The following is a 135,624-nucleotide window of genomic DNA, read 5'->3' as shown; positions in this document are numbered from 1 at the left end:
ATTAAGAGCCGTATATATATCAGGATATATAGGCGCCTTTTGTTTTATTAATCAAATTAATAGATATCGAATTTTATCTGATTAATAAACCTTTTCATTTAATCAAATGAATAGGTGCCTTTCTTTAATTAATTAATTAATCAATTAATCAATTAATTAATTAATCAATTAATCAATTAATCTTGTTTTCCTTATTGGATCCTTAGCGGGTCTGAATTCAGAACTTGTCTTATTGGGTATTTCCTTATTTACAGAACATTGCCATATTTGATTGTGTTCTCCAGAGACCAATAGCATAATTGTATTATTACCAAACTTTATATAATTTAGACAATCACTAAATCATAAAGTTATTAATACGCATTCTACACATTAAAGGCCCCACTTCTCATGACACATATTGAACCCGATAAATAATACTTAATTTGATCACTTCATAACGGGTCTAATTTTGACAGTCTATTATTCAATATATATTTATATTACATATAAGCCCACATATGTTGTAATTAATTAAAATTAATTCCAACAATCTCCCACTTGGGCTATATGTATAACCAAATAATATATATTGATAAAACCGAATTGAGTACTCAAACTGTGCTGTCATAGCCTTTTGTGTCATCAACCAATTCTGTCCATCAATCATATTCACAAGGACTTAAGCAGTATTCGTCTCATGAATCGAAATTAAACCAACATAAATCACAGTGTAAACATAACCGAATGACATGAATCATGAAGGGGATGTGTAGTTTGGAAATTACATGCAATGTGATCCACATGCCTATCTCCAATTTGGTCACTTTATCTTAATCTGATTTTGAGGTCAATCATAAATTCAGAGTGCATAATAAACAGAATTACTGAAAACTGAATAACTGAAGTCTGAATAACTGCATGATACATACAAATAACAAAATATCATATAAAAGTTAACTGCATGATATATGTAAAAGTATATCATATAAAACATAAATCATGATACATAAAATACAAACTCCCACTAAATCTGACAATCCTCTTTAACATAGATACCCATATGAGCGACATGCTCGTGAAACTGTTTGGGTACTAATCCCTTAGTCAGTGGATCTGTCAGCATAGAAGCTGTACCAATATGCTAAATACTAATAAGTCCACTCTGAACTCTTTCCTTTATTCGGCTCCGATCCGGTAACCGGTTTCTTATCCTTATTGGGCTTCTTCTGCGAACTTGTAGTTGCAGTATCTGAATTGACCTTATATTTTTGTTTCCCTTAGCAACAAGTCGAGTTTTATATCTTTCCACATTACCTTTTGAATTCCTCTTGGTCTTAAATATCCATTTGCAACCAACAGGCTTCAGACCTTCAGGTAACGGGACGATATCCCAGACTTTGTTGTCATACATTGACTTCATTTCCTCATTCATGGCCTCGATCCATTTCTGAGAATTGACACTTTCCAAAGCCTGACGAAGACTGAGAGGGTCATCCTCCATCATGCCAATGTCGAATTCATGTTCTTGAAGAAACGCAACATAATATTTAGATATTGCACTTCTTCTATTTCTGGTGGACCGCCTTAAAGGCACTATTTCTTGAAGTTCTTGAGGTGGTATAGGTTCCTCTTCAACATCAACATTGTCTTGAACCAGATTCTCTTCCAGTTCTGGATGTTCATTCACTACAGGTTCATTCACAGTACGATCCTGAACCAATGAGTCTCCAGATATTCTTATTACAATCGGTACCGTTGTTGGCACCTCTTGTATATGAGAATCATGTTTCCCTTCAAAGACAATTTGATTTGTATTTCCCCCTTGAACCATAACATCCTCAAAGAACTTAACTGTATTGGTCTCGAAAATTGTTCTGTTAGTGGAATCAGAAACTGGTCCCCTAAAACTTTTAGGAATGGTCTTTTGCATGACCCGGAGACACAGACCTTCATCCATCGTGCATGTGCAGTTTGTTCCTTTTTCAGAACTAGTCGCAACAGGCATAGTAGGTTTGGCCTCCTGCAATGCTACGTCCAGGTCAAGGCACCCAATGATAATCTTAAGATTATCTTTCCAATCCTTGTAATTTTAACCCGTCAGCATCAGAATGCTATTGATGCCGACTGTAAGATCAGTAATCTTTGTTGAAAGATATTCATAAAGAACGAATCAAATAACCAAATAGTAATAAAAAATCAAAATAAGGCATATTCCATCAACTAAGTATCTTCGAACAATAAGTGCTCTTTGGAGTCAGTTATTATTCTAAGATAAATAGGTGTAGTAATCGAATATAACAGTCTATTTGATGTCAATTAGTCAACCTTCCTTTGGGCCGATTAACTAATTACATCTAAAACTTAATGACTATTACCTATTCATTACCACAAGTGTACACATACAACACTTAATTAGTGTCTTTCCTTTGGGCCAGTCCAATAACCAAGCATCATATGTATATTTACTGTGTATAAATTGGCAAATGATTAACACCAATATGAGAGCTTACTTTGGCAAGATAATACCTTTATTAATCATTTTCCAAAATATATCTTAATTTGAAGCCTTCATAATGATTTAATATCATCTGAAGAAAATTTATTAAAATTTGGCTTAACCAAATTATTACTCTGTTCTGGTCCGGTCGGTATACTGGATTTTTTTTTTAAAATAGAATTGCATTGAAATAATTTAATAGAACAAGTCCAGCCTGTTGGAATTTTTGAAAACTAGCCTTCACCGATCCCTAGGATCGGTGGAGCAAAAAAAACACATCCTACACCGATCCCTAGGATCAGTGCAGCCCATTTATCACTTCACCATTCCTTTGCCGCAGAATGTCACAGAAAATCAGAAAATCAAAACAAAATACCCCTCCACCGATCCTGTGGATCGGTGTAGGTTTCTTTTTTTTTTTTTTTTTTTTTTAAACAGAAATTTCTAATTTTTTTTTTTTTTATTAAAATATTAGAAATGTTGAATATATTTCTTTGAAAATAAATGAAATACAATATAATTTGATTTATTAGAAAGACTGCAACAAATAACCCGGATCAATATTTTTCAGGCCGGATTTTTCGCGGCTGTAAGAAAAATTAATATATTTCTTTATGTGTTATTGGAAAAAAATAAAAATGCTTAGATTCTGAGTTATTGATCCCGGTTCAAAAGTCACTTCTAGGTAATCTAGAAAATATTGTGATCCATCTAGTACATTTAATTAATAAAAAATTGTTTCTATTTTGAGAATTCTTTTTGAAAAATAATCATTAAATAAATTAAAGTTTTTGTTTTTTTTCAAAAATAGATACAACTTTTTATAAATTAAATGTCCTAGAAAGATCACAATATTTTCTGGATTACATAGAAGTGACTTTTGAACCGGGATCAATAACTCAGAATCTAAGCATTTTTATTTTTTTTCCAATAACACATAAAGAAATATATTAATTTTTCTTACAGCCGCGAAAAATCCGGCCTGAAAAATATTGATCCGGGTTATTTGTTGCAGTCTTTCTAATAAATCAAATTATATTGTATTTCATCTATTTTCAAAGAAATATATTCAACATTTCTAATATTTTAATAAAAAAATTAGAAATTTCTGTTTAAAAAAAAAAAAAAAAAAAAAAAAAAAAATCTACACCGATCCACAGGATCGGTGGAGGGCTATTTTGTTTTGATTTTCTGATTTTCTGTGACATTCTGCGGCAAGGGAATGGTGGAGTGATAAATGGGCTGCACTGATCCTAGGGATCGGTGTAGGATGTGTTTTTTTTGCTCCACCGATCCTAGGGATCGGTGGAGGCTAGTTTTCGAAAATTCCAACAGTCTGGGCTTGTTCTATTAAATTATTTCAATGCAATTCTATTTAAAAAAAAAAATCGGTATACTGTCTAATAGAAATACCAAAATTCATTAGACCTTTAATCTGGCCGAAATTATGCACATATCTGGTCTGAACAAAAATCAATTGATTGGCCAAAATTTATTTTGCAGCGGAATATCAAAATAATTTTGAACCAAAACAGATCACACGGTACAGCCCTTAATTTTTTTACCATAAATCGAAATCATAAAACATTGACCGTAATTGATTAATTAAATCAAAAACTATACGGAAGCATCAGACAAATCAATTTTGGTCATACGAATCATAAGAGGATTCTTTGCAGAAATCATAATTTTCAGATAAAACCAAAACAGAATTACCCATTTGCATAAATTATCAGATAACGAAAACAAAGTTTGGTCTTGATCCTATGATTAATTTGAATCATAAAGCCAAAATCAGAGGAGCGCCACAGAATCATTCGACCAAAAATAAGTAATTCCGAAATTTTCAAATTAAATCAATTTATGAAATCTTTGTGCAGAAATTGATCGGTTCAACTAGAGCAGGCTCTGATACCACTTGTTGGTTTTATTAATTTTATGCAGAACCATATTGCATATATATAAACCCTAAATTGCCATGATCCTCTAGTGAACTCTAATATAAAATTTAAAGTTACCTTGATCGATAGCCATGGTCTTCCAGGGATGCACAATCACCGTTGATCACCGGAAGCCTTTCCTTTCCAAGTAATCCCTCTCAAGTCTGATGGAGAGAGCGAGAGAGGCGGCAGCGGCAACATTCTCTTCCGTACAAAGAGAGACACCCGATTCAACTTCTGAACTGAAAATCTTCTCCTTAACCACTCTATATTAATCTCTGTTTTGTAGAGAGAGAAACTAGAGAGAGAGAGATCCGTCTGTCTTATTAAAAGGATACCAATTCATTTTTATTAAGAGCCGTATATATATCAGGATATATAGGCGCCTTTTGTTTTATTAATCAAATTAATAGATATCGAATTTTATCTGATTAATAAACCTTTTCATTTAATCAAATGAATAGGTGCCTTTCTTTAATTAATTAATTAATCTTGTTTTCCTTATTGGATCCTTAGCGGGTCTGAATTCAGAACTTGTCTTATTGGGTATTTCCTTATTTACGGAACATTGTCATATTTGATTGTGTTTCCGAGGGACCAATAGCATAATTGTATTATTACCAAACTTTATATAATTTAGACCATCACTAAATCATAAAGTTATTAATACGCATTCTACACATTAAAGGCCCCACTTCTCATGACACATATTGAACCCGATAAATAATACTTAATTTAATCACTTCATAACGGGTCTAATTTTGACAGTCTATTATTCAATATATATTTATATTACATATAAGTCCACATATGTTGTAATTAATTAAAATTAATTCCAACAAGCTTGTCTAGCTAGGCTCTGAACTGAAGGATGTATATTAGTAGAATAATAGATTTCATACAAAGTAAGCCTCAATTATGATCTTTTACCTTCATTCTAAATTTATTATTACGTTGTTAACTACACACAAAACATAACTATATATGATACATTTCTTTTCTTTTATGCATGTCATTTTTTTTTTCTTTTTCAAATTTTTAATTAGAAAAAACATAAGCTAATCCTCTGCTACTGGTACCATTTGACACTGGCATCACAGTCTATGACTCTATTTATTAATAGCCCACATTAACAATGCATACTTGTTTGTGTATCCATCCAACAAATTGTGCAACAAACACATATATAGAACAATTCAAACTTCTTAAATAAAATTAGCAGTGCTAAGATATGAATTGTGCTATGTAGCATCATCCATCTAGAACTATCCATTGATCTCTCCATCCATATTGTAAGCTTTCAATAGGATCACACATTTGAATGGGGATGCTATCAAAATATAATGACATCCATTTCTAGAGTCTAGACTGCCTCTTAAATGGCTTGATCCAAATTTCCTATCCAAAATCAGACAAGAGAACACCAATTGCATTACAAGTAGGCTTTTCTTTCTTCCTTATTCAATGATATGGCAAAATCAATTAATTAAGTAGATATTAGTGACTTCTAATTAACTTCCAACGGTATCAATCTTATTGTCGTTTATTATTTTCTTTCATGACAAGAGGAACGGATCTGTAGCTCAAAGTGGACACTAACCGACCTCTCATTCTGACAATAATATATGTACAATTAATTAAAAAAAAACCCAAAGATTTATTATATGAATGCTAATAATCTATTAGATATATGTTCCCGTCTATAGAGTATAGACCTGTCATTTGCCATTTAAGACGTTGAATTTCGCAAATTGAACGCTAGCCGACCTCTCATTCTGACATTAATATATGTGCAAATGAAAGGAACCAATGAATACTAAAAATCTATTAGGTATCAAGCTTTGCTTCTTTCAAAGATTTCATGTTATTTTTTATGGTTTTTAATTAGGCCCCTCAATCATGTTTTCAGTTATAATTGCGTAATGCCCAGGATGAAACGGCCCAGCATATGCTCTTCTTATGTTCCCAGGCACGTGCCACCTGGTTCCTATCGCCTCTCGGGATCCGATCTGATGCAATACCTACTTTGGACACCTTCACAATGGTCCTTGATCGATCTATTGAGCTCGATCTGCCGGTCCAGATCATGTGGCAACTGTTCTCCTCACAATGTGGCACTTATGGAAATCAAGATGTACACGACTTTATAATTCTACTCATACGTACAACACCGCACCAAACTGTTTCGGCCATGCAAGCTCTCTCTCAAACCATTCAGTGTTCAAACTTCCTAACGACTCAATCCCTGCCTCGGCCTCTTCCAATTCAGAACGAGCATCACCTAACGCAGATACCTTTGGCCTCACAAAGTGATCATACCCAACACTTTTCTTTTCGGCAAAACGGATCTACCTCCCCAAATCATACACATGCATTTTCATTGTTTTGTTGATGGATCTTTTGCAGGTACATCTGATGGAGGGATTGCTTTTCTCCTTCGGGCTGGGGCAGCACTGCATCGATATGGGTATACTTCGACAGAGGCCTTCTCCGCTTTTCATGCAGAGTCTTTAGCCTTATTTTATGGTGTCAGTTCTGTCATCCAGTTGGGCATCCGTGACTCCCTCTTCCACACGGACTCGCTCCAGCTATTCCACACTCTCTTCACACCGCCTCTGCCGATCAGCCCTGACTGGCATGCTCACTTGGTGGTTATGCAGGTATGGTATCTGATATCTAATATGCCAGGGTTTTTCTTTCTACATGTTGACAGGGGCGCCAATGAGAAAGTTGATGGACTCGCTCGAGTTGCACGGGTCTCGCGTACGTACAGGGTATGAGGGTTCCGTTTACCCGTCAGCTCCGCCATTGGTACTACGTTGATGCACTACCCCTCCATGGTGTTCATACTGTAGGATTTTTGTGTATTATATCACCTACAGTTAGTTGCTCTCACCCGCTATTCACACTGTATTGTTTTTTGTGTACTATACCACGCACCTACAGCTTGATCGGTCTGTTTTTACATTTAGTGCTTTGCTTGATGCACCTAGAGAGGCACATGAGATGTTTTTCTTTCTGGGATCTTTGTACGGAGTTGGGGTCTCGATGCTTCAGGGGATATGATGCAGCTTCGGGATAGGAAGCTTAATACGGCAGACACGCAATACATTTTCTCCATCTGTGTTTTCTGTTTATTTGCACTAGCGTGCATGGGGCTTTGCTATGTTTTCAGTCGACATGTACAACCCCAGCTGTACAAACTTTGATGTGGTTTTTAATATAATTTGGCCCACGGGCTTTACTGCCCAAAAAAAAATTGCGTTATTGCGTTCTCTGTTAGATTTGATTTTGCAGAAGTCAAACTAAATGAAGGACCATAAATCAGAGGTCATTCTCTGACAAAACGCAACACATCTTGATTGGGTTACTAATTAATAGCTTATCTGCTTATGCATATGTAAACTTCATATTGTGTAAATTAGTGTAAATTTAAAAAGTAAAAATTGGAACGGCGTTCGTTTTGTCTTTGTTATTTGGGATGGAAAATTATAATAATTGATTGAACAAACTAGATGTCGTCTTGTGAAAGAATCATACCATGGTCTACATTTAGAAAAATAATGAAATAAATTAAACGATTATTGCACACAATAAAGAATTTGGAACAAATTAATATCATTCTATATATATATAACAGCATCGGATTGGATTGCATTTTAGTCAGGTTTGCAAGTAAATCCATAATTAATCATTCGGCCCAATTAAAACTGAGGCATCCTCAGGGCTTTTGTAGGCTGGTTTGTTATAGAAACTCAGTAATGTCTTTTCTTTATTATATTGTTCCTTACATAGTTCTTTTTCGTTGTTGAGAAAATTAGTTCCTTGCATAGTTTTAACTTGCTTTTGTACATTATCCGGTTTAGTGTGTGAGAAAAGTATAAAAATAACGCTAATTTGAATAGCGTGTGAAAAGTGCTAAATTTAATAATTAGTAGTGCAAATGTTGTTATGATTGCATATTTCAAAATAATACTAATTCAAAAAGGTGATAACCTGCTATTCTCGTAAGTTTGGGTCATGCAAGGATTAATGCGAGAATAGAGAAATTGAGATTAATAGATGAGAATAAAGAGAAAATAGTAATTTTTAAATTTAATAAATTTTTTGAAAAAAATGTGTATAATGTACAGTGTACGATTAGCATTTTTGTAGCAGTAGTATACACTCACCTGGCTTTTAGGTTCTTATTAGATCGAGGAAGATCTAAGTATGCGAATGGAAATGATCGGAATCTACATCCCATTGCTCTCGACAATTGTTGACTCACCTGTGTGTCTTGTTATAACTCCGGTTAGTAGCAGTTCAGATTTGTGGAAGTTTACGGCTAAACCCGATATGTTTTGAAAGGCTATGAATGCAATTTCAAGCATCTATATTTGTTGTACATCTGGTTCAAGGAAGAAATAATAGTGCATCATCGTCTGCGCGCAAACATGGCCTCATATTTGGAAATGGTAAACGGATAGCTCCATTGGCCACCAATTTTCGAAAGCACCAATTTATAAAATTTATGGCAATGATGAAAAGAAACGGCAATAGCGGATTTCTTTGTGGGACTCCTCATTAATTTGAGTAATAGTTTCTTACCCGCTAGTGGGCCGACTTTTTTTTTTTTATGATTAATTTGGGAGCTTCCAAAACAAACCTTTTAACCCAAATGACATTGCGAGGGAATGAGCCGACTTTTTTTATTTTATTTTTATTTTTACTCATTTTCTAAAATATTTTATTAAAAATAACCAGGTTTAGGGATTTTTTTAAAAGTACCCAAGTTGTAGGAAAATCGTGCAACTTGTTTTTTTTTTATTTTGCTTTTTTGAAAATCTCAAATAGACTATATGTACTGTTTGAATTTGTTGTTGTCTGTTCATCTTGTTTAAATTTCGATTGTTTAATCTGACGGGTCTGTGAGTTCTAGAATGTCAAATATTTGATTAGAATGCGGGGTACCTGAAGTGGATACAATTGTAGATTACCACTAAGATTTCAACTTTGCATTTTGAATAACAGTGAAGTACAAGGATATATTTAAGATGATAGACTAATTTGGAGACTTGTCTGAACAGTTGGATGATAGACTAATTTGGAGATGGTATCAAGATGATCACTTTATAGTTCACTCTTTTTACAAATGGTTGGAATTTGGGGGAATGCTCAATTTTGAGTATGATACGATATGGAAATCACATTTACCCTTGAAAATTAAGATTTTTCTCTGGTTGGTGAAAAGAGATAAAATCTTAACAAAATATAACTTGTCTAAGAAAGGATGGCAATGTGACTTTACTTGTGCCTTTTGTAACCAGTATGAAAGTACTGAACATTTATTTATTCATTGTTTTTATATTAAAATGATTTGGAAATGGATTGCGACTCATAATAATTTTATCTTTGAGTGTGACTCTTTGGAGGATCTTTGAATGCTTGATGCCTCTATACCTTTGAAAGATAAACTGTTGGTTGAATTGTTAAGAGGAATCATTTTATGGACAATTTGGTTAGAAAGAAATAGAGTAATATTTAATGATTCCCATCCCATGTCTATTAAGTAGGGGTGAAAACGGAGCCGGATTATCCGGCGGATATCCGCTCCGTATCCGGATATAATCCGAATCCGGATTCGGATTATATCCGGATACGGATTCGGATAATTTTCGGAAATCCATAAAAGATCCGGATTCGGATACGGAGTCCTAAACGGAGCGGATATCCGGATTATCCGGATTCGGATAGTTTGGCCAAACCCATATAAAAGAGGAATAAATATTTGCTATAGGTGGGATTTGAACCCATGTCCTCCCATCTCAATGCCTTAAGACTAAGCTTCAAACCACTACACCACAATATCTTTTGTTACCATACACTTATTTGATATATATATATTATATGAATAGATTATCTTTCATCTCTTATAAGTTCATTAATATTTATATTTAATGTTTTAATTAATATTTGTATTTTAGAAGTTCATATATCTTAATTATCCGACCATTATTCGTTTTATATCCGTATTCGAATCCGTATCCGTGGACTATCTGTTCCGTATCCGTATCCGTTTAAGGCAGATTTGGTTTTGAATTTTGATATCCGTTTACTATCCGTATCCGTATTCGTATCCGCTCATTATCCGACGGATGCGGATATGGTATTGGCATTATCCGCTCCGTATCCGCTCCGTTTTCACCCCTACTATTAAGGCAATAGGTTTTAAGATTATTTCATTAGCTACATTCTGGTGTAAATCTAAGTCAGTTAAATATTTCTTTATATTAAATCTAATGTTTCCATCTGATGTTAAGGACCTCCCAGATCCAATACTGAAGGAGGAAGAGGTTGTGACATTGATGCTATCCATAGCAAGAGAGGAGGAGGAGCAAATCCAGGCTTCTGGAACTGGCAGGCAGCCTCCCAGATCAAATGTCTGGAGAAGAGTTGACGGATGATGATATATTGGATGATTAGTATTCTCTTTGTTTTCCTGATTTTGTAGTTATTGATATATTTGCTTTGTAGTTTTGTTATGCCTTGTAGTGGTTATTTCTTAGTTGGCTTTTTCTTGTATGTTTTTAGTCTTTTGATGTTGATATAAACTATTGTAAAAGCCTTTCGTATTTGATTTTGGTACCTATTTTAGGTACTATATCAAGTATGCTTGATTTCAATGAAATCGGTGGTAATATCACTAGTTTTCAAAAAAAAAAAAAAAAATAAGGTATGTCAAATGTTGAGTTGATATTTTCCTCCATATTTTTTTTTTAAAATTCATCATGAAAGGCTTCTGGTATATGTCTGTCTCAGGAAGCATCTTTTTACCAGTATGGTGACCTGATATGAAATGTATGTTTGTTTTCTCTTTGCTTGCGTAGTGGTAAATACTAATTCAAGGTTTTAATTAGGGTTAACCAGTAAAGGAAGGTAACATGTGTTTTGTCTTTGGAATGGTTGCAGAATCAACTGCTCATTATTAAATGAAGACCTAGTTAGAAAGACATGATTTACTCGAGTTCTTACTTGGCTTGATTTGGAGTGACTGCATAATTGGTAATCTAGTTGCATATTTATGATTAAAAATTTAAATTTGGAGAAAATTGTATTATTGATAATAAGTGCAATGAGGAGATTTACTTCGAGGTAGAGTTAAGTGTAAAATTAATTAAATTGCAATGAACATCGGCAAATTACATTGGCTGAGTATGGAGGGTTTAAAAATTTGCTGAGTGGTCACAATTGATTCTCCACAAAAAGTAAAGAACTACAATTTTTTTTTTCTAATCTGAAATTTTGAACTACAATTTTGGACCTCACCTCAGGTTTGACCTCTTTGATGCTTAATTTAGCAAATTCGTCAGTGATAGGAAGCTGCATCTCGGGGAGCTCTTATCTCATAATGAAAAAGGTAAAAAAAACTTTGGTTCTCGGGTTTAGCTAATTGGAAAAGTATTTAATCCTCTTAATTAAATTTCTTAAACTCTTTATACTCTTAATTATTCTCCAGTAACTAGCATATTTCTGACAATCTTAAATTTTTGTATGCCTTATGCGATTGCCTGAGAAGGTCATGCATATTTGCAAAATGTCATTGCTTTGCTCCAAGTTGACCAGTTATTTCACTATATTTACATTCTTTCAAGTTCTTTTCAACTAATTATAACTTCCTACATCAATCATTAGTCATAACTTACTAATTTTGTTGTGTGGGTCTGCAGAAAAAAGAACTAGTGGCGTCTGATGCAGCCGAGAAAGCCGACAAGGCCAATGCTAAAAATGTTCAACTACAAGAATTGATTGCTGAGTACCAGTATTGCAATGTCCATGGTTTGGATTGGTGCAGTACCAGTCAACTACAAGAATTGTATATTTTTCTTGGATAATTTCTAACATATTTACAAGAAATACAATGTTGTTAATTTCAGTTGCATAGTTTGCTTTTATGGGTTATGTAAATTTTGCTATAGTGTGATTTTTTGTGAATGAATATGTTATATTGTTAAATTGTGTTGCCTTTTGTTTATGTTGTCTATATTATTTGCATGATATTCTATTTTAATGTCAATGAATGTCGAATGGTAATATATGGCTAGCCCTGATACAAGTAGAATCATGCCAAAATTTTTATGCCAACACTGACTGTTTTTAGGAACTACACTGATTGTTTTTGAACCGTCAGTATAGGTAATTTTATGCCAACACCGACTGTTTTTAGGACCTATACTGACTATTTTTTAAACTGTTAGTGTAGATACCCTGCACTAACTGTTTTTAAAAACAGTCATTGTAGGTAACCTACACTGACTGTTTTTTAAACTGTCAGTGTAGGTTCCTATAGTGACTTTTATAAAAACAGTCAGTGCAGCGTATTTATACTGACTGTTTTTTATCCGTCAGTGTTGAGTATCTATATTGGCGGCGCCATCACTGACGCCTCAATAAAAGAGGTTATTTGTACTAGTGAGATCTGAATCTGATTATGCAAATTGTCTGTCAGAATTAATTTTTAATACTATACATGCGGTGTACACCATGAATCAAACTTATGGGTCTACAGTATATTGTGGGGAAGCGTTATTAATTATATTCTGTTCATTTAAATGATTTATCATCATCTTCATTTTTATTTTATATTGATTTAGATCCTTGTATATATATTTTATTAGCTAGTTAACGGTCATTATATATGGAATGCTCGTGACTTGCATGCCAAAGCATCATTTCCAAGCCTGTATATAATTTTCTTCACACACACACATATATATTTTATTAGCTAGTTAACGGCCATTATGGAATGCTCGTGACTTGCATGCCAAAGCATCATTTCCAAGCCTGTATATAATTTTCTTCACACACACACACACACACACACACACATATATTTTTGCAACCAAAGCCCGTAGGCATATCATACTGATAATTTTTCTTTATATTAATTATAAGTTTACTTTAGATTTTAATGAAGAATAAAGAAGGATCATTCTGATACAAATTGAAACAGCTTAGAAATTCTGATAAACTTATAATGCTGTCAAAATATTCATTAAAAGATAAGGTGACGAGTATTGACGCGCGCAGCTGATCATAGAAACATTTTTTACTATTCAAAATATATAGTTCGGGTTTAATTATGACTATTCTGCTAAGTGCTAACCAAACCGAAATATGGAATAACAATATTAGTACCTTTTAAATTAGTGCTATTTCATATTATATTAATTCAAACAATATTTTAAATAGTACAAAATTTAGTTTTGCACTTTTCTCGCACTAACATTCTAATCCGAAATGTGTATCCTGTGCATCTCTGCAATTCAAACAATTGATGTCTCGCACTATTCTTACGTTCTAATCCGAAATGTGTATCCTGTGCATCTCCACGATTCAAACAATTAATTAATGCCTTCCATTGTAATGTAATTGTCATAATTTTTCTGTATGAGATGTATGATTGCGCCTCGACAAATTGTAATGCAGACATTTTCCACGACTTGATAAAAAAATTCTGAAATCTTTATGCAGACACTTTGGTTTGTTTGTTTAATTTATCTTACAAATAGATTTTTTTATGATTATATATTAAATAATTTTTTCGTGACCCTTAAACAATCTAAAATTATTATGATTTTTAAAGTTATAAATGATAATCAAATCATTCAATTTTTAATTGATCGTCACAAAGAATATCTAATATATCGAACCTAAAATTATTTTGTATGACAATTATAAGACTAATTGTGACCCGTGCTACTTCTCATAATTACGGTGTAATACCAGATAAAAACTAGTTAATTTTTAAGACATTTGATTCCTTCGATTGGTCATTCAATTTTATGTCAATTTAATTATATTTCAACATAAAGGACTATGATTTAAATTAGAGAACTTGATTTTTGTATCTTTTTGTTAAAACTCTCTCTGATAAGAATAATGCTTAGCTGAAATGATTAGACATACATTCTTGTATATATACTATATATGCTTATGGCCATAAATTGCACTCTACTGCCTATCTTTCATCTCATATACTCATATCCTCTTACTATTCCTCTTTCATTATAAATAGGGAAGAAACATAAAACAAGAAGCACCAATAATGGCGTACAAAGTTGCTTTAAACATGGATCTGCTCTGCTCCTCTCCACCATCAAAAAACAACAAACGAAGGAGATTGGGTTTGGGTCCTCTCAATGTGTCCATGGTGGATACAGTTACCAAGTGAGTTCATTTCCTTTTTTCTTTTATATGCTGTAGTTGCTCAATATATACATCATCAGCATTTTGGGTATGAGGAATGCTTTCTTGTATCAATGTAGTGGTTAATTATAATGAAATGTTAGTTCAATATATAGCAGCAACAGTTGGTCAACAGCAAGAATAGTTTGGTCAACAGCAAGATTAGTCAACAGATGTTTAGTTAGTCAGTTAGTGATTCATTAGGCAATTAACTAATAGTCTCTTAGAGTGTTAGTCAGATGTTCTGGTTTCTCTCTTTTTTGTGTTTTTTTTTAATTGGGGAAGAAGCAAGAAAGGGAATTGAGGTGCTCTGATACCATAATGGAATTCAGAGAATTGTTTATGAATATGAGGAATAGATTTCATTAATATCAAATGTCACTGTTATATGGTATTTATGGACTTCACTAGTCTCATAATCCTTTCTGTTACAACAGCTTTCATGCTAACTAACTTTGCTAACTAACACTCTAACAGACTATTAGTTGCCTAATGAATCACTAACTGACTAACTAAACATCCGTTGACTAATCTTGCTGTTGACCAAACTATTCTTGCTGTTGACCAACTGTTGCTGTTATATCAATCATGGAGTAATTGTTTAATTTTAGTTGTTAGCTTTGTGGTCAGTCTCTCTGTACTCTCTATATTGAGATGAACTTACACAAAATGATTACAACTTGCTTTATAGTTTGACATATATAATATAATCCAGATTAATCCTGAAATGAAGATGCTTAAGAAAATAACAAAATATCTATAAATATATATGAGTTTAATCTTCTTTCGTTAACCTATATATCTTAATTAGTTTCATTTGGAAAGCATGACATATTAATTTAATGAATTTTTGCATGATGCATATACCACAGCATGCATGGAATGATCAGTCACTGCCTCACTGGGCTGAGATAAATTCTTCAATTTGGTGACCCTTGATTATTTTATTCTGAAAGCTGTACTTTAATTAAACTCTTAAATTATCTAATTTAAATTAGTTGATGCAATTCTAAGATATGTCCAACTTTTATGTTAATAGTTTTAAGAAATATTATTCAAATTAAAAATTATAGAAAATTTATATAATGCATGTATCAAATTCGAGTCAATTAAGAATTTAATTTTTCATTCATCTTTTTTTTTTTGTGAGTCAAAGCCAGGCAGCGGCTGTCCGGAGAATTTTATTAAGAAAGCAGCTAACAGTCCTCCAACTCTAATTCCAAAAAATTCTCGGATATTTTCAACTAATTCTGTAAACTCCAATACAAAATTCGGTAAACTTCAATACTAAATCCTGTAAAATAATTCAACGAATCCTGTCAACATAAAATTTTCATTTCTATGTAGTCCCCAATAACTTCTACTTTAACTTCTACTTTGATCACCACTTTAACCACCACTTTAATCACCACTTTAACTATTTTGACTGAGACCACTTTTAGACCTTTGACTAGGACAACATCTAGAAGATCAGCTTTTCAAAATTAAAAACTAACCATGACTACTTTAAAATTTTGTAAATAGAAAGATGTAAAAAAAAATCGATTTTTTTTTCAAATTTTTTTTCCAAAATTTTTTTTCAAAATTTTTTTTTCAACTTTTTTTTTCAAATATCCTTCTAGATACTACTTTCAATTATTTTAAATTCTGTAAACCTGATCACATAACTATGTAGATAGTTTCATTGAATCCTATAAACGGTAAAAAAAATTGAAATTTTAATTTTTTTTCAAATTTTTTTTTTTTTTTAAATTTGCATCTAGATTCTATTTTTAATTGTTTTGAATTCTGTAAATCTAATCACATAACTATGTAGACAATTTCGTTGAATATTATAAATCAGTAAACAAATTTCAAATTTTAATTTTTTTCAAACTTTTATTTTTTAAAATTTTCAAATTATGTAAACACTATCAAATAACTTTATAGATAATTTCGTTGAATCCTGTAAACATGTAAAAAAAAAAATTATTTAATTTTTCAAACCCAGTGACATCATCAATAGAGAACTCTAGCTCAATACCGTGTGTATCGAAGACAACTCCTCTGTTGAGCTTTGTTAGCTCTACCATCATCTCTTCATCAGTGTCTACAAAATAGTAGAGCTTCTTTGGCCGGGAGCTAGGGGGGTATGGTTTCTGTAACAAGTCATCAAAGGACCTGATGCTAGCCTTTGGTTGCGATGGCTTGGCCCTGTTGGCATACTAAGGCATGGCGGCGGGGTTCAGCACCTGACTTTTGCACCAAGCACCAACGTGACGGTTAGCCCAGCACTTGCCACACTTCATCTGATTGCGGCAAGTTGCAAGAGTGTGCCCGGCCAGTTCTGCAGCATCTGAAGCACCTACCTCGCTACTCCGTGTAGGTGGCTGAGGGAGGGAACTGTAGCGGCATCGGGCAGTGGGGAGAGAGAAGAGGGAGGTGATGAAGGATGCTAGGGTTTTGTGGGTGGAGGCCTTGGTTGCTGTAGAGAGGATGCGTTCAAAGGAAGGGTTAGATTAATTTATAGGGTTGGTAAGGATTGTTGTATCTAGGTATGGTCTGTATATAGGGTCCTTCAGTGGTCGGCGCTTGGAGACGGTTGTCCACCCTTCTTCAGATGCCACTCCTGAAGCTCCGCTCTCCTTTGTGCTCTTCATTTTTCCCTTCGATATCTTGCAAGTTCGTTTAAACATTTACTCATAACCGAAAATCTAATTTGTCATTCATCATAAAGCCAATAAAACTCCAACATTAAAAAAACTTCATATTAATTGTTAATTTGACTGAATGTTAAATCTCTTTCAAATCGAATCAAATTTGATACATGCACTATGTAAGTAATTAAGGATACATCTACAATTTTATTTTTTTAATTTAAATATAATTTTTAATTATATGCTCCATAAGAGTTGAATGTACCACAAAAATTGGATGTAAGTATTTAGTTAATCCAATATCTAAAAATCTGTTCCAATTTCATATATATGTGCCGGCTATGTGAGAAATCTAAATTTTTATACATCTTGCAGTAACCGACAAAAAGTAATATCACAAATTAATATACACGTACTTTGCAATATATATTACATCCTCTATTTATATACTTTCGTATTTTGTTCCAAACTGTCACGTTTTCATCTTTTACCTTTTTTCTGTCACATTTTTAATAGGTGCGTATGCAAAGAAACAAGAGAACAATAGATTACATGTTAAACCAATTAATCAAGTATTCAAGTCTATGTATTTTAGTAAAGTAGGTGTCTAAATTTGGTCATAAAGTTTTGGGTCACTGGCAGACTGCTGTATTTGGTTTAGATTCATTCATATATATATATATATATATAGATGAGCTACGATGAGCTACGGAGTAAAACGCGTTTGTACTCCACGCTGTATTTTCATTTTGAAAGTCTAAACGACCAATCCAAACCGTTAGATGTGATTTTCATATTGAAATGTGCTTGGAGACCAAATTTTATATTTTTTTGAAATTTTTTTTACTATTTATTAAGCAATTTTGAAAATTGTTGTTTTGCTGTGAACAATAAAAATTTCTGAACCATCGGATCAGCGATTTTCAAAATTGCTTAATAAATAGTAAAAAAATTCCAAAAAATGTAAAATTTGGTCTCCAAGCACATTTAAATATGGAGATCATGTTGAGCGGTTTGGATCAGTCGTTTGAATTTTCAAAATAAAAATATAGTGTCATGGAGCACCAACTCATTTTAATCCATGTCTCACCGTAGCCCATCTCTCTCTCTCTATATATATATATATATATTTTTTTTTTTTTTTTTTGAGATAGAATAGTATAAATTTGGATCAAATAAATACGTCTAAAGGCCATCCAAATTTTCCTCAATTAACACTTACTTTATCCTTAGAACGAGCAATCAAAGACGACCAAACAGCTAGCTGAGGAAAATAAAAAGAGAGAAGAAAACCGAAGCTAAAGATCCTTAGGTCTAATCGGTTCTTACACTAATATCTTTCTTTTGAAGGGTTCAAACTGAGAAGAAGCCACTCAGCGCACTACGCAAGGTGCACAAACCGATAACCCATTCTATGCCGCCGGAGAAGATCGAGATCTTCCAAAGCCTTGATTCCTGGGCCAGAGATAACATCCTGTCCCTCCTAAAGCCTGTAGAGAAATGCTGGCAGCCACAAGACTTCCTGCCGGAGCCTTCGACTGAGGGTTTCTATGATCAAGTGCGGGAGATCCGGTTGCGGGCGAAGGAAATTCCGGATGATTATTTTGTATGCTTGGTAGGGGACATGATTACGGAGGAGGCGCTGCCGACGTACCAGACCTGGATCAACTCCCTCGATGGTGTCAGGGATGAGACTGGCGTTAGCCCGACGAGCTGGGGGATCTGGAGCCGGGGTTGGACTGCTGAGGAGAATCGGCATGGTGATTTGTTGAATAAGTATCTGTACTTGTCGGGCCGGGTCGACATGAAAATGATCGAGAAGACAATCCAGTATCTGATAGGCTCTGGGATGGTATGCAATTGTATAATTTTGTTTGTCTCAGCGATTGTTTATGTTGTCTTTGGGTGACATGTTACCTGTACCGTTTTACTCCATACGTTCAGTGATGGATTGATGAAACTTGTAACCATGCATGCATTAGGGGAATGTAATTAACTAGTAAGTTCTTTTTTTTTTTCTTTTTAAGAAAAATAGAGGTCTAGTCTGATTAATTAATTAGTAAGTTAGTTAATTAACTGATCATGAACCAACGAAATTATTCTGCTACTGGCGCACTATAGACACCAACACAGAGTAACCCGTGCAGCTTTTAAAAAGAAGCATAATATCTCCAGTCATTGGATAATTTACATTTTATTTGACCAAAAAGATTATAAGTTTTATGTTGTGATTGACAGAATCTGAGGACAGAGAACAACCCATACATGGGTTTCATTTATACCTCATTCCAAGAAAGAGCAACCTTTATTTCCCATGGAAACACTGGCCGTCTTGCAAAGGAATATGGTGACCTTAAGCTCGCTCAGGTATAGTATATATTGACTACTGAGAACTTAGGTGTTCATATTTTATCCTTGCTTTAGTACATTATGAGATATATCATATAATATAATACAATACAGTCAACTGTCAGAGACACCCTAGCTTTAATGTGCCACACTCAGAAAACTTTAATATATTCCAAGTAGCTAGGACAGTTCATACTGAAATGCAATATTAATTTTTGAATTTTTCTTCCAGATATGTGGAACAATTGCATCAGACGAGAAGCGACATGAGAATGCCTACAGTAAGATCGTGGAGAAGCTGTTCGAAGTTGACCCGGACTGCACTGTCGTCGCATTGGCAGACATGATGCGCAAGAAAATAATAATGCCGGCACACCTAATGTACGATGGCAGCAACAACAGCCTCTTTGACCACTTCTCCTTGGTGGCACAGCGCATTGGCGTCTACACCGCCAAGGACTACGCCGATATCCTTGAGTTCCTGATAGCGCGCTGGAAGGTCGCTGACCTTACGGAGCTCTCCAGCAAAGGAGAAGAGGCGCAGGAATACCTGTGCACGCTCATCCCCCGGTTTCGAAGACTGGAGGAGCGTGTGCGGAGTCGTGTCACCGAGGAGCGGAGCACCATGCCATTTAGCTGGATTTATGGAAGGGAGGTTCGACTCTGAAGTGAGGGAAAAGAAAAAGCAGAAAAAAAAAAAAGAGGAAGAGGGGAAGAGAATAGGGGTGTCATTGACACCCGTTTATCTTATCTGTATCGTATTCGATAAAACGGGTATGGGTAAAATTTTTTTTTTTGGTTAACTTATTGTATATGGATATGAATAAGGAGTTTTAATTTTTTTTGTTAGATAAATGTGTATGGGTATGGGTATGAGTAAAGGTAATTTCGTACCCGTTAGGTAACGGGTAATTGTATAAAATAAATTATATCATAAGATGAATATTATGCTAAATATTTTACATTTTTATTTAAATGTTTTATTATTTAGTTAAGGAATTGAATTTGTGAGAAGAGATATCTGTGATTTTAATTTTTTTTGCTTAATAAAAAAGCTATTACTTAGAATTAATTGCATATTTATAGTTTAATTTTATATTAGTAATCGTGATTGCACATGTATGACATGATAAGTTTTGATGGTTTATTTGTAAAAATAATAAAACTATTATATTTGTATTATTTGTTATTCATCCACTACCATTTTGTTATCCGCTAATCTTAACGGGTATGGGTAGGTAGGGTAAGGCAAATTCTTAACAGATATGGATAGGATATGGGTAAGGCAAATTCTTAACATATATGGATATGATATGAGTAAGATTCAAACTTAGTGGGTATGGATATGAAAATGGTCCACTCTACCCGTATCGTACCCATTGACACTCCTAGAAGAGATCTGCCGAACTTTTTTGTTACCATTTTAAAAAAAAATAATATATAGAATTGACATAAATTCTGAAAATAAAATCATTTTTACCATAAACACTTTTTTATTTTTTGATACAAGTGAGATCAATTCTACCGATTTTCATTAATATAACGAAAACCTTATGGGACCGATACCACCATCATGGTATCAAATACAAAACAAAAGTAATAGCAAACTATCTAGCATGACTTCAAGAATTACCATAAACACATCAGCTAGAGGATATGAATTTTGTACGAGAGGGGTAGCTAGTAGCTGCATCCTAAAGGAGATGAATTTTGTAATTCAATTGCTCATCTCTGTGGACTCGGTACTTGTATTTTTCACTGGAGAGAAAAAATATAACATCAAAGCAAAGGCTCTCTAAGGGTCTGTTCAGCCGACAAATGGGCACGGGCACGGGCACGGGCACGGGCACGGGAATTGAACTGAAAAAACACTGTTCCCGTGGGAAAAAAAAATTCAGTTGAACTGAATTTTTTTCTTCCCACGTGAACAGTGATTCGGCCGAACAGGCCCTAAACGAGGGAGAAGTATTAACTCCAGGTTTTCATAACCGACATGTGACCAACTAAGCTTCTGCACCATATATTAATTGCTATTGCAAACTCTCACTAGTCACCTCTCTTTGCTTTGTTTATTTCTTTTGTTTCTCTAGCTGTCTCTCTCTCTTTGACTTATATGCCTAATTGCCCAGGGAGAAGCAGATCTGAGTGACCAAACAGTTGAAGCTAGACTTCCAGCTTAAGCTGGTCCACACACTACTACAAAAAATATTTTTTTCCATCATTCCTTTACCATCGAATGTGCTTCCGCACAGATGGTGTACGTCGCGAGTGACAGCGCTGTAATTACGTTGAACTTTCTACCATCGGTTCTGGATAATAAACTGATGGTGTTGATGGACCCCCTCCTTTGCCATTGGTTAAATTCCATGAACAATTAGTATTGAGCGACTCTTGAACATCGGTTCGGCTAACCGGCCGATGGCACTGAGGGGGTTACATTTACCATCTGACTGTTTCATGATTCGTTGGTATATCCCCAAATTAAGTATTATGCTATATTGCTCGCTGCGAATTTTAACTTCCCAAATCGATCGACGGACAAAGATCAGCATTTCATCTCCCGGAGTCATTAATTCGTATGCTAGATCACTCTTCCCTCCTTTAATATATGTTTATTTTAATCGTTACTTTGAATGGTTTATTAAATTAGGGAACAACTAATTTAAACTAGAATTTAGTTAATTAATGTTATTTTTTTATTTTGTATATGCGAAATGAGAACCTTATAATTGCAATAGATATCTTAAGCCGACTATTGTGAAGCTTTCGAAGACCAAACAGAATCTAAGGAGGAAATTTTATATATGTCCAGGATGCAATGAATGGATGGGCTGGTGTGACAACACTGCCAATTTGTGTAACGTAAGTTTAAATCCTCATATGCAGCAACCTTACAGACAAGTTGCAATATACCGAAATGAGGCAGAAGTATCTTCGATTCTCATCAAACAACTAGCAGTATTAATTGTGATTTGTGTGTTGATCTTGATTGTGATATGTTTTATTATTGTTTTGTTGCTTTATGTAAAGTAGTGGATTAAATGAGATGGGTGTCACAAGCTGTCCAAAATCCATGCAAAATATGTTCTTAAAATTAAATCATGTTTTGATCCCAACTCTTCGACAGTATATGAATGACACATAACAGTGCATTGTTGTTTGATCTCTTAGACAAACTCCTTTTGAATTAAGTGGTGGTTTGCGAAAGAGTTCAAACAACAATGTAAGTCCACTGTTGTGTGGCCATTTTTACACTGCCGAAGACTCGGGATTAAAACATGATTTAATGTTTAGAACATATTTTGCATGGATTCATGTTGGCCGGACAGCTTGTGATAAATTTCATTTTCTTTTGATTTTCACTATATTTTAGTAGACACTAAATTAATTTATAAGAACATAATCAATTATCTTGGTTAGGTTCCAAAGAAATGGGTCAAACTAACTTCCAACTAATAAAACATGTTCTTAAAATTAAATCATATTTTGATCCCAACTCTTCGGCAGTGTATGAATAACATACGACAGTGCATTGTTGTTTAATCTCTTACACAAACTCCCTTTGAATTAAGCGGTGATTTGCGAAAGAGTTTAAACAACAACGTAAGTCCACTGTCGTATGTCCATTTTTGCACTGCCGAAGACTTGGGATAAAACATGATTTATTGTTCAGAACATGTTTTATTAGTTGAAAGTTAGTTTGACCCATTTCTTTGTAACCTAGCCAAGATAATTGATAATGATCTTATAAATTTATTGTCTAATAAAATATAGCGAATTAATTAGTCAAATCAAAAGAAATTGTTGCATATATATGATGTGTTGTAATTGTAAATAAGGAGATGAATTGTATATATGGATGTTTATTTGAGTGTTCATGTTGCATATATGCACATGGTAACTTTTATATAGATTAATTGCACAATTAGATAAATTAGTGAATATTGCTTGCATGTACAATTCAATTGGTGTTGTCAAGCTCCGCGTATTGAATTATAGTGAACTCCAATATTAAAATTGACAAATCAATATGAAATATCAACGAAACATGTTCACATAAGGAGGGATCCACTTACGATTAACATTTGTTTACATTGTTTGTATGTTGCCTAAGAAATATTTATTTATAAGAAGATGAGGGATCCAATTACACCTTTTTTGGTGACACCAAATTACACTTTCAATTTTCAAAGTTTTTAAAGTTCAAATGGTCGATCTAAACCGTTCAACATAATTGATATATTAAAATGTGCTTGTAAATCAAATTTTACATTTTTTGAAATTTTTTACTTTTTATTAAGTATTTAACAAAATCGCTATATTCAGATCATTAAATTTTTATACCCATCTTAATAAATAGTAAAAAAATTCTAAAAAATGTAAAATTTAATCTGCAAGCACATTTTAATATATCCAACATCTTGAACGGTTTGGATTGATTGTTTGGACTTTGAAAATATAAAGTGTAATTCGGTGTCACCAAAAAAATGTGTAATTGGATCCCTCCTCTTATAAGAAGCATGCATCAAAAATATCAACAAATGTTAATTGCATGCACAACTCATTAACTTTTATGTGAATTAATTGTACAGTTACATAAATTAATTAGTAAATGTTGCTTGAATTGATGTGGATTAACTCGAATTTACATCATCTCCAATATTGCACAGGGAATCTTTTACAATAATGGATCTAGATCGTTCTTTTTAACTTGGCACGAATCACAAAGCCCAATCATACTACATTATAAAGTTGTCTAATAATTGATGTTAATGTTTATGTAACAAGTGAGTTTTAAGAAAAACTCGTACTACATTATAAAGTTGTCACTTAATGTAGTAATTCAAGATCCTATCATCTATAAAATGAACTCATTCGATTTATAAACTCAAGATAAGTAAACATTTACTAATCATAACCTTTAAGGAAATATTTTCGCTTCCTTAACTTTATGACTCTTGTCGTTTACTAAGAATCATTTTCTTAGCAAACTCTTTTTCCCAAGAGTCAAGCCTAGATCTTGATTTCTTGTTAAGCAAACTCATCTTATTTGGTCAACATGTTAGGTTAAATTATCTCCATAAAATAAATCAAGTGCCTCACACATGATTTACCAATGGCCTAATAATGTATCCTAACACATTCCACGATTTCCATAGATTGAAGAAACACTCATGCTAAATTCAATCTATAACTTAAGATGGAATAAAATGAGAAAGAAAAATTACTTAATTTTTAATGGGACTATATTTTGAATTTTAGCCGGCTAATTTGCTGGCAGCATTTTAGCCGGAGGTGCTGCCGGGTTTTTTTTTATTTTGTGATGTCCAAACAACAAATCCAAACCGTTAGATGTTTAATCTATATTATAATCTACTTGGAAACCAAATTTCACATTTTTTGGAATTTTTTTACTATTTATTAAGCTGGTTTGAAAACCGCTGATTTCAGTAAATTTCTGCAGCATTGAAATCAGCGGTTTTCAAACCAGCTTAATAAATAGTAAACAAATTTCAAAAAATGTAAAATTTGGTCTCCAAGTAGATTATAGTATAGATTAAACATCTAACGGTTTGGATTTGTTGTTTGGATATCACAAAATAAAAAAAAGGCCGGCAACACCGCCGGCAGCAAATTAGCTACTGCCTATATATATAGTTAGGCTGGGGTGCTATGGATAGCATAGTGGCCTCTATGCTACGGCTCAATATTCAAGTTTTCAAAATCCAAACGGTCGATCTGAACCGTTCATCTTATTCTCCATATTAATATCTGCTTGGAGACCAAATTTTACATTTTTCTGAATTTTTTTTACTATTTATTAAGTATTTTACAAAATTGTTGATCCAACGGTGGCTGGACAAAACAGTAAAACCGTTGGATTAGCGATTTTCAAAGTGGCTTAATAAATAGTAAAAAAATTCAGAAAATTATAAAATTTGGTCTCCAAGCAGATATTAATATGGAGAATAAGATGAACGGTTCGGATCGACCGTTTGGATTTTGAAAACTCGAATATTGAGCCGTAGCATAGAGGCCACTATGCTATCCATAGCACCCCAGCCTAACTCATATATATATATATATGAGTAAAGCTAGGGTGTGATGTGCTCACCAAGAGAGTTTGGTGAGCACAACTCCAAAAGTATATCGGATCGATGTCAAATGCCGAATCCAAACCGTTGAAATCCATGTACTTCATGAGTGATGCATATACATGCAAAATTTTGAAAGTTTCGAATTTATTTGCTACAAGGTCAAGCGGTCAAAGAAATAATAAAAATTGAATATATAAAATAACTTATAAATTAACATATAAAATGTTAATTTCTTTGACCGCTTGACTGTGTAGCAAATACACTCGAAACTTTCAAAATTTTGCATGTATATGCATCACTCATGAAGCACATGGATTTCAACGGTTTGGATTCGGCATATGAAATCGATCCGGTGAACTTTTGGAGTTGTGCTCACCAAATCCTCTTGGTGAGCACATCACACCCTAGCCTTACTCATATATATATATATATATATATATAGAGAGAGAGAGAGAGAGAGATGGGCTATGGTGCATTGCAATGCATGAACCCCCTTATGCATTGCACTATAAATCACAGATTTAAAGTCCAAACGACCGATCCGAACCGTTAGATGTTTAATCCATATTGAAATGTGCTTGGAGACCAAATTTTATATTTTTTGGAATTTTTTACTATTTATTAAGCATTTTTGAAAATTGCTGTTTTGCTGTGAACAGTAAAAAACAGTAAAATTTTCTAGACCATCAGATCAGCGACTTTCAAAATTGCTTAATAAATAGTAAAAAAATTCCAAAAAATGTAAAATTTGGTCCGCAAGCACATATTAATATGAAGAACAAGATGAACGGTTCGGATCGATCGTTTGGACTTTAAATCTGTGATTTATAGTGCAATGCATAAGGGGGTTCATGCATTGCAATGCACCATAGCCCATATATATATATATATATATATATATATATATAGTAAAGCTAGCGTGTGACATGCTCACCAAGAAAGTTTGGTGAGCATAACTCCAAAAGTATATCGGATCGACGTCAAATGTCAAATCCAAACCGTTGAAATCCATGTACTTCATGAGTGATGCATATACATGCAAAATTTTGAAAGTTTCAAGTTTATTTGCTACACGGTCAAGTGGTCAAAGAAATAAACATTTTATTATAAGTTATTTTATATATTCAATTTTTATTATTTCTTTGACCACTTGACCGTGTAGCAAATAAACTTGAAACTTTCAAAATTTTGCATGTATATGCATCACTCATGAAGTACATGGATTTCAACGGTTTGGATTTGGCATTTGACGTCGATCCGATATACTTTTGGAGTTATGCTCACCAAACTTTCTTGGTGAGCATGTCACACGCTAGCTTTACTCATATATATATATATATATTTATATATATATATAGAGGTTGGCTAAGATCAAAGTGGTAGTTTCTGAGATTTGGTGCTACCAATTCGTTTTTCAATTTTCAAAGTTCAAAACGGCAATCTGAACCGTTCATCTTGTTCTCCATATTAATATGTGCTTGGAGACCAAATTTTACATTTTTCTGAATTTTTTTGCTATTTATTAAGCCACTTTGAAAATAGCTGATCCAATGGTGACTTCTGATTTTACTGTTTTGTTAAGCCACCGTTGGATCAGCGATTTTCAAAGTGGCTTAATAAATGGTAAAAAAATTTAGAAAAATGTAAAATTTGGTCTCCAAGCACAATTTAATATGAAGAACAATTTGAACGGTTCGGATCAACGTTTTAAACTTTGAAAATTAAAAAACGAATTGGTAGTACCAAAGCTGAGGAACTACCACTTTGATCTTAGCTAACCTCTATATATATATATATATATATATATAGTACGGCTAACGCGCTTCCTCTAGCATATGGGCCGAAATGCTTCCGGTAGAAATTTAAAATTTCAAAATCCGAAAAGTCGATCTGAACCGTTCATCTTCTTCTCCATATTAATATCTGCTTGGAGACCAAATTTTACATTTTTCTGAAATTTTTTACTATTTATTAAGCCATTTTGAAAATCGCTGATCCAACGGTAGCTTCTGATTTTTACTGTTTGGTAAGCCACCGTTGGATCAGCGATTTTCAAAATGGCTTAATAAATAGTAAAAAATTTCAGAAAAATGTAAAATTTGGTCTTCAAGCAGATATTAATATGGAGAAGAAGATGAACGGTTCAGATCGACTTTTTGGATTTTGAAATTTCAAATTTTCACCGGAAGCATTTCGGCCCATATGCTAGAGGAAGCACGTTAGCCGTACTCTATATATATATATATATATATATATATATTAGAGTTAGGCTAGGGTGCTATGGATAGCATAGTGGCCTCTATGCTACGGCTCAATATTCGAGTTTTCAAAATCCAAACGGTCGATCCGAACCGTTCATCTTATTCTCCATATTAATATCTGCTTGGAGACCAAATTTTATAATTTTCTGATTTTTTTTACTATTTATTAAGCCACTTTGAAAATCACTAATCCAACGGTTTTACTGTTTTGTGCAGCCACCGTTGGATCAACAATTTTGTAAAATACTTAATAAATAGTAAAAAAATTCAGAAAAATGTAAAATTTGGTCTCCAAGCAGATATTAATATGGAGAATAAGATGAACGGTTCGGATCGACCGTTTGGATTTTGAAAACCCGAATATTGAGCCGTAGCATAGAGGCCACTATGCTATCCATAGCACCCCAGCTTAACTCTATATATATATATATATATATTCATATTCATATAATTGAATTTATTTTCACATAACTAACATGAAGTGTGCCTTATTGTATATAAAAAATACAATAATTTGGAATGAGATAGATGCATATGAAATTTTAATTACATGTGTTGCATATTACGTTTTAAATCCGCATATTCGGACCGCATATGTGACCGCATGCTCAAAACCACATGAGAGGGACTGCATGGTATTTTGAGCACGACTGCCGATTGCATAAGCATATGCAATCCATGCGGCCGCATTTTAAAACACTAATTCGTCCTAAAGTTTGATAGTTCGGTTCATACAGAGCGATGTGCTTCACACATTTTCTCCATCTGGTGGAAGGCTAGATCGACTTCGGCCTAGACAGAGAGGGCGTAGTTTGGCATCTTTTCATTCCACCTAAAGTGGTAGAGGGGTATTTTGTACAGCTTAATGTAGCCCAAAGTCAGAGCCGAAGTGACAAGTTCGGCCTGGGCTGATCTGCAGGTTGTGCAATTTCTTGTCTTGTTTTTCTCTGTTTTTTGCTTTTTAAGTACCTAATCTGCAATACACGTAAACTAATTAATGGCAGAATCCTCAATCTTTATATAAAAGCAAGGTATTGTGGCAATGTTTTCTAAGTAAAAGTGTAAAACCATATCAAAAAGTATATATAAATTTCACTTATCACTGTGTGGCATAATGTCATGCAAGAGATTGGATGCATATCCCTCCAAAGTCCAAAGATATCTCTCTAATTTCAAAGTTTCAAAAAGCAACGTATTAAAAAAAAAAAAAAGAATTTCATATATATATATATATGTCCCTCAAAAGTTTCAATATAACATATTTATCCCTCCAAAATTAATAATTACATATTTATTCTTCTAAATCATACAAATTCACATATTTGTTCAATCTAACTCTATTAACATATTAAATATCTCCAAAAATAATTAAATAATATTTTTTAAACTTAAAAAAAATTTACAGTATTAATTAACCATTATGCCCTTCGATCTCTTTAGTCCGTCTGAGTTCTCTTCTATGTAAGGCGCCAAACCTCCCTCGTCTCTTTTTCCAAACGCACCAAATTACAGATTTCTCCTTGCCTTCCTAAGTCGCATCCCCTCTCACAGATTTCTACCGCCTCTGGCTACTTTAATTTTTCATTTTCATTTGAAGAGAGAGGCAGGAAGTTTGACGCATTAGAGAGAAGAGAACTTAGACGGATTATAGAGACAAAAACGAATAGCATAATAATCAACATATTATTAATTAATACTGTAAAATATTTTTTTAATTTTTTAAAAATATTATTTAATTATTTTTGGAGATATTTGATATGTTATAGAGTTAGATTGAACAAATATGTGAGTTTGTATGATTTTTAACGATAAAGATGTAATTATTAATTTTGGAGGAATATGTAATATTGGAATCTTTGAGGGATATACATGAAATTGCAAAATAGAAACGAATCGCTGAATAATTCAGCAGCCCCTCACATTCAGATCGGTAAATTCTTCAGCATTGTGGTATCAATCGAAATTTGCGAAAATTGTTAGTACATGTTTTTATTTTTTTATTTTTATGCCATGAATAAAAAATCGGAAATTTGGGACCAATCCCAAAATTAAAATTTGTGCAATTATACAATAAAATAAATATTATTCTTTGTCATCATTTAATGCTGACAGATAATCAATAATTTAATATGTTTTTGAATATAAGGACTCCTATTAATGGTATTTATTTTCTTTTGATTAAATATTATTTTGTGAAATTTGAACTTGTATCATTCCGTAAAATAGCAAATTCCATCAACATTTGTCTGAGATTTTATAGTTCAATATGTTAATTGCTTGATTACGCAGATAAATTTTCTTGACTCGCCATAAATGAGATTTTTTTTTTTTAATACTTGGTACACTCTTTACTGGTTGAATAAAAAAAAATATATATATATATAGGATTTGGCTAATATGCTATGGGTAGCTAAGAGGCCTCCCGTGCTACGGCTCAATATTCGACTTTTTAAAATCCTAACGGTCGATCCGAACCGTTCATCTTGTTCTCCATATTAATATGTATTTGGAGACCAAATTTTACATTTTTTGGAAATTTTTTACTATTTTTTTAGATTTATTGAATATCGCTGTTTTTTATGGTCCAGATTTGTCTGAAAAACAACGATTTTCAATAAATCTAAAAAAATAGTAAAAAATTTCCAAAAAATGTAAAATTTGGTCTCCAAGCACATATTAATATGGAGAACAAGATGAACGGTTCGGATCGACCGTTAGAATTTTGAAAAGTCAAATATTGAGCCGTAGCACGGGAGGCCTCTTAGCTACCCATAGCACCGTAGCCAAGTCCTATATATATATATATTATACGAGTTCAAATGTAAGAGGGCCTATAGCCACAATAGATCCTGATAGCGGACCTTTCTAAAACAATCGCAATAACACAAAAAGTAAAGCATGTTTCCTTGTGAGTCCAAATTTACAAGAGGTTCCAAAACTTTTCTTTCGCTCTCTGAAAAGGCCCTTGCAGCCGCTTAAAAAGGCGGGAAGAATTGCGAGAGGAGAAGCCGAGAAGGGAACTCCCCCGCACGGATTGCTAGTCTTTGACTATCTTTCTCTCTCTCAATTGGTCTTAACTGTCTCTTTCTCCCCCTTTCGCTCTCTCTCTCCATTGATGGCTCGCAATAAGGTATTGCGATTTCTTAAACCCTAGCTTGTACTTTCTTCTTTTTTGCTACGGGTCGCACTTTACTCTTTTGTGAGTTTCTAACCGTGCTACTGAGTTTAAATGTTAAAATTGGTTTTGTTTAAATGCCTATAGTTGACGTGCTCAAATTTGAGAACTGTTTCAGTTTTATAACTTTCGATGGAGGTTTAGACACTGGTACCTGCTGACAATGTGGCTCTAGAGAGAGAGAGAGAGAGAGAGAGAGAGAGAGAGAGGGAGAGTCGAAGTTGAAGATTGTTGTAGCCTGGAAGCTAGTCATTAGCTCCTTTTTGTCTTCCTTGGGATTTGGGATTAGCAGTTTGATACTATTTACTGAAGGTTTTTTGAGGATTCTCTCAGAAGTTATTTCTCTCTTTGCCCATCTATCTATCTATCTCTCTCTCTCTCTCTCTCTCTATATATATATATATATATATATATATAGATATTGGCACTGCTGTTTAAGGATCCAATACTTAGAAAGTTCATTTATTAGAGATCTCACTTCTTCTTTTTCTTGTTGAAAAAGAAAAGATGTGAAACGCAGTGCCACCTGTTTTATTGCATTCATGAAACAACCTTTAATACATAGTATCAAATTACAACCCTGTATTTCTCCCTAACAATAGAGATTGCTATTAAAAGAGAGAAAGAACATCATAAATCATTACATATATTATATGTACAGAGACAGAGAGAGGAAAACAAGAGCATAAACAAGCAGTAGCTCAGTTCCCTTGCTCAAATTCAGCACATATTATTGATGCAAAAATCAAGTTGTTAATTATACTCTTCGAATGAAATGTATAATTGACAATTGGTCATCAGCAAGTGGTAGTGAACTTCATTCACGCAGTATAAGGGATGAGTAGACTGTATAATCCTATCTCCATTTTGTATACTGAAATTCTAAATACTTCCGGTTGGCATGTATGTACTGCAACAGTCAGATGAGTGCACCTAATATATATATTCATTATAAAGTGATCAACCAGTCAAGCAACCAGATTATACACCTGACACTGAGCACATAACAAATAATTGGCAGTGTCACCATTATTCTAGTCGGGCAATTTTGTTACATTTAAAAAGAAAAAAACTGTCATCCTTTCTCCTCATTGACGAGGAGATCAACAATGAGCTAGTGGGGCACGTTGACCTTTGATATTTCTAAAAGAAATTGAGTAAGTTGAGGGCATTGAATATTGTGCCTTGCTTTCTGAGGGCACCTGTGATATTCCTTGAATTGCAAGGGTGATATACATCACATATGGAATTCTGCAATGCAAATTTGATGATATCTTGTTCTTCTTTAAAAACTGTAGGAAGCATTGGTCTTGCTAATTGATGTTGGCCCATCTATGCATGGAGTACTTCCAGAAATAGAGAAGGTGTGCTCGCTTCTGATGCAAAAGAAGGTAAGTCGCGACCCAAGATAAAACAATTCATTCGTTTTAGTTTCAGGTTCTCAATCGAAGCCTGTACCAATTAAAATTTTGTTTGGTACCTGTTCAACCAGATAGATTGTTCAGTTGACTACAGTATTTTGCGTTCTTTCATTATAATTTTATGTTGGATTTCTCATGTATTGTTTTACTATTGAACCTACAATTCTTGTTGTATATTATACCAGAACAAAATCCACCTTTACTTGAAAACATTTATGTATTGATTATTACATTGGTTACTGTTTGTTTGTAGTTGATATATGGGAAGTACGATGAAGTAGGGATTGTGCTCTTTGGAACTGATGGTAATTGACTGTTTCGAGTTGATTCTGTGCCTAGCTTAAAAGCATGTTATTTATGCTGTACTAACACAAACATGCTTTTTTGTTTGTAAAAATAATGAAGAAACTGAAAACGAGCTATCAATTGAAGTTGGAGGGTACGAGCATGTATCGGTCTTACGCAAAATCAAGGTCGTTGATGGAGATGCTATTGAAATCATACAAAATATCAAGAGAGGCACTTCTCGCGGTGACTGTATCCTTTATTTGGGAAGTATTTATGCACGAACAATATGTATATTAACAACTTCTTGCATACACCTCTTGAATATGAAAGAGTTCATTTGCATTCATGATCTCCTGATTTGTCTAAACTGCTCAAATTGTCCTTCTTTTCTTTCTCGTTTATGATAGATATGCAAACCGGGGGGGGGGGGTTGTTGTAGAAGGAAACGGTACCTAAAATAGTTCTCAATTTTTGAGAGGTATATATGATGCTTCGCTTTTGCAGTATCATATTTGATGTTTTGGTAATTTATACTGGGTATGGCAGATTACCTCTTTATGATTGTTATCCTTGTAGTAAGGTGGTTCTAGAAAAAACTAAAGAATATCTCATTTGCTGATTTTTAACGGTTCAAGGGCCAGGTATGACAATTAATTGTTTCAGGGTAGAAATATGGACTCAGAACCTTTTTCCCTCTCATGGTGATTCAGTTGAATTGCTTGTTAATATGGGTGAAAACAGATTGGAAATGGAGCATATAGTGGTAAAACCATGTCTGTATCCGTTTTTATTTTCCAGATACGGATACAGATCGGATCGGATCGGATATTTATTAAAAAATACTAAAGTTCATAATATTTATCTAATTATAATGGTGAATAAGATAATTTTTTTCATAATTTATATTAAACTATGAGTATGTCTAAATTGTTACCGGTAGCACTTCGACCTAAGTGCTTACGGGGTCAAATTTTAGTATTTGATGTTCAAACAACAAATCCAAACCGTTAGATGTTCAATCTATATTAAAATGTGCTTGGAGACCAAATTTTACATTTTTTTACTATTATTAAGCCGGTTTGAAAACCGCTGTTTTTATTAAATTTCTGCAGCATTGAAAAACAGCGGTTTTCAAACCAGCTTAATAAATAGTAAAAAAATTCCAAAAAATGTAAAATTTGGTCACCAAGCACATTTTAATATAAATTGAACATCTAACGGTTTGGATTTGTTGTTTGAACATCAAATACTAAAATTTGACCCCGTAAGCACTTAGGTCGAAGTGCTACCGGTAGCAATTTAGCCATACTCATTAAACTATATGGTATATATATACTATTCGGATACGGATAATTAAAACCATATATGTATCCCTATCCACACGGATATTCAGATACAGATATCTGTATCTAATTTTTCGAATACGGATTGGATATTATCCGCTCCGTTTTCACCCCTATTTGTTAAGCATGGGATATATTACTGTGTATGGCCCCTCAATTTGTTCCAAAATTATTAACCTGCCGCTACTTTTTTCCTTGCATCCAGAGAAAGCTCATCAGAAAGGATGGTAATTTTGTCATATTTTTAAAAATGATGAGCAAGGGAGTACATATTAGCTTTCATGTATATTAATGGTATGCTGAAATCATCTTCAGTGTGTACTGGTGTGTATATAATTTACAAGAGGGATCCAATGCCAAAGATTTTGGTGCCTAATCGTTACGAATAAGATTAAACTCAATTAATTTTTTTTTGAACTTCTAAATAACAAAACTAATTCATCATATATTTTATACATAAAATATGCTATGTGCACACAAAATGTTCTTTGACTTCATTTTGGTACGTATTAAGAGCTAACAAAGTAATATCTCCTACTATTAGTAGCTGCTTCTAATGAATTTTCACTAAACAATGGAGACAGCAAGAAACAGCAAGTAGAAAAAGAAAACCTTATTTTCAATTCTATCACTATTGATTGATCTCCTCTAGTTTTGCCATCGGGTTTTCCTTCTGTCTGAAAATTATGCTGGTTCTCTCCTTCCACATATTCCAGGTGGATCTCACAAATAAAGAGTCCCAGAGTCTTGTTGATGGCAGTAACTTGGATCCTTCATTTTTCAATTAGCATTCAAGTTTTTTTATGCTTTTTATAGCTGCATATGAACTACCTCGCTCCCCCAAAAGCCCCCCATCATTATCATCAAACCTAGTATTTATGATATTGATATCCCTAGCCCTCAAGTCTTATCAAGTTTACACAATGTTGTAAAGGTTTTGAGGCATCATTTTTTTATCATTATTACCTTGACCTAGACCAGTTATTGATGCAATCGTGGTTGGGATCGACATGCTCATAAAGAAATACGGTGCTACGAACAAGGGTAAGCACCGCATATGCGTCATAACTGATGCACGGTTCCCGATAAAGATGCCTTATGAGGGAACTAAGGGGGAGCAGGTATTGCAGTCAGAATCTATTGGCAATTCTGTTCTTGAGTAATTTCTTGTACCTACAAGTTTGAATAGATTCATTATATTTTATGATACAGTGCTAGATACAGCACTGTCTCCATTTTTTAGTTTATCTTAAACTTCCAATTCAATTCTTTTCAGCGTAAATTATTTGAATCTCTACCCATCCATATATTTCAAAAGATCAAGAATGCTAGGGGAAGAAAATATCTTACTTTAATGTGCTTTTATTTGGGATCAGTGGACTTTCTGATGTACAAGGATAATTTGCATCAATTTAGAGACTGTTTAAATCAGCTATTGGCTATTTACAAATGAGAATTTTGATTCGTTATCAGGTTGATGCAATCTCAGAACAAATGAAGGAACATGGAATCAAGTTGGAGAGCATCATTTTTAGGGAATCCCAGGTTGTACAGGATGAGGTCACTGAGGAGAATGACCGCTTGCTCTGCCAGTTTGCAAAGAGGACAACGACTAGAGTGGTGCATGTGGATAGCCCAACATCCCTTCTGGGGGCACTCAAGACCAGGAATGTGGCACCTGTCACAGTTTATAGGGGTGACTTGGAAATCAGCCCCAACTGCAAAATCAAGGTCACAGTTCCATACTTATGAACAGACCCAGGATATTTTTATTGGATTTCATTACAGATGGTTAAGATACCATTTAACTATTGATTTGGTCCTTGCTTTGCAACTTCCTTTTTGTTTATTCTGGTTCTTGTTGGTGTTTGATTGCTCCGTGGAGGCTGGGTGGAAGCTAAGTTAAATTACAGCATTATCTGCAATGCTTGACTTACTTTGAACTTGAATTGCACAACTGAGGGCAGTGCTAAATTTAGGTCCTAATTGTAAACTATTGCGAAAATAACAATCGTGGGCTTTTCCCCCTTCTCTATTAGAATTAATATGTTTTCCAATTTCTTACATGTGTATATGTTTGTATGTCTATGTATTTTCTTTTTGTATAGGTATGGGTGTATAAGAAAACTTCTGAAGAGAAATTTCCAACTTTGAAAAAGTTCTCTGACAAGGCACCCCCGACAGACAAATTCGCAACCCATGAGGTCAAAGTAGTATTTGAGTACAAGAGCATGGTTGAGCCTGATAAGGTTGTGCCTCCTGAACAAAGGGTCAAGGGGTACCGGTATGGTCCCCAGGTGGTACCAATGGCATCTCATGACTGGGATTCTATTCGGTTCAGGCCTGAAAAGGGTGTCAAGCTTTTAGGATTTACTGATGTCTCCAATGTCTTAAGGTATGTTTGTGTGAGCTGTTATTGGTAGGATCTATAAGCAGTACCAAGTATTACTCACAGTGGTAATTAACCGCATACCTGATCCATAATACCTACCATCCACTATTCCACTGGCATAATCAACATGATTTGGAGGTAAAATAGACCCCCAATATGATACTGGTGTACTGCTATGCTAATCGGGTGCTATTCTCTCAGATCGTGTACTGTTATGAACCACCCAGCATACCAATATTGTACCATTATTCCTAGAATGGAATGTGACTCTATTGCATTTTTATATTTTTCTCTTTTTGTTGACTTGCTAACTTGGCCTTTTGGAAGGCACTATTACATGAAAGATGCGTACTCGTTCATCCCTGAGCCAAAAAACAATAGGGCAATAGTTGCTGTATCAGCCATAGCACGGGCTATGAAGGAGATGAATAAATGTGCAATATTAAGGTGCGTGTGGAGACGAGGTCAAGGGAATGTTGTTATTGGGGTGCTCACACCAAACATCTCTTCAGTGGATAATATCGTGAGCTTGTCTTCATCTTTTGTGATCACTACAAATTATTTTCTTTTGACACAGATTATTATCATTGGTGTTGGAATGGACAAGCATATCAGTGGTTTTATAGAGTTTGTTCAATTTTGGTTTTCTACATGGAGTTAGGCTGGGGTGCTATGGATAGCATAGTGGCCTCTATGCTACGGCTCAATATTCGAGTTTTCAAAATCCAAACGGTCGATCCGAACCGTTCATCTTATTCTCCATATTAATATCTGCTTGGAGACCAAATTTTATAATTTTCTGAATTTTTTTACTATTTATTAAGCCACTTTGAAAATCGCTAATCCAACGGTTTTACTGTTTTGTGCAGCCACCGTTGGATCAACAATTTTGTAAAATACTTAATAAATAGTAAAAAAATTCAGAAAAATGTAAAATTTGGTCTCCAAGCAGATATTAATATGGAGAATAAGATGAACGGTTCGGATCGACCGTTTGGATTTTGAAAACTCGAATATTGAGCCGTAGCATAGAGGCCTCTATGCTATCCATAGCACCCCAGCCTAACTCTTCTACATGCTCGTTCTTCACGAGTCAAGAAGAAGCACCAAAAGAGAGAAAAAAAAAACTGGTCCAACTGGAACTTTTCTATATTGTATGATACATGACTTGAGTCACGGACACATACCTTTACCCGTTATTGTTAATCATTGTTTAGACCTCTTTGTGTCTTGTACATCATCATAACATTGCCATTACTGCTTGAAGTTTTTTATATTATAATTTTTAATTCAGCTAACTGATCTTCATTTATATAAGCAGCCAGATTCGTTCTACTTCAATGTACTTCCATTTGCAGAGGACTTGAGGGAGTTCCAGTTTCCGTCCTTTGACCATCTCTCTGCAGCATGGCAGCCAACTACAGAACAGCAAGAAGCAGCCGATAATTTTGTTCTAGGCCTCAACCTCGCACCCCCGGGGAGGGAGGAGATCTTGCCACCTGAATACACACCAAATCCTGTTTTGGAGGTAGTGTTTGCTGTCTGCTACCCCAAATTGTGCAATTTAGCGAAACCTTATAGAAATTACAACATTGATCCTTGGCTTTAAAAGCCTCAACTTATCTCAATATTTGCTCAGTCATAGTCAAGTAACATGCCAATTTCACCCCCCATATGACCTAGAGTTGTGTGATAAAGCTTCCATAGAACCATCCTACCCCACTCCCCACATTAAAGAACAAAAAGAAGATCATTTGCTATTGTGTATTATGCTTAATTTATTCTAAATTTATCAAATACAATTAACACCGCCTTTGCAGTTTTTTTCTCAAGTACACTTCTGTTTCCTTGGTGCTTGTTTGGCACAGAATGGAATAGAGGGATAGAAGAGCATTGAAAATTGTGTCTTTCCACACTATTTAAATCATGCTCGGCCAGCATGAAATAATGGAATAGTGGTTATGGTCCTATTCCAGACCATGAAAAAGGCACTCTTCCTCTATTCCATACCCCTGTAATAGTGAAGACTGAAGACTATATTTCATGTATAGGGACTAAAGTGCAAAAAGGAGGGGTTTAACTGCAATTATTTATTTCAATTCTATTTTTTTTAACAATTTCACTCAATTCTAATCCTGTTCGGCACCTATTCAAAAAGAAGCCCTTGTTTCTTAGCAAAATTATCCTGAAGATTTTTAACTGTGGACCTGCATTAGCCTCAATTTACCTTCATTTGGACAGTCATATTCTTAACAGGTTAAGTAAAAAAATAGATTTATAAGGCAAATGTGCTTTTATTATACAATGTTTCTGCTTTTATGTCTTTCATATGTATCAATCATTTTCCAGTCTTGATCTTGCATATTGTGGAAAAAGGAAGATTTATTTCATTTCTAATTGATATTTCTTTAACGGTTTAACCACATCTCGAAGAGGTTTTACCGGTTTCTCGACTTGAAGTCAAAGCAACCAGATGCCAATGTACAACCGCTCGATCCAGCTCTTAAGAGAATTACCGAACCCGACCCAGATCTCCTTTCTCTTCATCTCCCCTTGCTTGAAAACTTGAGCAAAAGTTTTGAGCTGCGGGAGAATCCAAAGGTTGCTTCTCTCTTTCTTTACTTTTTACTGTTAATTAAAATCGGTCTTGTTGGTGATGCCATAGATTATGTACAATTATTATTTTCTCTGCCAAGCCAAGCTTGATTTCTTTCCAGAAATGATTTTTTTTTTTAAACTTGCACCTAGAAAAAGAGAACTTCTAAACTAGCATGGAGGCCAGGGAACCCAACTAATCAAGAAATAGAGGCAGGCCCTGCTGGCAGTCAGAATGCAACAACCTCTAGTAACAATTTAAATATAGAAGGTCCTAGCACTTCTGATGCATCTCTAACTGATGTTGAAATTGGAGATTTGAATCCGGTGGAGGATTTTGAGGCTATGATGGCAAGAAGAGACGACTCGAAGTGGGTACAAGTAGCAATCAAACAGATGAAACGTTATGTAAATGACCTTCTAGAGAATTCGGTTGACGGGGATGGTTCTTATGATAAAGCAATAGATTGTCTGAAGGCGTTGCGTAAAGGTTGCATAATCGAGCAGGTATCCCTTTTTGACATGCCTGGTCGATGAATTGCAAATTTAGCCTTTACTGCTCAATTGTGAAGCTTCAGTTTATCTCTCAAGCATGTGCAAATAGATAATAACAAATTAAGAACCCACGAAACAAAAATAAAAGAACAAGTAAAAAAATTTCCATACAAATTATACTGTTAAGGGAAGCTTATTACTGAGTGCTAAATATCATTAATTCTTAGGAGCCAAACGAATTCAATAAATTTCTGAAGGACCTGTATGAAAAATGGAGAGCTACCTCTCTTGCAAGTTTCTTTGGGCTGCTTTGTTCTAAAGGCATCACACTAATTAGCAAAGAAGAGGCAGCTGATAGGTTCGAAATCTTATATCTTTTATTTATCAGCATCAATCTGCCCTTCTAATATTGGAAATTAATACTTGGTTTGTGTGTGTGTGTGTGTGTGTGTGTGCAGTGATGTGACAGAAGAGACAGCAAAGAGTTTCCTTGTCACAATTGAAAATGAATCTCAGTGACCGAATTATGCTCACAACTTAGATTTGCATTTTTACCCATGAAAATTTAGAATCCGTCTCCATCCTGTATTTTTTTTTGTTAGTGGGTAAAAATGCAACCTAGTTTGTATACAGAAAGTCTAATCCAACTGGGCTTTCTTTCTGACTAAACATTAAACATCAGTTTAATCCAACTGCGCCTCCATTATTGGATTGCTAATTTTCATGCGTTTTTGTGAAGTCAATTCTTTTGATACATTCAATTCATTTAAAGTCTTTTTTTTTTTTACTGTTTTTTCCCATGTCAATCTTGGCATCTCATCTCTTCTTGTTTTCCGAAACAGTTTATAATTTCGGTACGCATCGGTGTCTCGAAAGACCTTTGTTGGAGATGTCCAAACTATCTTAAGCAGTTTTGGACAAAGTTCTCTTTAATCGGTGCTACTCTAAGCATATCACATATGCATTTCTGCTACATTTATTTTTGGAAAAATTGGTTATTTGCCACTCCAAAATCTTAAAATTTGAAAAATATCATTTCGAAATTAGAAATCATTCTAATGCTACTTTAAATTTAGTTAATTTTTAATTTTGTTACTCTAAATAATTAATGACTAAAGTATCCTCCCGTGGACTCTTCCTCTCCATCCAACATTTACCCTACCCACTACCAGTTCTTTCCCTAATATCGAGATATTGCTTCAAGTGACTAATGCGTTTCCTTTCTGAAAGAAAAGATTAATTAACAAATCTCTTTTCACAGAGATAATATAGAAGAAAAGCAGAGGATGGCAGCTGCTTAAAATATGCAAACCCAACTTAATTTATAATAATAACAAGACTATTCTACTGTATTTCCCTAATACCTTACAAATTTCTCTAAGGCAAAAAAGGGACAATTTATTCACGATCTCACAAGTGCAACAACTAAAATAAAATCATATAAATCTTCTTTATAATTTAGATAGAGATTAATATATCAAATTTGATACAATTTAAATAGATAGCCGTAAATTAAATTGTATCCAACTTGATGCACAACCTATCTACAATTTTATATTTTTTAGGTTTGACAACAAAGAAAATGGTAAATGCATAAAGCAAATTCAGATTACTTTAAAATCACTAATCTTTTTGTAAAGATAGATTAAAAAATAGATAAAATTAGATAGGGCTTTGCAAGAGAACCATTTCTCCACATGACATTCCAAATGCCTGTGGCTGTAATAAGCATATACCTAATCATGTATGACCATCATAATCAGATAATTCCATGCTACATGCTAAAAGCATACATAACAATAACATATAAAAGTAGCACTTCAGATGAATAGCTCTCAAGGACACAGCATATAAAAGCAATTGAGAAAACAGAGCATCAGAGCAGTTTCACATAATAACAAGAATTAGATGGATTGCTTCTTGGGGCAAAATTAAAGCAATAACTAAGGAGCAGAAGCAGAAAACTGAACATGGAAAAGAACGAAACCACAAGTCATTGAAGCTATAAGTGTTCAGTGAAAACAAAATGTGATAACTAGAAAACAAAAAAGAGATCAAAGTTTCATCTAAGTTTATGACCTGAATCACATACTCTCTATACATACATTCCTTTTCCCTGAATCTAATGTTTCCCTCTCAATTCCCTTAAATCTGTCTCTCTCAACTGTTTATTCACACCACAAACCGGATGGAGAGGAAGAGCCCATAAGAGGTTATTTTAGTCATTAATTATTTGCAGTGGCAAAATTAAAATTAACTAAATTTAGAGTGACATTAAGATGATTTTTAATTTCGGAATGATATTTTTCAAATTTTAAGATTTTGGAGTGACAAATAACTAATTTTTCTTTTATTTTTTAAACTTGTCTTTTAGTAATTCAACATTATGCATCATGCAACATCACAAGCTTGATTGCCGTATAGTAGAACTTATCTTTTAACTTTTGTAGGACTTTTCATTTCACCAATCTATTTAATATTGTAAATATAATTTTATTTAAATTAAACTTGTGGTTTTACTTTTGTCACTACTGTTCTCTTTCTAAATAGTTTTTATAGACAGGAAGTTTGATGAAACACAATTTTGCCAGTGTTGGAAAGAAGATGCGAATTGCCGGTTCAATTGTGCAACTTTTGCAAATCATGCCTACCTTTTCCCAAAGGAAAATCTATCTCGTATCTTCCAAAATCATTTCGAGCAATATTGCGATGTCAATTCTGCAAGCATGTTCCAGTAGTCTCCAGACAATGATAGATTTGACCGACAGGTATGAATATCTCATGGACCCACAAACTATTCTATTCTTAGGCGAACATCTTGGAAATATCAAGTGGCAACATCCATCTCGTCTGACAAGGATGTGAGAGTGCCTAACTTTAAATAAATAAATATAGAGAGAATGGCTAAATTGCTACCGGTAGCATTTCGACTTAAGTGTTTACGGGATTAAATTTTAATATTTGATGTTCAAACAACAAATTCAAATCGTTAGATATTCAATCTATATTAAAATGTGTTTGGAGACCAAATTTTACATTTTTTGAAATTTCTTTACTATTTATTAAGCTAGTTTGAAAACCGTTATTTTTATTAAATTTCTGCAGCATTAAAAAAAAAGTGGTTTTCAAACTAGCTTAATAAATAGTAAAAGAATTTCAAAAAATGTAAAATTTGGTCTCCAAGCACATTTTAATGTAGATTGAACATCTAACGGTTTGAATTTGTTGTTTGAACATCAAAAATTAAAATTTGATCCTGTAAGTACTTAGGTCGAAGTGCTACCAGTAGCAATTTAGCCATACTCTCTCTCTCTCTCTCTCTATATATATATATATATAGGAAAATGCTAATATGTTATGCGTAGCATAGAGGACCTCTGTGCAACGGCTCAATATTTGAGTTTCTAAAATTCTAACGGTCGATCCGAACCATTCAACATGATCTTCATATGAATATGTACTTGCTTACCAAATTTGACATTTTTTAGAATTTTTTTACTATTTTTTTAGATAGGTAGAAAATCACTTGATCTGAAAATTATGCACCATTCAAGTCAAGTGATTTTCTAAATATCTAAAAAAATAGTAAAAAAGTTCTAAAAAATATAAAATTTGGTTTGCAAGTACATATTCATATGGAGAATATGTTGAACGGTTCGGATCGACCGTTAGGATTTTGAAAGGTTTACGATTGTATATATTTTGGAAGGTATACGATTGTATTAACTATTAAGAAGAAAAATAATTACAACCAGGAGTACCCGATTTAGCCTCATTATCATTATCATTATTATTAAATCAGATTGATTCATGATAAATTTAGATAAACTGAATATAAGTTTTGTAAAGTGAATAATAACACTTATATTTAATGATAAAGTATATATGTTAATTAATTCAGTTTAGAACATGATCAAGTCTCTTTACAAATAATTTTTTGGTCTTTTGACCCCTTCACTATTAACTTTTCAGGTTATGCGCTGATCAAACTATTTTAACAGTATAAACTAAGTACTTATGTTGTCAAAATAAACAATAAATGTGGTAACAGTAATATTTAGCAATAAAGATATTTATGTACCGACTTCCGACAATTTATATGGGGAATTATTTGATCTTTATCATTGTATGAGAATCAGAAGACTTTAGAGCTTAGAAGTATTTATGTAATCTCTTTGATGTGAAAGCTTCGGTTGTGGTGTTCAGTAAAACCAATTATTGCGCATGACATACATAATACTCCCTGAATAAAATGGAGAGACAAGATAGCGTAATCGGACTTTTCTTCTCAAATTCCAAACTACAAAACAAATAATAGGTGATGTGCGTTGGTCAAATGACATTTCTAAAATCCAGAACACTTGATTTTACGGGTTCCACTTTGTAAAGGACCTCTTTATAAAAAAATATTTTTTTTATTTATAGAAATTTATTAAAAATGATATAGAAAAACAGATAGATTTATTGAATATTTTGATTCCATATAAGAATTCGGTTCTTTTAGACAGTTCTAAATGAATCGAATTAATAATTCGATTTATTTAGAAATATAATGGGACTATTTTTTTCTATATTATTTTTAAGGAAGCCGATAACAGTACTTGCGCTACAGTATTTGCACTATATCTCCAGGGGGATCACCGAAAATTAAATGTAAAAAAATATTTTTTTGTGGAGATCGCAAAAACTCCACAATTCTAATTTTTTTTCTAAAGTATTAATATCTATGCACGGAAGTATTTATAGCTATAAGATGAACAATTATTTATTGTGCGGGTACTGTAGCGCGAAGATAATAGTAACCGCATCACTGTACCCGTGGGAGGACCACCAAAAATTAAATGCAGAAAGATAACTTCGGACTGTAAAATCTCCACAATTTTAATTTTTTTTCATATTATTAATATCTACGTAATATTTTCTTTCAAATAAGATCCATGATGACATACTTTCAGACTCGTCGTCACGCAAGTATTTATACCTCGCCGTACAAGTATTTATACCCATACTTGTAACTTGTAAGTATTTTTTACATATGATACTGAAAGTATTAATATTTAAGTATCGAAAGTATTTATATTTATACATTGAATATTTATACGTATGAGGTCAACTATTTTTGTTAGAGGAAGGCTGATGCGGAGATGATTGGAGAACTCGAAAAAGGATAATTATAACAAGTCACGCATCAAAGTATTAATATCTAATCTTCTAAGTATTTTTTTACATATAACACTGAAAGTATTTTATAACTACGAAGGTATACATATCTAAGTATTTTTTACATATAACACTGAAAGTATTAATATTTAAGTACTAATAGTATTTATATCTATGCATTTGAAGTATTTATTTATATGAAGTCAATTATTTTTGTTAGAGAAAGGTTGACGCGAGAACTAGTGCGGAGATTGTAAAATAAAAACTATATAATTAGTGGGGACCATAGAGAAATGATGCTGGAATTTTAGAATAATAATTAGTGGGAATCATAATATATTATTTCTCTGAGTGCGGATACTGTAGCACTATTACTGTAGCGCAGATACTAAAATAATTATTCTATTTTTAATTATTTTTTATAAATAAAAAAATTTGCATAAGAAAATAAACATAAATAAATAATTCTATACTGTTAATGTTAATGTTTCTTCTCCTTACCAAACCAAGAGTTATTTCATGTGTACCTCTCAAAAAAATTGAAGTTACGTGCATTTCATTATTCATAGACTTTTCAGCATCCTACTTTCCAATTTGGATGATTGGTCTGTTGGGATTTCATGTGTATATACATGGTGAGAATTTTAAATTTTTTCTATCATCACTTGGCTCAATACACAACAGATCTCATTTATATGTCAATTACAAGCAATATTATGTTAAAAAAAATTCTTCTAGCGTCTCATGTTCTTCAAATAAAATAAAATAAATTTATTTCTCACATAAGATGAGATAAGAATTCATACCTAAAGAGATTGTCAAATCTCTTGTTAGGAAAGTCAATTTCCGTTCTAGATCTCTTGGAACCACCATTCTCTTGAAAGCACCTCTTGGTTCACCTTGAACATAAACAACGAACTACCACACCTCTTAGATAGATGGATGTGAAGTTCAAGGCTTAGATACAACCACCTCTTGATCTTTAAATCAACAAACTATTTGATTTCTTGGTGGCTAAACCTAATAGGAGAAGATGAGATAGCAAGCTTCTCAACTTTCGGCCAAGGAGAAGAAGAAAAATGGCTGCTGAAAATTGGTCAATTTTAGCTACGTTTTTGGCAGAAATATTAGCCTAATTTTCCTTAATTACACCTTCTTTAATAGGCAAGGGTTAGGGCAATATTTGTGTAAGGTTTTAAATTAATTACACAAATGCCACTAACCTTGTTTAGTCATCTCATGCTCTCTTTAATCTCATCTTGTGATTTGTTTAATAAATTAATTTATGAATAAATAATATTAGTCATATTATTCTCTTATACAATGTCTCTATTATTCTTATAATGCATTCAAACATTATACTAAATAATATTTGCACAATTTCACAAATTTATTTATGATCTAAGCATGTCATATTATGACATTTTATTTCAACATTTCATCTCATGTATTTTATCTTATACATCATTATAAAATGTAAAAAACTCGTTGTTTCTCTTCAGTTGGTGTGACCGTATAGATGATCTATGTCATCTTGGCAATAATATAAAACTTTATATTATTGACTATAAGAGGTTCTATCATTACATTATAGTTATCCAAACGACATATGAATCATTTACTCAATCCACTAATTTCGTGTCTATCCTTGTCACGTGATATTATGAATAATATGAAAAATATGATCGTGTCATTTTTGCATTATATTCATTTTCTTGGTCTCTCAAGTGAATTATAATTATAACTACATTAGTTATATTGCATACGATATAATTCCACTTTACCAAGGGGCCAAGTAATATCATAACTCAAATTGAGGGTCAATGATAATATTAACATATAGATTTCTCCCGCACAAGTTGTACACAACGAACTACTATTTTACTCCTATCATAAGATAGTATTTAAATAGCAATCACGTTATATACTTCTTATGTGAAAAACCTACACATCTCATATCTAAGATTCTAAAGACACAATGGAAACATTAATGACACAAAACACAATCCATATAATGTTTCATTCATTTAGGTAATGTTTAATATATAAAATACACATCTCCATTCTATTATTAAGCACGTTGGGTGTCCGATCCGTCAACGGCTACGATTGAAAGTTGAAATTTCAGATTTAATCTCAGTCATTCAATTACATAATCTATTTTTTTGATTAAATGCATCTGAATAATGTGTAGAAGTCTAAATTTAACTAAAAATATACTCGCCACACGTACCGCCACATGATGCATTACAATTAAAATTAAATAAACTCCAAAATTTAGCAATATAATATATTTCTTTATTTCATTCATTCCTTATTTCTTCCTCTCTAATTTAGCGATATAATTATGTTTTCTTATTTCTTTCATTTCTTATTTCTCTTCTATGTTTCTATAGCTATTGCCCTGAAAAATCTAGAAATATTATCAATTTTGTTTCTATACATATCAGGATATTTGATAACAAGTTATCTGGCTTTTAGCGATTTTTTTCTTTGTTTTCTTGTTTCTCCTCTTCAGATATCTACATGCATCTCTTGCATCTTTTATTTGTGTGAGAATACGTTGGCATATTTTTTTATTGTTAAATAATTATTTTTATTAGTCTATTTTTCATGAAAATATGTTATTTTGTATGAATTTTTTTTTCTCTTATAATGTATTCCGTTGCAACGCACGGGAATGATACTAGTTTTTATATATTCATATAATTAAATGATAATCTTTTATCAACATTTATAAAACTTTAATGTACTTTAATCTACATGACAATCTTCCTCGGTAATTAATGTTTCTCCTTAATTACCACGATCGTAAACTTACTTAATGATTAAATATTTCTCATCTTAGGAGTTCTATGATTCAAGACCAAGAACATCTTCTTGAATACTTCCAAAGATATAACATATAAATCTCAATGAACAAGAATAATAATATTCGTAATAAAATCATGAACAACACATAAATTATTATTAAAAGATAACTTTCAAAACTAGTACCTATTTACTTCCACACCTTTATATATTATGTCTTTATTCTATCTGCATCTCGGCTATTCTTTTATTTTAGAAAGAGTAGTGTAGGAGATTGTTCCGTAAAAAGAAGTCTAGGAATTAAGGAAACACTTACTTGTGAGTGAATATCTTTTCAAAAGAAAGGCCCAGCGCTGGGTCTAAGAAATGACATCCTTCATGTCAGACCAATTACAGGCATTATGATTAACCACCGACAAATAAACGGGGTAGATATCACAAGAATTTTCCAAAAGAATACTTGAAAATAAGTCATTTTAAACAACAGGAGATGTCACAAGAAAAACTTGCGACAAAAAACATATCTCAAGTTCCAACCATTTATGATTCACTAAATAAAACTTCCATAAAAGACGGCAAATTTACACACTATATGCAAAGTCAATTATACTCTGTCGATTGAACAGAAACAGAAAAGAAAACAAAAGAACTTCAGAAAGAAGAGGTCCAAAACTTTTCACATTTATAAACAACAAAAATCATTTCTGTTGTTCAAGAGGTACTAGGAACTGCACTTTTCGTCACAGCATTTATAATCTCTACGTAGCCCACAATACCTACCAAAGTGTCTCCATCTGTGACCCACACATGAGTGGCCCGGTGAGAAAGCACTTGGGCCATTACGGCCGCGAGTGAACTATCACACTTGCATGTAAGTGGGGCACTTCTTCCCCGGTACATGTTCCTGCCCCTCGTCAAAGAAGCTGTACCAACACTGATACCATCAACACGGTTATTAAAGAACCCAATGCTCCTACTGCTGAACCGTTTTTTGGGCGAGACCCCTGGAGCCACGGATGGGCCCGGATCATCCACGGAAGACATTATTTCTTGTACAGGAACAGGTATCTCGCCCGACCCATGCTCGTCAGACCCCATAACAAACTGTGCGGCTGACAGGTTTGCAAGGGCCCACGCAGCTGAGGAATAGTCACACTTCCATAACTTGTATGCGGAGATATCACCTATTATTTTTTTAGTTCCGTCGGGAGCTGTCTCAACCACAGCAACTGCACAAGGGTCTAGGGGTGTTTTGGCAATTGCCTCCAAGGCTGGAGAAGATCCCTCAACAGAGGCAAAATTTGTAGAGATTGCACCAAGAGAGGAGATGGAGGTGAGAGGTATGGGGGCAAGGGCACCAAGGCAACCTATTAGGAAGCGAACCACATCTTCCCGTGAAAGGCTACAAAATTTATCCACATAGGGCGCTGCAAAGGATATGGGGGTGGTAGAGGTTATGGAGTTGGATGAGGTGGCACCAGTTTTGAGCCACTTGCCATTGTAGAGGACAGAGAAGCGCTTGGAGAAGCCATACCAGGAGCCACTTTTGCGGACTATGAGGCGCTTAACACCTTGCTTCATCATTTCCAATGCGTCAATCAACCTGGCAAGTACAGGAATAATAGTATTACAGGTCAGAGAGGTATTAAACCAATAGAAGTATGGTTACTGGTTTGACAAATAAATTCCCCTATTAGTTTGATTATATTTTTGGTTTCGTTCTTCGATTAGTTGGTGTTTCACTGCTCTTAATTTGAGGTAAATTTGCACTGAATCAGGAATTTGACAATTGACAAGCCCTGGACTATGTCATCTGATTTCATACTAGCATGTATCAGCCAACACCAACTAGAGTATCACCAGACTAAGAATATAGAAGTCTTGTCAGAAACCAAAATGTTAAAAACCAGAGTTTAACAATAGGAAGGTTCGAACTAAAAGTAATAAGAGGACATGCATAATATACATAAATTGACCAACCTAGTTTGTGACAGTGAAGGAAAGAAAGGGGTAACAATAATAAGAAGAAAAGCGGTCGTTGCTCAAAAGAAAAAGAAAAAAAGTTAAAAAATAATAGTGCATGTGCTTGATGTGTATCTGAGTGTGTGTGTGTAGCTTGGACGGGGATGACATTCAATAAATATGCATGAACTCGATGTTGAAAAATTCAAAAGATATTGCCATATGCAATTTAACGTGAAATTTCATCAACCTACCCACCAATTGAAGATAAGCCGATTTGAGAAATATGAGAAAATTAGGAATATCTGATATTTGAATATAACAAAATTGAACATAAGTTGCAGAGTACAGATTTTGTTGTCGCAAGCGTGTTGTCGGGACATTACTATGCACATTGAATAGACATGCATGCAAAATCACGCACTGGGGCTCAATTCTATAGAAGAGATTAAATAATGAAAAGAATATAAAAATTTGAAGTCATGCACACACTTCACTCAATATTTCTATACAATCCTATACATGATTAGTTACTATATTTCTAATATCCCTTTGAAGTACGAGGCTTTGTTTCAAGTCATTAAAAATTTGAAGTCATGCACACACTTCACTCAATATTTCTATAAAATCCTATACATGATTAGTTACTATATTTCTTATTTTCCTTTGAAGTACGAGGCTTTGTTTCAAGTCATTAATATACACTAGATAAAGATGGTCCCACTCCTTGTACAGCAGCACAAACTATTTGATGGTCTAATATAATGCCATTATATACAGAACAAATGTTGTGCTAACATTGAACTATGGTCATGCTAAAAATGATTGATTATCTACAAGAAAGAATATCATAGCATAAATTTCTTTAAATTTAATATCATAGCATGATTTCCAGACAGCCTGTTAACTGTACCAACAGATTAGCTATAACTGGCATGGATGTAGGCCAATTAGTACAGGCTGGAATCTGCTGGTAGATAAATCTCTGATAAATTATACTTATTAGTCCAGCATGACACATGAAAACTATTATACCATGTTGTTGCCATTGTCGGCCTTTTGTCATCTCATGCTCTTTCAAAAATGAGAAACGAAACCCTCATATGCAAAATAACGATCAAGCAAAAGGGGGGAGGATTTCCTTTATTTTTCTTAACCTAAAGAGTAGTTAACCAAATAAATAAATTCAAAATGGCCGTCACAGTTAAGCTGTTCATGAAGGATGGATATTAGATAAAATGGAACGACACGTACCAAATAGCAAATATCACTACTTAAAGCTAAGTGTTTGTGACTTTGCAACAAACACATTTGTTGTGCATGTTTCCTACCAAATCATAATTCATGAATTATTTTACAACGCACACCAAGTTAAGCAACTACATGAGACAGTTTTAAGACACCTACAAATATTAAACTAGTGGAAAGTGACATCCCTAAATTAAATAGAGATTAACATACCTTGTCAAACTATAACCCTACTAAACAGAAGAAAATGCATAGAATGTAGATCAGACAATAGGCGATATTCGAGGGACATCAAATTCAAATTGCAAAAGGAAAGACCAGAAGATTTGAACATTTAATGACATTAAAGTGCAAGAATATTGTTTGGATTCATCTTTTTATAATCCAAATTACCCCCCCCCCCCCCCCCCAACACACACACACCTTTTTCTGCATGTGGCGCCCCCATGCTCCCCCCTTCGTAACAATGCACTGAGAGAATGCTACGAGAGAGGAAGGGAGAGAGAGAGAGTCAAATCAATTTCTCTAACCGCCGTAGATTAATCAATCAAATAAACCAAGACAACATCAGAAAATTCCCAATCCACAACAAAATCTGATTAAATCTTTACAGAAAATTAAAATCAGAAACAAGACTATACCTTGTACCAGGATCAATCGATTTCAAAGAGCCTTGATCTGAATCAATCACCTCTTTCACAGTCGCGACCTTCATCAGGGACTCTCTCTGCGTGTGGTTCCCATCCGGACAGTTCCTCGCTAGAAAACCGACGATCTCCATGGGATTGATCAAACCGACAAACCTGTCCTCACGAGCAAGGATACTACTCTCCGGAGGTCGCCGGAGAACGGCGGCAGAGGCCTCTGGAGACGCAGCGATAACGCGCGCGGCCACCTCGAGGGTGTCAGACTCGTACAACTCCATCAAATCGGGCTTCCCGACGGTCAGATCGCCTATCACATGGTGGATGAATAACGAATTCATGATTATGGTTGAGAGAATTAAATGAATGGTGAATCTCTGTATTAATCTTTCTTTATTTATTTTTTTGGATGGAATTAGAAATTAAAAATTTAGTGATGAGGTATTGCTATAAGAGGGAATGGAGGAAGGTAAGGTGGAGAGTAAGAGAGAGAGTAATGGGTTTTGGACAGGAGGGGGTTAAGAAAATTAATGGTTTTGTTTGGATATGGCTAGAGCTAGCGTTTCGAGGCGGGACCGTACAATGGAGAGAGGAGGTGAGCATGGTAGCGCGATTGAGGTCGAGCCCATGTACATGTAATGAGGGGTTGAGAGGATTGAAGAGCTGGAGTGCTGGAGTGCTGGAGAAATCTGCGGGGTTTGTTATTTCTTTGATAAATGGAGCACGACGGGACGAAAAAGGGGTCGTGCTTAATTTTATGGACCTCTCGGTTTTTTAGGGGAAATATCCAGTGGAATTTTAATATTTGTAAACATTCAAAAAAAATATTAAAACACGATGTATGCATTATCTAGTGCCGACTGCCGAGCATTCAGGTGGCATGGCAAAGAATTCGAATTCGTATCCTCTGAGATATCTCAAACTTTGCGTGACTTTTTGGCAAATCCCAACCGTATAAATTCGTTCTACATGAATCTCAAAGCACACATAATACTGACCCTACATCACCCCAAATAGGCACCAGACACGTCGGTCACGCAAAAGTTGAGATATCTCAGAGGATACGCACTCCATGGCCCGAAATTTTTAAAAACAACATTATCTCAAAATTAATAAACCATAACGCCATTCGGCCGGTTTTTTTTATTAAAAATCGCATGGCCGCTTCGTAGGGAAGCAGTCATCTAGAAGTAGGCCGCATTGTTCAGAATCGAGCAATTTTTCGGGCCGCCTCTAGGCCCAGCGGGCTGGGCCGCTTCGGCGGCCAGCGGGCACCGTGACCGCTTTGGAGGGTAGCGGCCACTTAGCATTTAACGCAGCGAGAGCGAAAAAAATTATTAAGCAGAGAGAGTGAGATTCATTTCGCGTCATTTTCACTCTTCTTCTCAGCTGAACCGTAAGTTTTTTTATTTTCTAACTTTTTTAAAAAAAAATTATTATTTATAATTAATTTAATTAATTTTTAATTTTATGTTTTCTTATATACTCATACCAAATGGCTGTTATGGTATCTGTTTACACTGGTGGTGAGATTTTAACAGGCCCTAATGGGGTTTATTACAGTATCGGGCCTATTTCTGTGATACCGGTAATATCGGGTACTGATTTGTTGGTTCTGAAATCGACTATTTCTCATAACCTCGGATTGAATCAGGATCGATATGTCCTTGATATTCAGGCCAAAATTAGCATGCCCACTGGTTCAGGCCAAACTTGGTTCCAACTTTTTCCTGTTCAGAATGATGGAGTCTGGCAGGTACTGTACAACCAGACAATTAGTTTTTCTGGGGGTGGATACAAGATAATTGAACTCTTTGTGGAGATTTACCGAGTCCAGTGTCCTAACCCCCTTGCAAGGTTAATCCGAGGTGCTAGTCGGGCTAATGCGTCAACCTCCTCAACTCCAGTGTCCCAACCCCCTTTCCAGATTGACATTCCTGAAAGTAGTAATGCCCCATTTCAGGAGGGCCGACGGTCTACTAGTCGGCCCTCCCGTCAGTCCCGAATCCCTTTGCCGATTGACATGCCTGAGAGTACTCAAGCCCCAGTTCAGAGGGACCGACCGTCTAATAGTCGGCACTCCCATCGATCCCGAGCCCAGCCTTGTGATCCGGAGGAAACTGAGGAGACGGTGGATCCGGAAATACAAGAGGCAGAGGAAAATTGGGGGGATGTTGATCCTGATTGCATGAGCGATCATAGTGACACAGCAGATACGAGGCCTGTGCTCGGGCAGCCAAAAAAATTCAAGGTTGATAAAGGGTTTCGGATAATGGGTCGCGGGGTTGAGCACCCGATTGCAGCTTTCAATGACCTGTCAGGTTTTCAGGAAGCAAATGTGGGGTTATTTGGTAGACATGCAGAGTTTGAGAATGAATTGTCAGAGGGACAAACCTATGATTCAAAGGAGGAAATGAAAGTTGCAATTTACAAGTTTCACATTCTTTGTAATAAAGAGATTAAGAATACGCACAGTGACAAACAACGGATTAGGTTCAAGTGCAAGGACCCCAGATGTGGTTGGTACATTAATGCAAGGGTCACTGGTTTTGGTACACAATGGAAAGTATCCAGGTGCCCAACAAAACATGTTTGTCATGCGGATGCCACAAGAATAGATCATGCACAGTTGACCGCTGCTATGGTTGCCGATTGCATCTCGACGCACATGAGAAATGACGTAGATTTAAGTATCACTTCTGTCAGAATAGCTTGTGCACAAACGTACAACGGTCAGGTACCAGCGTACAATAAATTGTGGCGTGGAAGGGAGTTGGCAATTGCCCGCCAATTTGGTAGTTGGGAGGGGTCATATGCGCTTATAGTCCCCTTATTGGAGGCAATTAAACGAAACAATCCAGGTACATTGTTTGATGTTACCTCATATCCAACTGGTGAGCCTGGACCTTATAGGTACTTTAATAGGGCGGCTTGGGCATTTGGACCATGCATAGAGGCTTTCCAACACCTGAGACCTGTCATCACTGTTGAATGTAAAATGTTGATTGCAACCGGGTACGATGCAGAAAATCAACTCCTCCCATTGGCTTTTTCATTGGTAGATACAGAGAATTTTGAAGATTTTGAAGATTGTGCATGGTTCATGCAATGGTTGAGGCGCAATGTAATTCGCTCCAGGTTTGTGTGTGTCATCACTGATAGGGGTAAGGGCATAAAAAAGGTGTAGTGCTGATATTTTTCATATTGAAATTTGTAAACAATAATTTGAAGTCACACACCTATACAAGCATGCGAGAGTCGCAGCCCCCCAATTGTACTTGCTCGCATTGGGCAAATCAGCCAGCAATGGGAGATAGCACAGCCGTACCTGATCTCCGTGTGAATCAGGGAACAATTTGACTGTGATCATCTCCAAAATGTATGCACGCAAGTGCTGATCAATGGTGGTATGTTATTTATTTTAATTAAAATATTATTTAGAAGAAAACTGAAATTTTGTATAAGTAAATAAGATAAAATTTACATACCTGAGGGGGACGACTACTAGGAGCTGGAAACTCCTTGAAGGCGGATCTCAGCTTTGCCAAGCTGATAATACCTGGGGAGATCTGTGTCTTTGCACCTCTCTTCTTCTCTTTCTGTAAAGCAGCGTGCGGTATCCCCAGCAGGTCCTCGCACAAGGATCTGAAATCTCCATACTCGACGCCCGTCACAGGCTCCCCGACAATGGTCATGCCCCATAGACAGCTGACATCCTGTAGGGTGACTGTCATCTCAGCGTGGGGGAGATGAAATGAGTGGGTCTCGGGACGCCATCGCTCAATGAGCCCAGAGCACAATCCCGGATCGGCAATCTCCTCGGCCATCTGGGATAGCTGATACAATCCCATGGCACGCAACGTCCCTGCATAGGCCTTCTGGTACTTAAGCCACATTTTGTTGTGGCGTACTGTAACTGTATCTAGTCCCTAAATTAAAAAAAATTATTATTAATAAAATTTGAAATAAAATTATAATTTTATTAATAATATAAAACTTACTCCAGTGGCAGCCTCCAAGATACGGTGCTCCTTATTCGGGTACCAGAGAAAGTCTGATACCCGATCAATGCGGTGCCGGATACCGGGGACCACAGATGTCAATGCCGCATCGACATACTGTGACATCTCATATGGAGTGGGTATAACTGGTGCACCTCCACTGGAAGAAGGTACATCCCTACTGGAAGACGGTCCAAATCCCATAGATGCCATGCTGTATTTTATATTTTGGTCTTATTAGGATTTGAAATTAAATTTCAAAAAATAATTATAATTTGGGTACTAATTATTTTGGTCAATAACTAATTTTACAATTATTTTGGTGAATAATCAATTTTGGTACAATACGATAATTATTTTGGTCAAATAATCAATTTTGGTACAATTTTACAATTATTTTGGTGAATAATCAATTTTGGTACAATACGATAATTATTTTGGTCAAATAATCAATTTTGGTACAATTTTACAATTATTTTGGCGAATAATCAATTTTCATACCATTTCATAATTATTTTGGTACAATTCCATAATTATTTTGGTACAATTCCATAATTACTAAATAATTACATGATCCTAAACCCTAAATATTTACCTTACTCCTACTCCTACTTTAAACTAAAATTTAAATTTAGAAAGAAGGAGAAAATTACCTGATTTGAAGGGATGGCTTTCAAATGAATCGTATCAAAAAAACGAGACAGCGGGCACTATTTATAAGTACCATGGCCGCTTCGTCCCATGCCGGTGTGGCCGCTACCCTCCAATGCGGCCAGGCCCGCTTCCTTCGAATGCGGCCCAAATAAATGCCCGCTTCCCCCTGAAGCGGCCCGGTTCCAGGTGCCCGCTTCTAGGGGAAGCGGCCATGCGAAATATGGTAATTCCAGTCAAAATTGGTGTTTTGGTTTAATAATTTTCAAAAAATGGTATTTTTAAAAATTTTGGCTCCATGGCAAAGCAGCAGATAGGATGTTCATCGATTGAGTTCGGTTTAATGGTATGACAAAGTTGTAGCTAGAGGCAAGGGCAGATCCATAATTTTAATCAGAGGTGGGCACAAAATATTGACAAGAATATAATTTTTTCTCTTGATGAATAAGAGAAAAGTAGTATATAGGGATCTAAATAAGTCACGTCACGACACGGTTTCGTCAGGGCACATGTGCCGGTTACGTGCTATGACTCACGTGTTCTGTGTCATGATCACCTTTCGAAAATTTGACGACAAGGCACATCACGTAAAATATTTAGTCACAACACAACACGTGTGGTCACGTATAATTAGAATCGTTAGATCTTAATCGAATGGTGAATGGTAAATAAACTAATCTAAATTATTAAAAATAAAAAAAAGTTAAACATGACCAAACATGATAGGTCACGTTTGGACACGTGATCATGTCCTGGTGTGATTAACGTGCTCTGATCATTCATGTGCTATGACTATCATTTCAAATTTGGTGATAGTACAACACGACACGTGATCCAATTCACAGTACATATTTATATACTTAGTAGTTAATCTTTTTTTTCTCCTATCAAATCAACAATTCTTCTGAGTGGAGTAGCGAATCAGACGGTGCCTTTTCTTTCCTTCTTTCATTTACGCGAATCAATATGGACTGACTTTTTTTCCGTGCAATTTTCTTCTACTGGATCGTAAATTAAATTCAGGGGTAAACGCTACATCTATTCAGAGGTAGGCACAAGTATAAAATATCACTGCGTCTAAAAACAAATTCGAATCCAAGGGTAGGCAAATGCCTACCCTTGGATCCATCTGGATCCGCCAGTGGCTAGAGGTGTTTATTGGTTCAGTTAAGCAAACCAAAGTTATAATTCAGTTTCAAAAATAGAATCGAACCGAACTAAAGTTTTATTTCAGTTTGTTTGATTCAAACCGAAATATATTAATTTTTTATTTAAAGTAATTGATTTATAATACACTGAATTATATTAAGAAATAAACTGAGGTATTAAGAAATAGATCAGGATATTAAAAAATAAACCGAAGTATTTAAAGCAATTGATCGAGAAATAAATCGAGGTAGTCTGGACCAAATTCATAATATATAAAAGTTTGGTCGGTTTGATTATTTCGGTTTTGAAAATTTTCAAACCACACTGAACTAAAATTATAATTCGGTTTTAGAAAACAAACTGAACCAAACTATTTGGTTCAAACTAATTCAGATCGATTCAAAACCAATTAAACCGGACCCAATGAAAACCCCTAATAGCAGAAAACTTAAATATAAAAAAGCGCAAGGTTCAAATGTATCCTAATTTTGTACTTCAATTATGCTTCACATTTTTATCTTTTTTTTAAGTATAAATAGTCAATCCGAACCATTCAACATGATCTTCATAATAAAAATATACTTGGAGACCAAATTTTATATTTTTTATAAATTTTTTACATGAATACAAAATCGTTGTTTTCAAGAGATTATGAATCATCCAAAAAAGTGATATTGTACTTATCTAAAAATATAAAATTTGATCTCCAAGCTTATTTTATTATGAAAATCATGTTGAGTTGTTCAGATCAATTAATCAGATTTTGAAAATAAAAATAAAGAAGTAGAGCATAACTAGAGTACAAAACAATGTGCACTTGAACCCTCCTCATATCAAAAATAAGAGTAAAGCTAGGATGTGATGTGCTCATCAAGAAGGTTTGGTAAGCACAACTCCAAAAGTATATCCAAATGTATTTCAAAAATCACTATTCATCTACTATTCTCAATTAGTAGCTATTCTACCTATTCTATAGTGCATCCAAATGTATTGCTTTCCTATTTGCAAATAGTTATCCCGTCCTCTTTTTTTTTTCTCTTTTTCATATGAATTGAATTTTTCCTCTTTATTGCTTACTTTTTTGTAGGAATATTATTGTAGAGCTGTTAATTAATGTTCAAGATTCAGTCACTATATAAATTTCAATAGGAACATGTTTATGATTTAATAGTTTGTTTTTTTATTTGAATGGAGTTGAATAATTAGAGTAGTGAATTCAACTATTTTGTCTTTTTAAAATAGCTTATTTTTACAAAAAGTTAAATTTGGCTATTCTAATAAGACAAATGACAAAAGAGCTATTCTAGTTATTTTTGTTTTGCAACCAAACATACCTTAAAACCCCATCGAATCAGCTTCAAACAATGAATTCGAACCGTTAAAACCTGCCTACCTTACGAGTGATGCATCTACATGTGAAAAATTTGAACTTTCAAATTAATTTAGTATAAAGTTAAGTGATCAAAATTAGAAGGTTAATAAATTAATTTTAATGCCTTCATTTTTTTGAATGCCAACATATGACTTCGTAAAATATTAACACTAGACGGTTGAAGTAGAAGTATAAACATCCAATTGTGTTGTGTTGGCGTTAAGTTTTATTCTAAAGTTAGTGGTTTTAAATAGCTCATTAATGATTTTATTGATGAAATTCATATTTACAAGTCAAATCTAATTTCTAAATTTACTCTTTTATTTTCACTAATTCCTCTAAATTACTCTAATTTTCTAATCTTACTTATATATACAAACTTTTAATGATCCTATTATCTTAATCTTTATCTCTTTCCATTAGAGTGTCAATGGCATCCTTTTATCCGTTTACCCGATCCGTATTGTATCCAAAAATACAGATAATAATAAGTTTTTTTTTTCATTCTTATTGGATACGAGTAAGGGTAACGATTTTTTTCATTATCTTAACTGTTATCATATAAGATAATTTTTAAAAATAAAATTATATATATAAATATATATTTGTATGAAGATGAGACATGATACAATAAATATTTATATCTTATTAAATTTTCATAATAGAAATTAGTTGTATTCATTATTTTTTTTTCTTTTTTTCTTGTTTTGAAAAATAATTTATAAAAAACACAAATCGAGATGTCAATGGCATTTTTTATCCAATCTGTACCGTATTCGAAAAGACGGGTATGGGTAATTATTTTTTCGTACAAATATATATAAATATATATTTGTATGAAGATAAGACATGATACAATAAATATTTATATCTTATTAAATTTTCATATTACAAATTAGTTGTATTTATTATTTTTTTTTCTTATTTTGAAAAATAATTTATAAAAAACACAAATCGAGATGTCAATGGCATTTTTTTATCCATTTACCCAATCTGTACCGTATTCGAAAAGACGGGTAAGGGTAATTATTTTTTTGTTATCATAATGGGTACAGGAAAGAAAAATTAAGTCTCCACCCAATCCGTATCGTATCCGTTCACACCCCTACTCTCCACGACCGGATCTGCTCTTTTCAACCGTTGTTGCTCTCTGATAACCGGATCTGCTCACCGTCGTGCTTTAATCGAGATAGGGGTAGAGACTCTATGCTCTGAGCTCGGATGATATCGTGCTCTCAATTCCGATCGGCTTTGTTCTCTCCCTCTTCTTCATTATCATTTTTGCTCAAGAAGGTAGAAACGAGAGAGAGAAGATGGCATCACTGTGTCGATGGTGAGGCCTAATTATAAGAGTGGAAGAGAGGCGGCTTGAGTTTTGGATCACCTCTTTATCGCAAGGGAGAAAAGAGAGGCGGCTTGAGTTTTCAGATTCAAATAATTTCTTCTCTATTGGATCTTTATTGATGTCAAGTTAATGTACATGATAATATGTATAAAAGTGATGCTGGTATACGTACTTAAAACTCATTAAGATTGTTGATGAGTTTAATTTTAAAATTTATTGAATTTATATAATTGATGAGTGGTACATTTATACTTTTAAATTATTAATATAAAATTAGGTAGTCAAAAATTGAAAGTTTATATTAGTGCATTATTTTTTACTATATTTTTACCGTTTGATTTACACGAAATAAAATTAAAATTTTAAATATAAACACATCAATTATTGAATAGATCGAATTCAACAATTTTGATACATCCTTTAAAATCGATCCAATAAATTATGAAATTAAGCTCATCTACTATCTATGTAAACTTAAGTACACGTGGACCTCACATGAGGATTTTTTTTTTTAAATAGAATTCGTAATAATTGTTTCGTTCAAACAAGCCTGGCGCGGGCTGAAGCTAGCAAACTAGCCTCCACCGATCCTAGGGATCGGTGGAGCAAAAAAAATAAGTTCTACACCGGTCCTAGGGACCGGTGGAGCAGCTTTTGCACATGCCACAGCTACCACACGGAAGGCCACAAAATTAAACTCTACACCGGTCCCTAGGACCGGTGGAGCTCTTTCTGCACCGTTTCTGTGCATCGGTGTAGGATTTACATTTCTATACAGCACCTTTCTTCTTCTCTCTTCTTTCTTCTTCACTTCCCAGACGCCATTGTTCTTTTTTTTTTTTTTTATTTCGTTTTTTTCAAATTCAATAGAAAAGTGGTCATATGAACAGATCGCCACCACCATTGTACTCAGCATCGTCTTCTGATTATTGTTGTGAGTTTTTTTTTACTCATATGCTTATATTTAGTGTTATAAAATTGAAAAATATTTAGAGTTTGATTTAGTGTTTATTTTGTAGTCATATGTTTATATTTTAGTTTTTTTTACTCATATGTGTATATTTTCAGTTATTTTACTCATATATTTATATTTAGTTTATTTTTTACTCATATGTTTATATTTATTGTTTTTTTGTACTCATATATTATGTAGTATTTTTTTATTTAGTATTTTTTTTACTCATATATTTATTAATTTAGTGTTTGATTTTTGTTCAGCAAAATGTCACTGCTATTGATCAATGTGTATTATGGTGGTAACCTTCAAAGCACTTCAACAGGTGTTGGTTATGACATAGGGGCTGCATTTACCTTTACTGTATCTGATTCTACCAGTTTTGCCATTATAAGACGGCAAATATACGTTGGACTTGAATTGCTTCCAAGTCGAGTCAAATTGACAATCAGGGTACGTATGAACACAGCACCGCCCGGATCGTACCATTTCTCACTATTTCGGATAGAAAATGAGGAAACTTGGGATGTCATTAAACAAACTGCAGCTCAAGTGGCTGGATTTAAGGTAATAGAATTGGTAGCTGAGGCGCACCAGGCTAGAAACCAAACCAGTTATGATCCGTGTCCAGATAGTTTGCCCGGAGGTAGTAACACACCGTCGGTTCAGACCGGCTTTGATCCTAATTCGGGCAGTGTACCTGTACCCACCTACACACATCCGGTTCAGGCCGGTGACGACCTTTGTGAGCAATCAGATCAAGACACAGAATCTGATAGAAGTTCTTTTGATGATGATGATTCGGATGAAGCATGGAACGCAGATATGGACGAAGCGGAGGCTGAAATGAACGACCGAGAAATATTGAAGGATTGGCACAACTCGATCCCATTTCTCAATCGAGGACCTAAGCATCCATGTTCCTCATTCCACGATGATTTGCCAATGCCATACGCGGATCGTGCATTTTTTGCGAACCCCCCCAGGTTAGATGAAAAATTTGCTGAAGGTCAAATGTTTGAATCCAAAGCCAAACTAAAATCAGAACTTGCTAAATTTCACCTGAACAAAAACACAGAGTTAGACGTGCTAAACAGCAGCAAAACCAAGTATAGAGTTAAGTGTAAATCTTCAAAATGCCAATGGAAATTGTATGCAATTGTAGTACCAACGGGTGCATGGACAATTTCCACCAACCCGTTTATCCACACATGTTTTGGCAGTGCTGAAAGGTTGGATAGTCATCAAATGACTTCTAGAGTAATTGCTGATATTATTAAACCGGCTTTGAAAGATGATCTAGATCATACTCTAAGTATGGGTTCCAATCAGTATCGCTGGTGCCAGTAATCGGATCACCTGCAAATTAAAAGAATTATACAATCAACAATTCACCTTAAAAAAATAGGGATTTAAATTAACCGATAAACAACTTTAATTAGTTAATTACCCTTAATCGGTAAGCCCCATAGACATGCAACATCTTCCAGCGTCACTGTCATCTCACCGACAGGTAGATGAAATGTATTGGTCTCCGGCCTCCACCTCTCAACCAGGGCACTAATCAAATGCGGATCAATCTTGCAATCATTAAGGCGAGCAATTTGATACAACCCTAATCTCTTCAGAGCATCATCCATCCGACTATTGTAAGGAACACTAGTCTGATGTGAATTTATCTGGTTCAATGAAAAAGAAGGCTACCAAAAAGAAATAAAACATTATAAACCCTTCAAATACTTCATATAATATTTATTTGCAACAAATAATTAATAGATATAATCAAAATTACCATATCACGAACTTTCCATGCTCTGTGGTTCTGTGGTGCTAACTTCAACAGCTCCGGATAATTCACATTATCCATTGACTCTGTTAGAAATTTTGATAAACAATATTTTTGCAACTAATGAGAGTCATCACACATAATTATATAAACAAACATTTTTTCAAGCATATGGCTACAATAATCAAAATTTATGTAAACAACATATCATCTAATTTTGATTTTAATAATAAACTTCATGAATATACTAAATTTACACATTTATAATTTTATCTAATTTTAAACTTCATGAATATTACTAATTTTACACATTTATAATTTTATCTAATTTTAAACATCATGAGAGTCATCACACATTTATCTAATTTTATACAAATTATAATACATACTACTAAAAATTTACATTATACTACATGAACACTTAATTACACAAATTTATTCTACATAAATACTAAAATTACACTAAATTAACATCAAATGAACTATAAATTAACACTACATTAGCACTAAATTACACTAAATTAAAATCAAATAAACTCTAAATTAATACTACATTACCACTAAATTACTAAATATACTCCAAATTAACACTAAATTACACCAAATACTAATTTCACACTACATTTCACAAAAACAATCTAAAAATACTAAACAAACTAAATTAAATTAGTTATTTATTTTAATTCGGCTAAAATAAATAAATTAAAAAAAGAGAAATTTTTACCTTATCAAAATCGTAGATCTGAAGAGTTTCTAATTCTCTTCGACGATCTGAAAATTTTGAAACAATTGGATGGAAAAATGATTGAGTATATTGAAAGAATTAAAAAAAAAAAAAAAAAAAAAAAAAAAGGAAGAAGATGAACTCACCGTTTGGAGAAGAAGGGCTCGCACGGGTGGGGAAAAGGAGAAAGGGGGCGAGCTTGCGCGCAGCATTTACAAAACAAAGCTCCACCGATCCGTAGGATCGGTGTAGGCTTCAATCGGATCTTCTGTGGCTGCTGATTGCGCTGAGAGGAAAATTGAGCTACACCAGTCCCTAGGACCGGTGTAGAAGGGTTTTTTTTTGCTCCACCGATCCTGTGGATCGGTGGAGGCTAGTTTCCGAAAATCACCTAGCGAAGGGCTTATTCGGTTGAATTATTTTAACGTAATTCTATTTAAAAAAAAAAATCTCACATGAGACTTGAGTACTGACATATTTAAAAAATTTCAAATGTAAAAAACTATTATTTATAATAATTAAAGGAACGGATCTGAAAAGTTGTGAGTTGAAAAAGTAAATTATTTAAAAAGTAGATGCATATTTTTATTGACAAGTGTCACGAGGGTGCACAGATCATACACCTTGGACTTCAATTTCAATTATTGACTGCTTGACATCCTTAGCTCATTTTTTATTGGATGAGCTGTCAATGCTATTACTTGATACTACTAAAATTTTGAATGCATAGAGACACAACTAGTTAAGATTTGCTAGAGTGCTACCAATAGTATATAATATAACGTTTCATGTTATTATTTAGAAAATCTACCGAATATAGTTCAAACAATAAATGAAATCCATCTATATTAAATGATTTAAAATATTATAATTTTATATATAAACACAATATTTATAAAGTAAATCAGTTTCACTAGTTTAAATTTGTCATTTAAAATCTTATATAATAAATTTTCAAAACGTAGCATAACAAGATATGCTACTTTTATTTGATTACTCGGTCCGATTTGGAACTGATTCAGATCTAATAAGTTTAGATAGGATACAATTTAAAAAATATAATTGGTTAAATTATGAATATGGTTACAAAATTAATACTTTAATTATCTGATTCATAACTGAATTCGACTCGATGTCCGTACAAATACCCAATACAATGCTAATACATTTTTTTTTATAATTATTTAATATAAAAACATAGATTAATAACTATGAAAAGATAACAATATATAGCATTTTTTTAAGAAATAAATTATAATATAATATCATACATTAATGATTAATCCCTTCATTGGTTGCGACATGTTTAAGAAACTATAATTAGATTTAAAAGTAAAGAGTTTTTCCAATGCTTGTGAATTGTAACATGTACTCGTTTTGGATCCGAATCAGATCTAATAATTCACAAACAAGTTAAATATCTATCTGGAACTGAAATATTTGACCCAAAATATCTAATAGTACTATTAGGTGCGGTATTTAGACCCGGATCCAATCCAATTTGAAACTAATGAATATATTGTAATATCCCATAATTTTTATAAATTCTTATAAACTTATAATTTTTTTATAATTATGAAAATTATGAAGGTTTGAAGTATAAAAATTCCTCCTTATTCGTTTAAACAAAAAAAATTACAAAAATGTGGCAGCCACGTGTTGTTAGCATGTAACTCATTCCACTATTTTCACCGACTCTATTTTCTATCCCATTATAAAATATCTGTAATTTTCTTATAACATTCGGTAAAAACAAAAACAAACAAACAAACAAAAAAAATCAAAGAGCAATGGTGAAAGGAAAAAAAAAACAGAGAGATCATATGAGAAAAAAATGAGATAAAATGACAAAGGAAAACATATGAAAAAAAAAAAAAAGTTTGTAATCTATCCGATTGGAGTTCCGATTCTACGTCGCGAATGGTTCTGAACAATTGTTGCAACTTGTTTGGATTTCTGGATTTCTCTATAATATATATGTGTTTTTGTTTTGTTTGGTTGTATTGGATTTTAAATTGGGCATTAGATTATGATGCATATTTAACGGGATAGCGGGTATGTGGTTCAAATTTGATTTGTGAAATGATATGATTGTGAGTACTAAGAATTTGTGAAATGATACGAATGTGTGAAATGAAATGAAATGATATGGATAATGTGTGACTTGTTTTATTGATAACTCAGATCCAGGTGCTATCACTCGTTAATATGCAAATTTAATTTGATTTGAATTTGTATAGATTAATCCAGTCTGTTTGAATGGTTGTTTAATTAAGCCAATTAAAGAAAAGCGCGTCGTTAAATAACCAGTTACTGAACTTTGTAGCTAACTCCGTATTGTTTCTGTTTGTTATTTTTGTTGCGACGTAAGTTGACGGGACGAAGGATGGATGCGAGGGTGTCTCTCTTGTCGCAATTTCCGACACGGCGGCGGAATCGTGACATATATGAATTGAAATTCGAATCCACACACTTTTAAGAGTATGGGGTCAAATATAATACCTACCCGACCCGATAGCATAACACATGTCTATACTGCTAGCTAAATTCCAATTAGTTTTCACAGAAAAACAGAAGCTCCTATGGGCTCTCTGTTCGAGCTAATAAATTAATAATTTATGGGCTGGCTATCTCTTTGGTTAATTTTCGGCGCTTTCCATTCATGGTAGCTAGAAGTTCTGGATCGTTTGATTTTGAATCACGGTTTGATTATAATTCTTGCGACATTTCTCTCCAAGATGTCAACAGTATGAATTTGATCAGATGGACTAAATTAAATGATAGCTCCTTTTGAAAACATGACAAAATTTTGTCAGATTTTTATATATCACTTGAAAATGCTTCATTTTACAATTTTTAAAAAATAAAATTTAAATCCCAGTATTATAAACATAATCTATATATTTCACATATAATGCCTATAAAAATGATGAGATCGATGTATGTTACTATATATCAAGACTTAGAATTCAACGGTCCAAAATTAACAGTTCTTACATCATTAAATAAGAGTGAGTCTATGGTACTATGCATATTACGATTTGGCACTGTGCTACGGCTCTATATTCGAGTTTTCAAATCCTAACGGTCAATCCGAACCGTTCATCTTGTTCTCCATATTAATATGTGTTTGGAGATCAAATTTTACATTTTTTGAAATTTTGTTACTATTTTTTTAGATTTATTGAAAATCATTGTTTTTGGATGGTCCAGAATTTTCAGATCAAGTGATTTTCTAAATATCTAAAAAAATAGTAAAAAAATTTCAAAAAATGTAAAATTTGGTCTCCAAACACATATTAATATGGAGAACAATATGAACGGTTCAGATCGACCGTTAGGATTTGAAAACTCTAATATAGAGCCGTAGCACAGTAACAACCCGTGATATGCATAGTACCATAGACTCACTCATTAAATAATATTAAAAAAGATTATATTAAAAGTGATTATAGACTATCTATATATCCAATAGCACATCTATAAATTTAGATTTTAATTTTAAATTTTATTTGTTTTATTTTTTCCAAAAAAAAAGTCACTGTCAAGCTTGTTAAAATAATTATTATCAAGTGATCTCCCTCTTTTATAAATAGAAAAAATACCTGTTGACATAAAAAAAAAAAATCATGTTTAAAATCTCAATGCATTTGCTTAAAAATATGATCATCTACACTCGTAGTCGTAGAGAGATATTTTTATTTGTGTCACATCCATCATCAACGTATTCATCAATTCAATTTTATTTTCTCTTTATTTTTCATGATCAAAAGCTCACATTTTCTTATTATGGTCTTTCTTTTTATTCAAGAGAATTTGTATTTTTATAAAGAAATTAATTTTTATGTGGCTGAGACTTGAACCAGTGCTTTCAGCTCCTGTACCAGTATACTGGTACGGTTGAGGAAGAGATTACAGATTCTGTGGATGAAGCAGTGTTGAGTACTGAGACCCTTTCAATCGGCTGTCTGGATTTTCTCTAGGCGTTTATGCCTTTTTTCAAAAAAAAAAACGTTAGAATTTTACAAAAGAAATATTTATTCATATTAAAATTTTACGTGACTGTACGAATTTCTTATAGGAACTAAAAACATTACCAGTTATCACTTTATTAGTTTTTTTGTTGGAATCACTTCCAGTTTTAATCTGTTACACCTTTGCACGCAGATTTTCGCCACAAAAAATATTCCGTGAGAAAACAAGAAAAATCAAAGAAAAAGTGAGAGAAGAGGAGATGGTATGGTGCTGATGCCTGACGGAGTAATTCTCTTGCACGGTGGTTTCCGGAGGTACTGGTTGGTCCGACATTTCTATTTCCGCACCACAAATTCAGATTTAGAATTGCTGAAACAATATAGGAGAGATTATCATTTCTTGAGTAGCTAGACATGTTTGGATTGAAAGTTTTACAAAATTGCATTGATTCTATTTTTTTGAGAAAAAGTATGGGTCAAGCCCTTACTTAATTCCATTAGTAATGGTAACATTACAAAAGTTTTGTAACAAAATTAAACACAAAAATGGTAACAGCTCAAACATCTGAGCCATGACAGAAAAGTGAAGTAAGAACTAAAAGGGTCCAATTGCCCGGGAGAAAAGAAAAAAAGCTGAAAACAGGAAAAAACAAAAATTTTGCAATAACGTTCCTGATATTCTCTTTGCTGTACCAGTGAGTATGCGTACCAGGAGGGTGGTATTTCTTCATCTTTACCAGCATCATAACCCCCATGCCGGTCTTGCATGTTACATCTCCAGTGGATGATTTTTGACCCTTTTGCCTCTTTTGCCCCTCGCTATGATCTTGTATGTACTGTTGGCTCCCTTGTCAGGGTGATTGGTACCGTGCCTCCGTACCAGTCTGCGTACCAGTATCACCCTCCGTGAACTGTGTCACACTGTTCCTTAGCACTGAAACCCTTCCTTGTCCATGTGATGTCCCGGGGTTCCTGCCATCATAAAATTGCATGTACCATGCCACCTCTTCCATCAAAATTTCTGTGCTTTTGGTCAATTCCGAGAAGCTTCTAGCACAACGCTCCCTCCACATGATAAACTGCATGATGATCAGTCCTGCCTTCTGTGAACGTGTCATTTGACCCGCCTTTCCTTGTCTGTCACATTCACCGTCAGATTGGTGGGCCATCCGGTACCTGGTTTGTATGCTTTTAGTTTACCGTATAGCTGTGTCGTGAACTTGCATTCTTCAGTAAGATGCTGGACCATCTCACCAGCCGATTTGCATAGCAAGCATACACTGGCCATCGTCCAACCTCGCTTTTGCATTGATTCTAGTTTCAAGTTTTCAACATTGTCTACAGGGGAAGCGGGATTGGTACGTGTGGAGTGGCAAACTGCTATATTGACACTTCAACCAGTGACATGCATGACAACATTATAATCAAGCATCATGAGAGAAAGTATGAATATAGCAATGAGACTTTTTTTTTAAATGGTACCTAGGGGAGTTTCGTTTTGGTGAAAATCAAGCCTTTGATTTAGTAACAAATGCAATGCTTTTCATGTGAAAGATCGCAAAAAAAAAGATAGGGCAACAGTCAATCTAGCAACAACGACAAATTGGAGATGCGGGGTATCGAACCCCGTACCTCTCGCATGCAAAGCGAGCGCTCTACCGTTTGAGCTACATCCCCTACCGCTGATATAAAAATGTATTATTAAATTTAATAAAGTTAATTTTACCATTATGCTGACCTAAGCTAAGCAGGATGCAGCGATGGAGAAAAGTTAATAGATTAATTTTTGATGCAGGATGCATTCTTCTTGTTCGATCGAACATTGAAGATACTACTTTATCTGACAATTCTACAGCCGTTAAGTATTATAGAAGATAAAGACCTTTTTTTATTTTATTTTTTATGCAGCGATGGAGAATTGCAGTCCATTTTATTTTTGTCTTTTTTATATTAGCCATTGGAATACTGTAAAATTGCCACATCATAAAAATGATATTGCTCATTGGAATACTGTAAAATTACTACATCATCCTCCGTAAAAAATACACTATAAAAATGACAACAATTACACAAACAAACTAAAAACAAATATTTTTTAGATTTTCAAGTTATATGGTCAAATATATATTGTGAGTCACATATATTAAAATTGTGAAAGGGGAGGGTGGCGGCAAGTCAATTTTATAGTACCAATAATATTTTAGTCTAAACTATATAACAAATTCATGTCTAAACACAAAATTTTTGAAAATAAATAAAAGTTAATTGACTCCCATTCCATTCACTTACATCCGCCTGTGTCTACAAACTTTACAACTGAAGATGAAAAAAAAATTAATGTCATGACAAGATACATCACATCACAACATGGCAAGTGTATCAATAATGTAACGAAACTCACGTGCTGCGTGTCGTGTCCATTAGCACTTCATAATCATGCTAAAAAAAAATTTAATGACAAATAAACTGATCTAATCACAGCACATCACAATACACGGTGCGACACAAAACAAAACGGGATCAAAGTAAAATAAAATTGATGTTACTATTATCTCAATAATAATTCAAACTACAAATAATAAATTTGATGTTTTATATGTAAATCTTCTTTTGACAACATCATTTCTTTATTTTAGAATTATTTACAAAAAAATTTCCTAGTTTTCTTTATTACTTATACTAACTTAAAAGTTCGAAGCAAATAGCTTTTTATGTAACTAACATGATCAAATATGATCAACCACGTTACTTTTGATTAGGGAAGGATCATATCACAAAATATGTCTAATATATTGTGATCATTCACGTGTTATGAACTATTCTTTATGTTCAGGGGCGGATAAACCTTCAAGGTATTGAGATCAATTGATTCTAATTTTTTTTTTTTTAAATTATATTTTTATACAATTTTTTATATAATTTTGAGTGAAATACTACAAAATCTGTAGAACTTACTCCCATTCACATCAATAAAATTTTATATGATTGAACGCTCATTTAAATTTGATTCTCATATCTTGAAAGTCTAGCATCACCCCTGCTTGTGTTAGTGACGACTGACGAGTCGCGGTATGTAACTCAAATTACACTGACTACTCATAACACGTTACAAATTTCCCTATCCCCGACATTACAAGCACGGACTTAAGCAAGAGATTAAAAGGAAATTTTGTTTGACAATGGCCGACAAACAGGTATGGGGTATCACAAGTCTATGAACCTATGGTTGATGGTTGCCAGGCATGGGCCTGGGAAAATTGACAGGTATAATTTCAGGAATTCGCATCCGAGTTATCTCAAATTTTGAGTTGATCTGTAAATCTGGTCCGTGAAATTATTTCTGTGCTACTCAGAGAACGATATAATGGACTCTGCATTTTGAAGAGTTCAAATCCAGTGAAGTAACTTATATTTTAGATTTTAAATCAGAACCGTTCAATTCGAATCCGTGATAATTTATTCGAAGTGAAGTACACACATCCCGAGAGATGAATTCAAATAGCGAAGCGATCTCAAGCGACAGATTCAAATCGGATGGTCTTAATCCAAAACTCAAAGATTGAATTACTTTAGAGGATCCGGACCCCATTCTGAATTGGTTTGGGGGTGGTGGTGGGGGGTGGGGCGCGCGCGCGCACAAAAAAAAAAAAAATCCCTAATTTAAAAAAACTCTGCATTAAGGGTACGATGGAGAAAATGTCGTCCTTAAACATCTAATATCTACTTCTGTTCATAAATAATTTGAGGTCCCCTTTTAAATATACTTAATTTGTTTAACACTTGACAGCTATGAAACACATTACTGCAAGATAGAACATAATGAATGGAACTCTTGCCTCTATCTATCTATCTATCTATCTATCTATCTATCTATCTATCTATTTATATCCAGTTCTCTTCAGAAATAATTAGACTTATATTCATATGATAACATCATGAATGAAATTGATAGCATTAATATTTCTGCTTAAAAAAAAATGTTCTTTCGATCTTTTACCTCAAAAGAGTTCTAACGACCTTTCATCTCAAATACATGGCATGTCAAATACATTTGCTCATTTGCTCAAGTATCAATTTATGCCTTTCTCAAGTTGAGCAACTAATCCTCATTATGGTCCCCAATATGACAATAATATAGCAGTAAATCAATGTATGAAGCATTGCTGAGACTAACTATTTCTTATAATAACCTTCCTTTTCCAATATGCTCAAGAGATTATACTATGATCCAATGCAGCCTGAAAGTCATGTCCTATAATTCACCCATTTGACCCTCTCATCCAGATTAGCCTTCAGAGGGGTGATCTTTGTGCATCAAATACCTGAAATTAGCTTATTGGCCCCAATAATAGATACATATATAGTTTTGTACAAATCAAGCTTAGAACACAGGTGTAATTTATAAATAAAGAAAAAAAAACATTTAGTATCAGTTGCAAATAATACAGAAGGGACGGGCATAACTATTTTATCTCGACTTTCTCATTTAGGGTTTTCAGAATCAGTTTTGATAAAGCTATTTCCCAGGCCAAGAAACCACATAAGACCATTTGGAGGAAACAAAACCTGACAAAAGTGGCTTGGGTAGTTAAAAACTCTGCCCCGTAAATTGCTCCCCCAAAGTGTTGTTTTAGTTTGCTTGTTTTGTACCAACTTTTGCTAGTTCCCTAAATCAACCCAAAATAACTCTTCATTAGCCCCAGTTGAACAAAGCCTCATTTTAGATCCAATTTGACATTCTTGATTGTTTAATCAAATAGCACCACATAATCAGTTAAAAACTTGCGCTCAATTAAACCACTTATCTAAATTACGCAATTAAACAAACATGCAAATTGATAACTTGTAACAATGTATCACAAGGCAAAAGAACATGATCGACCAATTAAGTACAAACAAAGAATACACTGCCTTTTTTTTTTAAACTCCTTAATTTTTTCCCCAATTTTCAAGCTTTTTGTCTAACTGAACCCTCCTCCTTTGCCCGGGCTTGGGACCGGCTATGTGCACATGACATAGGCGGAGTTAAAACTTGGAAATCATTAGTAGCCAATGATAATAAAATAAAAATTAGTAAATAAAAGTGTAAATTACTTGTTGAAAGAGGGAAAAGAGTACTACCACCATATATATCATCCTAAAGAAATATATCAATCGGTGTTGCGACGCCTTCAAGTGGGAAATGCCAGGTTATTTGATCTTCAAACTTTCCGATCTTAGGCTCAATCGACTGCTAGATCCACATTCACCTTCAAGCTGCCATGGACAAATGCCACTTGTTTTCTCATCATCTTTTGTGGACAACTGCCACATTTTCACGTTATCTAATCTCATCAAACACACTGTGGACAAATGCCACCAGATTTCATCACAAGAAAAGTAGATAAGATATGCATAACTCAAGTATGAGAGATACCTACACCTTTAGCTAGAATTACAAGCAACTACATGGACAAATGCCACGCCTTCTATGATCTCATTACGCACTGGGGACATACCACATTTTCACGTTCTCCAATCACATCAAACACACCGTGGACAAATGCCACCAGGTTTATTCACAAGGAGAATTGCAAAAACACACCGTGGACAAATGCCACCAAGTTTATTCACAAGCATAATAGGTAAATATGCATAACTCAAGCATGAGAGATGCCAACACCACTAGCTAGAACTACAAGCAAACATGGACAAATGCCAAGTCAGTCTTTTTTCAATCAAATCAAGACCTGTGGACAAATGCCACATCAGCCTTCTCCGATCTCATAACGCAACCACATTTTCATGTTCTCAAATCTCATCAAACACGCCGTGGACAAATGCCACATATGGTTTCTCATCAAGCCTGTGGACAGTTGAAACCTTCGGGTTACTCAAACCGAATGGCCAACACATACTCCACAGTTGACTTTCTCCAAGCCAAGTGGACAAATGCCACATTGCTCTTCTCATCAAGCTTTTACTGGACAAATGTCCCTCGATTAATTAGACGCATGGACAAATACCACTTGATTAATTAATCACCAAGCTCAAAGAGAGACCTCTTGATTCATAATCAAACACATAATGAGAAAAGTCCCTTGATTAGCACATTGCACGAGAGATGGCTCCTTGATTCAAAATCAAGCACATAGAGAGAAAGAGAGACCCTTGATCATCCTCAAGCACATAGCGAGAAAGCACCTTTCTTGATCATCAACCTCACAGAGAGACCTGTGGACAAATGCCACAGAATTAATCATCGATCTCAAAGAGAGAAAGCCCCTTGTAACATCATCAAGATCAAGCTAATAGAAAGAGACCCATGGACAAATGCCACTTAATCCATCAAGCTCATAGATAAACACAAACAGGGAGAGACAAAGACCTTGCTCAAATGCCACCTGATTCATCAAGCTCATTTCAAGCAGCCCGCTTGATTCGTCACCCAAGCTTGGTGGCAAATGCCCACCCAAACCTGAGATATCTAGTGTATGCCATCAAATTACACAGCTATATGGTGAAATACTGTGGTAAGATGTGGTTGGCATCTCCTCTATTGCTCTGGATCACCTATAAAACATATCACTTTAGAGTATAAGTATAATAAAACATGTTTTGCAATAGAGAAATGCCAACTTAATGTTTGCTTACAGTAATTTTTCTTGTTTGATTCCCTTCTTTTATTTTCGTTTATTTTCTTTCTTTATTTTATTTGTTGGAGGTTGGGCTAGCTATCATCTTCATACCCCAATAAAAAAATCCTCAAATCAACCATGTAACCTAAATTAAACTATTATGGCAAGTTGAAACAGTATACCTCATGCTGTAAGAAGTTTCCAGGGTTCTGAAAGGAAGAAGTTTACAGAAGAGAAACTGAACAATCAGTAACAAAGTCGACCAATAACAATATTTTGGCCGCCACAATTTATAGATTATAATTGTATCAGTTCCGAAAAATTTGAATCCAAAAGTACTGTGTAATGAGAGATGTGGATATAAATTTTGCTTCCCCGGAGAAAAATCGCAAAGAATAGAATAGATGACAACCTTGCGGTAAAATATGATAAAATCGTGTTTCAGTTAGAGCGCTCATGGAAAAGAAGCAGTAGTTATGGATCTTACACTTGAAATAAATTAAAACGTGAAAATCCAAAGGATTTAATCTACAAGAACTAACCCTAAGTGGAACTACAGAGGGCCGACAAAATAAGATCGACCTTCTTAGACGATTTAACTTTTGAAGAAGGAAAGAGAAAACGAAAACGAGAAGAATCAGAACAAAATCATAGATTGAGAAGAGAAAAAATAAAATCGACTTGGTGTTAACGAATCCCAAACTCAAACCGATCTTTCTAAGAGATACTAATTTTCAGAAAGAGCAAGAGGTTACCTTTCCAACAGAGAGGAACGCATCCGGTCGAGAGGGGGGCGAGCGGGATAGATACCAAGTGAGAAACCCCAGATTTGGCGGAGGGGAAGAGGAGGGGGGGGAGGAGGAGGCCTCAAAAGGGTACGAGGCGGTGGGGCTTGTAGCGAGAGCGAGCGGACTTAAATAGAGCGAATTCAGCAGTTGAAGGAAGTCGGTTTTTTCGAACTAATTTTAGCGGATCGGATATATCGCCGGGGAAGAAAATAGATGGCCCAATATTAGTCCGTTATTTTATCTGGCCTGAATCGCCTGATAGCATTTCATTTCATTCCAATTTTATTTACAACTAATTGCATAGTTGCCGCAACAGTTTTTTTTTTTTTTTTTTTTTTGAGAAAATTGGTAGTTGCTACCAAAGTAATTGTTTACAACAGTTTTTTTTTTTTTTTTTATATTTGCATACCCATTTTAGGAGTTATAGTACATTATAAACAAAAGAAAAAAAAATTCAAAAATGTGAGAAATTTTGTTACAAATAGTACAACTCACAGTGCAGGAGCATATACTACAAGCAGCAATGCCTTGTCCACCGGAAAGAAACTTGTTACAAATGCAAACAAAGGAAAAGCCACCGGAAAATATTAAGATATACATGGGAAAATTAGGCATGTTGCTAAAACTGACAAGTTCTGTATCACATTGGGAAGCCTCTTCAGCTAGGTAGTCTATTTTCCAACGAATGAATACATCACTGCTAATTGGGAAAATAATATGGAGGTTTTTTTTTTTGGTTTTATATAAAACTCGTACGAATCTCCATAATTATGCGGACTACTATATGTAAATATGTGGTAACTTTGCTGCATTATAGGTCCTCATCAATGGCTAATTTCAATATATAAGTAACAGTTGTAGCAAGAACAAATCGGATAGAATAAGGTGAATGGGCCTTACAGCTGTCAGTAAAAAAGAAGAAGAAAAAAGTAAAAAAAAAAATCCTTAAGACTTGAAGAGTAGTGAAGTTAGAAGTAATGATTTGAATTTCCTGAGCTGCATCTGTTATCATTTCTGTGTGTAAAATTTAGGTACTTACTGGTGGAAACATTTTTCTGTGTTTTTTTTTTTATAAATTCATTATGTTCTTTGGAATCATTTAAATAATATTATTTGTCATTTAATCATCCCATTTAATTAAACTTAATTATATTCTTTATTTTTTATTTTAGGTACACAAATACGTATAAATTCTAGAAAGAGGAGGATAATCCTTATAACAATAATAAAGTCATAATATGACAACAAAAGATGTTCATAATATGACAAAATCAAATAATAAAACTTATTTTGTTGATTTTTTTTTCTTTTGTTTTATTGTTAAGCAACATAACAAAAAAAACATGGTATGTACTAGTAAATAAAAGCTCATGAGTATGTTATTAAAGAATGAGATTTACATTTGCACTAAGTCGACGTTATTTTTCATTGGGCTTTATTATACTAATTATTTTTTTATTTCTAATTTGGATCTAGAACAATCTATTTTAGTATCATTCATGGATATTATTGAATAATTATTTTTTTTATTGATTTATTATTTTATGAAAATATGTTATTTTGTGTGAGTTTTTTTTTTCTTTTGTTCTCTTATAATATACCCCCGTTGCAACACATATAAACTAATATTTGTAAGAATGACATACTATTAGTTTGTTATGCAAGAATATTTTTAATGAATGTAACTCCATCTGCAATGTTACGCATCCATTTGCATAAAACACATGGATATATGGTGTTAAATTTTAGTTCGTGTTTAGTTGACTAGACTGAGGTATATGAGTTTAGTCATCACTTAAATCGTCAAACGTTTAAACCACATGTTTAGGTAGCTTAACTTGTTAATTATGCATGTAAGATCGTTGTCAATGAAAATTATTTTTTTGATATTTTCTCCTCTCGTCTGAGTTAACCTTAATTTTAAGTCTTCGCCAGACAATTATAACTTAGCCATCCTCAATCTAATATGACTATACCGTATATAATAACTCTTATCATGTTCTATTTTAAGTTAAGTCTTCGTCAGACAAAAATAACTTAAATAAATTTAGACAGTCCGATGTGACCTATTACAACCCATTCAAAATGTTCCCACTTTCTAATTTAGTATTTTCTTTTTTGTATCTTCAATTACTAATAATAATAATAAAAACAGGACGGTTTATACGAGATTGCATCTTTAATTATCCAATATCCAGTATTTACTGATTTGATTGGACAGATTTAGGTTCTATAAAAATAATTAAAAAAAAATGTTAAAAACTTCACATTTTGAAATAAAAAATTAGTTTAAAGCTCAAATCTCTCGTTATAATTGCATCGGAGTATAATTCATTTGTAAGATGCATATATTAAGATGTTTTAATTATCGAGCGATAATTTGCTGAACTTTAGAATTGTAACTTTTAGCCTTTCAATTTTGTTGCTGGTTTATTTTTTAGCCATTAGGAATATCAAATTTTTATTTGATAAATAATTTTATTTAATGTATTAGCTCGACAATATATATTTTTATACCTTGTGCGCTTGGCTAAAATTAGTCGAGGGTTGATAAGTTGCATTTTATTTGGGGCAGAACCTTTCTATTTATTAATAATTCCATATTATAAAAAATCAAAGGTTATAACCAGTAAACCGAAGCACTAACGAGTTGATTTCCGGTTCAATTTGAATAACACTGGGCTATTAGCATAGTTAAGGCTTGAAGGTTGCACCACTGACCACTGTCCACTGATGGTATACTTCTGGGTGAACTTTTGTGCTTCATTTAACTATTTTTCTTCCAACTCTAGTATAATATGCAATACCGATACAAAATAACTTTTTAAATATAACATGACACGAGATAACTTTTTTAATGCAAAATGAGACACCAAACATTGGTAATGTATTTCCATTGATAGTTTTAGTTGCCAATGCATTTCCATCATACCTGCTTCTGCTTTAATCTGATCTGTATGCATTCAAAGATAACTGTTTTATCATGTAAAATCATATTCCAAAAACTAGGTAAACTTTGATATTGTTTTCTCCATTTGGTTCATTCCATTGATAGTTTGTTCCGTATATAAAGCCCTTCAAACCAGATGGCATTTTACAATAAAGCTTTTCAACTTGGCTCAACTGCACCCTTTATCCATAGTTCTGCAGTTAAATACCAGTCAAACAAACAAGGAAAAATTTTATCCAACGGTCCCAAAAAAAAACTTGCAACAACGCATCAATAAACCAACCATCTAATATTACTACAGAAGTAATAAAATTGAGGAAAAACCCTGGTAACAATGAATGCATCAATAACAAGAAAATATGATATTGCTATTGATACCTGACCTTTAATGATGAAAGAATTAGATCATTATTCTGAATTTGATTCTTTTTTCTTTTAAGTCACCAAGTTTTTTAGTTTAACCCTCCTCCTTATATCCGGGCTTGGGACCGGCTATGCATTATCATAACATAGGCGGAGTTAAAAATTTGGTTAGTATAAAAAAATAACAATAATGGTTAAAAATAATAATATAAAACAATAAAACAATAGAGACTACCGCCAGCATGCTATGCTGATGAAGCAACCCATCCTCACAATTATCATGATTTCTGATCACCTTCAGTTTAGCCTAAATATTCTCTAAAGCAGTGGACAGATGCCACCTAATTACATCTAGTCTCAACTTCACGGACTAATGCCGGGTACATCTCCAAGCTTCGTGGACAAATGCCACTATACGTGTCCAGATCCCCTGTGGCACAGCACTGTGGTACACAACATTGCAACCGTTGGATTTCTGATGATAAAATCCAATGGCAACACCATCATGTAACACCAGTGCCCTGCTACAGAGGGCCTGGACTCGAGTGATACATACATGATATCTTGAGTCTTGCCATAGTACTAACATTAGTACCAAGGAGTTGGTACTAAAGGTTTAAATCTTACATTTTGACATCCAAACCAGTGATCCAAGCATTCCATTAAGATATATACACATCAAAACCTAGTATAGTTCCAAATTTTATTTTTATAAAAGTACTTTACCCATCCATTATGTGGACTATTGAATGACAAAAAAACACAAATATTGTTGACTTATGGTGCAGTAATGCATACATGTACTGAGTTTTGATACACAACTAATCTTATATGTAGTAATAATGTCTAGTTAATTGGTTTACTCATGTGCTTATTCTATGTAATGTTTATGCAATACAAACTATATCTCTGACCATTCATTTATGGCAAGTTCTAACTAAACCAGTTGATGTGATAAAACTTCAAAAGAGTTGGAAAAAATGTCACTCTACTAAATTTTAATGTTTCCATCGCAATGGACTGCTTGGATTACTTGCTTGAACTTCAAATGTAATATTCGAACTATTAGTACAAACTCCTTGGTACTACTGTTAGTGCCATAACCGAACTCCTATAGTTGTGGATAAATGCCACTAGAGAAAACTCCACATGCTCTACAGCACCACCGCATGCTGCACAATACTGTTATGTTGGATCTTTGATGACAAGATCAAACATAACAGTATTGTGCATCACAATGTAGTGTTGAAGAGAATTTGAACTAGAGTTGCATGGGCAAATGCCACTAGATTCCGTTCCAAACTCATGTGCAAATGACACCAGCTACAAGTCCAAATACTCTACAATAGTTGCACTAAGCGGCATGTCAACATACCTGTGGGATGTCATCATCATCCAACAGCCACACTGTCATGCCGCACAGTGCAAATATTGTAGAGGATATGGACACCAACATTTTTGTGGACAAATGCCACTAGTTTTCATTCCATACTCGTGTGCAAATGACACCAAATTCAAGTCCAAATACTCTACAATATTTGCACTATACAGCATGTCAATATACCTGTGGGATGTCATCATCATCCAACAGTCACACTGTCATGCCGCACAGTGAAAATAATGTAGAGGATATGGACACCAGCATTTTTGTGGACAAATGCCACTAGATAAAAGTTTAAACACTCAACAAAATTGCACCAGCCTACATAACATTGTAGCCATTGGATGCCATCATTATTACCATCAAAGGGCTAACAATGCCATGTCACTGGAAGCAATAAGATGAGTATCTCAACTCAAGTGATTCAGACTCGAGATTTGTGGACAAATGCCAGTAGTGTTATGTTCTAGCTTTTGTGGACAAATGCCACAAAATTTAAGTTCAAGCTTCTATGAAAAGAGGACTAAAATGCCCCATTAATTTTGTGCCCCAATCAAGCCTTACATCCTCATCTCCGTATCCAAAGTCCAAACAGATGATCCAAATCGCTAAACATTGATCTCAATATTAAAGTGTCCTTGGAGACCAAATTTTCTATTTTTTTTCTATTTTTTACTATTTTTTTAGATAGGTACAAAATCACTGTTTTTCAAAAGATTCTGGACCAAAAATTGATTTGTACCTAACTTAAAAAATAGTAAACATTTCCAAAAAATATAAAATTTGCTCTCCAAGTAAGTTTTAATATGGAGATCATGTTGAGTGGTTCGGATCGATTGTTTGAACTTTGAAACGGAGATAAGGATGTGAGGCATGATTGGCACACGAAAACAATGGGGTATTTTAACCTAACTCCTATGAAAATTGCCACTAAACATATGTTCAACCTTTGTGTATAAATGCCAACTGGTAAATATTAATTAACAGACCTCAAATTCTTAATTTATATGCAGTCCTGGATGAGGCTTTTAACACTAGCAAGTTAGGAAATGCTAAGTGCAAACTTCAATCCATTGCATCAATAGGGTATTCTCTATTGAATAATGCTTCTATTTGTCAAGCATGGATAAAGGCTTGATTTTGGATTAATGATACCCTTCAACAAATAACCTTCAAGTCAATTTCTATAGTGGCATTCAAATATCCTATCGTAAAATGCAATCAAGGAACATGACATTGAAACAATACCATCAAGTCCACTTAAACTGTCAGAAGGGCCTGTGAATAATTCTTCCTCATCAATACCTGGCAAATTGATTAAAAAATGTGAATGAGTAACCAAGTTAACTTGCTCAGCTTTCTATTTCAGATAATCAGGCTATAAAAATCAAATATAAGAATTTTACAACAATTTTACAGCAAAAGAAAACCCTAAAAATAATCTAAATTGTATATCATTGTTAGTACAGAAAATAACAGAAGAAATACAAAATGAAGATTTCAATCATTTATAGAACAAAATACAAATGAGAACCTATTACGGACATAACAACATGCAAGAAAACGAGAATAAATGTTTCGATTAACTGGCATAAAAAGGGTAAACCAAATGTACCTAAAAAAATGTAGATCTGAAACAGTTCGAACAGATCTTGGCATCCACTTTGCGAGTTGAACTCGTTGTACGATTTTAAGCACTCATCAGAAACAAAACAAAAACTGAAAGAAACCAGCGCATCAAAATTCAGGATATAGATCACAAAACTGTAAAATTGCACCGATTAGCAAACTCAGCAGCTCAATGAGTATTATTTTTATCAAAAATTTGGCGCGCGCGCGCGAGAGAGAGATTACTGTCGTAAGAGGGGCCGGGCGCTTGAGAGAGTTTCGCGAAGCGTATCCATCGAGCAAGAGGCGGCGACGAGGCACCGGGTCTAGGTTATCCAGTTTGTCAGATGTTAATCACACGGTAGATAATGGTCTAGGTCGGTCTTTCATTCGTTGCTCTGGTGGAACAAGATAATCAATTCGTATCACCTGTAACAGAATATTTCTGTTTGGATCTGGACCGTTCAATCAGAATCCGCAGGACTATTAAAGAGACCCCGAACGTTCCAGCTCGGATTGGATTGATCCGGATTCCGATCGGACGGTCGTGATCCAAACAGAAATATTCTGTTACCTCGCTGAATATGGATTCCAAGATAATAGATGATTAGGGCTTACGAACAATTGTGAGAGGCTTTTAAGTGTACGCCCCCCGGTCAATTAACCTTCATTAAATTGGCCCAGAAATGAAAGCAAGCAATCTACTTAAATGGTTGTTTTCAGAAAGAAAAAAAAAACGGCCGATAAGAGTTTTCTGGGCTTATAATATTCTTTTAGTACTGAGATTATTGATTTTCTAGACACGACTAAAATAAATGTGACGAAAGCTGCTTTAGTCATTTGCTAATGTAATTGATTGACGGAATTGGTTTAGAAATACATAAGGATGACAGAAAAGTATGTGCGCACATAAAGTTGACAATACATAATTAAAAGAGTATAACATATTGCTCAACTGGGAGATTGTTGGATCTTAATCCAACGTTGAGCATATATGTAATATAATTATGAATTGTTTACTGTCACATATGGTTATCACAATTAAAGTGATCTAATATGAAATTAAGATATTAGACAATCTATATATTCAATAGGACATGGTCCATAAATGTGTAGAAACAATTTAGGCAAAGATCAAATCATTGATGGACTGATTCTGAGATTTGCAAATACAGAAAATTGCTATTTTTGACCCTGAGTGTAGACACACTGAGCCTAGTGCGGACACACTCAGTACTTAGCCATTTTTTTTTTAACTTCAGGACAACGTAGAAAAAAGTCTGAGCCTAGTGCGGACACACTGGACTCCAGTGCGGACGCACTCAGGACTGAGACAATTTTCTGAAGTTCAGTGTAGAAATGCAGAAAAGTCCGAGCCTAATGCGGACGCACTAAAGACTTAGACAAATTTTGGAGATTTTCTGAAGTTCAATACAGAAAAGTCCGAGCGTAATGCGAACGCACTGGAGCCCAGTGCGGATGCACTCAGGACTTAGGCAAAATTCAGGGCTAAAAGAAAAGCAGTTATTTGGACACATCTCAACCTAGTGCGGGCGCACTGAGTCTAGTGCGGCCCAGTGCACCCGCACTCGCATTGCCAGATGTGTAAAACTATATAAGGATGGGTCCCAAGGCACAAGATAACCAACTCAACTCAGAATTCTGAAAGAGGTTATTATTATACATAATTTTGAGAGTCTTCTCCCTTCTTCCACCATCAAAGAATTAAGAAGAGAAATCCATTAGAAATTTAAAGATGATTTCTCAATGACGATCTTGTTGCTTTGGAAGACTTAATCCACTATTCAACCAAAAGGGCGAGAATGAAAAGCTAGGCATCTAGAGTCTTGTCTCACGCTTACGGAGACAATTGTTGCTCCACCATAGGATTTGATATTTCATGGCAAACGGCATGGAATCAGGTATTGTATTCCGCACTAAATATTATGTTTTGAGTCTTTTTGGCATATGACGGCTCTTAGGTTAAGGTGGAAATTGTTTCTTCTTCCTCATGATGTAAATATTTGATCTCTAGATGAGATGTAATTGTTTGATCTCTAGATAAGATGTAATTGTTTGACCTTTATGATTCCCAACACTACTACTCGCACCGAATAATTTCCCACTGCTTGCCCGATCAATCGATTGATCAATACGCCGTTCCCTACCCGTTTCGTTCTTCCAAAACCCTATGTCCTGAGTGATCTACTCTGCTTCCGTGCCGTTGAAGCTGGAGCTTGTGAGTGTGACCCTGTCAGTGTACCCATCAATTTTTTAAGAGGGAGGAATTCATGTATACCCCCTAAAGAATCTTGAAATTACGTATTTCCCTTTCTAAAATTCATAATTTCTTATTTATCTTTTTCATTTCAAAAACTCACAAATTTAGCTAATTAGGTCTATTACACATGCTACATATTTTTTATTTGTTTAATGAATTTTAATAAAGAAAAAGGCAATAAATAGGGTAGCTTTATGAGTTTATGATAAATATGATATATGAATTTTAGAGGAAGAAATACATAATTTCGAAATTTTTAAGCGGTGTACATGAAATTTGCCCCTTTAAAGTTTCTTCTTTCTCCAGCAAAATTTAAAAAATATTATATTTTATCAATTAACCGATATTTCTCTTTTCCTTTTTTTCTTCATAAAAGTTATTATTAGTTTATTCTTAAAGTTGAATTGACTAGTTAATCCTTGGCCTAAAATGGAGAAATCATGTTTCATTTCTAACTAAAATCCCCTTTTTCATTTTATTTATTATTTGTTTATTAGTAAAATAAATTGACTAGTTTATCCTTCATCTAAAATCAGTGTTTTAAAATGCGGTTTTGTTCATGCATGCGGAAGGCCACTGCATACCGCATACGCGGTATGCAGACGCATATGCAGATTTTCATGTGGATTTATATATGCGGATTTTAAAATAAAAATTCACGTATATATATATTCATATTCATATATTTGAATTTATTTTCACATAATAACATAACCAAAATAATTTTTTGAATTTTTTTAATATAAATTTTAATTAAAATACAATCAAATTATCAAAACCGCATGGAAAAACTGCATGGCCGCATATTTCAGTCCGCATGGCCGCATTTTTAATCCGCATGACCGCATATTCGGACCGCATATGCGGCCGCATGGTCAAAACCGCATGGGCATTCTGAGCACGACTGCCGACCGCATACGCATATGCGGCCGCATTTTAAAACACTGTCTAAAATGGAGAAATCATGTTTATTTCTAACTAAATTATATAGGAAACAAAGAAAGAAAAGTACAATGGTGTCTAAACTCTTTCCTTTCAGAGCAAAATATGTTTCTCAAATCCATTAGACGAGAGGGATTAATGAAATAATTTAGCCAATCAATGACCCAAAAGAAATCAAAATTAAATATGATTTATGAAATGTGACACAAGCAGCAAGCTGGCATTAACTGGGCTCACTATCCCAAAATTCCAATTCGATTTTCCTTCACAAGTTCTTCATTTAACTTGTTTCCAGAGTTTAGTTTCACTGCCTATTTAAAATGATAGTTCAACAATGTAACTGGTCAGATATTGACATAATTGATTTGACTTCTCGCAACGCAGTAGTTATATTTTTTTCATTTCGTCTCTATCAGTCGTGTGTTGCGTGAAGCAAAACTAACTCTGTCAAAATCTTTACCCAATTGTAACGCCTTGGTTGATTGAAGCAAACTTGTGCAAAATTGTTTGACAATCACAAAGTTCAGGTGATGAAATAAATACATTCATTTAAATTTCGAGACATTACATTTAAATGAAATAACGTAATTTTTTTTTGTTTTATCTCTTTTTATCCTAAATGAAATGAGAAATTCACTAAAGAAGTTACTTGACTATAATTGAATTTGGAAGGAAAGATTTTAGGTACAGCTGGATTTTTCTATCCCTCTTTATTGTTTTACAAGAAAAATAGGATAAAAGAAATGATATTTAATTTCAATTAGAAAAATAGGATTTTTTTTTTGTTTTGATGGAAAATTGAAAACAGGATATTAGTGTTTTTTATGGGTATACTGAAACAGGATATTTGTTTTGCTGCAGAAACTTCCAAAACCTTATTTATGTCTCTCTAAGATTCATAACATCTTTAATATTACTCTTCCAAACTTATTATAATTCTCCCATTTACTAATAAAATAATATTCTATAATCTCTCACATTCACCTAATAATATAAAATTTTAGACAATGATCAACTACTGCACTAGCCAGTATCAGGCTATCCAAAACCTGACTTTCAATACCAGTACATCACAAAACACTGTTCTAAGACCAGGACAGATCATCAACAGCCATGTTCAGTTCTAACTGCTAAACCTACATATCCTCCTCCAAGCTAAGTAGCTAATATAATAGTAATAACTACTAATTGCCCTCCTGGATCCTCTCCTCCCCCTCAGTCTGGTGTGATGTATAAAAAATCTACAAACAAAATTTTCAATACAGCCAAAAGTACATGGGCAATAATAAAAAGAGGAGGGTTCAAATGCATCCAAATTTTTGTGCACCCAAATGCACCCTATCTTTCAAATCATTTTTCTCCGTTTTCAAAGTCCAAATAGTCAATCCGAACCGTTAGATGCGATCTATATATTAAGATGTGCTTGGAGACCAAATTTTACATTTTTTGAAATTTTTTTTTTACTATTTATTAAATCACTTTGAAAATCGCTGATCCAATAATAAAAAAAATGTAAAATTAGCAATTTTCAAAGTGGCTTAATAAATAGTAAAAAAAATTCAAAAAATGTAAAATTTGGTCTCCAAGCACATCTTAATATATAGATCGCATCTAACGGTTCGGATTGACTATTCGGACTTTGAAAACGGAGAAAAAGGATTTGAAAGATAAGGTGCATTTGGGTGCATTTGTACCCTCCTCTAATAAAAAACATACTTGTTATTTTATCATTATTGCATGGTTTGTTGTTAGTTGTTACAAGTTAATTGGAAACCTACAAACTTAAAATAATGCACTGTAAATTTTCACCAAAAAAATAAAAATAACGCACTAGGTCATAACATTTCACCTAGATACCAGTAAATACCAGTATGTGGATCCTAGCCCCTAGCCTATTACTTCCAACAAGAAAGAAATCATCCTACTTTACTACTTTCATAAGAAAACATAAATCTAGATTAACATTACATTAAAAGTAAACTTGCAGTATTGCTTCACTCTGAAACGCAAAGTTTCCAATTTGTAAACATGGTGGTTGATTGTGGTCTAAAGCTGTACCTCCTCCCTGAATCTAGCACTTAGATAGCCATTGAAGTTTCCTTTTGTTTTTCGCGCCCAGTTTCCCAGCATGTGTGGTTCCTTCAAGGTCTCCCTTCCTACATGTTGTATCACCATTCTCTCCTTGAGCTGTTGGAATGTAGTCGCGCATTGAGCCACTGTTTGTGCTGCCTCCCAGTAGGGTAGGTCTTGTACATTGTTCATCTGGATTGCAGTAGATAGGATTTCACAGTCTGTGTAATCACATATTCCTTCGCGTCATCTGAAGTGGTGGCAGTTGAGATGTAATACAAAGCCCAATTGAGCGCCAGGGCCTCTGCATCTAATGGGTCACTTGCGTGGATATGGCATGCGTGCGTTGTCATTAGGAACCCTAGTGGATCAAAAATCAATGAAAATGTAATGTGAAGCTGACAGGAAAATGCAAAAATGCAAGTAAACCCCGTAATATTTACATTATATTTATTTGGCTTATTTTGTTTAGCTAAAGTGCAGATACAAGTTGAAGAGATTAAAAAGGGGAAAGAACAGCAGTGACCACTGTTTATAAAAAGTATGAACTATATTAAGGGGATTCACATCCTTCTCTTTTTATCAATTTTTACTGTTCATTACTAGGAACTGGATCTGCACTTTGGGAAGGAGGATGTGACAACTTTGGGAAGTAGCATATGATCAACAGTACTCATAATGTAGCCAGAATTGCGTTGTCATTAGGAATCCTAATGGATCAAAAATCAATGAAAATGTAATGTGAAGCTGACAGGAACATGCAAAAATGCTAGTAAACCCTTTAATATATTTACATTATATTTCTTTGGCTTATTTTGTTTAGCTAAAGTACAGATGCAAGTTAAAGAGATTAAAAAGGGGAAAGAACAGAAGCTAAAACTGTTTCGAAAAAATATGAACTATATTAAGGGAATTCACATCCTTCTCTTTTTATCAATTTTTACTGTTCATTACTAGGAACTGGATCTGTACTTTGGGAAGCAGCATGTGACAACTTTGGGAAGTAGCATATGATCAACAGTACTCACAATGTAGTCAAAATTGGGTAGTAGAACATGACAACTTTAGCATCATCTTTTTGAATGCTTCAATCAAAATTTTAATTTGGATGCACAAAATTAGCTCACAGCATTATCAACCATGAATACTGCTTTCAGAATGGTCAGCATCTCAATCAAAGAATCAGGAGGGTCTTTATATAGGCAATGAATTATAAGATACAGATTGTAAGGAGTCAATGGAAGTGTACTCTGCAGGAGCCTCCTTCGAATCAATGAAACGAGAATACAGCTGAAACCGGTAGTCTCTGCATGCCTTGTGTCCGAAAGAAAAAAAAAGAAAAGAAAACAATTTTATTGTATTGACTCTTTTCTCATAAAACAATCTTAAAATAAAAATTAAATTCAGAACCCAAATAGAGTCGTATGAGTCTGGCATAGGGAAAGATGCGAATTTGCTTTTAGTGAAGGAAGAAAAGAAAGTAATAGAGCTTGGTCGTTTCTTTGTAAATCGCACAAACATACTAGGTTTTCTTCAAATCTGAACAAAAAACAAAAAGAATTCTCAAAGACAAATAAATACAACATCAGAGAAAATAAATTGTCTCAGAACTTACCCAGCCGGCTGAGAGAGAAAAAGGATCACCAACAGCAACCACCAAGAGACAAAGCACCACCAAAGAGGAAGTACCCGGACTGAGAACTTGCTCGTTTGCTTCTGGGAGGGAAAACAAGAGAGGCGGGAAAAGGATAAATTAGGCATTATCTTCTGGTGGGCCCTCTTTCTCTCCCTCTATACCCCGATCTGGAGGGGACAAATTTCATCTGCCTAGAGTAAGAACATCACCCTGGCTGTTTTTCCCTTCCTTCCTATTCAAATTTGTGGAACATGTAATTTTTCTACCTTTTACCCACTCTCCCCCTTTCCCTCCCAGCAATACAAACAGATACCAGCAAGGTATATAATACCTTTCCACAAAAAATATTTTGTTGCCAAATTTAGAGAAAACAAAATGTGCTGCAATTCTGGAAAACCCATTTAGTATCAAATAACCCTGACTGTGTAGAGGTACTCGTCAAACACTTAATTTAAACATCAGAGAAACAAAAGTTAACAAGACATCTAAGCCACATCTGCACAAATTTATTGATCACATTTCTCAATAAGCGAGAAGCCAGCTAAAAGTAGCTTGCAATAAACTTTCATATTATTTTCAAGTTTTTTATTAAGGTAACCCTCCTCTTTTAACCCGGGCTTGGGACCGGCTATGTCCACATGACATAGGCAGAGTTAAAACTTGTAAGACCGTTAGTATCCATGATAAATATAATAATAGAATTAATAAATTACAAAGAAAAAGAAAGAGTGTACCACCTTCAATGAGGTGGGGGATGGGTCACAGGCTCCATATACAAGTCATGTAGAGAACTGCCATCAAGTACTGCACAAAAGTTGTCATGTCAACAGATGCCACCCAGTACTGAGTATTTGCTCGATTGTGCATCACATTAGAGTTTGTAGTCAGGTGGACAAATGCCACCAAATACTTGCCCACTGCCTTTGAATATCTTTGTAGTCCCGTGGGCAAATGCCACGCTTTGCATTGAGGAATGCACAACATAATTTGTAGTCCCGTGAGCAAATGCCACGCTTTGCATTGAGGAATGCACAACATATATTTGTAGTTCCGTGGGCAAATGCCACGCTTAGCATTGAGGAATGCACAACATATAGATCTAGTCCCGTGGGAAAATGCCACGCGTTGCATTGAGGAATGCACAACATGCAGATCTAGTCCCGTGGGAAAGTGCCACGCTTTGCATTGAGGAATGCACAACATAATTTGTAGTCCTGTGGGCAAATGCCACGCTTTGCATTGAGGAATGCACAACATATATTTGTAGTCCCGTGGGCAAATGCCACGCTTTGCATTGAGGAATGCACGACATATATTTGTAGTCCCGTGGGCAAATGCCACGCTTTGCATTGAGGAATGCACAGCATATATTAGTAGTCCCGTGGGAAAATGCCACACTTTCCATTGCGGAATGCACATCGTATGCAGCCTTGTGGACAAATGCCACAAAGGGTTTGCAGGAAATTAGTGTTGCGGTGATATTACACTGTAGTCTGTGCCTCCGTGGACAAATGCCACGCCGTCTTTTGCTCATGAGTTTGTTATCTAGTAGACAAATGCCGCACCGTCTTTGCACAAAGGCCTTGTGTGACTGTGACACATCCTAGTTGCAATGAAGTTGGACAAATGCCACACCTTGTTTGCAATAGCCATAATTTGAGATCTTGCGGGCAAATGCCGCATCACATTTGTACAATCCATAGTGCTGTGGACAAATGCCGCACCATGTTTGCATGGAAATGTGCTTGTCTGAATAGCTTGCTTGAATTGTCTGCTTAAATTTCTTGCTTTAATTGCTAGTCTGAATGGCTTCTCTAAAAACTTTCTTGAGAGTTTGTCTGGTAATCTGGTGGACAAATGCCACCAAGCTTTTGTATGAATTTAGTGGACAAATGCCACCAAGATTTAGTACGAATTCATTGGATCAACATTTGTTCGAATATAGAGTCTAATGGATTGTGCTCGAATTTAGTCAGCTGTCAATACCTTCATGTCAATATCTGCTCATATTTACTGCAACAATCGCGCTGAAACACAACAAATACTCAGAATGTAAGAATTTGGCTGAAAGAACTTTCACAAAAAATTAAGATGATTTCAATTGAAAAGATTTCATACAGATGATTTAAAATTAAAATTGCTTTCTCAATATGAGCAGCTAGATGAGAGGATTTTATTTGCCAAAAGAATCCCCAAAACCCACAGATCTACAAATGAAGGAGGAAGATCATTTTGTTTAAATTGAGTACCATCCAAAGGGTTCAAGAGCATCCAAGTCTAAGAATACCAATAACTGGCCTGAATCGTATGGTACTCTTGGTAATTGAAAGCAAAACTCAAATTAAACTGTTCACCGACTTTGACCTTTTATAAACACACAACGACAACAGAAGAGACAATTCAGATCAAACATACAAAAAGAAGAACAGATCTTTCTACTTACAAAAATATCTTGTCGAATCTTTTTCAAAGTATCTTGCCTATCCTCTTCATAAACAACCTGTGTTTGTTCGTCTGCAAAGGAACATGGACAGAATTCCGGAATTGTGAAATTGAGAATAGAGAGAGAGATTACGGTTGTTCAAGATGGATAAGCGCACTCGATCGCCAGCGGCCTTATCCATCTAATGGGGTGTGCTCGAATTGAGTCAGTTATCAATTTCTTCATGTCAATATCTGCTCAGATTTACTGCATGAGTCGCCCTGAAACAAAAAAAAAATACTCAAAATGTAAGGATCTGACTAAAAGATTTTTACAATAATTAACATGATTTCAATTGAAAAGATTTCAATAAAGATGATTTAAAATTAAAATTTCTTCCTCAAAATGAGCAGCTAGATGAGAGGATTTTATTTGTCAAAAAAATCCCCAAAACCCACAAATCGACAAACAAAAGGAAGAAGATCGTTTTGTTTAAATTGAGTACCATCTAAGAGGTTGAAGAGCATCCATGTCTAAGAACACCAATAACTGGCCAGAATCATATAATCCTCTTGGTAATTGAAAGAAAAATTCAAACTGTTCACCGACTTGGACTTTTTATAAACAGGCAATGACAACGAAAGAGACGATTCAGATCAAATATACAAAAACAAGAACGTATATTTCTACTTACAAAAGCATCTCGACGAATTTTTTTCAAAGTATCTCGACCGATCCTCTTCATAAACAGCTTGGGTCTGTTCGTCTGCAAAGGGAACAGGGACAGAATTCCAGAATTGTGAAATTGAGAATAGAGAGAGAGATTACGGTTGTTCAAGATGGATAAGCGCGCTCGATCGCCAGCGGCAAACCCCATAATCGATTCTGGTCAGACAGAAACAAAGAAAGAGAGTAAAGAGAGAAGATTGCTTCCGAAAAAAGAGAGGCGCATGTTTGGGTTGACGCTAGCCGGCTTGAGATTATAAAAAGAAAGCAAAGCACGAGTCGGTGACTCTTCTATGAGATTATAAATAGAAAGAAAGCTTGAGTCGGTACTCGTGAGATCCTATGTGGCAGATTCGAGAGACCTTTCGTACTCGAGAGATCCTATGTGGCAGATTCAAATTGGGTCTAATTAAGGTCCAATTTGAATCTGCTTTGACCCGAGAGAAAGGAATTGGGCCCAGCCTAATTAGTGGACTGATACCCGATTCAACAGATTAATTGACCTTGTTTATTTAATATATCATGCCTAAGGGCTTCCAATCACAAAACAAAAAACAAAAAACAAAGAGCAAATAGAATTTATGGGCCGTTTTACACCAGAGTGTATGGTCCATATAGTTGGTATTTGTTTAAATGTTAGAAAAATAGGAAATTTGTAATCCATGTTCCAAGAAATTGTTGAATGTTGATATCATGTTGATAAATTGAAATTATGTGGGGCTATGTTAGGATGGACCCGTGCTATGGACATATATTTTTATTTTCAAAATTTAAAAGTCGACCCAATTCATTAAATATAATCTTCGTGTGAAAAAATGTATAGCGACAAAATTTTGTAATATTTAGAATATGTTTGATGTGTTTTTTATACAAGTACAAAATCAGTATTTTCATATGGTTCAGAATTTTTTGACTAAGTGATTTCTACCTATAGATAGTAAAAAAATTCTAACATTTGGTGTGCAAATTATGTTGAGTACTTCAGACTAACTCTTTGAATTTAATAATATGAGTTCACAATTGATAATATGCATATCATCGTAGCTTCAATTATTGATTTTCCTAATTATGTTTTGATAATTGTGTCGCGTATAGGATTAGCAACGGTTGTCACCATTATTGACACATATTTGTCCGATTTGGATTTATTATACCAAACTATATTATTGTTTTTTGTTGAAACTTTTAAAGTTGGTGCGTGTCCAATTGGACAACATATCACATGCCCTAGTTTGCTATTGTTACAACTATATATACAACGAAATTAAAGTACACATATGGGGAATCATCATTCTTTAGAATCTTGTTGTTTTTAGTTCGATATGTATAAGGGCATTTATATTAGACACTTTATTCTAATTTCAATTTTTTTTTTTTTTATTTTGCTCCTCTTTGACACATTTTCCTGTGATTATTCTCCGATACATCATTTTCTTGACCTTAATTTGTGTCGGAAACTCGAATCAAATTGAACTCCACTTGGAGAGCTATGCGTAACTGATGCGTCAATAATTGAAAAGAGATTAATCTGATGTAATTCCAAATGACTGAAATTTGGGTTACCCTTTTTTTAATGTAATTGGTACAATCAAGGTTACAGAAAAAAAATGCACAACATTACTGCAATTTTGTATTTTATATTTTGCGAAGATGTGGTTAGGTTAGATGTCTCTATTGAAGTTTAGTAGTTTGAGCAGAGAATAGACGCGTCTGAAACCTTTGATATATATCCTGAAATTTAATTGCATAATAATAATAATATGAAGTTATGGATTACAGAGCTAAGATTTATAATATGACTGCGAATGAGGTCTGATGCCCTAATAATAACATAAAGCTATATTAATACCTCAATCAAAAGTATGTCGGCAACTAATTAATATATGCAGATTCCACGTATATATGAAAGAAAGTTAAAATTTGCACAGTAGCATCATGGTTTCCGAATTCCGCCTTTTGTTTTAAGAAAAAAAAATAAGGATCTCCAATTTCATGTGACTTTTCACGTTTTAAAAGAAAATCTTTAATTTCCCGTATGTCGAAACTCGAAAGTATAGACATATCTACAGAATATATAAGACAACTCACGTTTTAGAAAAAAAAAACTGTGACACGGAGAGAGACTCTCCGGCTCTGCTGGCCGTTGCAGCTGCTCACCTTTGCATCCGTTCTTGACCATGTGTTTATCTAGTACTCGCTTATTTAATGGATTTGAAAATATTTAGTTATTTAAATTCAATTCGATAATTTATTGTCATGCAATGATAAAAATTAGAGAAATGTTTTTGGTTCACTGACCTTTGTCCACCATCTGTCCACAGTCCTTATCCACTCCTGTTTAACTGATTTTAACAGACTCGGCCCTCACATTCCAACGGAAATTCAAAACCTTATCAGATTCTGCGTATTTAAATCTTCGATCGTCTCTTTCCTTTTTAAATCTCATTTTTAAAAACTTCCTTCCCGATCGGATTATCTTCCTGCTGAGGCGATTTCCTTCCTCTTTTAAATTTCTCTTTTCTATTTCGTCGCGATCTCTAACTCCGATGAGAACACTAGCGACTGAAACGCACCAAGTGGTCGTAGTTTGTAACATCAATCAAATTCGGTCTTTGGACTCAAAAGATGAGTCGCCTTTGGCGTATTATTGATCTACGTAGATATACATATTATTGGCGTATTATTGATCAATCAGATGCCTCATGTTACTTTGATTCTCTCTCTCTTCGACCTATATTGATCTACGTAGAGAGGAAGAGAGATGGTGATTGAACAACGATATCTAGGTTTATCTCTCTGGTTTGATCTATGGATACTTTTGAATGATCTCCTCGCTTCAATTTTCTATTCAAATTTCGGCGACGGCAGCGACAACTTTTGACGTCATCTCTCCACGCGAGGCATCGTGCTCAACTCTACCATGTGAGTAATATCGGATCTCACATTATTTTAATTTTACAATTTTACAATCAGGTTTAAAGGTTACATAGAGTCTTTTACCGGATATAGTTCACAATTTTACATGATATATGCATTATTTTACAGTATTTATTATTATTGATGTTTAAAGGTTTACAATATATATATAATTCATAATTTTACAGGATATAGTTTACAGTTTTACATGATATGTAGAGTGTTTTACAAGATATAGTTCACAGTTTTATAACCTTATTTTTTATTTTATTTTTTTGCAGGATGGTATTTCGAAGAACGCTTGTTTTTTTTATAATATTCTGGATGTTGAATGATATAATTAGGTTTGCTATTTTGTGGTGAATATTATGATTTGTGTTGAACAGATGCTATATGTGGTGAATATTGTTGTTTTGTTGAACAGATGATGTATGTATGTTTAGATTCAGAAATTTTACAGTATACATGGAATTGATTTATAGTTTCGATTTAGAAATTTTACAGTACTGGTTGTTTGTAGGTTGTATGTTTTATGTTTGTAGTTTAAGTTGAAATTTTGTATTTTTTACAGTTTATTTTATCCTTTTCATATGCTTATTTTAAATTATTGAAATTTTATAGTTTTTACGTTTTATTTTCACAGTTTACATTCACAATTTTACAGTATTGAAAATTTATGTTTTTTAATTTGTATTTTAATCGTTTTCATCTATTAATTTTACATTGTTTTAAATTTATAGTTTTTACTTTTTATTTTCACAGTTTAAGTTGACAATTTTACAGTATTGCAAATTGATATTTTTAAAATTTTATTTAATCTGCTAATTTTACAATTTTATAATTTTATAGTTTTTACCTTTTGATTTCACAATTTAATTTGATAATTTTACAGTATTGAAATTTTTTTTTTTTACATTTTATTTTATCGTTTTCATCTGTGAATTTTGCATGTCTGTAATTTTATAGTTTGTACATTTTATTTTTATAGGTAAAGTGGTCAATTTTACAGTATTCAATGTTTTCATGATTTTATTGTGTGTTCATTAAATCGAGAAAAAAAGAATAAAAAAATAATCGGGAAATTTAATTTTTCCTTTTTATCACGTTTTTTGTCAAAATAACTGCTAATAACTAACATTAACTGTCAATAATTTCCTATATAACTGCAATTTTTGAAAGTACAGTTTGAAAGTACAACTTTTTTGTTCTGTTGTGCAAATTGCAATGTGTTTTTAACTATCATGTGACCACTTCAAATAGTTACTGGATGTTTTATTTTTAATTGATATATTTTATGTTATTGTATAATTATACAGCATGTAAAAGTAGTTTTACAGTATTCGTGCAAGTCAAAGTTGTGGACAAATGATGGACAAAAGTATGTGGACAATTAGATGCTTCCTAAAAATTATGCATTTGTCCCTGACCAAACAAGTAGGTGATCCTTAATTCACACATCTAATGTATGTTAATTTTGAGTTTACCTCCAATCCGTTCGATATATATTTGCACAAATTTAAAAGGGATCGTGTATTTAAGTTTGAATCGGATTAATTTGGATTTGAATCGAATGGTTGGGATTTAAACCCAGATAATGAGGTAATACAGAGGATCTGGACTCAGATGATCCTTTCAAATATCAGGACGGAAGATATTTATTGCTTTCTTTTGTTATTTTATATGGATGACTGGAATTCTGGGACTGGAACACACATCAAGGAAGTCAAAGATGAGTAAATGCCTAAAAGGCCCTCCTCCCAACGACACTGACACTTTGTTTGGATGAAGATTAGAGGAAGGGATTGAATAAAAAAAAATAAAAAATCTCTCGAATCATGTTTGTTTTATAAAATTATATCGGAGGTTTGAAGTTATTTCAAAGAAAAGATTTAATTTTATATATTTGTAATTAATAAATTAAATTTTTTTTATTTAGAGTGTAACGGTTGGAAAAAAATAATTGTTGTAAATATTTAAATAAATGATACGAATACCTAACCTTATATCTTACATATATAATTCTCATCAAAATTTCTTTGTCACAAACCTACAGCAGCTAACGAATTTCTCATTAATTTTATAAATTTTAATTAAAATAATTATATTCAATCCCACACTCTTATGATCCCACTAAGTATTTGAACACTTCTAAAATTAGAGGGTCCACGTTAAATAAAGAAGGTGACAATTATTTAAAGGTTATACTATGGTCTCCACTAATTATTTAAACACTTTTAAAATTAGAGGATCAACTTCTAAAATTAGAGGTTGTACTATGATCCCCACTAATTATTTATCCATACAAAAAAATATTTATCACGATCAATGTATACGAAGTGATTATTCAAGTATTTTTTACATAGATATACATACTCTAGTGTATAGATATAAATATTTGTAATACTTGATATTAATACTTTTATATGTCAGTCAGTGTCATATGTAAAAAATACTTTCAAGTATAGGTATAAATACTTGAACGACGATGTATAAATTCTTGTGTGACAACGAGTCCGAAAGTATGTCATCATGTATCTCATTTGAAAGAAAAAATTACGTAGAAGACGTTCGTGGTTTTAGATTCGTAAAATTCCTCATAGATCGTCATAAGTATGGACGAGATTGAATGAAGAAAAAAAAACCACATCTAAAAACATGTATAGTTCCCCATGTAATTTGAGATTTAGTTGGGGAGACAATGATTTATGTAAAAATTATTCGTTTTGTAGATATAAATACTTCTGTGTATGGAGATTAATACTTTAGAAGAAAAAAAAAACCAGTGCTGGAACTTTTGTGATCCCCAAGGCAGTTATGAAAGTTAAGTGAGAGGATAAATGAGAGGATAGAGGTGTGGAGACAATTATCATGATCCTTTTAATTAACCAAACAAAAAATAAGACAAGAAGAAAATTAAATTTATTTTTTCTCATTAATCATCCAAACAAAAAAAATTAAATATATTAATATTATTTTCTATTCCATTTCATTCCCTTGTATTCTTCACCTCCCCTTCCTTCCTCTACTCTCTATCCAAAGATGTGAAAACGGAATTTCAATTTTTATTTCAATCCCAAGGATGCTTGATGAATATTTAAAGTTAGAAAATAAATCTGAATTAATTATTTTAAGTATTAAGTTTGGACATCTATTAACAACAAATTAAGGACTTGACAATATCAACAACTATTTTCAAATAAATAAAAAAAACTTTTATAATAATTGTTCTCTTTACAAATTATAGAAATTAATCCTCTTTGCCACGTTAGCAGAACTAAAACTGAACAAGTAACCTCTCCATTACTGTAAAAGATTCCCTTCACTTTACGGTTTAAGATTACCTCCCAGCCGTTTTGGGATTCGAGCTAGCACAGGGGGCAGTATTATTGGGCTTTGAGATTCATGCCAAGTTAAAAACAACGGTCAAGATCCAGTAATTATAAAATATTATCTATTACAGTACCGGGGAGAATGTGAATTCACTAAAACTGTGGGGATAAAAATATTCTAAAATTGTTGATCCAACGGTGGCTGCTGATTTTACTGTTTTGTTAAGCCACCGTTGGATCAACAATTTTGTAAAATACTTAATAAATAGTAAAAAAAATTAGAAAAGTGTAAAATTTGGTCTCCAAGCACATATTAATATGGAGAACAAGATGAACGGTTTGGATCGATCATTTGGATTTTGAATTTTAGATTTATGGTCCAATGCACAAACCTCTCCATGCATTGCAATGCACCATAGCCCATCTCTCTCTCTCTCTCTCTCTCTCTCTATATATATATATATAGGAGATGGAATTGTCAATATCCGATAACATTCTTCTTGATGCAAACTTCTGTACAAAATTGCAGACTTCTTATTGATACTTGTTTACAAGTATTGATCTTGGTGTTAGGCATGTCTTAGAACCTGAAACAATTCACAGGTATTGATATTAATCAGAGAATTTTCAATGCTTTGTTTATGTTGTTTGCTTGCCAGTACATATTGGTTTACATGCTTTACTTGTTCACAAGTACTGTTCCTGGCACATTCTGCACAAATGAAAAAAAAATGTGCTGGGGGATGCCCTCGGGGATTAGTACAAATTTAGAGTTGTAAATTTCGTGCTCGGGGACGCACTTGGGGATTGGTTCAAATTTAGAGCTGTAAATTTTTGCTCGGGGACGAATTTGGAGATTCGTTTTTGTTTTAAAAAATGAAAATTTAACTCATTTACAATGAAAGTTAAACACTTGAATGCAGTTGATTAAACGCTTTCTTTTATATGTTTAAATTATACGATTGTTTCGCTGCATTTGGCTGTGCTTTTGTTAATTTTTTTTAACAGAGCGTTTTTCTCTTCAGGCAGCGAAATTCTATACAATAAAGAAAGATTGGTACTGTTATTGCGCTGTAGAAGGTTGGGGGACACGAACGGGTACTTTGTTTGGGGTACAATTATCAGCTTCCTAAAAAAAAAATATATCAACAAATACACACATGAGTGCTATTATTGGAAAACTGAAATATAACTAAAAATATTCAATCTTAAATTGAAAAGCGGCTATTAACAAATATAGTTAGCACATGAAATAGAAAATTGCTTCAAATCTAAAGGATCCAATCTAAAAAGAGAGTAAAATAAAAACTTGTCAAGATAACCACAAAATATATTTGACACTAGATATTACACTCATACAGAAGAGACGTGCATTTTAACGAAAAAAAAATTAACATGATCTGAAATTCACATTAAAAATATATCCATTTTAAGATTATAAATACCTTCAAATAAACTATGTTGCGATTTGAAGAATTTTACGGGGCCTAACAAGAGAAAAAACTAATCAACTTGCACGCAATGTACTGGGAATTCGCACCTTCTGAGATATATCAAACATTGAGTGATTCTGTGCAATATCTGAACCATTTAAATTCTTTCCGAACGAATCTCAAAGCACATTAAATTGCCCCTCCATTTCAAATAGGCACCGTTTAAATCCACTCAAAGTTTGAGATATCTCAGAGGATACGGACTCTTGTACTGGATGAATTCGTATCCTCTGAGATATCTCAAACTTTGCGTGACTTTATGGAAAATCCCTACCGTTTAACTACGTTCTACACGAATCTCAAAGCACACATAATACTGATCCCCTACATCTTCCCCGAATAAGCACCGAACACGTCGGTCACGCAAAAGTTGAGATATCTCAGAGGATACGGACTCCTGTACTGGATATGCTTCTTATTACTGTTTCGAAACATAGTAGGGAAACTCTGAACCGTTCGATCGCCAAGGAATAACGACAATGCAGCATAGTGCGAAATGGTCCACTATGAATTAATATTTTTTGTTTTTAAAGTTCAAATAAATCGATATAAACCATTCCACATTATCTTTATATAAAAAATGTATTTAAATATCAATTTTGCTACAACTTTTTTTTATAGAGATAAAGTAGTAAACAAAATATAAATTTAGATTTTAAACACATTTTTAATACAAATATCATATTGAACGGTTCAAATCAACTACATAAATTTTGAAAACAAAAATATTATTTCGTAGTATAGACCAATATGCTCCATACATAGCATCATCATAGCTCACTCTGTTTCAAAAGATCCTTCCGTGTAGAATTCAGCGTAAATTACTATTTAGGAGTTTCCAACACAGAATAAACAGCAAATGCAACGCACAACTTATCCCTTAAGGAAATGCCTTTTTCTTTCTGTTATGTTCTGAATATTAATTGGTAATAAATAAGGTTAAACTCTAAATTTAAATTAAATTTAAAATTACTCTTATATAAAGTTACTTTCATAAAAAAATTCATTTACAATAAATTAATCTGAAATACTACACCTGATCGTACTGGTATGGAGTTAAGTGGTCAAAAATAATAAAAAATGACTACACAAAAATTAATTCAAAAATTTATAAATTTTGTATGTAAATGGATCACTCATAAAATACATCGGTCTCAATATTTTAGATTCTTTGAATTCAATTCATAGACAATTTTAAAAGACGTCGCAGCGTGCATACGCGTATCAGTACTTCTCAATAGACGTCGCAGCGTTGAATGAGGAGAAGAAGACGCGAAGAGGTGTACAGCTGTACATCGAGAGTGCCGCGGTTTCTAAAGTTAGCACATAAGCTTGCAATTGCTTTCACACTCTGACGATAATTGCCCGCTGTATAATTATTAACTTGGGAAGTTGGAACTTGGAACTACTAATAAATGTCATTTATTTTTATTTTATTTGGCGAAACTGTTCCTTAGTTTTTATTGAAACAACAATATAATACTAAATTCAGATTCACATACGCCAAAAAAAAAAAGAAAAAGTATACATTACTACATTAGTAATATATGAGCTAAGAGCAAGAAGTGGTCCCTGCTTGGTTGCTCCTCATAGCTTTTTCAAGCAAGACAAAAGGAGATGGGACGTGTTATTTTATTTAATTCGGATTGACAGTTGCTAAGTACTAACATCAAAATAAGAATAAATTAGTAACAGAGCGGTGCTAATGACCTTGGCAAGATAAGAGAAGTCCGGATTCTCTGTGTCACCTCATCGTTTGAGTTTAAGTCCACACCGTTTGATCAAAATCTGAATTGTAATGTATGAAATCTCTTTAAAATTTGTGCTAATATATAAAGAACGTTATTACGATAGTATTTTTGCATTGAGGTAAAATGTAATTATTGACAGAATTACATTTCTCAGATAATACGATAGTATAGTTGGTTAGAATAAAATGTTATAAGACTATGGTTATTCAAAGATCCGATTTTTTTTATTTATATCCAAAAAAAAATATAAATTTAAAAAACTAACCCAACTGCATGTTAATTTCCAAATCTACCCAAACCGGAAAAAAAATTTCCGGTTTCAATACCAATTTCCGGAAATTTTTTTCCCGGAAATTGGATCCTAAATCCGGAATAATTTTTTCCGGATTTAGGATTTTTTTTTTTTTTAGGAATTTTTTTTTTCATTTTTCAGTTTTTATTTATAATTTATTTATTTATTGTATTGAATTATTACAAATATTTAATATTTTTTTTTAAAAATAGATGAAATATTATATAATTTGATTTATTCGAACGACTGCTACAAATAATCCGGATCAACATTTTTCATGCCGGATTTTTTACGGCCGTAAGAAAAAATAATATAATATAATATATGTATATGTATATATAATATAATATATGTATATATAATATAAGAGGAGAGTTCCAATGCCTCATTTTTTTTCATAGCTCATCATACCTCATATTTTATATTTTCGTTTTCAAAGTCCAAATTGTCGATCCGAACCGTTCAATAAAATATTTATACTAAAATATGCATGGAGATGAAATTTTATATTTTTTGGATTTTTTTTGCTATTTTTTAAGATAGGTACAAAATCACTGTTTTTGAACCGTTCATAAAACAGTGATTTTCTACCCATCTTAAAAAATATATTATATTATATATACATATACATATATTATATTATATTTATATTTTAAAATGTGCATATTTTAGTATAAATATTTTAAAATAGCAAAAAAATCCAAAAAATATAAAATTTCATCTCCATGCATATTTTAGTATAAATATTTTATTGAACGGTTCGGATCGACAATTTGGACTTTGAAAACGAAAATATAAAATATGAGGTGTGATGAGGTATGAAAAAAATGAGGCATTGGAACCCTCCTCTTATATTATATATACATATACATATACATATACATATACATATATTATATTATATTATTTTTTCTTACGGCCGTAAAAAATCCGGCATGAAAAATGTTGATCCGGATTATTTGTAGCAGTCGTTCGAATAAATCAAATTATATAGTATTCCATCTATTTTTTAAAAAATATATTAAATATTTGTAATACTTCAATACAATAAATAAATAAATTATAAATAAAAACTGAAAAATGAAAAAAAAAATTTCGGAAAAAAAAAATCCTAATTCCGGAAAAAATTATTCCCGATTTAGGAAAAAAAAAAGAAATTCTAAATCCGAAAAAAATTATTCTGGATTTAGGATCCAATTTCCGGAATTTTTTTTTCCGGAAATTGGTATTGAAACCGGAAATTTTTTTTCTGGTTTGGGTAGATTTGGTAATTAACAGGCAGTTGGGTTAGTTTTTTAAATTTATATATTTTTTTGATATAAATAAAAAAATCGGTTCAAAGATTAAGAGTTCGAGTCTCTCTCATGATTTTGTAGCTTCTGCGAAGCTTTCTTGACAGGGTTGCAGTCCTATATTTCATTATGCTATTTCAATTGTTGTTGTGTATTTTAGATATAGGATTATAGATCAGTTTGATACACTTTTTCATTTTTAAATTTATAAAAAATTTAGTACACAATGATAGGTCAGTTGCAAGCATGCAACCTATCATTGTAGTAAAATAGGTATTGATCTAAAAATAACGGAAAATATTACTTTTTACTAAATTAATTAATTCTAAAATGTGCAATAGAAGTAAATAGGGGAGAGGGTTGTTGCACATTTAGTTTTGTGGGTTCAATATCCGATTGAGAGTTGAATTTAAACAAAAATAAATTAAGCAAACAAATAAAACGAGTTTTGTGATTTAATAAGAGAGAAATCTAGGGGCTTGCAGCACACAATCACTTGGTTTAGATTCACACTTACTTGGTTTCTAAATTTATGTTTGTTATGATGGAGTTTCTGAGCTTAAAATATCAATAAGGATCACTTTCGTGAATTAATGACGTGCCAAAACAATTTGAGTTTCATAATTAAATTCTTCACTCCAGCAGTTTTGACAATTTAGTATCAATAAATTAAACTTTTTTTGTTTTTTCAAATGCAACATATAAAAAGAGTCAGCTCTTTCTTCGTGCGACTAGACATTGTATGACTAAACTTTTTGTAGGAGATGAAGGTTATCAAAGAATCAACATCACTCTAGTTACTCGAGGTATTTAAACCGTTCTTTCACTTTGGACTTGGTACAACTCTTAAAACAAACCTCTATATTTTCAAATGAGAATTCTCTTAAACCAACTAAGAGCATCTCCAATCCAACAATTGAAATTAATTGCTAAATTAGCAATTATGAAAATTTTAAAAATTAAGCAATCCACTCTTACATCAGTGCAATCAATCAAACAATTGAGAATTAAACATTTGACCAACTCATCTTTTGAAAATGATTTCTCATTAAGCAATTCTTTCCAACAATTGCTAAATAAGCAATAGCCATACAACCCAGCAATTACAAAAACAATTGACACATCAGCATAAGCAATCCATAAGCAACCACTGTTAGAAATGCTCTAAGAGCATCTCCAATCCAGCAATTGAAATTAATTGCTAAATTAGCAATTATGAAAATTTTAAAAATTAAACAATCCACTTTTACATTGGTGCAATCAACCAAACAATTGAGAATTAAACATTTGGCCAACTCATCTTTAGAAAATGATTTCTTATTAAACAATTATTTCCAACAATTGCTAAATAAACAATAGCCATACAACCCAGCAATTACAAAAACAATTGACACATCAGCATAAGCAATCCATAAGCAATCACTGTTGGAGATGCTCTGAGACTACATCCAAACCGTTTATTTTTGTACAATAGCTTAATGTATTTAGGGGATATGGATTCGGTTGCCAGAGGCCAACGGGGCATTATTCTCAATCTGGACCTACGAAAAGGTGGATGCCTGTTGATTGGCTTTGGAAGAGAAATTTTTGGAAATGGAATTGTAGGTGCAATGGTGCATGTGACATCAATAGCAGCCGCCAGTCGAATTTTAAACGTGGTTGGTCTGTGAGTGGTCTGTGTGATCACTCGTGCAATGTACTTAAGGTGGAAATTTAGAGTAGTGAACTTGTGATTTGACCAATTGAACCGACTCAATTTGAAAATTGCAGATTAAATTTTGATTAATCCGACAAAATATTTTTGGACACTCTTTTAGAAAAAAAATGTTGAGTAAAATTTGACACGACCATTATACTTAATTTTTCTCAAGAAAAATTATTTTTTATGAAATATTATCGTATTAATTATATTTTTCTATTAATATTTTTATATGTTACTGTTTATAACTTTTTGTTACTTATCTTGTTGTAATAATTTCTTTAAATAAAATCTGCTAGGTCTGTAAAATCTAATTGTCTAATTTAAAATTGAGATTAAAAATGCCGTAATTGAACTATTATAAGTTAATTTACATTCACGATCTAAATAAAATCGGACCAAATCATTGGCACCCCTGTCAAAATCATTGACGAGTTTGGTCTCGAATTAAACCCTTTTGCAAATTTTATTATTATTAAAGCGTCTATAATATTTGTTTGTGCGCTCAATGTTACTATTAGAGAATAGAGATCAAACATGATACTGAAAGACACACCATGCTAATCACGGTTGGAAGCACAGAAGATCTAAAAGATGAAATATCTAAATCCGGTAACAAAATATATTAAAGCGTGATTTATTAATGAACTCCACTCAAAGCACCCACTTTCCAAAGCACCATCTCTCTCTCTCTCATTGGATTTTCCTGAAGCAGTGAAGGGACAAAATTTCTCTCCCCTGCGTCTTTTGAGGTCGCATCGCATCCCAAAAACTCTCTCTTTATCTCTCTCCATTTATCATTTTTTTTTTTTTTTTTTTATGAAACTCCATTTATCTTTCTAAAAGGTTTTCACAATCACACGGCGTCTCTACTGTAGCCTGTAGGTCTTTTTATCCCAAAACCATGGTGCTTGATCTTAAAGCAGTGATGCCAAAAAGGTGAAGCGCTTTTTTAGCTTTTAAGTTGTTGAAATTTTCCTTTCTTTGTAACTATTATTATTATTTTTTTCCCATTTTCTTATTTGTTTGTTTGTTTGTTTGTTTCAGGAACTAAGCTTGTGATGGGATTTTTCTCCCTCCTGAACTAAACTAAGTAAAACCCGCTTCTTCTTTTAATCTTCCATCTACTTTCCTTTGTATTTTGTTTTCTTTTTAGGTGCTATGATAGTGTTATTCAACCTTTTTCTCTACCACAAGTGAAATGAAGACTGATTTTAATTTTAAGAAAAAGAAAGAAATTGACTTCTCCTTCCCCCATTTAGTCTCGCCTTTCCCTTTCAAAAATCTTGTGTGTTGTGTCTCATCATCCCTCTTGTTAAGCCTTCCTCACGTGGACATTTATTTACCTTATGTTTTTATCAAGTTTTAATGACCTTTTTAATTGTGTTTTAATAATCCAACATGGATTAATTTGATTTGAACTTTTTTTCTGACCTTTTGCGCCAATTTTTGATTTTTTTTGCTAATTTTTTGGTCAGATGTTCTTGCCCCTTGATTTGAAGCTGAATCTAAAACAAAACAATATCATCTCATTTGAAGATATCACATGGCTTCTCTATTTTTTTTATAACTAGAAAAATAGTGTGATAATTTTGTTTCTTTCGACTAAACTAGGTGAAGAACACCTCTCCTTTAAATTTTCCATCAATTTTCTGCTATAATCTACATGCTATAAAATTGCAAAAGTTGGTGTGATGATTTAGCTATTACACCTTTCAAGCTAATCCAACTAAACCTGACTTCTCTTTTGACACTTTAAAACAAACATTACCTTTCCAAAGTTGTGCTTTTTCCCTCCAATGAATCTTTTCTCCTTTTGACATTTTGAATATCCTGTTTAATTATCTTCTAATTATTTGACTGTAATTGCAAAAGTCAAATTGCATGAATTACTTCAATATTATTCTTTCGATTTTATAGACAAATGTATTATGTTTCTTTTTTATAGTTTATAATCATATGCCCTATTTTCGTTGGCCAAATATATCTCTTTACTGAATAAGCAAATTTAATTATAGGGAATTAGTAAAGAAAAATGGGATCTTGTGCATCAGTACACAAAGAGCAAGGCACACCTATGGGGGTTAGAATGCGTATGGTTACAAAGGCAAAGAGGCTATTTATGGCATCTCCAATCAAGGAAAAGGAACACTTTAATGGAGAACAAGAATCCAAACTTGTTACTGGGTTTGGTTCGGCCAAACATGGTGCGGAGGTGGAATCCTGTTTGGCTCATAAAAGTGCAGATTTTGGTACGTAAATGATCCTTTCTAAAGCTACGGTGTCTTACTTTTCCTCTTTGAAAGATTAATTACATAATTTATCTGTGTTTGGCCTTTATAAGTATAATATGTATCAAAAAAATGAGTAAACTGAAAAGTAGTTTGGGTTGTACCTTGAGTCTTGAGTTTTGGAATGTTTTATATCTTCAAATATTTAAATTTCTCCCTATCCTTTTAATAAATGCTTAAATCACTTATTCAAAAGGGACGCCTTTCTGTATGTTTATTTTGTTGGTTGGTTAGTTGGATGTCGTACTCGAAGCATAAGATGTTGTTATTGGAGTATGGGCCCAATTCTTCTAAAACACAACCTTTTGTTCTGTCCTTTTTTTTTGTATATTTCTGAGCTGATGATTACCTTTTAAAGAAAGTACAAAGAGCCACTATTCCAAGTTTAGTTACTTTTCATCTTCTTAGAGATACTTTTATTAGCAGCGGCGGAGGGATTAAGAGGAAATGGGGGTCAATTGACCCCCATTTTTAAATTTTTTTTTTTGTATTTAGGTATGATTTTCTATATAATTTAGAGTGAAATGGCTTGTATTGTAAAATTGACCCCCATTCTTCCTAGAAAAAATTTATATGATTGACCTCCATATATTTTTTACCCTCATAGTTCAAAAATCTGGCTCCGCCCCTGCTTATTAGCATATATTTCTGAAGTTATTGTTCCTAGATATCTCCCTTATTGTTTATCATCAACCTGTAAAAGTAGCAAGTAGGTCTATTACCATTTGGCATTATACACCTATTATTTTGATACAGAAATTGCCCTTTTTTCTTTTAACTGTTTAATTTCTTGTATGATAGATTGGAAAGAAAAAAAATTCAAAAAGAACAAAACAAAACTGTAATGTTCTGTAGTCCTTGCTAAAATGGTCAGATCAGGTACCAGAAGAGACCTGCTGGTTCTAAGGCATAACTGTTGGATTTGTCCTTGCTTCTCGTCTCTTATTTGTATTTTTATTTTGTCATTTTACCTACTATAGATTCTAGTTGAGATCACTCAACTATACCTTATGCTCCAAATTAGTTGCTGAACTCACTAGAGCTCCTGAATTTTGTTTTAGTAGAAATTATTGTTCCTACTATTGCTTTTTTTGTTTTTTTTTCTTGTGACTTCTTAAAATCTGATGTGGGACTGTATATCAGTAAATAGAGCAAAATATCAAAACTGAGTTTGAGCTACAATAGCATACTGGTCGATAATATTTTACTTCAAGCATAAAAAAGTATTTTCCTAAGTTTATGTTTTCTGTACATGTTTAAAGACTAGAGAGTACCCATCTAGGTTTTCTGGTCATGTTTTTATTTTTTTCATATTTTGCATGAGAAGTACAATGCATTGGCCTAACTTTAACAAAATTAATGTTCAGGGGCTTTGTTGATACAAATCAAATTCCGGTGTAATGAGTCTAGTTGAGGGGCTGATTTTTTTGTTGTAATTACTAACTAACAAATATTTTAATTCTGCCTCATTAAAGGGACAGTGTTTCAGTATAGTTTTTATTCATAATGACTTATTTGTATTACAATGGTAATGTGACTTTTAAGTATCCAGGTACTGTACTTGATTTAAATACGACCTTTAAGTATCCAGATACAAATCAAATCAAACATGACTTATTAAGTTTTTAAGACAAACACCTGATCTCTTCCTTTCAATTTGATACAGTTGTTTAGTTGAATATTATATGAATTTACATAAACAGGTAGCAAAGAGGAGATTTTCTTCGACTCAAAAGCTTGGATGGACTCTGATTGTGAAGACGACTTTTTCAGTGTTAATGGAGGTAATTTTCGTTAGTATTTTCTGACCAGTCCTAATCGTATATTTAATTAATGAGAGTTATGCAGCAATGTTTCGTGTATATATATACTATGGCTGAACACCTGTGGGGTTACTTCGGTAAAATTTCCTGTATTTTGTGATTCTTCAACTGAACAAATGTTACTCTCAACTAAGCTTATTTAAACCCTTGGCTCTGCAATGAAGCCTCAACTATTTTTCACTTGTGTAATTGGGCCTCAATTCTGCAACTATTTTTCTTAATTTACCTAAACCATGCAATTCAGTGTCAACTAAGACTTAAATTTTGGCTTAATACAACCGTATTTATGAAATAAAACTGAAAACCAAGAGCAGTTTAAACAAACGAAAGGTAAGAAAGTAAACTGTATATATATTCTATAGTGGGTTGCTGGTGATTAGAAATCCTTTGTTGGAATATTGAAAGCTTGAAATGTATATCTACATTAGTAATATGTGGTGTTATTAATTTTATTTCTTCAACTTGCAGAATTCACGCCATCTCGTGGCAGTACACCCAACCACCCGAAATTTTCACCAGGGACCCCTAGAATGTTTAATTTATCATTAAATGAAAAATTCCCTGATACAAAATCTGAACCTTCTCCCAGAAAGAAATTAGGTGATCTTTTTGTAGAGGCTTCAGAAATTGACAAAAGTCTAAATAATTCAAGTATCGACAAAAATAGGAAAGCTGAAGAGCCTATGAAAGTGGTCGGATCCCCTGTAGTTGATGATTCTGCAACCAATTCACCGTTCACTGGTAATGGGATGACACCAAACAGAGATAAAAAGAGGAGGGATAGACTTTTGAATTATGGCAGTAAGTGTTGCATACCGGGTTTTGCGGGTGCTGTTGGAATTGACGGAAGGAGGCAGAAATCGAGCCCTAGTCCTTGTACTGTGTAGTAAGTACACATACCTTTTTTGCATATATGCCCTTGTTTAATATAGAATTGGCGCACTTATCCTTAAAAGTGAACACATTGATTGTTGAGCACTGGGCATGCAAATTGTTGTGTTGAAGGGTACGTGTGCCAATTGTTGCCATAGGAGGTATATATATGCAAAACAGATCTTTCTATGAGGGCATGATGCAGGAGCTCTCTTTTTCGAAGATTTTATCTTGGTAGAGAACCTGTTCATGTAATATTATTATTTCAAACTTGTATAATGTGTAAAGAAAAATCGGGTACATATGGTAGAACTGTAAGAGGCATTGAGACAATTAAATTCAAAGGTTATGCTGTGTGTGTATTGTCAGTAATATACCTGTCATATCTGGTGCTTGACATGTGACTTGGCTGAAGATGTGAATGTTGGAGCAATAAATCTATAATTATTCAAGCAAGCAGAAACAAATGAAAAACTGGCTATATAATTTTTTTTTTTTTAGTTGTGCCAATTATTGCCAATATATAAAATAAGGAAAAATTTATTGTGTGCCCATCTGAACTTTTGAAGTAGCCAATTTCCCCATCAAAATACTATAATACCTAATTTCCATACAAATTTAACATTTTTTCTTCTATCCCATCTTAATTATTCTAAAAATTAAATTGACTAATATGTCCTCTTCCTCCCTGTAATCTGAACTTCTCTGGATATAGTCATGGCAGCTAGAGCTTCCCTAGCTGCATAGATAAGTGAAATGACAGCTATAATAGTCGTGGCAGCGGGATAAATTCAGCACCAGAAACCAGCTTTCTTGCTTGCCTCTGCAATTGGAGTTGTAAGATGTCAATTTCTAAATCTATCCCCACAATTTTCTCATTTTTGCTACTGATTGTAGACTGGAGGTCCCTGAACTCCCCTTTGTTCTCGGCATTTTTCTGATTTAGCACCTCTATTTGTGAATTGCGTCTGCTAGTTTCTAAAGCGTGCAGCGATCCAGAGAGTTCAATATGGTTGGTCAGCAGTCCTCTTTGGCTCCTTGCCGCTTGCTAGACCAAGCAGATACATCCACACTGGTACAGGATAAATCAGAGAATAAATTGGTTAATTTTTTTTTTAAATAATTAAATAAAATATTAAATAGTTAAAGGAGATAGAATAAAAAATGTTACATTTGCATATGGATACTGGATATTATGGTATTTTGACAAAGAAATTGGTTGTTTTAAAAGTTTAGATGGACACTAGGAATTTTCCTATCGTCCCTGATATTTAATTCAAGGTTCTTAATTAACTATGTTAGAAATCAGTATTGTTCTAAATTAAAGGAGATCTAAGGAAATCTTGCTTGATGGGTTATGCAAATTATATAGCAAAATTTATCTTTTATTACCACGTCTTTTTGGCAAAACTGTCCGTAAGTTTTTATTCAAACAACAATATTATACAAAGTGAATGTTCACATACGAAAAAGTGAACAACATTTGCTGAATAGGAAAAGGTGAACAAATTTTGTTTGTTTATTTGTATTGATCCAGAAATACCTCGCATAGAAAACGTACTAGTCTCATGTTTCAGGTGAGGATGACAACGGGAAGGTTTGGGGTTGAATTGGGTCAGGTCAGAATAAATGCTCCTTTATTCATTTAAATTTTACTGGAATTTAGAATAATGATCATGGTATAGGTGCTTATTTAAAAGTGTATATATTTGTTTTTGAATGTCTAAGGCCCTTATCAGATACCCAAGGCAGATAACATCTGAACCGTTCAAAATTCCAAAACTGATCGATGGACCGTCTTATAAAGCTGCTTGTGTACCAATTAAAGAGGATATCTCCTTTCATTACAAATCTTAGAAAACATATGAATTCCTTGCAAAGGCTTAGAAGGCCTATGATGAGTGATGACCCAAATAAAAACGTAGGAATAGCAACATCTCTAGAAACCATCATCGATCTATAAACTTAGCCTTGGAAACTAATTAAGTCGATCACCCAGCTCAGCTAGTCAGCTGCATACCTCTTGTGAAGAACACATGCATGGTTAACACGTGGCAGTCTTGTGTGGGCCCCTTTTCCTACTGGCTGCGCTTCATCTGCAACTCCAAATATGTTTGGATAACTCCGGTGACAGTTGGGTCCCGCCCCCCAAGAGATATTATTATTACATACAGCCAGTACGGATACACTTCTTCCCTTTGGTTCAATTTCTTAGGTTTATCAATATTCAATGCACAGGCAAGAAATTTGCACTCATACCCTAATAGCATCTAAATTTTTAAGTAACTAATTAATAATTATCTTTTATAATTTAAAATATGAAGGCACGAGGAATTAATGATTTATCAAATATTTGGACCGTCCATTTCAAATCAGATGATGATTGCTTGGCCCAAATAGTAAAAAGAAAAAGGTACGTTATAGTTATATCTATAGCTAGACAATTTTGAAAAGGAAAAAAATATTGTCCTCCTTTTGAAATTGTCCATGTGTATACTATATACGCAGATCTCGTTAATTCTTCATCATGTAATTCCAACATGGCATCCCATGGCTTTGCTTGTGCCATTATCATTGCTTCAACCCTTCTGTTACTCAGCACCAAAATGGAACCCGCCATAGCGCACGTCTTGAACCCGTCACTATTGTCAGCTGTATCTGATGGACCATGCACACTAATGGTGAACTCACGTGGTTACAAGTGTGAAGAGTATGAGGTAAATGAAAGATTTCTATTGTAACTAATATTCTGTAACTGCTTTAATTTGTACACCGGTTCGTCTTTGAAAAATGCGTCTTATGGAAGATGATTTTAGTTATTATCTATGCATGCTTAGTCGGGTTTGCTTTGATGCATCAACTGAAGCATGTCGAAGCTTGACATGTATCGACACGTACGTGGGGTATAAGACTGTTATATCTATGTGACATGCTGAATCATTCGATATCATGATTTTTTTTTTCCCCTTTTTTTTCTTGCCTTTTTGTGGAATTTTAGGTAAGAACACAAGATGGTTACATTTTAAGCATGCAAAGGATCCCTGAGGGGCGCAACGGTGACAAAAACGGAGGCAAGAAGCAGCCTGTTCTTCTGCAACATGGAATCCTAATGGTAAAACGACATGCACAGCTAACTCCAATTTTATTTATTTATTTTACTTCTGAATGTTTCATTTTTAAATATGGTTTTTTTTTTTTGTAGAATTCATATATGACTGTTTTATGCAAGATTTATTGTACTTAGCATCTAAAACATTTTGTTGAGATGGAAAAAAACAGGATTAAGCAAAATCTCATTTACTGCGAACTTTTTTTGAGAAACAATAAGGGTCAAGCCCCTACTTTATATTAACCTTAGTTGGTTACATGTTGTTGGTTTCCCGAGTTGGGAACTGAAACGGTGTTGTGAGTGATGAGGTGTAAAAGAAAATAAAAAGAGAGTGTGAAAAGGTGGAGGAAAATGAAAATAAAAGAGCTAAAAAATCAGAAAACCAGCACAGTACAAAATATCTATCCTATGCCTGATATTTCCATTGGTGGATTGTTTATGGGGAACTTGACGATGGAGAAATTGAATTTCATTTACTTATAACATGTTAGAAGAGCTTCCTACACACACACAAACACACAGTACTTTGGATTGTATTTATCAAACTAATGGCAGGGTAAAATATAAACAATCATAGGACGGTATCACTTGGCTATTAAATTCCCCTGAAGAATCTCTTGCATTCATACTAGCGGATAACGGATTTGATGTTTGGATTGCTAACACGAGAGGCACGAGATGGAGCCAGCGCCATGTTTCTCTTGACCTTTCAACTAGGGTCATTGCCTTTCTCATTTCTTGTTTATGGACTTTTTTGGTTATCAGTTTTTTCTTTAATTACCATGTGCGTAGTATGGTTTTATAGACATAATGAAAGTATGGTACCAGTGATATCGAATGCCAATTAATTAACAAAGCGCCTTGGTGGAAAATCCTTAATTTTCATCTTTTGAATGTTCTTTTTCAGATCTTATTCTTTGTAAATAAACTTAATTTGCTGGTAAAGTATTTAACAGTTGTATAATTATGTACAGGTTAGCTAACTATATATTTACCAAATTTGTGGTCATTTTAATAATGAAGGATTATTGGGCTTGGTCTTGGGATGAGCTAGTAATGCATGATCTCCCTTCTAATGTTGATTTTGTATATAGCAAAACCCGGCTAAAACTTCACTATGTTGGTCACTCGCTGGTAATTATGCATTTTAATAATGAAGCAGTTCAATAGTCTTATTTAGGCCAAAATCTTTTTCCTTTATTTATTGTAGCTACATAAATATATATCCCTACACATGCAAAATTAGTACTCTTTTATTAATTGTCCGAAATAAACAGAGATTTTAAAAGTCTCATATTACTAATTGGAATTTAGCCTGCACCCAAATCAATTAAAAACTGTATCATAATCCGAAATTGAGAACTTTCTGTGATCTCTCCATACCTAGTTCACTTCTTATATATTGTTATGGCAATATATACGGCTTATAAAACACAATTAAATATTGGTCAGTTTTTTTTTTTTTTGTATTATTTCCTGTATTGCAGGGAACACTAGTAGCCTTAGCATCCTTGTCAGAAGGCAACTTGGTTGATAAGCTAAAATCAGCTGTCTTGCTTAGCCCTGTGGCATATCTTACACACATGACCACACCACTGATGATCCTTTGTGCCAGAGCCTTTGTAGGAGAAGTATGTTATGTTCCCACTACTTAATCAATGATATTTTATTCTTATTTTTTTTTTTTTTTTTTTGAAAAAGTAGTCACCCACCGATTTCATTCGAAACCATAATAGTGTTTGCTTCCAATCTCCAAATAATCGGAGAAGGAAACGCATACAGTTTGTACCAAGAAAAAACAAACATAAAAAACCAAAAAGGCTGGTCCACAGAAACAGCCCTAGGCTAATAAACGTCCAAAGAATAGAACTGAAACATCAAAAACAATCAGCAGGCAACAACAGAAACTCCTAGCAATATCAGACAACAAAAAATTCCTAATCATTTAGAAACTCTAACCCAAGCATATGGGTTAAATCTTCTTGTGTCAGCATAGGGTGCTCGACCTCTATCTCTGAATTCCCCTCCTGAACTGTTTCCTGTTAGCCTAATACAATCAGATCCTGAGAAGGCAATGCATTAGTGTCCAAAGGCATAATTAAAGACAAATTAAGCAATGAGCTATTATTTAAAGTCTTAATGTCGATAAAACAATGACCCTTAATTAATTATGTAATTAATATCATTGCAGATATTGAGCAACCTGCTTGGTGTAGCTGAGTTCAATCCCAAAGGGTATGCCTTCTTTCATTTACTAAACATTATTTTTTTTGTTGCTTTTTTGGATTATATTCATGAAATGAGTTTGTTGTAGAAAGTGACCTCTATATGAATTTTAATAATAAAAAAAATACTGAGTTCCTTGTATAATATCTTATTCTTTTTTTATTGATAGGGAGATAATAGCAAATTTCTTGAAGGCAGTATGTACACACATAGACTGCTATGACCTAATGAAAACTATCACAGGTGAAACATTACACTGAGACTTTGATTATACTTTTTTACAACCTTTTTGAGAAAAATTGCCTTGTTAGCTCACCCAGTTTTACCTAAAATCCTGTTTCATCCCCTGCAGAACCTGAGATTCTTTCTAATAACCAGTAAATGAAAACAATCGTTTGCATGCATAATACTGATACCGAATAAGAAAATTATAGACTTTCCCCTACATGAGAAATATCCACCAAGCCTACACCATTCCATTTTTTTTTTTTTTTCTTCATTATATGGCATCCATAGTACTTGCTGAGATTAACTCCCGGCCTGCATATAATTATGTGGTACATGATATATTTTCAATACATCATCCAAAATTGTCATAATAAAAATAAATAAATTATAGATGCATCATTTATCATTTAGATAAAGGGTGTGTGTAAAAGAACATTAATATCAGTTTGTTAAAAATTTCCTTCTAAATTCTTTAGGAGGATATGTACAGTTTTAATTTTATAGTTTGGTCAATGTTATAAAAAAATGTTAGATAAATTGAGAGGCATATGAGACTTTCTTATACTTCCTTACAAAATACTGATCACGGTTAAAAATTAACAGTAGTGTATTAAAACTTAAGTGATGCGAGTTCTCTAATACTATGGTTCAAATATATGAAGGAAATAACTGTTGCTTAAATGCCTCCACCGTGGAATTATTTGTCAAGTATGAGCTCCAACCAACCTCTACAAAGACCATGGTCCATTTGGCCCAAAGTAATGTCTCTTTTCTCTGATATTTTTTCTTCTTCTTTTCTAAATTGCAAGTCATAAGAAGCATATAGAGTTTATATTAGCTTGGCAGACATTTGTGTTACCAATTATTTATGCATAAACATTATTGAATTTCAATTTGGTAATTTGGTATAAAAAAAAATAAAGAAAACGTCCATACAGAGCACTTTAAAAAATATTTCCTCTACATGTCTCATACAACAATTAATCAAGTCAATTGCACGAAAACAACAATTATCTACTCTTTACTTAATATTTACAACATTGTTCACTGATAACACTTTGTTACTTAATTTATATATAGCATTTAGAGGTGGTTTCCTAGCCAAATACAACTATCAAAACAAAGAGCAAAACATGGAACACTATGGACAGAGCGAACCACCGGTATACAACATATCAAATGTTCCCCATGACTTGCCTCTTTTCGTTGGATACGGCGGTCAAGATTCAATCTCGGATGGTCGTGATGTTGACCTCTTACTGAATGATTTGAAGTTTCATGTAACTGGCAAATTAAAGAGTCATTTTGTGAAGGATTATGCTCACATAGACTTTGTCATGGGCATTTCTGCAAAAACAATGTTATACAATGATGTGATCAGTTTCTTCAACTTGGTGTGAGCTTCTGTTTTTGTGTGTGTAGTGTGGAGAGGTCAGAGGTGGGATATCCTCTGTGATCTCTCTATATGTGAGCTAAATAAATCGACTGTATATTTTAATCTCTAAAAAGAGTTTTATTTTTTTTATTTTTATATATAAGCAATTAAAATGTTTGTTACAATTCTCCATTTGAGCACTGATTGAGGTAATGCTTTCTCTGTGTATTTCAACATGACGCTAAGAGTAATTCCCTTTGTTATTTTTTATTTTATTTTTTTGCAAAAGTCAACAGGACCATTAATTAGCGAAAAAAATGGCTCATTATAGTAGTAATTGATTTTTTGTTGCTTAATCTTTATTAAATTAATCAACATGATGTGAAAAAAAATTGACCCAACAATCGCGCACACCGTGTTTCAAGTTTCAAGCATGAGAAACTTTAGGTGTGTGTTTTACAAAATATGTTAGATGTTCAGGACTAGTATGCAAAAGGAAAGGTTCACTGGCCCAGTGCCCGAGTGACCAAGTATCCCTGTGGTACCGCAGGAATAGAATAGCCAAAATCAATTCGGAGCTTATTTACAATAAGGGGTTCGATTTAAGATTCGTGCCAGATTGAAATAGACGGTTGAAATCTCATTCTACATGGTCAGGTAATGCATTGGATATTTGGATTGAATTCCAGCATTTTATCCTGCTTTCTTCAAAAGCAAAGATTTTCTAGTTCCTCTGGTTTTTTCTCTCCCACTCACAGACTCACTGCTGTGACTCGAGAGAAATGGCATCGCCGTCAACTCTTGCCACGGCGAGGCTGACCGCCGTTGTACCTCGCCGTGCTCCGCGTCGCGTAGCTACCCCAGCTCCTCCAGTTGAACCGTACAAGAAGAACCTTGACTGCTCTCTCCAGTGCCCTCACTTCCAAGCGTAAGCTTATTCAACCTCTCTCTCTGTCTTTCTCTAGAGTTTCACTTGGGATACCTCAATTGGATTCCCTTTTTCATATGGAATAGAATACTTATGAGCTCGCTGGTAATTAATAGGCGTCGCTCTGCGTATGTCCTGTGTGATTTCGCGCGAAGTATAATAAATTAGTGTTCATGTTGATTAAAGCCGTACATTCTCATGATATCCCTTTGTGATTGGTAATCTATCAAATTGCCATCAAGCATCCAGTGAATTACATTGGCATGTGTGTTAGACTAGACACTATTGGTCAAAATTGTATATAACTTTTGTCTATTACCTCATATAAATTACCATTGTATGTATATACGACAAATATACATTGCCAATGGGAGTTGTTCCCTATCAATTTATTTGCTAAGGTTCATTTGTTAGATTTATTTTACTTTTATGTTCTGGGAAATGGCTTCTCAATTAAGAAAGGAACAAATGAGCATTTTTTTTTTACCTGAGTACATATTTGATTGACTAACAGTATGTCAATAATAGATTGGTGGTTCATTATGAAATTTAATCATATACATTTTTCTGAACAACAGGTGCTCGGGTTGCAGTCATGAATTTAATCTTGATCATCCAGATGTACTATATGGAGTTAGAAATTTTTTTGTGGGGAATGGTGTCAAAGATTTCTCTTTTCATAGTGAAAAATTGGTTTGTATTTAAATACTTGCCCTTTTTTTTTAATAATAAATAGATAACTTGTAACAACTTAGCCATATTTTGTATGTACCAAATAACTCCAACTCAGATTTTGCATTATCCAATCTATTCAGGTAAGCAGTATGTAATATAGATTTTTCATTTCCTTTTCCTTATATCTCTTCCCCCTTCTGTTCCGTAAGCTTCGTTGACACTTAATTAGGCTAGCTTAGGCTTCAACAAACACAAAGTTATGGCCATATAACATTGAAAAAATAATCAAAACGGTGGCTAACTTTAACGGTTAAGGTCCAACACCAGTATACACAGGCTGCAATGAAGTCAATGTGAGCCTATGTCTTGTATTGAATCCTTTCATGCACCAAAAATTATACTCATCTGTTGTAATTAAATGTTTCTATCAATGAAACGGGCATTTTTGCCTTTTTTCAAAAAAAAAAAAATTATACTCATGATTATATGAAAATTTTGATATTTGATATTATTTTTATGTTGAACATGTGTAGTGGGAATGGAGATGCCGGGCCAAGCTGGCAGTACGTGGTACACCCAATGAACCGCTTGTTGGCTTATATGAGGAAGGGACACATAATGTGGTTGACATACCTCTATGCAAAGGTTAAAAAATTATATAGTTCATCTTTTGGTTATTTCATGCATATTACCGCATCAACCTTTGGAATTTTAGATTTTCCTAGTATGTAAAATTACAATCATCACATATAAATATTTCTGAGCTTAGTTTGCCTCCCCTCAAACTTCACTTTTCTAATTTTTCTCTGCAGTTATTGAAATTTAATTTTTTGCTCTTTTGACAGCTCATCATCCCAAAATTAACACTGCTGTCGAGCTTTTAAAAAGAGGCATACCCTCATATCTCTTCTCTTCAATTGATAAAAAAAAGATATATAGTTTTATTCTACTTTTAATTGAGTTTATTAATCTTTTAGGTATTGTTGAGCTGAATATTCGACCATACGATGAGGACTCTGACATTGGTGAACTGAGATATGTCCAGGTCAATATAATGTCCTAATTTCAATTTTATAGTGGAGAGAGAGAGATAACATTTGGGGAACAAAATTGGCCCATCCAAGTGATGGATGATTCTTATGGAAGTATTACAGTACCAACCTGGTGCTACCAGTAAAAGACTTGCATGGAGAATAATACAATGTGTACAACAGATAAAATAGTTTGCCTAAAGAGAAGTTCGATAATAGACCCACTGCTACTGATATTTTAGTATGTACTGTTACTGTACTTGTTGTGAGTTGTGACCCCTGTGGCCCTGCTATCTGGTGTTTACAAATCTTTTACTAGACAACAATGTCAATACTCACTTAATCTCCTTTTTTCTGTGGAATTAGATGGCTGTGACTACGCACAACACATCCCTTCCTCTTGCAGAAAGATATTCACAAGGTATTCTTATGTAATTTTGTAATAAGATGATAATGCTGATGATAATTGGGATGGAAGAAGTTGCCAGTGATGACATTGGTATTTGTATTGCTTTTGCCAGTAGTGATTCCTGTTTGTTGATTGCAGTTTGGTCTCATCGCTTTTTATTATCCTATATTATTTTTCTTTTATTCTTTATTTTGTATTATTGTTGCTGTTTTAATCATCATCATCATCATCAGCTCTCAAGTGTAGAATCCATATTTTTTGAATTACTACTAAGAAGTCTTCTGTCTCTCTTCTGATTTATTTGTCACATTTAAATTTAAGTTTAATTTTTTTTAGCCCCTCGACATGGGAACTAACCCAATTTAAAATGACAAATTGAACAAAGTTTACATTTTTTTCATTATTAAATTTAGCAAATTGTTTTTATCAAAAATTTTGTTTTTTTTTTATCAAAAAATTTAGCAAATTTGAGACACCTTATGAGAAATGTAACCAACCAGCCTTATGCCATTTCTGACATTGAATGCACTAGGATGATATTACCTCTTTTATTTCGGCTTTCAGGTAAAGTTCAGCTGACCTTGGTTTGGAACTCGCAAGATGAGCAGTCCCCTAATTCTAAAAAGTTATCTGAATTGTCAAATGTACGCTCTCTGGCATGTTACTAGTTTATGACCAAAACAAAACATCAGCGCATATTATTGAGGGCATCATGATTATTAGACTGCTACTGTGACCTCACTTTTAGTGGTTAAACAAAATAACTTATGAATGATGCCTTCATGTTGTAGGCATTTTTCTCAGTAAAACTTATGTGTAAGTCTCAATTATGTGGCAGTTTTTGTGGAAAAATGGTGGGCCCAGGTGTGGCATGCATTTGATCCATTCAATATGGGTTAACTTTCAGACATCAAACACCAACGTAAGATAAGCTTTTACTATAATCCCTCTTAAATAGTCTGAATTTGTCCATTACCACACTTGCTCTGAATGTACTGACCAGAAAATACCTGTACTTACAGTGTACAACTGACAAAATTTGACCTACGCCAATTGCCCCCTGCACTGAACTGAAAACCTGATTTGACCTGAATCCCAGAAATCAACTGACCTGAACAAACCCGTTCTTGATTCGTTCAACCTGGAACCCAAAATAATGCAAACTTGAAATGTCCGCCAACTAATTTTTGCATTATACAGGTGTCCTAACCAACACAAAATCCAAACAAATGGGCACCACATTGGTTGAGGAGAAAGAAACAACACTGATTTCATTATTTTTAATATTTTAAAGCTTCATACTCGATATATCAACTCAAGTATTTGAATAATTTTAATGAGTGACAAAAACACGGAAGTCTTGAGCGGGCTACTGTGACAATGTACATAATTTACAAGTGTTTCCATAACCCATTTTGACTGCACTGGAGCAATGAATAATCCACTCAACACCTCAACCTGTACCAGACCAAAACAGAATGATACTAGACCTGTTCTGTACCAATATATTATTGTCTTACAATTTGACCAATCACAGTAGCCTGAGCAAACCTCAATACCCCCGTGCCACCTCCAAGAAAAAGTACCAATCATGTGATCAATCTGCTAACACAAAAAGAATCCATTAGATTGGGTCTGGGTGTCATGACAAACAAACAATAAAGGAGTTAAAATGAATTTGGTCAAACACCCAACATTCTTTTAAGAGCTTTACAAAAAGCAGACCATATTTGGAAGCAAATGGAGCCATCTAGAAGGAGAAAGAGACTTTTGGGAGCATTTGGGAGGAATTGACACTACTATTGATCCCGCTAGCTTTGGCCAAGCCAACACTCAGGTGAAAAGAGAAAATAATTGAAAGAAAAAAGAATACTTATATTGTGATATTTAGCAAATGCTCTGAAAAAATGAACCTATTTCTTAACCAGACTTCAAGTAGGCAGAAACTTGAGAATTTGTTTTGACGGTTCTGGGTTTAAAGAATAACACTAATATCCTTTTTTTTTAAAATTTGACAAGACTGTGTTTGGTTTTTGAAAACATGCTTTCAGTCCTTCTGACTGAATGCATGTGTTCAGGGCATGGGAATATTTTTCTATGTATCAAATGCAGGAAGCAGGCCTGAACACATGCAGACAGGCCTGGACGCATGTGTTTAGGCCTGGTGCATTCATCTCCTACTTGTGGAAATAATTCTGCGGCATTCAGTCACACATGACAAATTTTTTAAACCCGGATATTAGTATTATTCTTTTACAATCTGGGATAAACAAAAAATGAGCTTTCACCTCACTGAATGTAACAAAAAAAAGGACTTGCTGTTGGTCCTTTATGGTGAAAATTTCAAAACTGACTGATTTATTGGTTCGATGAATTTGGTTACTGTGAAAATTTGGCCAGATTGATGAAGTCAAGTTTTCCTCTCTTTTTGTTGGCATTGTAGGCCTTTAATTCTTTATTGAGGAAAGTACAAAACTATGTACCCAAAGGCTCATCAGTTGTTGATTTATATTCTGGATCTGGGGTAATTGGCTTATCTGTGGCTGCTGCCAGAAAATGCCGGTAATTTATTCTCTATAATTCGATTTTCCTTTTTTACCTTTTTGTTTGTAGAATATATTGACAATATGTGTAGGTTATTGGGATAAAAACTACATACTATCCTAGCATTGTAGGCTACCTACCTGGTTTACTGATGATGAAGAATTACTGTATGTGGGAACTACGGCTTGCATTAATTTGTATATCTTTCTTGTATTAGGTCAGTGAAATGTGTAGAAATAAATAAAGAGTCAAAAGCATCTTTTGAGAAGTCCCTCAGCCGCTTGCCGAAAACCATTGATTGTGCCATTAGTTGGCACAATTCTGATGCATCACTTGTAAGTTTATGTTAATACTAGAAAAATTCAAATTTGATATTCTAGAACTTTAGAAAGTACTATTTGTGCTTCCATTTTTATGGTTTCTTGTAGTATCTTCTTTTATTACCATTTTTAAACATTTATCATTTTGTTGATAATAAAAGTGGATTCCCTTGCATCAATTTGTGCTCATTAGAAAGCTAATTTTGGTAGAGAAAAATTACATAGATAAGAAGGATTTAATTATTTTTATTCTGTAAAAGTTTGTATGTTTAGGACTTAAGTTTAGTAACTTATTTATTCAATTACGTTTCAAATAGAACTCAATATATTCTTTAAAGTGCATCAATTAGCTTGTAAATTACATTTTTTGGATAATTGTAAGTCAATCAAATTTCAGAGCTTTTGCATGTCAATAACCAAATATTGATCAACAACAATCATCCAAGTTTGTTGCTGTTGTTTTTGTTCTAGTATAGTGCTAGTGAATTGAAGCAATTATAATCTCTAGCAGAAGCTTATCTAGTACGACCTTTTTATTTTTGGCCCTTACTAGTTACATTCTTGACTTTGATTTACTGAAATTCTCAAAAAAGAAAAAAAGTACTGAAAGAAAAAGGTGAAATTTAATGAGGACTTTAGTACTAGAGCTTCCAACTGTATATAATATATAAGTTATGAGAATTTAGTTGGAATTGTAACCTATTGAAATTTCAGGAGCCCCTTCATTGGCTAGTAGGAACAGATGTAGTAATAGTTGATCCTCCCCGAAAGGGATTGCATCCATCTCTTGTTGATGCTTTGCAAAAGGTTTCCCTCTCTAACAAGAAGGTTGCTTCAAAGCTTGAAAGGTGTGAATTTTTCTTTATATGTTATATGAGTAAATTTGCAAATATTTGAAATTGGTCAAACCTCCAACCATTTTCTTGACTTTTTTCCCAAATGAAGGAATACTTTAGTTTATTTTAGTGTTAGAAGGTGAAATACTGTATCAGCTGGTATTTATGGTCACCATAAACCTTTCTTTTCAATTGATTCAGAAAATATATATATATATATACATATATAATTTTGTCTCAATCAAATCCAATTGTCCATGCACACTTCATCATTCTTCAATACTCCAAGTAAATACAACGAAGCCACCAAAAAAAGGTCACAAAAAGACGGTGGTAGCAGCACTAACCATACTGAGACTGAACACTATGGAAATGATATCAGCCAGGAAATCACCCACCTGTGCCCTGCAGTAAATTCTTATTATGGTCTCCCCTTTTTCTCCTTCCCTTCGGAGAAAGAAAAACAAATATAGCTAGTCATGTTTATTTTTTTAATCTATTAAAGGCCTAGTAACGCTGAAGTTTGCCAAAAGAGATACACATCATTTTTGTTATTATTTTTTCAAATCCAGCTCAGTTGTAAGGGCCAAAAAAGAAAAGAGACCATGGATTCTGCGTGCTAGAGAAGCATCCGTACAAGTTGAAAGTGGTACCAATTTAGATGGTGACCAAGTTTGGCCTTCAACACTAATTTACATTAGCTGTGGTTGGGACAGCTTCAAGGAGGTACACTTTCCTTTTTTTTTTTTTGTGTATTCTATGTTATGACAAGTGCGAGCCGAGAATTATATACTAATGGTAGGATTGAGAACAGGCCTCTGTGGCCCTCTATTGAAGAGGTTTTATAAACTTCCAAACAAAAAGGAAGATAAGAGAGAAGCCCTAACAAGCACATCCGAAAGTGAAAGCAAAGATGAAAATCCTGAGCAAAATCAATAATACATATCATTTTGGTCTTAAGATTATTCGGATTGTTTATTATTAAGTATTCTTTGTGTTATAATTCTATACAATTGCTGCTTCATTATATAGTCAGCACAGGGTATTGGAAATAGCATTGTATCAGATCACTGTTGACAGTCATTGTTCAGTATTATAACATTGTAAGGGTATTAAAAAGGCATTATGATTTGTACCAAGCTTAGGGACCTTTGCTCTTTAGTTAAAATTCATGAGCTTGAAAATTTTATCCGAATAAGGTGTTTTCAACAGGACTGTAAAAGCTTGGTAGGAAAAAATGGGTGGCATCTAGAGAAAGCACATGCTTTCAATTTCTTTCCTGGCACACAGAGGTGCTTTTCTGTCTCAATAATTTCTTTACCATGCCATAGTTATTAATCTTCACATGATTCCTGAAGTATTTGTATTTAAATTATCGGCTAAATATGTTTTATGGAAAAGATGTATTCGTCCTGTTAATTGTAGATAAATTTGCCCCAATTTAATGAGCCTCTCCTCCTGCTCCCTGGTAGAAAAAACCTTGGTTAAGTTCAAACCAGGCCAAGAGAAATAAATGTGAATAGTTTCTTATTTTCTTTTGAAGATAACCCCCAAAAAAAACACAGCTCCGAGTTGGATGCTTGAGATATATGAGTCTTATTTAAAGCTACTCCATTCATACATAATAGCACCGACATTTAGTTGCTAATCAGATGCTTGGACTTATTTCAGTAAATTAAAATGTAACATGCCAATAGATATATCATTTTTCTTTTCTTTTCTTAATATACACTATGTGCAAACACAGCGTTGAGGTACTGGCTATCTTCAAGCGGGGCCCAAGTGACAGCCTAAAGAAGATGAAGAAAAAGAAGAAGAAGAAGAAGGAGAAGAAGGAGAAGAAGGAGAAAGCAAAGAAAAAGGAATCTTGAAAGGGAAATGCTATTTGTTGCCAAGAGAAACTTGCCAGCTCTCACCTGCCATTCTAGAGATCGACATGTCTCAACAGGGTAACAAGCAGGACAAGTTCAGTCGGACAGCATCAAACAGAATTTTATGGTGTAGCCAGCTTGTAAGGATGAAGTGGCCGCACAATCTCTGGGAAAAAGTTGAGCCTGTCATAATTAATGTTTTGGGAACTTGTCAGTTATAATATTTGTGTGTGTAGATACTGTGACTATCGGTGGCTTTTTTTTTAATATATATCTTGTGGAAAATGTTTCTTTTTAGCGTTTAATGAGAAAACACGGCAGGTCTCTTTTCTGAAAAGACTTGTATGTAATGAAATTTGATTTTCTTCCTACAAAGTGTAATATCTCCGGATCACGTGGAATTTTATTTTTGCGAGGATTTAACCATATGGCCCATGGAAGATTTGTTTATTATAAGGCTTCTAATGGTTAAACTATACATATCAGATATGCATAGCAAGCCACGAAAGAGTAACGTATGCCATAACTTCCATGATCTGTCTGATCAATTTGAAAGGTCTAATCCAAGCTATCTGTTACATAATTAATGATTGTTTCTTTCATTGAACACAAGTCTGGAAGTGATTATTCTTGTGAGTGAGTTCTTAAGAAATGGAGGAATATAGTATTTGTAAGGTCGAGATTGGCCTGTCAGAATTCGATAGGACTGAAAAATTACCTAGCTTTCTATGATTTTTTTATTCTTTTATGGACAAAATTGAGTCTCATTGTTTGATACACTGAAATGGTGCGATGAACTGTTTTGATGAGATGCAGTAAATGGCACATAAACAATGCCATATAACACATAATTCAACTGACGCACCAAGTAAAACACGAGGAAACTATTAGCTCCGTGAAACGTAATGGGTGCAAGTCATAATACCCATCACACCAGTAATTGATGATTCAGCATATAGACAGTTAAGCGGCTCAATACTTAGAAAAATTAAACTAGTAATGTAACTGGCTTTTTTATAACATGTTGGCTACAACGCCCAATATATTCTACAGAAAAAAAAATTAAATAATTCAAAACCAACATAACAACCATCGAACGTTGTAGCTCCCAGCATTATGTGTCGAAGGCTGTCTCTCTCACCAGCCAATGGATTCCACAAGGGAAAGCAAAAAAAGATTACAATCCAACAGGGTGTATTTTATCTCCTCTCACGACAATACCATAAACTATGACAATAAGTTTCAGAAAAAGAAAAAGAAAAAAAAGACAACATAAAACTGTACAATAACCCGACAAAAAATAGCCAGAACCGCTAATTCTTTCAATAAGCGGCACCTTATAGAAAAAAAAGAATATTATGACATGCTATCCCGTAAGTAAGCTAAGCAGTGCTCTCAATAAAACCAATCAAATACCAATAGGAGAATAAGAACCTAGCCCATTTGCATCTGCATGTGAATGGAGAAAGGAGGGTTGTTGTTCACCAGAGTGGGACTTGCGGGATCTATTGCTTTTAGGGGTGGTGTCATAGAAACTAGGCGGAAGGTTGTGTACCTTCGACAGGCCAGTTGTATCAGCATACCCCTTCTCCACATTCTCTGCCTCCAATGGTATCTCATCCAGTGTCTACACAATAGCGATGAAAAATAAAAACAGCAATTTAAAGTCCTAACATTGGGTCACAGTTAATGCAAAGATGCACATCTAGATTTACTAAAGTTCAAATTTAACTATAAAGAAAAATTAACATATCGTCACACTACTTTTACTTTCACATGTTGAAAGTGATATACAGAGTAATGAGGGTTATTTTGGGCATATTTTTCGAGTAAATGAGAAGAGGTACAAGGGATAAGTCACTATGTTTTGTAGGGTCACATTTGAGATTTGCAGTAGCACAAGGTTTTGCAGGGTCGTACTAAAGGTTTTCAGTAGCATGAATGACCCAAACTTTTTAACTGCATGTTTAACATCTTTTGAAGTTTTATCATAGTGAAAAGATCAAGATGCAAATATATTTAAAGGAGGTTCTGTCACAACACATACCCTGTAGGCCTGTTGTAAGACCTTGAGTGTTTCCCTGATGCGTTTCCTCTTGGTAGAGATTTCATCTGGTTCTTTAAGCATTTCCTCAAACAGGCTCTCCCTGAAACGTACATAGAGAGGCATAACATTAAAAAATATTTCATTTGAAACTTAAACAAGGATGGATAGAAAAAAATAAATAAATCAAGCTAATGATAAAACAAAATTATAGTAGCAACTGTACTTGTAAAGGGTAGTGATAAGGACATTATGCAGCTCTCTCTTTGTATGATTAACCTACAAGTGGAGAAAGCAAACCACATTACACGGACCCAGTAACATAACCAGCTTCTCCATAAACTTCTTTAAGACAAACATAAAGAAAAAGACATAGTACCAGGAAGTGCATGATGGCTTTAGGCACAGAATCTTCAACATTCTTCCTCACAATATCATAATATGATTTCAACAACAATTTTGTTATTGCAATTTCTAGTGCCTCTTGCTCCGTCTGATGCTCTGATGGCTTCAATATGACCGGGGGCTGCAGAAAACAACCAAAAAATAAATGTAATGTAGCGCCATTAAATAGAGGTTGGAAATAATTAATATCGCATATATCTAGTACATACCAAAGAAGACCAGCTAAGAGTGAATTTTTCAGGAAATAATTTCCATAATGGAGATCCATTAGCAGTATATAATAGTCTAAGCAGCAAGCCTAGGACAGTATGATAATCCACAGGAAATCATTTCATTCCTGTCCCCGTGTCATTCAAACTATATACTTGTATAATTTCATTTAACCATATAGGCATGAACCGAGAGAGCTGGATATCATATGATCCCGTTCAATACTATCTGGGTAAAATTGCACCAGGCACATACCTCTCTCAACTGGATGATGGATAGAGCCTGATCAAAAGCATTGATAGATTGGGCTGGGACACTGTTATAGGCCGATTTATTCATTGAGAAGTTCTCTTTTGGAGCTGGTGGGGCCCGATCTTCTCCTCCCCCAAAAATTGAAGAGATACCCCAGCTTGAGGTGCTCTTCTCACCTGAAATTTAAAACATAGCATTCCTATATCAGACTTGCAGTCCTCATGTTTTCCTTTCTTTATTTATTCAGCATTTATCATTTATATAATTTTCAAGGCTCCTGTTACCTGATGAGCCAGGTCTCTCACCATCGGCACCATGACGTCCCTGAAATTATGAAAGAGGAAATTAAAGCAAACATTTAGAGAGATTTGTAAAAGTTATAAAGTGTGAAGAAGTAAGAATTTGATGGGATAAGAGTAAACAGGACCTGAAGAGTATCAGAAGTGACACCATTTGCACCTGTCCTAGCCAGGATAGCTCTAGGTCTCTTTTCTGATGCCTTCTCAAGATCAATCCCGTCCTGTATATAACCATAGTCCCCATTAAGTAAAGAAAAATAAGAAATCAACAACAATTGCGCAAATTTCTTCACAGGTCACACAAGCTTTGATTTGTTCCCCACCAGCTGCTGCAATCTCAATTTGTTCCAATTTAGTCACCCCATCCCAAAAAAATGTAATAAAGAAGATTTAGTTTTCTGTGACATGGACTAATTTCAGCTGATGGCAACATAATTATTCTGAAACAACTTTTCTGACATGGAGAAACAGCTTTTCCTGACATGGATAGTGATGTTAGTACCTATTAGCTTTAAGGTGGCAAATGTTAGTGTCTTCATTGGAACGAATTGAAAGTTTGGTGGATTGTGAGGGAAATGTTCATGCACAATTTGTTGCAACAGGCAAAGTGTAGTGACCTCTATAAGAATTTACCCAAAGCATATTCATATATTTAGTCTCCAATTTCAAAATTTGACAAATGGACCAACTAAATTTTTTGAATACATGGCCCATTCTTTAAAATTATAAAATAAAAAGAGTATCTTGAAACACTAACAAGATCTAATATATAAAAGCTCCTTCGGTATTACACAAATGCATAACATCAGTACATATGTACCAAGGCTTATTGGTTCTGTTTCAAATACATTTAAGCAATTCACTTCAACCTGAATGCATTCATTAACTCATATGCAAACCAACAAAAACTTTAAAAAAAAAAAAATCCCGAAGATCCAAGTCCAAATAGCACCTACAGAAGTCAGTGACAACTGACAAGGCTGCATACTCAGGTCGGGTCCATTTTATGTGTTTCAAAATAGTCACAAAAGACTTGTAGAAAAATTAATAAGGAAAATGAGGAAAATGTAACTGAATAGAAGGCATGAAAAAATGTATTACATACCTTGGATTTGATCGCAGTAGAAGACATCCTTGCTGTTTTTACTTGTTGTTGCGCAACCTCCACTGCTTTGTTACCCCCAACAAAACTTGGGTGAGATGTATTGATGTAATCCATCTGCAGAAGAACAGCACAAACAGAATTTACCAAGCAAATTACAACAGTAATGAATCTTAATTATAAAATTTAAAAATATTAACTTGTTCACTTCTTGTAGTACAAGATTGTAGCCACAGCTAGTTTGTACTGGTACTGAACCACACCATGTTGGTTTTGTTACCTCAGGATTTTTCTCAATTAACATGCACAAAATTTACTATCAAATTAAGAACATACACCTTGAGGCCACAGGAACAAAGGGGAAATTAGATAAGATTATGGTACCTCCATTTCGATGATGTGGGTTATCATTGCTTCAGCAGGTTGGAGGCCATCTCGCAGGAAGTTGCATATAACCTCATCCATGTACCTTCTCAGCATTGGGAACTGCTGAAGCTCACTTCCTAAGCACCGATGGCTCATCTGCCAGTACAGGGAGAACAAAATTATATTTTCAGAGATCAAAATATGTACTGGAAGTCTCTACCTATTGTTCTAGATTAAACTCATTTTGTTTTCTTCCTTTCCTCTAGCACTTGATTGCACAAGAGACTTAACTGGATTGCTCTTAAGATGAACTGAAGTTTACGAGTTGATATACTGTAATTACATTTAAAATGTGGGCGAAATATGGCCACATATTGAATGAATATATGCTGATCACTATTGCAGTAACAAGACTGTAGTGGTATGTTCTGGTAAGATATTTAATAAAGACCCCCACATATAAGATTTTCAAGGCAAACTCTAATATTTGGTTTAAGCACATACAATAGGGAAAAATATAAGTCGAGCACAATGTTTAAGAGTAACATAGAAACTTAAGAACCTTGTCTGTTAAGCATAATCAATTTAATTTTTCCAATGAATTATGTACCTTGAGCAATTCATCATATATGAATTTTGCACACTGAAGGCTTGGGTCAAGCAACCGGCCTATTTGCCTCCTTACTAGTACTTCAAACGGTACCTAATGGTTAAAAAAATAACAAAATGAAAAAAAAAAATCACAGACATCTCACGAATAACAAATGTTATTTTCCACACTGTGTCCTCTCCTTTTATCTCCTTCATTGATTCATATCAACTATATTTCACATCCTTTATTTTTTTATGCATGAGAAAACAAGTTACCTCAGGGACAAATAAAGCACTTCTGGGACCAGTTGCATTTTGAATAGCAAGGCGTATGTCTTCATCTGTGATGTCATCACAAGGATCCACTTCCTTTCAAAGTGAAGGGAAAAAAAAAAGCATTCAGAACTAAGCATATCCACTCATCAATAAAGAACTAGAAATACATCACATGAACTTGAAGATGGTACCTCTAAACTTTTGACAAATATCAACTGGAATATATAATGGATCCTTGCTCCGCCTGATAATTCAGCAGTGGACAGTTCTTCATTCTTTCCTTCTACCAATGAAGAAAAAGCTGTAGAGGCAAAACAGTCATATGATATTCCAAAGATAGTATGAGAGGCCGAATTAATAACAATCAGTAAGAAAAAGGAACAGCAAATTAGCTTCTAAATAGTATGCATACAAAGGTTAAAAAACAAATAAATACCTTCGCAATACTTTGCAAGAATGTTCAGAAGTTTGGCGCCTTGACCAGTCTGAGATAGCAATCACAGGAAAAAATACATTAACATATTCAACAAAAAAAAAAACCAAGAACAATTTCAAGCTTTTCACAGAAACTTGAAGAAACCACTTCATATACTTCACTACGCATATGTGGAGAATATATTAAAAATAAAAAAGATATGCCCTAAAAATATTCAAAAATTTGAAGGAAAACAGCAACCAATATTCAAGATAGCAGGCTATAGCAGCGCTATAGTGGTTTTGGATGCTAAACACTAAAAACTCAAGAAATCTGGAAAATTGTTGTTTTTACTGCTATAGCAGTTAGCCATGACAGCTTTAGCAGTTTCCTACGCTGCATAGAAAACTTGAAGCTTCTTTTAAAGGGTTCTCATCTTATAACTACAGAATAATTTGCCAGAGAGTTATTATTTTAAGAGAATGATTTGTGCTTGTATTGAAATATTTTTCTTTTCTTTTCTTTTGTGTGGTCGTGAGAATTATTATTGGAGTATATTATTATGCAGTTGGGTACAGGCTTCATGATGGTACCCTCGTACAGTATATTGGTACTGCACTTGGTTTACAGTATATTGGTACTGCACTTGGTTTTATGACTTCATATAACATATTGTGAATATACAACTTATTTTAAGACTTACAATATCCAATTATGGAGTAGATAGTGTGAAAAACGAATAATATTTTTGCATAAGCATCTAAGTAGGATAGAAAATCCACTATACCCTTTACGGAGACCTCACTGCTATGGACTAGTAGCTACTACTTTAAAAACACATAAGAGTTTTCCATGAACAAATACAAAATTTTAGATCTGACAGTTCTTTCTTATTCTATTATTTAATTTTAGACAACACATACCTTTGATTCCACAACATCACCATAAGCTGCAAGCTCCTTAGCTACAGATGTTAACTGGGCACTTACACGAGACTTGAGGCCTGGAAGAACGGTTTTTATATGTTGTACCAATATCTACAAAATGGGTATTAAAGAAAGGATTATTCATAAAAAGAAGTACTATAACCTTGTCTCAACCACACCTCATTTCAGCTCCTGTACAAGTTTGCTTGATTTTCCACTCTTCTTTAAATTTTGTCATTGTTCCAGAATTTTTCAGTGTTGTACTGCACTACTAAGGGTTAATTGAGATTCTATAAAACACAATATAGCAACTGCACAATAGTAAGGCCAAACACTACAATGTAACCAACTAAAATTAAAATTCCTTCAAAACATTAACAAAGCAAATACCTGGTTGAGCTTCTTTGCTAATTGCGGAACCCCACAACAATTAGCAAGACCATGATAAACCTGTCAATTATTAACATGCAAGTAGAGAAAAAAAATAGTGAACCAGTAGGAAGAAAGAAAAGGGGTAAAATAAAAAATATAAAAAATAAAGAAATTATGTACCGGCTGATTTCTGAAGAAATTCTCCTCATAGACCAAAGCATCTTTTATACTTCGGTTCATGTTTATGTCCTGTATTACAGAGCACATAATTGAAGCATTTCAAGACAAATCACGAGACAATAGTCAGGTTCAGTGAAAACGAAAAATACCATGTTGTTTCGCCATCAAAGTACTGAAGTGCTAATAGTCAATATTACCACAAAAATGAGATATAGAAATGCTCCAAAATTAAACAAGGGTTCATGATATGAAGGTCTACTCCCAAGTTTACGAGAGTGAGTGGCAAAGGTCAGGGAAGGGAGGATAACATCTTGTTTAACCACATTCCCAACTTAAATTTTAGGAAATAAGTGAAAATGTACCAAGAAGAATTCAGTTAACTGCTGAAATACATTCTCCGAGTTTCTTTCCCCCTACTTTATGGCTAACTGTTTTAACCTCTCCAACCAATTTCCCTCCAAACTTGGGGCAAACCCAAAAAAATTATGATTAAGAGAAGCATTGCACGCAAGGGTAGAAATGTTGACTAAATTGGCAAATAATCCTATACATGGTTGGACGTAACAATTAAAATGTAGTGTACCTGTTGACTCCGGTTGACAACACCAACATATCCCAGACGTAAAGGGATAACATTTCCAAGTAAAAAATTCCGGGCATCAGTTCCTCTGTCCATTATATCCAGCTACAGGCATAAAGTTTCAAAATAAAACTTTAGCTTATACGAGAAAATATTACAAAAACAAATAAATACAAAGTCGGAAAATTAAATAAAATATACAACACTAGAAAATGACAAATTACCAACCTTTGTGATTACACCAATCGTACGAGAGCCTACAGTTTAATGTAAAAGGAACAAAGATATTAGCAAGTACAATAAAGAAACATGACATAATAAGATACCAAGACAAGTTGAAATCTTTTGCATGTTATGATCACAGAAATGGTCCCCCGTCCCCAAATTACAATAGACGCTATCCAGATTAGACAATTGTAACAATCTCATGGTTCCTTGTTATTGTTATCAACTGTTACCAGAAATTACAGGCACCGTAGCAGTATGTATCAACAATATAATACCACTCGGTACCATTTACAACATTTCTGTTAAAATCCCTTCCTACATAACTTTCGACATGCGCTCTGACAGCATGGCATGATCCATAAATACTAAGACAAGGCACTTACCATCAGGATCAGCAACCCTGGCCATCTGGAGGGCATCAGAGTTAGCCAGGTCAGCATTGGCTGGTGACACAGCAAGAATAATACAAGTCTTGTGCTTAATGTAGGAGAGAATCATGGTGCGAATGCGTGCTTCTATGTCAGTTGGCTGGTCTCCCACAGGAACTTTTGTAATTCCTGGCAAATCCACTAGAGTTATGTTTAGAACATTTGGGGAGAAAATTTTGAGCCTGATCTGCTTGTCGGAAACACCCTTATTTCCTCCTGCCTCTTTGTTTGTCTCTGTCTGAATTAAAAGACATGTAACTTTAAATTTTTTGAAATAATTACTATTTACTTTCTGCCATTCCATATTATATTGACCATCCCAGCTGAGAGCGATAACATCTCATAACAACTCACTATTAAAAAAAATATATATGGACCCATCTATTATTCAGAATAAATAAAGCTCTTGGAAATTTCCACATGGATTAACGATAATTTTCAACATTACACATTACTTGCAAATTTCTTAAAATATCAGTTAGGACTTAAAAAACCTGCCATGTTCCCACAAAATGTCAACAATATCCACAATACCCCCCCCCCCCCCCCCCCAACCAAACCCTCCAGCGAACAACTTAGCTTAAGGAACCAATAGAACTTCCACAATGGCATCTCCATATATTTCGTTAATGTAAATTCTTTGGTCATTCGGGCCCATGAAGGACTCTTGATTTTAGTTGAACTGAACCAATTTAGTGGGGGGTGCAAAGTAGCTCTAACACCGTAACAGGACCAGCATAAATACCAAAATTTAAACAAGTATGTTGATCATCAATCTTTATTACTTTTAGGACAGCACAGTAAAAATACAAGACATGACTAACAAAAGGTCTAATAGGAGAAATGACGAATAATTTGAGAACCAGATGTCTGATTAAACAAAAGAAAGTTGGTCCGTTTTTTGACCTCCATCTATTTAATTTCACACCTACACATTTCAAACATTCCATAGGCCCAATTTTAAAATATCAGAGCATACATTTAATTTTTAATACTTTTTGTGTATTACTGAGCAACCTAAAGGTGCAGGAAGTGAAATAGCAAACTAGATAAGAGATGGACATAGCTTCAACAGCAATTTGCTGTCTAGATATTCAAAGTTCATCATCAGAATGCAATAACATAGCATTCTAAGTATACATATACAAATAATTTCAACAGAAATTTGTTGCATGTGTACCCAAAAGCTTGCCTTCAGAAGTCAGAACGCAGTAATATATCATTGTGGGTATAGGAATACAAATCACTTTACCTACCAAATCATCATAACCGAACCCTTTTTAACTAAATCTGGAAACCTGAAATTAAAGTGACAAGCTAGCACACAGACATATGGAAGCTTCAAAAGGCTTAAATTCACCACCTGCAATCTGTGCTACTGGAAAGATACAGAGAGAGAGAGAGAGAGAGAGGCTGGACTAGAAGGTACTATCAATGAAACAATTTTCTTTCTTAGTTACAAGTCTGACACAACTAGAAAGAGAAATTGACATAATTAATAGCACCAGGTCTAGGAAATGCAGGTTTTGAAACTAATAAAGGGGATAATATAGAACTTTACAAGGATTCAAGAAACTAGCACTGCTCTAAGCTTCATAAGTCATGACAATTGACTTCCCACTTTCCAAATACCAAAAATTTTACCAGACAGTTCAACAATGGTAAAACATCCATACCAGGATGCACCTATAATTCCTTTACTGCTATGAGAAAAACATCTAGCTAAAGCAAGGATAATTAGTAATTCAAAACGACTCAGGGATTAACTAGCTACAGCAATACAAAATAAACAAATTCAATCCAAAATGAGAGAGAGAAAAAAGTCACCTCGATCTCTTTTTTAATCTCTTGGAAATCAAAGAATCTCTTCCCAGGCAAGTGCAAGAACTCGCCCCACTCATCTCCTTGTCCATCTGTCTTTTGAGGACAATGCACCAGTTGCAACACGAGAGGCCTCCTGGTACAGATATCCGACCCACGTGGTAAGAAATCCCTTCCTACAAGCGCCTCTAACACGCTAGACTTCCCACTACTTTGGCTTCCCACGACCGCGACTTGTGGTAAATCGATCGTCGAACTGCTTCCCAGTTGGGCGAAGATGTCTTGAAGCTTATTCACGATCGGGATCACGGAGCTTCCGACCGCCGCGGCCATCTCCGCCGCTGCTGCGGCAGAGTTGGTCGACGATGGGGCTGAGGGATCATCCGTCGCCATCGGAGCGAGAGGAATCCCGATCGGAGTAGGGTTAGGGTTTTGCTCGGACGATAGTTCGCTTCGATTTGAATATTTTTCGATACTAGAGAAGTGTGGAGGCGAGAACGGAGGAGAGGTTGAGAAATTCTCTGGACCAGGGCCTGGTGTTTTCAATTTTCCT

At 34.0% G+C, this 135,624-nt stretch overlaps 8 protein-coding genes, 3 long non-coding RNA genes and 1 other non-coding gene across 22 annotated transcripts in view; 7 read left to right on the top strand and 5 right to left on the bottom strand.

The window, feature by feature from the left end:
• The first annotated feature begins 11,135 nt into the window (after window positions 1-11,135).
• Window positions 11,136-11,818, top strand: LOC144562214 (uncharacterized). Its single transcript, XR_013514004.1, has 2 exons — window positions 11,136-11,463; window positions 11,733-11,818. It is a non-coding gene; the product is annotated as an uncharacterized LOC144562214 (long non-coding RNA).
• Window positions 11,819-18,649: 6,831 nt separating this feature from the next.
• On the top strand, window positions 18,650-20,298 carry LOC144561763 (stearoyl-[acyl-carrier-protein] 9-desaturase 2, chloroplastic-like). The gene is made up of 3 exons (XM_078310858.1): window positions 18,650-19,134; window positions 19,521-19,649; window positions 19,864-20,298. The coding sequence occupies exons 1-3, from the start codon at window positions 18,697-18,699 to the stop codon at window positions 20,296-20,298; spliced, it is 1,002 nt and encodes a 333-aa protein (XP_078166984.1). The 5' UTR covers window positions 18,650-18,696.
• Window positions 20,299-30,962: 10,664 nt separating this feature from the next.
• On the top strand, window positions 30,963-40,423 carry KU80 (Ku80 family protein). Of its 3 annotated transcripts, none has more exons than XM_078310852.1 (13): window positions 30,963-31,120; window positions 32,464-32,556; window positions 32,840-32,891; window positions 32,992-33,123; window positions 35,199-35,338; window positions 35,691-35,948; window positions 36,326-36,612; window positions 36,937-37,132; window positions 37,931-38,137; window positions 39,043-39,210; window positions 39,358-39,711; window positions 39,927-40,057; window positions 40,158-40,423. In XM_078310852.1, exons 1-13 carry the CDS (start codon window positions 31,106-31,108, stop codon window positions 40,216-40,218), a joined length of 2,094 nt encoding a protein of 697 aa, XP_078166978.1. In that variant the 5' UTR covers window positions 30,963-31,105; the 3' UTR covers window positions 40,219-40,423. The 3 variants fall into 3 exon arrangements, with proteins under 3 accessions (XP_078166978.1, XP_078166977.1, XP_078166979.1); XM_078310851.1 differs by having other exon boundaries at window positions 37,928-38,137; XM_078310853.1 differs by lacking the exons at window positions 30,963-31,120; window positions 32,840-32,891 and having other exon boundaries at window positions 37,928-38,137.
• Window positions 40,424-48,179: 7,756 nt separating this feature from the next.
• Window positions 48,180-52,269, bottom strand: CBSX6 (Cystathionine beta-synthase (CBS) family protein). The gene is made up of 2 exons (XM_078310850.1): window positions 51,522-52,269; window positions 48,180-49,273 (listed from the first exon to the last, which is right to left on the bottom strand). The coding sequence occupies exons 1-2, from the start codon at window positions 51,863-51,865 to the stop codon at window positions 48,382-48,384; spliced, it is 1,236 nt and encodes a 411-aa protein (XP_078166976.1). The 5' UTR covers window positions 51,866-52,269; the 3' UTR covers window positions 48,180-48,381.
• Window positions 52,270-54,165: 1,896 nt separating this feature from the next.
• LOC144561902 (uncharacterized) lies at window positions 54,166-54,711 on the top strand. The gene has a single exon (XM_078311004.1). The coding sequence runs from the start codon at window positions 54,166-54,168 to the stop codon at window positions 54,709-54,711; it is 546 nt and encodes a 181-aa protein (XP_078167130.1).
• Window positions 54,712-69,085: 14,374 nt separating this feature from the next.
• TRNAA-UGC (transfer RNA alanine (anticodon UGC)) lies at window positions 69,086-69,158 on the bottom strand. Its single transcript has one exon. It is a non-coding gene; the product is annotated as a tRNA-Ala (tRNA).
• Window positions 69,159-71,676: 2,518 nt separating this feature from the next.
• Window positions 71,677-75,224, bottom strand: LOC144562277 (uncharacterized). 2 transcript variants are annotated; one of them, XR_013514035.1, is made up of 2 exons: window positions 74,854-75,224; window positions 71,677-74,033 (listed from the first exon to the last, which is right to left on the bottom strand). It is a non-coding gene; the product is annotated as an uncharacterized LOC144562277 (long non-coding RNA). The 2 variants fall into 2 exon arrangements; XR_013514036.1 differs by lacking the exon at window positions 74,854-75,224 and adding an exon at window positions 74,115-74,609.
• Window positions 75,225-86,112: 10,888 nt separating this feature from the next.
• On the bottom strand, window positions 86,113-91,479 carry LOC144562118 (uncharacterized). 2 transcript variants are annotated; one of them, XR_013513973.1, is made up of 4 exons: window positions 91,234-91,479; window positions 90,561-90,820; window positions 87,731-90,144; window positions 86,113-86,842 (listed from the first exon to the last, which is right to left on the bottom strand). It is a non-coding gene; the product is annotated as an uncharacterized LOC144562118 (long non-coding RNA). The 2 variants fall into 2 exon arrangements; XR_013513974.1 differs by lacking the exon at window positions 90,561-90,820.
• A 13,204-nt stretch (window positions 91,480-104,683) lies between these two features.
• LOC144561734 (uncharacterized protein At3g27210) lies at window positions 104,684-109,396 on the top strand. 3 transcript variants are annotated; one of them, XM_078310821.1, is made up of 6 exons: window positions 104,684-104,789; window positions 104,923-104,976; window positions 105,085-105,130; window positions 106,056-106,289; window positions 108,032-108,112; window positions 108,620-109,396. In XM_078310821.1, the coding sequence occupies exons 4-6, from the start codon at window positions 106,073-106,075 to the stop codon at window positions 109,036-109,038; spliced, it is 717 nt and encodes a 238-aa protein (XP_078166947.1). In that variant the 5' UTR covers window positions 104,684-104,789; window positions 104,923-104,976; window positions 105,085-105,130; window positions 106,056-106,072; the 3' UTR covers window positions 109,039-109,396. The 3 variants fall into 3 exon arrangements, with proteins under 3 accessions (XP_078166947.1, XP_078166948.1, XP_078166946.1); XM_078310822.1 differs by having other exon boundaries at window positions 104,685-104,789; window positions 104,916-104,976; XM_078310820.1 differs by having other exon boundaries at window positions 104,755-104,789; window positions 104,884-104,976.
• Window positions 109,397-110,568: 1,172 nt separating this feature from the next.
• LOC144561674 (triacylglycerol lipase 2-like) lies at window positions 110,569-116,095 on the top strand. 5 transcript variants are annotated; one of them, XM_078310701.1, is made up of 10 exons: window positions 110,618-110,643; window positions 111,624-111,741; window positions 112,023-112,136; window positions 112,711-112,851; window positions 113,157-113,267; window positions 113,621-113,764; window positions 114,325-114,368; window positions 114,529-114,602; window positions 115,250-115,345; window positions 115,668-116,095. In XM_078310701.1, exons 2-10 carry the CDS (start codon window positions 111,631-111,633, stop codon window positions 115,985-115,987), a joined length of 1,155 nt encoding a protein of 384 aa, XP_078166827.1. In that variant the 5' UTR covers window positions 110,618-110,643; window positions 111,624-111,630; the 3' UTR covers window positions 115,988-116,095. The 5 variants fall into 5 exon arrangements, with proteins under 5 accessions (XP_078166829.1, XP_078166827.1, XP_078166826.1 ...); XM_078310703.1 differs by lacking the exon at window positions 111,624-111,741 and having other exon boundaries at window positions 110,569-110,643; XM_078310700.1 differs by lacking the exon at window positions 110,618-110,643 and having other exon boundaries at window positions 111,476-111,741.
• Window positions 116,096-116,652: 557 nt separating this feature from the next.
• On the top strand, window positions 116,653-124,944 carry LOC144561672 (S-adenosyl-L-methionine-dependent methyltransferases superfamily protein). The gene is made up of 15 exons (XM_078310699.1): window positions 116,653-116,890; window positions 117,469-117,583; window positions 118,099-118,210; window positions 118,411-118,455; window positions 118,543-118,610; window positions 118,963-119,017; window positions 119,570-119,649; window positions 119,844-119,927; window positions 120,729-120,842; window positions 121,449-121,567; window positions 121,767-121,884; window positions 122,584-122,717; window positions 123,278-123,431; window positions 123,918-123,997; window positions 124,453-124,944. Exons 1-15 carry the CDS (start codon window positions 116,745-116,747, stop codon window positions 124,574-124,576), a joined length of 1,548 nt encoding a protein of 515 aa, XP_078166825.1. The 5' UTR covers window positions 116,653-116,744; the 3' UTR covers window positions 124,577-124,944.
• A 588-nt stretch (window positions 124,945-125,532) lies between these two features.
• Window positions 125,533-135,624, bottom strand: part of LOC144562457 (dynamin-related protein 3A-like) — a 10,146-nt gene continuing 54 nt past the window's right edge. The window contains exons 1-20 of the mRNA XM_078311685.1: window positions 135,078-135,624; window positions 133,206-133,488; window positions 132,823-132,851; window positions 132,598-132,699; window positions 132,015-132,083; window positions 131,853-131,912; window positions 131,460-131,573; window positions 130,558-130,606; window positions 130,313-130,422; window positions 130,122-130,214; window positions 129,865-129,957; window positions 129,273-129,410; window positions 128,892-129,005; window positions 127,915-128,007; window positions 127,772-127,811; window positions 127,491-127,663; window positions 127,000-127,146; window positions 126,847-126,899; window positions 126,624-126,723; window positions 125,533-126,203 (exon numbers count right to left, since the gene is read on the bottom strand). The exon at window positions 135,078-135,624 is cut by the window's right edge and continues 54 nt beyond it. Of these exons, the coding sequence (XP_078167811.1) occupies window positions 125,985-126,203; window positions 126,624-126,723; window positions 126,847-126,899; window positions 127,000-127,146; window positions 127,491-127,663; window positions 127,772-127,811; window positions 127,915-128,007; window positions 128,892-129,005; window positions 129,273-129,410; window positions 129,865-129,957; window positions 130,122-130,214; window positions 130,313-130,422; window positions 130,558-130,606; window positions 131,460-131,573; window positions 131,853-131,912; window positions 132,015-132,083; window positions 132,598-132,699; window positions 132,823-132,851; window positions 133,206-133,488; window positions 135,078-135,464 (2,466 nt within the window). The 5' untranslated portion in view covers window positions 135,465-135,624 and the 3' untranslated portion in view covers window positions 125,533-125,984. The remainder of the gene's footprint in view (window positions 126,204-126,623; window positions 126,724-126,846; window positions 126,900-126,999; window positions 127,147-127,490; window positions 127,664-127,771; window positions 127,812-127,914; window positions 128,008-128,891; window positions 129,006-129,272; window positions 129,411-129,864; window positions 129,958-130,121; window positions 130,215-130,312; window positions 130,423-130,557; window positions 130,607-131,459; window positions 131,574-131,852; window positions 131,913-132,014; window positions 132,084-132,597; window positions 132,700-132,822; window positions 132,852-133,205; window positions 133,489-135,077) is intronic.

The sequence above is a fragment of the Carex rostrata genome, chromosome 11, assembly GCF_964058835.1.
Source record: "Carex rostrata chromosome 11, lpCarRost1.2, whole genome shotgun sequence".
NCBI classification, from domain to species: domain Eukaryota; kingdom Viridiplantae; phylum Streptophyta; class Magnoliopsida; order Poales; family Cyperaceae; genus Carex; species Carex rostrata.
This window is presented reverse-complemented; position numbering and strand designations above follow the sequence as displayed.

Excerpts from the sequence above, each read along its gene's own strand:
- LOC144561763 (XM_078310858.1), top strand. The coding sequence starts at position 18,697 with ATGCCGCCGGAGAAGATCGAGATCTTCCAAAGCCTTGATTCCTGGGCC. Across the intron at positions 19,135-19,520 it reads ATCTGATAGGCTCTGGGATG|AATCTGAGGACAGAGAACAA; the intron begins GTATGCAATTGT and ends TGTGATTGACAG. Across the intron at positions 19,650-19,863 it reads GTGACCTTAAGCTCGCTCAG|ATATGTGGAACAATTGCATC; the intron begins GTATAGTATATA and ends TTTTTCTTCCAG.
- KU80 (XM_078310851.1), top strand. Across the intron at positions 32,557-32,839 it reads CGCTTCTGATGCAAAAGAAG|TTGATATATGGGAAGTACGA; the intron begins GTAAGTCGCGAC and ends GTTTGTTTGTAG. Across the intron at positions 36,613-36,936 it reads GATGTCTCCAATGTCTTAAG|GCACTATTACATGAAAGATG; the intron begins GTATGTTTGTGT and ends GCCTTTTGGAAG.
- CBSX6 (XM_078310850.1), bottom strand. The coding sequence starts at position 51,865 with ATGAATTCGTTATTCATCCACCATGTGATAGGCGATCTGACCGTCGGG. Across the intron at positions 49,274-51,521 it reads TCGATTGATCCTGGTACAAG|GTTGATTGACGCATTGGAAA; the intron begins GTATAGTCTTGT and ends TGTACTTGCCAG.
- LOC144561902 (XM_078311004.1), top strand. The coding sequence starts at position 54,166 with ATGGTTGCCGATTGCATCTCGACGCACATGAGAAATGACGTAGATTTA.
- LOC144561734 (XM_078310821.1), top strand. The coding sequence starts at position 106,073 with ATGGGATCTTGTGCATCAGTACACAAAGAGCAAGGCACACCTATGGGG. Across the intron at positions 106,290-108,031 it reads TCATAAAAGTGCAGATTTTG|GTAGCAAAGAGGAGATTTTC; the intron begins GTACGTAAATGA and ends TTACATAAACAG. Across the intron at positions 108,113-108,619 it reads CTTTTTCAGTGTTAATGGAG|AATTCACGCCATCTCGTGGC; the intron begins GTAATTTTCGTT and ends TTCAACTTGCAG.
- LOC144561674 (XM_078310700.1), top strand. The coding sequence starts at position 111,565 with ATGGCATCCCATGGCTTTGCTTGTGCCATTATCATTGCTTCAACCCTT. Across the intron at positions 112,137-112,710 it reads TGCAACATGGAATCCTAATG|GACGGTATCACTTGGCTATT; the intron begins GTAAAACGACAT and ends AAACAATCATAG. Across the intron at positions 115,346-115,667 it reads CATGGTCCATTTGGCCCAAA|CATTTAGAGGTGGTTTCCTA; the intron begins GTAATGTCTCTT and ends ATTTATATATAG.
- LOC144561672 (XM_078310699.1), top strand. The coding sequence starts at position 116,745 with ATGGCATCGCCGTCAACTCTTGCCACGGCGAGGCTGACCGCCGTTGTA. Across the intron at positions 118,211-118,410 it reads TGACATACCTCTATGCAAAG|CTCATCATCCCAAAATTAAC; the intron begins GTTAAAAAATTA and ends CTCTTTTGACAG. Across the intron at positions 119,928-120,728 it reads TTCAGACATCAAACACCAAC|ACCATATTTGGAAGCAAATG; the intron begins GTAAGATAAGCT and ends TACAAAAAGCAG.